The sequence below is a fragment of the Phyllobates terribilis genome, unplaced genomic scaffold (assembly GCF_046119375.1).
Source record: "Phyllobates terribilis strain yellow unplaced genomic scaffold, ASM4611937v1 Scaffold_65__1_contigs__length_7625178, whole genome shotgun sequence".
NCBI classification, from domain to species: Eukaryota; Metazoa; Chordata; class Amphibia; order Anura; family Dendrobatidae; genus Phyllobates; species Phyllobates terribilis.
The window spans coordinates 6,113,312-6,257,490 of NW_027362825.1; the positions used below are offsets into that span (position 1 = coordinate 6,113,312).

The window sequence follows — 144,179 nt, forward strand, 5'->3', positions numbered from 1 at the left end:
ACGACAGCTACTGAGCTCCGGGCACTTCGGGACCTAGAGTCATTGGAAGCTGAGAATATTTCACAAAGTGACCCTCTTTTCCCCCCCAATTTATACCCACGTTCACAGACGTTTCCATCTTTGTCCTCTTGTCCACCGGTGGAAATTTTTGTTAACATGGTAAGGGAGGATTTTGCTAAACTTAATAACAAATCAATGAAAGACAATCTTTCTCGATCACACAGACTAGCCCTTAAAGAACTGATGAATATGAAGGATGTTGTCCTGAAAAGGGCGGATAAGGGAGGCAATGTGGTCGTTTGGCCGGTGGACATGTATGAGACCGAGGTCTTTAGGCAATTAAATAGGAAAGACTGGTATAAGAGACTGGACTCTATTCCAGTGCTTAAATTCAAACAAGAACTGACTGAATTAATTGATGACGGTCTGGCGGCCTCCACCATTCCGCCAAAAATTGGGGAAGCCCTATTACCAGAACATCCTATCATACCCACTTTTTATTTGCTTCCCAAAGTTCACAAAGACCCCCTCTGCCCTCCGGGGAGACCCATTGTCGCCGGCATGGGGGGTCTTTGTGAACCAGCATGCCAGTTTATTGATTTTTATTTGAAAAAAAGTGTCGAAACCCTCCCTTCCTATGTCAAGGACACCTCTGACGTTCTGAGGAGATTGGATGGGGTCGTGTTGGAGGAGGATATGTGGTTTGTTACTTGCGACGTGGAGTCCCTGTATACGTCGATATGTCACGACCACGGGATCGATGCTGTGCGGGTTTTCTTGAACATGACCAACCTTGAGTCAGATCTTATCTTATTCATTCTGTCATTGTTACAATTTATCTTAACACACAATTTTTTTGTGTTCAAGGACCGCCCCTTCCTACAGCTCCAGGGCACGGCAATGGGGGCATCTTGTGCCCCCTCTTATGCCAATCTTTTCCTGGGGCTGTGGGAGAGGGATATGGTCCTGGACACACTCGGGCACGAGCGTGTGGTCTCGTGGTCGAGATATATCGACGACATCATCTTTATTTGGCAGGGACCCTCGTCGCAACTAGACTCTTTCTTAAACCTACTTAATATTAACGATCTTAATATTAAGCTTACATGGAAATATAGTCAATGTCAGATTGACTTTTTGGACCTGCTTATCACTAGGTCCCCGGATGGGACTATCAATACGGATATTTTTAGGAAAAAAACATCTACCAATTCTCTCTTGCATTTCCAATCTTCTCACCCTCCGAAATTGAAAAAATCAATCCCCATTGGCCAATTCTTAAGAGCCCGTCGCATTTGCTCTGACAACATGAGCTTTAATACCCAGGCAGATGATCTATCCCGCAGGTTCTTGAGCAGGGGATACAACCATCAGGACATTAGAAAAGGTTATAATCGTGCCAAGAGCACTAATAGACAAACCTTACTGACAGGAAACCCAAAATCTAGGAAATTTTCCCCTTCTGATCAACCTCCGAGATTTATCACCACCTTTAATGCCAACTGGGACGGGATTCAAAAAATCCTGTCTAAACATTGGCCAATATTACGTTCTGATAAGGATTTACAATATCAGTTACCAAAACATCCATCTGTGACTTGGCGCAAATCACGCACACTTGGTGATTTACTTTGTAATAGCCATTATGTTCCTCCCAAGAACCAATACCTCTTTGGTGGCTCGGGCCCCCCTTGGGGTTGCTTTCCTTGTGGAGATTGCTCGGCCTGTAAATACATAGTTAGAACAAAAACATTTGGCAATACAAATAATAAAAAAACTTTCAAAATTGTCCACCATATCACGTGTAACACTACAGCGGTGATATATCTTGCCAAATGCCCTTGTGGACGTATTTACACAGGAATGACAACTAGAGCGTTAAAAATAAGGACACAAGAACATGTGCGGGATATAATTAATGCAGCGAATTGCCCCGATCCACACCTACTAAAGACCATCCCTAGACATTTCTTTGAATATCATAATTTCAATCCAAAGGGCTTGACTGTCTGTGGGATTGATCACGTTTATATGGGCATCAGAGGGGGGAATTTAAAACAAAAGTTACTCCAGAAAGAGACTCGTTGGATGGTTATCTTGGACACGCTATCCCCTAATGGTCTTAATGAGACCATCAGTTTCAAGCCTTTTCTCTGATATTTTTGTTTTTAACTTTGGACACTATTTTCTGTGTTTTTTGCAGTCATGTCTATTTACATTTATATTTTCTTATATTTTGTAGCTTTGAGGTACTTCTGTGCTTCATTTCTGTTTGGTATCGGGCGGTGAGGAGCGGTGCTACCATCTATTCTTTATTACGGGATTGCGGAATGATGGCACCGATCTGACTGAGTTCTTTATCATTGAAGCAGCAAGCTGATTGGCTGAATATTGTTTACTTTCTGTGAACTTCTACAAGGAGGACTGTCAAGATTGTCAACATTGAAGCATAATATTGATGTCTGTATACCTGATTATATATTTTAACTATGTCTGCCTCCACTGATCAATCATTATTTACGGAACCACGCTGTCAGTTCTGACAGAAGGTTGCCAATACTCTTGTAAAAAATGGTGGGCTATTTTTATGGTCTCCTTAGACTGAAACCTATACTGTGGCATGTTTTTTCATAAAAAATCTATAAGATTGTATTTGTGGTATTCAAGAGGCGATATATATGTTTACTGCACAGCTCGATCTCGATATACATGCCCATTATATAGCCCTACTATAATATAAAATATATTATCTGCAAGTTCTCAAAAAGACTTTATTGGGCCGATTTGTACTACCCGCTTCCAATTAGCTTGGCCTGGGAGGGTTACTGTTATTATCTGAACAAGTGGACTTATCTGTCTGCCAATCTTAGGATATTGTGCTTTTGTCAGTTCTATACTTCACCTTTTGAGGATATTGTACCCTCACTATTTAATTATACAATCTGACCCCCTTAATTCTTATAACTATCAAACCTTGACTGCCTCTTTATCTTGATGGTGCAGACGCATCCCGCTCATGCGCTGTTTGTCCCCTGTGGCGCCGCCGGCTGGACGCGTTGCCGGGACGACGGGAGCGATGACGTTGTCCTCCTTCCCGTCTTTCCCCGGCGCGCGTCGGCTGGCCGCGCCTTCCAGGGGAGGAGCAACATGACGAGTAATGCGCCGATTCGCCAGCCGCCCGGACCCCGCGATATTTATAGTGTCCATTTTTAACTTGTGTCACGCCTCCTGACAAAGCCGGAAGGAGAAACGCGCGTCGAGGCGCTCACGAGGATCTCCAGCCCTCTCCCCACAACGCGGATATGTCCCCAGGTACAGCATTTATTTAATATATCTTTTACTATGCCGTGTTATACTCGCTTAGTGCTCACTGCCAAGCATATTTCGATCCCCATTTATACCTTGAATCTTGCTGTCTCGGTGGCTGCTATGCATGCCTGTTTGTGTGGGGGGCGAATTTCTGCCATTTTTTGATTGAGGGCTGGGAATCCTCTGTGTTTCTATGGGTTTCTATCATTCACTATTGCTGCAAATATTTTAGCAATTTGTCTTCTTTCACCATATGTGGATTTTTTATGTGTATTAATATATTGCTCTAATAAAATTAACTTGATATTTAAACCGATCCCGCGGTTTTTCTTCTGACAAAGAGCTCTCTGGTTTTTCTTTATTCCTCTGAGACTCATTTGAACCCTTAGCTAAACTTTAATACTGTTATAATATTTTATTATTCCTTTTTGGGTTCAATTATTGTGACTATATACTGTAGATCAGAGGTCTTTGTCCCCCTTTCCTTTTTTGGTTAAGTTTATATAATCGGGTCAGACTCCACTCTTAGTGGATTCTTTATAGGTTTGCCAGCGGAGCAGAAGTCTGACTCACCGTCGCTTGCACAATACAAGGCTGCGGTGCAGTACGCAGCCAAACGGGGCCGGAGGCATGCTTTGCGCATGCGCGGGAGGGGAGGCAGAGCTGGGTACGTCACAAGGCCTGTCACAGGACCCTGTGAGGTGCAGGGGAAGGGGGAATATGGTAATTTAGCACAGAGACGGCGATTTAGGGGAACAGTAGGCAGATAGGAGGGGTTTGCTTGGTATCCCCTGGACGCCAAGCCTCTGGAAAACTGACTTTATAAAACCAGATTTCTCTGCAATCAGATCTCTGCTATGGGCCATACAGGTATGTATAGATTTACTTTTCTATCACCTGTATGGCCATAGTAGAGGTCTGATATCTCCCAGGGGGTGACACATTCCCTTTAAAGAGCTATTGTGCTTGGCTAAACAATGTAGTGGTTAAATGTAATGTAAAGTGAGACCAAAGTCATTATGGCAAAAATAATCATTATTTGAAAAGAGTTCAAACAGCAATAAAGCAAAAACATATTGATTCTGTAAAAATGGTAATGTAAAAGTTCATAAAAGTCCAATATATCAAAAATCAATTAACTTGATCTATAAATGCTGTAATGAGGAAAACATAGAAATGACAAAATTGTGTTTTTTCAATTGCCGCAACAATGCAATAAGAAGCAATCAAAATGTCAAAAAAAATGTAAACATTACAGTTCTCGGAAAATGTCAACACAAGCAATTTTTTTTTTTTAAATATTCTGAGTTTTTTTCACCACCTAAACAAATAAAACCTAAACCAGTTTAGTTTCACTGATCTGGAGAATCATTTTCTCAGGTCATTCTTACCACACAGTAAATTTACGTTGTAAAAACAAAGCTCAAAAAACAATTGCAGAATTTCCTTTTTTCTTCATTTTCCCCATTCTTAGAACTGTTTTCACCATTTTTTAGCATATTGAATGACAAAATAAATTATCTCATTCAAAACCACAACTCGTTCTGCGGAGAAAAAAAACACTCATACTCGTTCTGCGGAGAAAAAAAACACTCATATAGCTATCTCGACGGAAAAATAAAAAAAAGTTATGGCTCTGGGAATAAGGGGAGGAAACAGCAAAAGTGCAAAAATGGAAAATTGCCCAGTCAGAAAGTGGTTAAACCACTAAACTATTTCAGAAATATCACAAAAAGTAGAAGAAAAAATAGTTATCGAAATGTTAGTTGGCCATAAATGATACAATACGATACACTTTATTGATCTCGAGGGAAATTGTAGATGTACAATATATTTCAAAGAGTAACAAACACACAATGGCCATGCTGAAACAAGAAATTTATTTGTGGGGACGAGAGAGATCTGTAAGTTAGCAAAGTGGTAAATATAGCAAGGAACACACTCTTACATACCAAACAGTATCTGTGTCCTCCTCTTGGATTAGTGCCGGACCCAGATATGTGTTTCATCGCAAGCCTTCATCAGGGGGTAGAAAAGACTGGCTCGTGCCAGTGAGAGAAGGCAGCCTAGGAGAGGCTTGCTTTTAATTTTTTAGCTATTCTAATAATGCGGCCATTTGCTGATGTCATGTTTGCTCTCACGTTCCCTTCGGTTATATTGATATAATGCTAAATGTCTTACCATGTCCTATCACCTGGTGGAGATGGGGGAAAAGGCCCTTTTGTAAAAAAAAAAAGACACCAGAATTATAAATGGCACATGGAAATGGGGGGATCATCCTATAGGAATTGCCTTGGAGTTGACCTCCTGCTATGGCTGAATAGAATGTTTAATAACAACATAAACAGAAAACAGTCACTCAAGAAGGTCTCTTTACTGGTGGGGGTGCATGCAACATATGAACTTCTTATGTCTTAAGCTTTGTCTTTTTTCCTTTTCATTTTTAAATACTAATAATTGCTTTTTTTAAAGCTCTCTTTACTTCTTTATTTCTCAAGCAATATATAACAGGGTTCAGCAATGGAGGCAGCACACTGTTGACAATAGATGACACTCGGACGACTGTAAAAGATTCCCCAGACTTTGGGCCATTGTAGCTGAAAATACCTGTTATGTAAAAAACTGTGATGACAATGAGGTGGGAGGAACATGTGGAGAAGACTTTTTGTCTTCCCTCTGATGAGTGGATTTTCAATATGGTAGAAATTATGTGGACATAGGAGTTCATGACAACTAAAAATGTGGTTACTCCAAGCACCACTGTGTCTACTCGTATGAATATCTGACTACTATATATGTCACTACAAGCAGCTTCCAACATTGGAAGAACATCACAGAGGAAATTGTTGATATGACGAGGTCCACAAAATGTTAGGTTCAAAGTCATAAAGGTGTGAAACATGGAGTTTATCAAACCAAGGAGGCAACATCCTGCCACAATGTAGGAGCAGAACCTTTTGTTCATAATTAGTATATAGTGTAGGGGGTTACATATGGCTATATATCGGTCATAAGCCATGGCGGCCAGAAGAAGACATTCTGTTCCTCCAACACAGATAAAGAAATAAAGCTGGATAAAGCATCCACTAAAAGATATTCTCCTGTTTCCGGTTAGAGCATTTACCAGCATAGCTGGAAGGGTGACCGTAGAGTAACACACATCTAGGATGGACAAGCAACATAAGAAAAAATACATTGGAGTTTGGAGGTGGCTGTCTACCTGGATGATACTAAACACAGACAAGTTAGTTATAAGAACCATGATATAAGCCATAGAAATTAAAAATGAACAGATCATTGGTCCCTTGGAGAATCCCAGTAGAATAAAGTCATCCATAGATGTATTGTTTTCAGATCTCATTAAAAAGTCTATGGGAACAAGATCACGGTGTTAATCTGATAGTCCATTAAGGTCAACAGTCTACATCTTGGTGGTTGATTCTAGATATCACAATATTACGGTAGTGGGATGTCAACTATAATAACTTATAACCATTCCCTCTTACTACAGACTCTCTCATCTCTCAGCATCACAGACTTGGCCCTATCTTGGATCTCCTCATACCTAACAGACCTAACAGACATTCAGTGTCTCCCACTCACACACCACTTCCTCATCTCGCCCCCTATCTGTTGGTGTCCCCCAAGGTTCAGTTCTAGGACCCCTTGTAGCATCGGCGTCTCTGCCCCCTGCCAGGCAGAGATGCCGTCCCCCTTACCTGCTCCAGCGTCTTCCGGCCTTCCTGCAGCTGCTGCTGGTGCACGCCCTTGCACTCCCTCCCTCTTAACGGGGCCACACGCGCCGTCCTAAAAAGTCCCTGGCCAATCACCGGAGGGCTTTCCCTATAAGAGGCACCTCCTCCAATATGGAGGTGCCCGTGCAAGGTTGTTGCTTTGTGATTCTTACTTTGCTTCAGCCCCCAGGTCCTCTGCAAGTCAGTCCTGTTCGCCAGTCTGATCTTCTGCTCAGTCCGCTAGCCTGACTTCTCTTCTGCCCGAAAGTCTGTCTACAGTCCAGTCCGCCAGTCTGTCTATGGGCTCTGCCCGCCTGCTTACCTGGAAGCACCTGCCTGTTACCTGCCGTGCCTGCCAGCCCGCTTACCTGGAAGCACCTGCCTGTTATATGCCGTGCCTGCCTGCCCGCTTACCTGGAAGCACCTGCCTGTTACCTGCCGTGCCTTCCTGCCCGCTTACCTGGAAGCACCAGCCAGCTACCTGTTGTGCCGCCAGCTTGCCTACCCGGAACACTCACTTTACTATCTGCCTAATCAGCCTACTTGTCTACCCGGACCACCAGTCAGCCTGCCAGCCGAAGCTCATCCGTTGTGCTGGTTAGTTCCTGCCTTCTGACCAGTGCGAGTCACCTGCTCTCATACAAGGTCGGTCCCAGAGTGGCACCTGGTCCCTCTGCTCGGTTCCTCCCTGGTTCACGGAGTCGACTGAGCCGCTGTGCGACCTTGGGGACCGAGTGGATACTTAGTCATGCCCCTCTGGTCCCTCCTTGCACCGCAGCACAGAGGTTCCACCACCCGGATCCGTAACACCCCTGCTCTTCTCCATCTACACTTTTGGCCTGAGACAGCTCATAGAGTCTCACGGCTTTCGCTATCACCTTTATCCTGATGACACACAAGTCTACTTCTCCGGTCCCGATATCTCCTTCCTACTAACCAAAATCCCACAATGTCTGTCCGCTATTTTACCCTTCTTCTCTGACAGATTTCTAAAACTTAACATGGATAAAACTGAATCCATCAACTTTCCACCATCTCATTCATCCCCACCACCTGACCTATCCATCAACGTCAATGGCTGCTCACTCTCCCCAGTCCGGCGAGCTCGCTGCCTTGGGGTAACTCTGGACTCTGATCTCTCCTTCAAACCACATATCCAAGCCCTTTCCACTTCCTGCCGACTCCAACTCAAAAATATCTCCTGGATCCGCACATTCCTCAACCACAAATCTGAAAAAACACTAGTGCACGCCCTCATCATCTCCCGCCTCGACTACTGCAACCTCCTACTCTGCGGCCTCCCATCCAATACTCTTGCACCCCTCCAATCTATCCTAAACTCTGCTGCCCGACTAATCCACCTGTCCCTCCACTATTCCCCTGCCTCTCTTCTCTGTCAATCCCTTCTCTGGCTCCCCATTGTCCAGTTCAAAACCCTAACCACGGCATACAAAGCCATCCACAACCTGTCTCCTCCACATATCTGTGACCTAGTCTCCCGATACATACCTGCACACAACCTCCAATCCTCACAAGATCTCCTGCTCTACTCTCCTGTTTTCTCCTCTTCTCACAATCGCATACAAGATTTCTCCCGTGTATCCCCCCTACTCTGGAACTCTCTACCCCAACATATCAGACTATTGCCTACCGTGGAAATCTTCAAAAGGAACTGAAGACCCACCTCTTCCGACAAGCCTACAACCTGCAGTAACCATCGCTCCACCATACCGCTGCATGACCAGCTCTACCCTCACCTACTGTATCCTCACCCATTCCTTGTAGACTATTAGCCCTCGTTGGCAGGGTCCTCACTCCTCCTGTACCAGTCGCCGTCATGTTTTGTTCAAGATTATTGTAATTGTTTTATATGTATACCCTTTTTCACATGTAAAGCGCCATGGAATAAATGGCGCTATAACAATAAATAATAATAATGTCACTGGCTTCGAAGAGGGACTCAGTAGTGAGGGCACCATGATTAAAAATGCATTAGTTACCATCAACAGTCTTTACAAACGAACAACAAAGATTTTAAAGATAAGTCCCTCCCAAAGTCACCTCTTTCAATGTCATATATATACAGTGGGGAAATTAAGTATTTGATACACTGCCGATTTTGCAAGTTTTCCCACCTACAAAGAGTGGAGAGGTCTGTAATTTTTATCGTAGGTACACTTCAACTGTGAGAGACAGAATCTAAAAAAAACAGCACATTGTATGATTTTTAAATAATTAAATTGCATTTTATTGCATGAAATAAGTATTTGATCACTTACTAACTAGCAAGAATTCTGGCTCTCACAGACCTGTTAATTTTCCTTTAAGAAGCCCTCCTACTCTGCACTGATTATCTGTATTAACTGCAGTTGTTTGAACTCCTTACCTATATAAAAGACACCTGTCCACACACTCAATCAATCACACTCCAACCTCTCCACCATGGCAAAGACCAAAAAGCTGCCTTAGGACACTAGGGACAATATTGTAGACCTGCAAAAGGCTGGGATGGGTTGCATAACAATAGGCAAGCAGCTTGGTGAGAAGGCTACAACTGTTGGCACAATTATTAGAAAATGGAAGAAACATAAAATGACTGTCAATCTTCCTCGGTCTGGGGCTCCATGCAAGATCTCACCTAGTGGGGTAAGGATGATTCTGAAAAAGGTCAGAAATCAGCCTAGAACTACACGGGAGGACGTGGTACAATCAACTGAAGAAAGCTGAGACCACAGTCTCAAACATTACCGTTAGTAACACACTACACTGTCATGGATTATAATCCTGCAGGGCACACAAGGTCCCCCTGCTCATGCCAGCACATGTCCAGGCCCGTTTGAAGTTTGCCAATGACCATCTGGATGATCCAGAAGAGGCATGGGAGAAGGTCATGTCGTCAGATGAGACCAAAATAGAACTGTTTTGGTATCAATTCCACTTGCCATTTTTGGAGAAAGAAGAAGGATGAGTGCAACCCCAAGAACACGGTCCCAAACGTGAAGCATGGTGGAGGAAACATCATACTTTGGGGGTGCTTTTCTGGAAAGAGGACAGGATGACAGCATCTTATTGAAGGGAGTATGGATGGGGGTCATGTATCGCGAGATTTTGGCCAACAACCTCCTGTCATCAGTAAGAGCATTGAAGATGGGTCGTGGCTGGGTCTTCTAGCATGACAATGACCCAAAACACAGAGCCAGGGCAACTAAGGAGTGGCTCCGTAAAAAGTATTTCAAGGTCCTGGAGTGGGCTAGCCAGTCTCCAGACCTGAGCACAATAGAAAATCTTTGGAGGAAGCTGAAATTCAATGTTGCCCAGCAACAGCCCCGAAACCTGAAAGATCTGGAGAAGATCAGTATGGAGGAGTTGGCCAAAATTCCTGCTGCATTGTGTGCAAACCTGGTCAAGAACTACAGGAAATGTCTGAACTCTGCAATTGCAAACAAAGGTTTCGGTACCAAATGTTAAGTTCTGGGGGTTTTTTTACGCCCCCTGATGAAGCTAGGGTGAATTGTACGTCGAGGCACGAAGGCTACATCCTACACCAGTCTATTGGGACATTTCAGTTACTTTGCAGTTATTTTTTCTTGCACATCAGATGCATCAGCTTAGGGATTAATCTTGCCAGTAACTTATATCATGTAGCACATATAGAGAACCACTAGTGTTCTGTGCTGGTAGCATCATTTTTTTGTGGCATACATTGAGACACATATACATTATGTTATGTTCTGCTACCAAAGCTAAGGAAAGAGAGGAGATCTGTCCCTACTATAGGACTCAGCTGAATCCCTACGATGTAACAGGGAACCTGATCCTGCGATCAGACCTGCTAAAGTCCTAATCTAGTCTGTACGGAGACCTATAGATGTGGGGAGGGAATCCCTACAAGTACTAAGGACTGGGAGGAATATGGGACACCTCCTAACAGAAATAGTAGCAGACAGACGAACAAACAAAATAGATAGAACATAGAGGTCCGTAGACCAAGCAAACTAACAGAGCTAGATACAGAGCACAGGCTAGCTAGAAAGTAGATATACAATGAAGTCCAGCAAAGCCAGAAGGGCGGAGCAGGATTAAATAGGCCAACAAGGTCATGTGACCAGCAAAGGAAAAAAAACCTAACAGCAAGGTTCTAACAGTACCCCCCCTTCTAAGAGGATCCTCCGGATCCCCTAGGACCAGGCTTATCAGGAAATCTCCTGTGAAACGCTCTGATAAGTCTGGACGCGGAAACATCATCTGACCTCACCCAAGAGTTATCCTCGGGTCCGAAACCTTTCCAGGCCACAAGATACTGCAAACTACCTCTATACCGTCTAGAGTCAAGGATGCGAGAAATTTCATATTCCCCGTCCTCCACCACCGGAGGAACAGAGGCAGAGGCGTCACCATCCGACACAACAGCTTTTTTTAACAGAGAGACATGAAAGACCGGATTAATTCTCCAGGAGGTAGGAACCTCCAACCTAACAGCAGATTGGTTGACAACCTGAAGCACCTTAAAGGGCCCTACAAACTTGGGACCCAATTTCTTAGAAGGAATCCTCAACCGCAGATTCCTAGAGGACAACCAAACCATGTCACCAACAGCGAACAAAACCTCCTGTCGTTTCCTATCAAAGTAGTCTTTAGATTTTCTGTTGGCCTCCTGAAGATTACCACGCACATCCGTCCAAACTCTTTCCAAATCACCGGAAAAATTCTCCTCCTCAGGCACGGCAGATCCCAACTTGGAGAACGACCCAAACGACGGATGTCTCCCAGAACAACAAAAAAAAGGCGAACAACCAGCAGAAGAAGATGTATGATTGTTCAGAGCAAATTCGGCAAGTGGCAGAAACTCAGACCACCCCTCTTGATTGTCTGCCACAAAACAACGCAAGAACTGCTCAACATCCTGGTTTTTCCTTTCTGTCTGGCCATTAGATTCAGGATGATATCCGGACGAAAACGACAAATGAATTCCCAACCTGTCACAAAAGGCACGCCAAAAACGAGCCACGAACTGAGGACCCCTATCAGAAACAATGTCAGTAGGAACGCCATGAAGTCTTACAATTTCCTTGACAAAGGCCTTAGCGAGAGTTTTAGCGCAGGGCAGTTTGACGAAGGGAACCAAGTGACACATCTTGCTAAAACGGTCCACGACCACCCAGATGACAGTAAAACCCTCAGAGGGGGAAAGGTCAGTTATAAAGTCCATAGCCAAATGTGTCCAAGGAGCACTGGGGACCTCCAAAGGACAAAGTAACCCCGCAGCAGGAGTATGTGAGGACTTAGATCTAGCACATATAGTACATTGGCGCACCCACTTAATGACTTCCTTCTGCCATCCAGGCCACCAAAAACTGCGACCCACCAGTCTCTTGGTCTCAGAGATTCCGGGATGACCTGCCAACCGAGATTCGTGACACTCAACAAACAAATCTCTCCTAAAGGTCCCAGGCACAAACAACCTCCCATGAGGAGTGTTAGATGGGGCATTCTCCTGAGCTTTAAGAATCTCATCTTCCAAAACGGAGTCTAAAGCAGCTATCACAACACCTTCTTGTAAAATGTTTTCCTCTTTCTCAGCACAGACTATGGGAGAAAAACTGCGAGACAAGGCATCCGCCTTAACATTCTTAGTACCAGGGATGTAAGTAACGGAGAAATTAAACCGCGAGAAAAACAGTGCCCACCTAGCCTGACGGGCATTCAGGCGCTTGGCAGCATCAAGATATATCAGATTTTTATGATCCGTAAGAACCTGAACGGGAAATTCCGCACCTTCCAAGAAGTGGCGCCAGTGTTCAAATGCGAGTTTAATAGCCAATAATTCCCGATTACCAATATCGTAATTCAATTCAGTCTCCGAAATTTTTTTTGAAAAAAAGGCACAGGGATGTAATCCATCCCCGTTATCCTGAGACAATACTGCGCCAACCCCCACAGAGGAAGCATCAACCTCAACCAAAAACGGCCTAGTAACATCAGGCTGCATAAGGATGGGAGCAGAGGTGAACCTCTCCTTGAGATACACAAAAGCTTCAATGGCCTCAGAAGACCACTGAACCGCATCAGCATCTTTCCTGGTGAGATCAGTCAGAGGTTTGACAATACTAGAAAAATTTTTTATGAATTTTCTATAGTAATTGGCGAAACCCAAAAACCTCTGTATCGATTTCAAACCAATAGGCCTAGGCCATTCCTGCACAGCCTGAACCTTAACCGGATCCATCTCAAAACCTTTGCTGGAGATAATGTAGCCCAAAAAACTAATTCTCTGTACAGCGAACTCACATTTCTCCAGCTTAGCAAAAAGCGAATTGTCCATTAATAACTGTAATACCTCACGCACGCTCCGCCAATGAGACTCCAGATCTGGCGAATAAATCAAAATGTCATCCAAATACACAACCACATTTTTACCGATCAAAGGTCTAAGGATGTCATTAATCAGATTCTGAAAAAATGCAGGAGCATTAGTAAGACCAAAAGGCATAACCAGATTCTCAAAATGACCCACAGGAGTGTTAAAAGCAGTCTTCCATTCATCACCCTCCTTCATGCGCAACAGATTGTATGCCCCCTTAAGGTCAATTTTAGAGAACCACTTGGCCCCCAATAACTGGTTAAACAGATCAGGAATCAATGGCAGTGGGTAAGGATTGCGTACCGTAATTTTGTTAATCTCACGAAAATCCAGACAAGGACGTAAACCGCCGTCCTTTTTTTTTACAAAAAAAAATCCAACCGCCACAGGAGACTTAGAGGGCCTAATGTGACCGGCGGCCAAACTTGTCTGTATGTATTCCTCCAAAGCCTTCCTCTCAGGAATAGTAAGGTTAAATAAACGACTTTTAGGAAGAATCGCTCCAGGGACAAATTCAATAGAACAATCATAGTCTCTATGGGGAGGCAAAACCTGCGATTCTTTCTCAGAAAAAACTCTCCAAAAATCCTGAATAGGAACAGGCAATTCTCCCCTATCCAAAGCTGCAATACGCCCGTTACAACACTTGTCATAACATTTATGGCTCCAGGATTTAATTTCACTGGTAGACCAATCCAGTACAGGATTGTGAAATTTTAACCAGGGCAAACCCAATATTACTGGAGAAGGCAAGTTATTCAACACTACCAAATCCAATTTCTCATGGTGAACACCATTAATAGTGAGAGGAAATTCACTGACCTTGAGAGTAATATTCTTCAAAGGGGAGCCATCCACAGAAACCACAGCAATGGGGGATGATAAAGGTTCAGGTTTTAAATTGAGTTTTTCCACGAATCCCCCATCAATTACATTCAGTGTAGACCCGCAATCAACAAACACCCGAAATTCCATTAATTTTTCCTGAGCAATCGTGGAAGCAGCTAAAAATATACCCTTGGAATTTAAACAGGCAATACGGGCGTGACTGACCATTTTTTTTTCTTTCTTCATACGAAGCTCACAGCCTTCAAATGACCAGATTTTCCGCAATAGAAACACAAGCCTTCCGAAAAACGACGGTCTTTTTCTTGAGAGCGAGGTGCCACCGATCCAATCTCCATCGGTTCACCACTGTTAGTACACACATTATCATAACCAGAAACTGACATAGCAGAGGATTTGCTCTCATTAACCCTAGCACGCAGTCTTCTATCCACCCGTATAGCTAATTGCATAGCCTGTTGCAAATCCTCAGGTGTAGGATAAGCAATTAGCAGGTCTTTAACCCTTTCACTGAGCCCAGCAAGAAATAGACTTTTCAGAGCAGAATCGTTCCACCCTGTTTGAGTGGACCAACGACGAAAATGAGTACAATATTTTTCCACATTACCTGATCCTTGTTTTAAACGTCTCAACTCAGTCTCAGCTGATGCCACACGGTCAGGATCATCATATAATAATCCTAAAGCAGAAAAAAAACTATCCACTGATCTGAAGCATGTATCACTAGGTTGCAAAGAAAAGGCCCACTCCTGAGGCTCTTTGCGCAAAAGTGACATTATGAACCCTACGCGCTGGGATTCATCCCCAGAGGACTTGGGTCTCAAACGAAAATACAATAAGCAAGCATTTTTAAATGAAAAAAATTCTCGATGTTCACCAAAAAATAAATCCGGCAAACATACCTTAGGCTCCAAGAAATATGCTCCAGGACAGTTACTCACGTGCTGACGGAGCTCGGCCACTTCCAGAGAGAGTCCCTGCAGGTGTTTAGCCAAATCCTGAACCGACACCATGATGGAACAAAAAAAAAAAAAAAAATCTTTCCTTAGAGAATTTGCAGGCTGGACTTACTGTTATGTTCTGCTACCAAAGCTAAGGAAAGAGAGGAGATCTGTCCCTACTATAGGACTCAGCTGAATCCTTACGATGTAACAGGGAACCTGATCCTGCGATCAGACCTGCTAAAGTCCTAATCTAGTCTGTACGGAGACCTATAGATGTGGGGAGGGAATCCCTACAAGTACTAAGGACTGGGAGGAATATGGGACACCTCCTAACAGAAATAGTAGCAGACAGACGAACAAACAAAATAGATAGAACATAGAGGTCCGTAGACCAAGCAAACTAACAGAGCTAGATACAGAGCACAGGCTAGCTAGAAAGTAGATATACAATGAAGTCCAGCAAAGCCAGAAGGGCGGAGCAGGATTAAATAGGCCAACAAGGTCATGTGACCAGCAAAGGAAAAAAAACCTAACAGCAAGGTTCTAACACATTAGTGCTGCATTGTTTGATGTGGATCATGTTATATTTGAACAAATATTGACTACTTATGACTTCAGGTTACGGTGATGTGTGACCCTCCATTGTCAGTACTCTGTTGGATTAATACTGTTCATAAATATATATGTTATTTCAATAAAGATATAAATTTGAGACATTAGGCACTCATTGTTGTTCTTGTGGTGGTATTCAGGAAATGTCTGACCTCTGTAATTGCAAACAAAGGTTTCTGTACCAATTATTAAGTTCTGTTTTTCTATTGCATCAAATACTTATTTCATGCAATAAAATGCAAATTTATGATGTAAAAATCATACAATGTGATTTTCTGATTTTTTTTTTAAGATTCTGTCTCTCACAGGTGAAGTGTACCTACGATAAAAATTACAGACCTCTCCATTCTTTGTAGGTGGGAAAACTTGCAAAATCGGCAGCTATCAAATAGTTATTTTCCCCACTGTATGTAGAGACTTAAGGAGAAACGGGAGCCGTAATTCACGGGCGCTGCCAATAAGTCACAGGCTGAATGTGCATCAAAAGATTCTTTATTAATACAATGCGTTTCAGAATCTGATCGACTCCTTCTTTAGGTACATTATAACAGAAGACACCTCCTCCCTTAAATAAGGAAGTGGAGGTTATGTATACAATGCAGCTTAAGACAATGACTGCATAAAACCCACAAATAAAAAGTAATAATAAAAAAAATGATTGGTTATTAGATAAAAGAACTTGAATTAATTAAGATAAAAATTACCTGACTCTTATTCTAACATGGGTTTTTGATAATTTTATTTAACAATCCCAGGACCAGTGTCGGCAATTTAAAAATCCAATAGGATTCTCTATTAATTATTCTGTGGTACTGATTTGAAATATAATCTCAGATACAGAGTATTGGTGATAGAAAAAAGAAATACAAAAATAGTACTCTAGTTGCCCGAGCCTTTATATCGGTCCTGTATAAAAGATGGTTATTATCTGTCCTGCTGGCAGTCATTAGACTGGCAAGGATGTAAATGACCCAAATAGAGCTGTATATATTCGAATCCTTACTGTTTTTTCCGACAAAGACACAATCCTGTTCTTTATATGAAATGTGAGCAGATCAAGTACAGTGTATAATTTCTAATCAGAGAAATAGGTTATGGTATAATATCTGAATCCTTAGGAAGCGCCTGGATGAGGCTCTGATGGGCATTGTGTTTCATAAGGCTCATAATATTTAGTGAGCCATATATTAATATCAAGGAGCAGTCTGGGGAATATGAGATTGAGGAGATCTGCAGGGACATTCAAGACTAAAGAGAGTTAGGAATTTTTAAATTAATTGCATCTGTTTTGTCTGACAGAATTTAAAAAATGTATGTTTTCAACAATATTTCATTTGACAAATCCACGTGAAATATGTGAAAAAGATTTGATAGGTTACCTGGAAGTGTTATCAGTGGCAGAAGGTACAGATCAGATGTTCTTGTGTCCCTGAACCACTTTCACAGTTTTATCTTACGGACACTGAGTGGATTAAAAAAGAACGATGACCATATATGCTACACATACAACCCCTGGCAAAAATTATGGAATCACCGGGCTCGGAGGATGTTCATTCAGTTGTTTAATGTTATTGAAAAAAAGCATATCACAGACATGAAACAAAACTAAAGTAATTTCAAATGGCAACTTTAGGGCTTTAAGAAACACTAAAAGAAATCAAGATTAAAAATGTGGTACTCAGTAAGGGTAATTTTTTTCAGACCAAGCAGAGGGAAAAAATTATGGAATCACTCAATTCTGAGGAAAAAATTATGGAATCACCCTGTAAATTTTCATTTCCAAAACTAACACCTGCATCAAATTAGATCGTTAGTCTGCATCTAAAAAGCAGTGATCACACCTTGGAGAGCTGTTGCAACAAGTGGACTGACATGCATCATGGCTCCAACAGGAGAGATGTCAATTGAAACAAAGGGGAGGATTATCAAACTCTTAAAAGAAGGTAAATCATCACGCAATGTTGCAAAAGATGTTGGTTGTTCAAAGTCAGCTGTGTCTAAAATCTGGACCAAATACAAACAACATGGGAAGGTTGTTAAAGGCAAACATACTGGTAGACCAAGGAAGACATCAAAGCGTCAAGACAGGAAACTTAAAGAAATATGTCTCCAAAACAGGAAATGCACAACAAAACAAATGAGGAACTGGAGTCAATGTCTGAGACCGATCTGTAAGAAATCGCCTAAAGGAAATGGGATTTATATTCAGAAAAGCTAAACAAAAGCCATCATTAATGTTATGATCTGCAACAAGTACTAAGGAAAGATAGAGGAAAGCTGTCCCTACAGTAAGACTAAGCTGAATCCCTATGATGTAGCGGGCTGCCTGTTCCTAGCGAACAGACCCGCCTTAGTCCTCGGCTAGTCTGAACGAAGACCTATAGAATAAAGGGAGGGGTCCCTAAAAGAACTAAGGACTGGGACAAAAAAGGGACACCTCCTAAACAGAGAAGTTGTTGCAGAACACAAAAAGACAAACTGACAAAAAGGTACTAGAGGTCCCAGAAGGACCAAGCGAACTGACAGAGAAAGGCACCGAAGCACCAGGCTACAGAAACAAACAGTCAAACACTGAAGTCCAGCACAGCCAGAAGGGCGGAGCTGGAATAAAGGCAGATGGTCATGTGACCGCAAAACACAAGATGGAAAAAACAAACAGGAGGGTTATAACAGTACCCCCTCTTTTATGATCCTCCGGATCCTCCAGGCTCAGGCCTATCCGGAAACCTCCTGTGAAAAGCTTTAACAAGCCTAGGAGCAGAGACATCATCCGTCCTTACCCAGGAGTTGTCTTCGGGACCGAAACCCTTCCAGAGACAAGATACTGTAATCTCCCTCTATGCCATCTAAAATTCAAGATACGAGAAATTTCATATTCGCCGTCTTCCACCACAGGAGGAACTGTAACAGTGGCGTCCTTATCAGATACATCAGCCTTTTTCAACAAGGAAACATGAAACACAGGATTAATCTTCCAGGAAGTAGGGACATCCAACCTTACCGCAGACGGGTTAACAACCTGAAGCACTTTAAATGGACCCACAAACCCAGTTTTTTAGAGGAAATCCTCAACCGCAGGTTCTTCGAGGACAACCAAACCATGTCACCCACAGAAAACAAAACCTACTTACGTTTCCTGTCAAAATACTTCTTGGACTTCTTGTTAGCCTCTTGAAGGTTGCAACGTACATTAGTCCAAACTCTCTCCAAATCACCGGAAAAATTCTCCTCCTCCGACACCGCCGACCCCAATTTGGAGAACGAACCAAAAGACGGATGTCTCCCAGTACAACAAAAAAAGGAGAACACCCAGCAGAGGAGGATTTATGATTGGTAAGAGCAAATTCTGCGAGAGGCAGAAACTCAGACCACACCTCTTGATTGTCCGCCGCAAAACAACGCAAAAGCTGTTCAACATCCTGGTTCTTTCTTTCAGTCTGTCCATTAGACTCAGGATGATACCCAGACGAAAATGACAAATGGACTCCTAACCTGTCACAAAAAGCACGCCAAAAGCGAGCCACAAACTGAGGTCCTCTATCAGAAACAATACCCGTGGGAACGCCATGGAGCTTGACAATCTCCTTAACAAACGCCTTAGCGAGTGTCTTGGCGCAGGGCAACTTCATGAATGGAACCAAATGACACATCTTACTAAAACGGTCCACGACCACCCAGATGACAGTAAAACCCTCGGACACAGGAAGATCAGTAATAAAATCCATTGTGAGATGCGTCCAAGGCGCACTAGGAACCTCCAGAGGGCAAAGCAACCCCGCAGCAGGAGTATGTGAAGCCTTTGACCTGGCACACACAGTACACTGACGCACCCACTTGATGACTTCCTTCTGCCATCCAGGCCACCAAAAACTGCGACTGACAGGTCTCTTAGTTTCCGAAATTCCTGGATGACCTGCCAGAGACACATGACAGTCCACAAACAAATCTCTCCTAAAGGCTCTAGGCACGATCAACCTCCCATGGGGAGTGTTAGATGGAGCATCATCTTGAGCTTTCAGAATCCCATCCTCCAAAACGGAGTCCAATGCCGCCACCACAACTCCTTTCTGTAAAATGCTCTCCTCCTCCTTGGCACCGACCGTAAGAGAGTAGCTGCGAGATAAAGCATCGGCTATAACATTCTTAGTACCAGGGATATAGGTAACAGAAAAATGAAACCGAGAAAAAAAAGTGCCCACCTAGCTTGACGGGCATTCAAGCGCTTGGCAGCATCCAGATAGATCAAATTCTTATGATCTGTGAAAACCTGAAAAGGAAATCTAGCCTTCCAAAAAATGACGCCAATGTTCAAACGCGAGTTTAATAGCCAGCAACTCCCGATTTCCAACATCATAATTCAGTTTGGTTTCCAAAAAAATTTTCAAAAAGAAGGCACAAGGATGTACTCCACCGTTGCTTTCCTGAGACAAAACTGCTCCGACCCCCACCGATGAAGCATCGACCTCAACCAAAAAAGGCTTGGTCTCATCAGGCTGCATAAGGATAGAGGCAGAACTGAACCTCTCTTTGAGATACTCAAATGCTTCAATGTCCTCAGTAGTCCACTGGGCCGTATTGGCACCTTTTCTGGTGAGATCGGTCAGAGGCTTAACAATTATAGAAAATTCTTAATGAATTTCCTGTAATAATTGGCAAAACCAAAAAATCTCTGTACAGATTTCAAACCAATAGGCCTAGGCCATTCCTGCACAGCCTGAACCCTCACCGGGTCCATCTCAAAGCCCTCGCTGGAGACAATGTAGCCCAAAAAACTAATTTTCTGCACAGCAAACTCACATTTCTCCAGCTTAGCAAAGAGTGAATTATCACTCAATAACTGCAAAACTTCACGTACACTCTGCCAATGGGACTCTAAATCTGGTGAGTAAATCAAAATGTCACCCAAATACACAACCACATTCTTACCAATCAAAGGTCTCAGGATGTCATTAATAAGGTTCTGAAAAAATGCAGGTGCATTGGTAAGACCAAAAGGCATCACGAGATTCTCAAAATGACCTACCGGAGTGTTAAAAGCAGTTTTCCATTCCTCACCCTCCTTCACTCGTAACAAATTGTATGCCCCCCCCCCCGGAGATCAATTTTAGAGAACTACTTGGCCCCCACCAACTGGTTAAACAAGTCAGGAATTAACGGCAATGGGTAGGAATTGCTTACGGTAATCTTATTAATTTCACGAAAATCCAGACAAGGACGTAAACCCCCGTCCTTTTTTTTAACAAAGAAAAATCCAACTGCTACAGGCGACTTAGAAGGTCTAATGTGACCAGCAGCCAGGCTAGTCTGTATGTACTCCTCCAAGGCCTTTCTTTCAGGAATAGTCAGATTAAACATGCGACTCTTGGGAAGAGTAGCTCTAGGAACAAACTCAGTGGCGCAATCATAATCCCTATGAGGAGGTAAAACTTGCGACTCCTCCTCTGAAAAAACCCTCCAAAAATCTTGAATAGGTACAGGTAATTCCCTTTTTTCCACAGCCGCAATGCGACCATTACAACATTTATCATAGCACTTCGGACTCCAAGACTTAATCACATTAGTAGACCAGTCCAGTAAAGGATTGTCCAGTTTTAACCAAGGCAAACCTAAAACGACCGGAGAGGGTAAATTATCTAATACAACCAAGTCCAAAATTTCTTGGTGAACTCCATTGATAGTGAGGGGAAATGCAGCAACCTTGTGAGTAATACATTTCAAGGGAGTGTTATCAATTGCAATCACAGAAATAGGTGATGACAAAGGTTTGGATTTCAATTTAAGGTTTTCCAAAAACCCTTTATCAATCACATTAAGTGTTGAACCACAATCCACAAATACCTGAAATTCAATCAAATTTTCCTGCAAAGTAGTACTCCCAGAAAGAAATACTCCGGCAGAGCGTAAACAAGCTATACGGGCGTAACTGACTTTTTTTTTTTCTTTACTTAAACGAAGCTCACAATACTTAAATCAAATGGTCAGCTTTGCCACAATAAAGACACAATCCCTCGGCGAACCTCCGGTCTCTTTCCTGAGAGGAGAGCGACTTCGCCCCTACCTCCATCGGTTCTCCGCCGTCAGAGCAGATTTTCTGGGGACTAGGACCGGACATTACAGAAGTCTTTACCTCATTCACCCTGGACCTCAGTCTCCTGTCCACTCGAACAGCTAACTGCATGGCATCCTGCAGAGTCTCAGGTGCGGGGAATGCAATTAGCAAATCCTTAACCCTTTCACTCAGACCAGCAAGAAATAAACATTTCAGCGCAGGATCATTCCATAAGACTTCTGAAGCCCATCTCCTGAAGTGTGTGCAATAATTTTCAACATCACTTGAACCCTGATTCAAACGCCTGAGTTCTGTCTCAGCAGATGAGACTCAGTCAGGATCATCATATAATAGACCCATAGCAGAAAAAAAAAAATTCTACAGACCTTAAACACGGATCATTAGGTTGGCGAGAAGAGGCCCACCCCTGTGGTTCATTGCGCAAAAGTGACATAATAAAACCAATGCACTGTGATTCATTCCCAGAGGACCTTGGTCTCAAACGAAAATATAACAAACAAGCATTTTTAAAGGAAAAAAAATCTTGCTGTTTACCATAAAAAAACATCAGGCAGTCCTACCTTGGGTTCAACAAAATGCGCTCCAGAACAGCTACTCACGTGTTGCTGGAGCTCGGCCACCTCCAGAGACAATCCCTGCAGGTGTTGAGCCAAATCCTTGATGGAAACCATACTGATCCCCAAATTTCTTTCCTTTTAGTTTTTTGGGCTGGACTTACTGTTATGATCTGCAACAAGTACTAAGGAAAGATAGGGGAAAGCTGTCTCTACAGTAAGACTAAGCTGAATCCCTATGATGTAGCGAGCTGCCTGTTCCTAGCGAACAGACCCGTCTTAGTCCTCGGCTAGTCTGAACGAAGACCTATAGCATTAAGGGAGGGGTCCCTAAAAGAACTAAAGACTGGGACAAAAAGGGACACCTCCTAAACAGAGAAGTTGTTGCAGAACACAAAAAGACAAACTGACAAAAAGGTACTACAGGTTCCAGAAGGACCAAGCGTACTGACAGAGAAAAGCACCGAAGCACCAGGCTAGAGCAACAGTCAAACACTGAAGTCCAGCACAGCAAAAAGGGCGGAGCTGGAATATAAAGGCAGATGGTCACGTGACCGCAAAACACAAGATGGAAAAAACAAACAGGAGGGTTCTAACAATTAACACCTAAACAGAAAAAAACAAGGTTACAATGGGCTAAGGAAAAGCAATCGTGGACCGTGGATGACTGGATGAAAGTCATATTCAGTGATGAATCGCGAATCTGCATGGGGCAAGGTGATGATGCTGGAACTTTTGTTTGGTGCCGTTCCAATGAGATTTATAAAGATGACTGCATGAAGAGAACATGCAAATTTCCACAGTCATTGATGATATGGGACTGCATGTCAGGTAAAGGCACTGGGGAGTTGGCTGTCATTACATCTTCAATAAATGCCCAAGTTTACATTGATATTTTGGACAGTTTTCTTATCCCATCAATTGAAAGGATGTTTGGGGATGATGACATCATTTTTCAAGATGATAATGCATCCTGCCATAGAGCAAAAACTGTGAAAACATTCCTTGAAAGAAGACACATAAGGTCAATGTCATGGCCTGCAAATAGTCCGGATCTCAATCCAATTGAAAATCTTTGGTAGAAGTTGAAGAAAATGGTCCATGACAAGGCTCCAACCTGCAAAGCTGATATGGCAACAGCAATCAGAGAAAGTTGGAGCCAGATTGATGAAGAGTACTGTTTGTCACCGATTAAGTCCATGCCTCAGAGAATGCAAGCTGTTATTAAAGCCAGAGGTGGTGCAACAAAATACTAGTGATGTATTGGAGTGTTCTTTTGTGTGTTTGTCTTTCATGATTCCATAATTTTTTCCTCAGAATTGAGTGATTCCATAATTTTTTCCCTCTGCTTGGTCTGAAAAAAATTACTCTTACTGAGTACCACATTTTTTATCTTGATTTCTTTTAGTGTTTCTTAAAGCCATAAAGTTGCCATTTGAAATTACTTTCGTTTTGTGCCATGTCTGTGATCTGCTTTTTTTCAACAACATTAAACAACTGAATGAACATCCTCTGAGCCTGGTGATTCCATAATTTTTGCAACAGGGTGGTATATGCACAAAGCTGTGAATATTATAGCAGGTTTATTATCAGAATATCCTGCCCTATGTACAGGCTGATGAAAAAACACAGTTAGCTCTGATGTATTTATGATGGGATTGCATCCTCCGCCACACCTGGAACTCACATTGGGCTTTCTATAAGTGCAAACACAGCAGCTTGTCATCCAGTCACTGCTAAAGGACAGGGAAGTCAAGGAAAGTAACAGAGTACAGCTTCCCAAAATACCACTACCTTTAGGCTATGTGCCCACGATGCAGAAATGCTCCGGATTTTTCCCTGAGCGTTTCTGCATCTCCCTGGCAGAAAAAACGCATGCGGATTGTACATGCGTTTTTCCTGCCACGGACAAGCGAAAGTGAAGCGTTTTGATCATGCGATTTCTCATGCGGGATGTCGAGCGCTTTCCAAGCGATTTTAGCATCAATTGGAAAGTGCTTGACAACCTGGTCACACTATATAAATCCATGCAACCGGCATGGATTTTATATAGTGTGACCAACATAGGTGGATTATAATGAGGGCAATCTGGGCTACCGCCCAGGGGCACGGGGCTCCGGGGGGTCCATGGCCAGATTTTCCTCATTATAATATGTGCGGCGCCACGGAACAAACCGGCAGTCAGAGGCGGGGGGCCCCCAGACCGCTCCCCCAGCAGCGGCGGCCGGCCGGGCCAACACTGCACCTGTTAACTTCCCTGTGTGCTGGACCGGCCGCGTCACAGCTAGGAGACACGGCCCTGTGCGCGGCCGTGTCTGCTAGTGTGACGTCACGCAGTGCACACCCTGCACTGCTACTTACCACCGGAGAGGAGCTGGACGACGGGAGCCGGGGGATGGTCAGTGAGTGTATAGATGGCTACGTGCGGCCTTCCGCTGTGTATAGATGGCTACGTGCGGCCTCCTGCTGTGTATAGATGGCTGCGTGCAGCCTCCCAATGGGTATAGATGGCACCGTGCGGCCTCCTGCTGCGTATAGATGGCACTGTGCGGCCTCCCGCTGTGTATAGATGGCTACGTGCGGCCCCCTGCTGTATATAGAAGGCGCCATGCGGCCCCCTGCTGTGTATAGATGGCGCTGTGCGGCCCCCCGCTGTGTGTGGGGGGCACCGTGCGGCCTCCCGCTGTATCTGGGGGGCGCCGTGCAGCCTCCTGCTGTGTATAGATGGCACCATGCGGCCCCCTGCTGTGTATAGATGGCACTGTGTGGCCCTCTGCTGTGTATAGATGGTACCGTGCGGCCTCCTGCTGTGCATAGATGGCGCCGTGCGGCCCCCTGCTGTGTATTGATGGCTACGTGCGGCCTCCTGCTGTGTATAGATGGCACCGTGCGGCCTCCCGCTGTGTAAAGATGGTACCATGCGGCATCCCGCTGTGTATAGATGGTGCCGTGCGGCCCCCTGCTGTGTATTAATGGTGCTGTGTGGCCTCCTGCTGTGTATAGATGGCTACGTGTGGCCCCCTGCTGTGTATAGATGGCACCGTGCGGCCTCCTGCTGTGTATAGATGGCTACGTGCAGCCCCCTGCTGTGTATAGATGGCGCCGTGCGGCCCCCCGCTGTGTGTGGGGGGACACCGTGCGGCCTCCCGCTGTATCTGGGGGGCGCCGTGCAGCCTCCTGCTGTGTATAGATGGCACCATGCGGCCCCCTGCTGTCTATAGATGGCACTGTGTGGCCCTCTGCTGTGTATAGATGGTGCCGTGCGGCCTCCTGCTGTGTATAGATGGCACCGTGCGGCCCCCTGCTGTGTATTGATGGCTACGTGCGGCCTCCTGCTGTGTATAGATGGCACCGTGCGGCCTCCTGCTGCGTATAGATGGCACCGTGCGGCCTCCTGCTGCATATAGATGGCACCGTGCGGCCTCCCGCTGCATATAGATGGCACCGTGCGGCCTCCCGCTGCATATAGATGGCTACGTGAGGCCTCTTGCTGCATATAGATGGCTACGTGCGGCCTCCCGCCGTGTATAGATGGCTACGTGCGGCCTCCCGCCGTGTATAGATGGCTACGTGCGGCCTCCCGCCGTGTATAGATGGCTACGTGCGGCCTCCCACCGTGTATAGATGGCTATGTGCGGCCTCCCGCCGTGTATAGATGGCTACGTGCGGCCTCCCGCCGTGTATAGATGGCTACCTGTGGCCTCCCGCTGTGTATAGATGGCTACGTGCGGCCTCCTGCTGTGTATGGGAGGATTGTGGCAGCTCTTATTGTGTGCAGGGTCTCATACTGTATATAGGGGATGTCAGCATACTTAATTGTGCTCAATATTAAGTCATATAATTAATGTAAAAAAAAATATTATAATTAATATATTAATATTGTGCCAAATTAATTTCACGTGAACTATCACACGATCTATCACTGGGGATCATGTGACATATCACGTGATACATCAGGTGTGTGTGTGGGGGGGGGGGGCCTTCTAAACTGCCCAGGGCCCTTGCTACTTTTAATCCACCCCTGGTGACCAAGCTAGTTAAAAATAAAAATAAAAATGGTAAAAAAAAAAAAAAAAACATATACTCACCTTCCGATGGCCCCTGGTCTCCTTATTCGATGCGTCCGGTCTACCCGGTGTTTCGCGGTTGTGTAAAAAGACCTTCCATGACGTCATTTAGTCATGTGGCAGGTCACGCGATCGCCGACGTCAGCGGTCACGTGACCCGTCACATGACTAAATTACGTCATGGCAGGTCCTTTTACAATATCGCGAAGCCAGGACGCATCGTACAGGAGACCGAGGGCCATCAGAAGGTAAGTACAATGTATATTTTATATTTTAATTCTTTTTTTTTTACAGGTACTATCGTACCCGGGTCTGGATGACAGTCTCCTCTTCTCCAGACCTGGGTACCATCCGCACATTGAATCGCTTAATATCCGCATGTGCCCATGTAGTCATGCGGATATTAAACGATTTAATGCAAGTCAATGGCGGCAAAAATGCAGTGATTATGCAAAATAATTGGTAGTGCTGCGGATTTTTCCGCAATGATAATCCGCAGCGGAAATTTCCACAGCATGTGCACAACACATGCGGATTATCATTGGGGAACATTGCAGACCTTCTACCAAGCGTTTTTTAAGCGTATCTGCAGCAGAATTGCCGCTGCGGAAACGCTTAAAAAATGCATAGTGGGCACACTGCCTCATTATCTTGTCTTATCTTGACTTCCAGCAGTAAAACAGAGCTATGATGAAATCATCCTCTACTAAAGATAATTAGATGGCCCTGCTTAACCTGTCCCAGTCTACACAGCAAAGCTGACAAGTGAGCTGCAAATGCACCCAGCAGTCTATTGTGTGGGCTCTAATGGCCATGAAGAAACCAGCAATATTTTATTAATTTTATTTGTATAGTAACAAAAATAAGTAAAATTCATTTTATAAGAAAAAATAGTAACAAATTGTAAAAAAAAATACTAGTTAGGTGGTAACCTTGGAGAAATGTAGAATGTTTTGACCCAGGATGTCCAATGATTGCTGTGTTCCGTTTATTGTTTCAAATTCCTTTTTATTCATTTTTTAATATTTTTGTTATTTTTTCTTTCAAGGCTCTCTTCACATCATTATTTCTCAAGCAATATATGATGGGATTCACCAATGGAGGAAGAACACTATATACAATTGATGAGGCTTGAACAACATAAAATGAATCTGCAGACTTAGGACCATTGTAGCTAAAAACACCCGTTATGTAGAAAACTGTGACAACAATGAGGTGGGAGGAACTTGTGGAAAAGACTTTCTGCCTCCCCATGGAAGAGTGAATTTTCAGTATGGTGGAAATGATGTGGACGTAGGAGTTCATCACAACTAGAAATGTTGAGGCACCTAGCAAGGCAGTGTCTATATGCAGTAACATTTGAATGGTCTTGATATCACTACAAGCAGCTTCCAACATTGGAAGGACATCACAGAAGAAATTGTTAACGTGGCGTTTATCACAAAACCTCAGTTTCAAAGTCATCAAAGTGTGAGACATGGCGTTCACGCATCCAATGATGCAACATCCAGCCACAACATAAAAGCAGAACAGCCTATTCATAATAATGGAGTAACGTAAAGGGTTACATATGGCCACATATCGGTCATAGGCCATGGCAGTGAGAAGAAGACTCTCAGTCCCTCCAACATAAACAAAGAAATAGAGCTGTAAAAAACATTCATGAAATGATATTCCTCTGTTCCCTGTTATGGCATTCACCAGCATAGCGGGGAGGGTGACCGTAGAGTAACGGACATCTAAGATGGATAGACATCTCAAGAAAAAGTACATGGGGGTTTGGAGTTGGCTGGATACTTGGATAATACTAAACACAGAGAGATTCCCAAGAAGAACCACAATGTAGGTGAGGCCAAGTAAAAGTGAACAGGAAGCTTTGCCCATGGAAAATCCTAGTAGGATGAAGTCATCCATGGAAGTCTTGTTTACAGGCATAATAAAAATCTAAGGGAACGACATAAAGACATAATATTAGAAACAAACTCATGGAGCCCAATGAAAGGATCCCACCATGTAACTTTGCGTGGTCTTTCACTTCATGGATATGTTGCCTCCACTTTTTTGATAACACAACTCAAAGGGAAATATTAAGGAGGGAAGAAATTTGAGGAACTGATTTATTATAATTATATTAACAGTAGAACATTTTTTTGAGTTTCCGTGGTACCTGGGCTGAGTCTTGGATCAGAGGCTACTCAAGCTATTGATATGAGTAAGCAAATTTTTAGGTCATATTCTATTAACAGTACCACAATAATTCAGTGAACTTTTTAGAATGACTTTCATAAATGTTACTAAAGTCAAATGGCATCGTGAGGGTCTGAATGTTAGAACAACCAGGAGCAATGGGACTGAATGAAAAACCTTAATTCAATGATTTAGACATGTGTTCCATTACTTTTGTCCATATAGTGTGTGTTATTAGTGGGATGTGGCATTTAGTCTTATATTTCCTGTCTACAGATTCTCTATAAAAGTTCTGAAACCAAACAAAAAAAGCTGTCAAGTTTATAATAGTAATTAGAAGAGGGAGCAAAAGGATGGAAGCTGCAGTATCTCTCCTTCAGTGTCTGTGTGATGGGAGCATAGAAGGTGGCTGCAGCTGTGGCTTATCAGATAGCGTTTAGTGAAGTGGTATTTGAAATGGGGGAGAGGGTCAGCAGGGGGAGACATCTGATTGGAATGATTTAATTGTTGTTTTCAAATCTGTTGAGAAAAACATTATGTTTAACCCATTCACGACCGATGACGTATATTTACGTCTTCGTCCGAGATCAACCCGCGGCTGTTAATCAGTTAAATGCCGCTGTCAATCACTGATAGCAGCATTTATTACACGCCGGACGGAAGCGCCTCATTGATCCTGCACATCGGCGCCCCTGTCATCACGATCTTCCTGTGAATGCTGGCCCGTGGCCGGCATTCATAGGAGATGATGATTTTTGCTACATATAGCACAGGCGATCGGACAAGTCTCCTAAGGGGACTATTAAATAAAGTAAAAAAAAAAAGTTGAAAAAAATATAAAAAAAAACATAAAAGTTCAAATAACCCCCCCTTTTGACCCATTAAAAATAAAACAATTAATAAAAATTAAAAATACACATATTTGGTATTGCCGAAAAAAGAAAAAAATCAAAAGGCCAGAATTATGTTTTTTGGTCGCCGTGACATTGCAATAAAATGCAATAAAAGGTGATTAAAACATCTTCTCTACCCCAAAATGGTATCAATACAAATGTCAGCATTTAGTTGAAAGGGTTGTCCAGATGACCAATTAAGACAATATTTTTAGGCTTAAAATAAAGGTAATATTTTATGCAGACATACGCAGACCCACCGCCTTCCATTCCCCATTTTATAATTACCATGAGTTCTCTCTTGCAGAGATGTGAAGTCTTTCTCTTACTGCAGCTGCATCATATAAATTTATGATGATAGGAAATGGAGTTGTCCCCGTGTTGAGGTCCTTAACGTTTAACACTTGAAGTTTTAATAAACTATGATTACCATTATGTCACTAGAATTTTAATCTTACTTCAAATGCAACGACCATATTTAGTGATGCATGTGATCCATGTTTGTCTACTTTTATGCCAAGGACTTAGAGCACTGGATCAGAAAAACTTTTAACCATTATAAAGATATATTAGAAGGTTCAAGGTGTTGGATAAACTCAATCTAGTGGACCGAACAAACTTACCTGACTTACCCAGATACTCTGTGTGCAGAATTATTAGGCAAGTGAATATTTTGAACATATCATTTTTATGCAGATTTTCCATCTTCGCACTGTATAAACTTGAATTCTTATTGGGTAGAGCAGATCAATTGATGTGCATTTGTGTAATGAGAGGGGCGAGGCCTAAGGATACAACACTCTTTATCGAGGTGTGCAGAATTATTATGCAGCTTGTTTTCCTAAGGCAAAATGGGCCAAAAATGATTTCACTGACTGATTGCTTGAAAAGAAGTGTCCCACCCCTTAAACATTGCCCATTCCCTATCCATAATGTCTCCATGAAAGGCTGGTTGTATCTACAGCTGATGTAGCTCACTCCACAAATTTGCATTGGATCGTCTCACAGAACTCACTGGTGGTACCAGCTCGGAAGATTATTCTATGAAGTATTTGTCTAGTTTCCATGCAATTATCTGTGAAGTATTGTTTCTTGTACTTATACTATCTTGTTGGAATACTTACTACTAGGAAATAAGAGCAACTTTTAAAATTAATCAGACTAGTGTTCTTTTCATTGTACTTTGTACATATGTTTTTTTGAGTATATGGTCTATGTTGTTTTTGAGAGGAATTTTGCCTGCTTTTTTTCTGCACAGCCATATGTGTCACTTTTCTATTGCTTGGTTAGAAATGTATTTGATAGATTTTGAGTTGTTTTGGTTATTATCCTCAATTTAACAGAAAATCAACAATTGAGATAGAAATTGTAAGTTTTACATTTAGTTGTATAATAATAATCCTGCACACTAAGGCTATGTGCCCAAGATGCAGAAATGCTCCGGATTGTACATGCGTTTTCCTGCCAGGGACATGCGGAAGTGAAGTGTTCTTCATATGCATTTCCGCATCCGGGTTGTCAAGCGCTTTCCAAGCGATTTTAGCATCACTTGGAAAGTGCTTGTCAACTTGGTCACACTATATAAATCCATGCAAACGGCATGAATTTATATAGTGTGACCAAAAGAATGGTAAAAAATAAATCTATACTTACCTTCCCATGGCCCTGGTGTCTTGCTTCACTCGGTGCTGAATGCCGGCAGATCGCGGTACACTGCACTGAAGGACCTGCCGACGTCAGCGTCGCGTGACCCGTCACATGACTATGACGTCAGCGCAGGTCCTTCAGTCCATCGCGATTTGCCGGCATGAGAGAAGGAGCGCACCGGGGGCCACCAGAAGGTAAGTATAATATTTATTTTTTATTTTAATCTTTTTTTTTTACAGTTTTCTATGGTACTCGGGTCCAGAGGAGAGTCTCCTCTCCTCTACACCCGGGTACCATCCGCACATTAGAAAGCATGGAATGCGCATCTACATATACAGTGATGCGTAATCCATGCAGTCTAATGCAAGTCAATGGCGGCGAAAACGCAGCGCTTCCGCAAAATAATTGGTAGTGCTGCGTTTTTTTCCGCAATGATAATCCGCAGCGGAAATTTCCGCAGCATGTGCACAGCACATGGGGATTATCATTGGGGAACATGGCAGGCCTTCTACCTTGCGTTTTTTTAGCGTTTCTGCAGCGTTTTTGCCACTGCGGAAATGCTTAAAAAATGCATCGTGGGCACACAGCCTAATAGTCGCCCAATAATTATACACATATAGATATTCTCCTAAGAAAGATGAAACCTCACTTTTACTTTCCTATATATTCAGGTTTGACCGACAGTGCTGGAGTTGTTCAATAATAACATTAATAATCAAAAATACAAATTGCCTAATAATTGTGCACACAGTGTATCACAAGGTCATTCTCCTTTCTAGAATCTTTGACTTCTACAAGCAGACTAATCATCAGCTATATGTCTCTGCGGAGGAATCCATAGTCGGACATCCCCCTAGGGCACCTTCTTAGCAGTCTAAACAGTTTGCCCCACATATTTCTAGTCTCTTCTCCAGCTCTCATCACTCTTCATCCCTACTAGGAATTGATTTATACAATATAAGCATTGCTATGCATTGATTTATACGATATACATTGATTTATACCAAAAGTCTCCCCAAAAGCCTCCTTCCAACACTTTGTATATTCACAGGCTATCCCCAGCCATAAAGTTTATATAATTCTCTCCTCTGAAACCCTGCTTATCTTTAACTTTAAAAGGTGGCAACTCTCTTAAAGAGCTACATGGTTTTTGAAGACGTCATGCAAGCCAGCCTTCATTACTCCAAAAAAATAGTGGATAAATTATATAAAACTCATGCAAAAACAGCCAAAACTATCAGCTCACCATTGTAGAAGTTGGAATGCGAAATATGAAAGTCGATACATGAAAACTGCAGGGCCAGCATCCCCGCTGTGGAACAACAAAAATCATACGGAGAAAAATATATAAAAAGTAAAACATGTATTGAATCATTTAAAAATGATACTAATAAGAAACAAATAAAAAGAGGGACAAAAGAGGGGGCAGAACCTTACTCGTTTCAGACAAGCATGTCCTCAGTCATAGGTACCTTTTGGATTGACTAAGGTACCTATGACTAAGGACACGCTTGTCCAAAGAGCGTAAGGTTCTACCCCGGCTCTTTTGTCCCTCTTTTTCTTAGTTTGATTTTGTGTCTTATGAGTATTATTTTTAAATTATTCAATAAATTTTTTATTTTTTATGTATTTTTCGGTGCGGATTTCTCCTTACGATTTTTTTTTGGTGCGGATTTCTCCTTACAATTTTGTTTCGGTGCGGATTTCTCCTTGCGATTTTATTTCGGTGTGGATTTCTCCTTGCGATTTTTGTGGTATATAAAACACACACTTTCAAATAATTATATGCCTAGAGCTCACATTTTTATTTGCTTGGGATTTTGACCTTGGAATCTCATCTTTTGCGTCATCAAGCATTTACCCAGCCAGCACCTCAATATGCATGAAGCTTCTGGAAGTGAGCTACAAATTCACCATTAGGCTACGTTCAAATGAACGTTGTACCAAATCATCAGATTGTCATCTAAAAATAATGACAGTTTTTCATCTGTATTTTCATCCCTTTGGCATCCATTTTTATACATCAACAGTGAATAAAATTTACACAACCAACTACTACAGCAAACAAAGGTACAACAATGGTCCTCGGATTTGCCATAAGTTTCTGCCTTTTAGGTCATGCCAAAAATATAGCCCTATATTCTGCCGGTACACGTATAGTCTAATTTGCATTTACCCTAAAAAAAAATGTAATTAATCTATGAACTATACATACCCTAAACAGTACTAACAAAACACTAACCAATTCCAATATAAAAAAGATATGAGTCTGAAAAGTGGTGGTCCTCACACCTCGATGTCCAAAGATTCCTAGAACGACAAGGTATTCTCTGGTCAAATAAGGTGATGTGTTGCAGAGGACCAATATACCTTTCCTGTACCAGGATCTTCCATTTATGTCCACCTCTGCTTTTCATAAACACTTGACTTCATTTTTTTTTCTATCGCTTGCGTCTTCCAAGTCTTGTGGTATTTATTGAATCATGTAAATACAAGTGAGGCTAAGACACCAGGGGACAATAGAGGAAACAAAAATCTTCAGGGACCATGAATTTATGGGATTCATTGCTTAAGGCAAATGTATAACTATTGTTTTTTTCTAATTAAAAGAACTAAGAAGATCTAAAAAAAAATAATTATTTATGGTGTTTTCAGATTATTTATTTTGTATTCTATTTTCTGTGTATTTTAGATGCAACAATCTTGGTTTAGCTGCTGGTCTGAGATGTGAACTTCTACAGATTTGCTTCACAAAGGGCATCAGAACATGACAAACGTTGGCTTGCATGGGAGAGTGTTGTGAGCCTATTCTGTCTCAGTAGTGAAAAGGAGGAGAAGGTGAACCGTGCCCATCAGTTATTGTAGCTATTGTGAAAGGTGTTATCTTGTGTAAAATATATATATATATATGTGGTAATTCTATGCAATTCTGTCTGTGATGATAATGAGTAGAGATGAGCAGACGCCCCGAACCTTAAAAGTTTGTGGTTCATACCGGTGCTGAACTCCGAACACGAACTTCTCCTGGAAGTCCATTTTAATGTTCAGAGTTCCGGGGGAAGGAGACAGAGAATGAGAGAGAGAGAGGGAGGGAGAGAGAGTTGTTAAAAAATATTAAAAATAATAAAATCAGATTTACCTATTCTCCTCATGTCCCGCAATGCCTCTCTGCTACTGCTGCCGGCTAGATTTACAAGCTAATAAGTAAATGCTCTAGGCGTGTTAAAACAGAGAATTCCATGGGACTAAAAATGTAGAAATAGATGAAGAAAAAATATCCAGCTTCATAAAATGCAAACTTTTATTGGAAAATAGGTTAAAAGGATTCCATGTCACGATCGTAACAAGCAACGAGTTTTGAACGCATGTACTGGTTTTTACGTTATTCCTGTGATTTGCAATTTGTGTTTAGTGACTGTTGTCATGTGATTTTTATTTCCATGTTTATTGGTGCTTCGCTGCATAAATGTATCATGGGAGTTGAAGTTTCGTAGCCTTGATAAAGAAGCTGCATTGGAAGGTGTTGCTTGTGACAAACTTGACATGGAATCCTTTTAACCTATTTTCCAATAAACGTTTGCATTTTATGAAGCTGGATATTTAATCTTCATATATTTACAAGCTGCAGTGGTGATGTCATGATTGCAAGGAATGTGACCAATGCAGCCAATCATTGAGCTCAGCGGTAATGCCAACGGAAACTGCACAAGCTGCTAAGCCCAGTGATTGGCTGAAGTGGTCATGCTTGTTACAGTTGTGATGTTACCATTGCAGGCTATATACATAGATCAGAGCAGTAGCAGAGAGGCACTGCTCAACCCGTGGTGAAAAACTAAGGCTCATTCCGGACTGCATCTGTGCATACTCTCAGGAGATATGCGACTGACATTATACACAGTTAGGATACATGCTGAGGCATCCACCATAGGGATCAATTGTAAAGTAGAGTATACCCATTGTATAGGGTTATTTGTAGTAGTCCTCTATATAAGAAAGCACAATCTGCTGCACTTTCCTATACAAACAAACGATATGCAGCTACGCACTGGCCAGACAGAATTCGAAAGAAACATAGAAAGGTAGAGTTGTAAGGGATCTCCAGGGTCATCTGGTCCAACCCCATGCTCAATGCAGGATTCACTAAACCATTTCAGACAGATGTCTGTCCAGCCTCTCTTTGAAGACTTCCATTAAGGGGAACTCACCACCTCTCGTGGCAGCCTGTTCCACTCATTGATCACCCTCACTGTCAAAACGTTTTTTCTAATATCTAATCTGTATCTTCTCCTATTCAGTTTCATCCCATTGCTTCTAGTTTTCCTTTGTGCAAATGAGAATAAAGTTGATCCCTCTACAGTGTGACAGTCCTTGAGATATTTATAGACAGCTATTAAGTCTCCTCTCTGTCTTTTCTTTTGCAAGCTAAACATTCCGAAATCCTCTAACCGTTCCTCATAGGACATTGTTTGCAGACCGGTCACCATTTTGGTCTCTCTTCTCTGAACTTGTTCCAATTTCTTTATGTGTTTTTTAGAATGTGGTGCCCAGAACTGGACACGGTATTCCAGATGAGGTCTGACCAAAGAAGAGTAGAGGGGATAATTACTTCACGTGATCTAGACTCTATGCTTCTGTTAATGCCACCCAGAATTGTATTTGCCTTTTTCACTGCTGCATCACACTGTTGACTCATGTTCAGTCTATGATCTATTACTATACCCAAGTCTTTTTCACATGTACTGTTGCTTAGCCCTATTCCTCCCATTCTGTATATGCTTTTTTCATTTTCTTGCCCAGATGTAGGACTTTTCATTTCCCCTTGTTATAAACCATTCTGTTAGTTGCTGCCCACAGCTCCAGTTTGTTTAGATATTTTTGAATCCTCTCTCTCTACTCTAGTATTAGCTATCCCTCCTAACTTTGTGTCATCAGCAAATTTAATCAGTTTACCCTCAATTCCTTCATCTAAATCATCGATAAAGTTGTTGAACAACAAAAGGGCCCAGGACAGAGTCTTGTGGTACTCCACTTGAGACATTCTTCCAACTGGATGTGCAACCATTTAACCACAACAAATTTTCAAAGATTATGGAGATTGGTTCAATAATTTCCTCTGCTATCTCCTTCAGTACTCTAGGATGTAATTCATCTGGACCTGGAGACTTGAATACATTTATGTTAAATAAGCATTGCCTCACTAACTATCTCTCAGTTTATAGATAGTGTCGATTCTTCTATTCCTTCAATAGTATTATTATTATTATTATATTATTAATAGTACAATGAAGATCAGTTGATGTTACATTTACGTTCTGAGAGAAAACAGATGCAAAATACAAATTTAAAAGTTCGGCTTTCTCAGCATCATTTTTTATCACTTTAACATTTTCATCCTATAAAAATCCAATAGCATCTTTGACTTTAATTTTACTTTTGACATACTCCCAAAATCATTTCTTATTGCTTTTGACATCTGTTGCAAGACTTAATTCATTATTAGCTTTAGCTAATCAGATACGTGCCCTACAGGTTCTGCAGACAGCAGTATATTCTTCTTTAGATATACCTCCCTCTTTCCATTTGATAAACAAACTTTCGGCCTCCGTCTGGTGAATGGTCGCGTATGGTGATGACGTTACAGTATACATCAGCAAAAGCTTCCAACATATGCTCTAGGCTAGATACACAGACATAGTGCGGACCTAGCCCAACTCTGATTTTATTATTTTACAATAGTGTCGGCCTAATGGTATAAAAAATATATGGAACACCCCTTTAAGAGAAGGGGACCCATACACAATTCTCACACAGGGGCCCATTGATCTCAGTGTCCATCCCTGGTTTAACCTCTTTACGTTCAATGATGGACATAGCACATCATGAGCAGGTGTCAATTCTCACTCCTTACCATGCTATGCTGTGCTAGCTATGCTATGCTATGCTGTGCTCCTTGCCGTGCTATGTCTATCATGCATGTAAACTGTCACTGCATGTTAACACGCAGTGACAGTTCAGTGCCGACAGCTGGAGCAGGGACCCATGCCGTCGGCCCCCGCACCGAGATTGCTGTGATCGGTCAGACAATCTGACTGACCGATCACAGCATCATAGCGCAGGAGATCCTGAAATATCAGTACCTCCTGCCCCATTAGAGCAGGAGATCAGCGCTGGCCCTGGCTGCTAACCTCCTAAACAATGTGATCGAATGTGATCGCAGCACTCAGGAGGCAGGCAGAGGGACGGGAGTTCCCTCTGCCTTCAGATTGACATGCCCCGCGGCGTTATTATGGGGGTCCAATCATTGCCATGGTGACCCGGGGTCGTCATGACGATCCCTGGGTCACCAAGCTATGGAAACCTTCTGAGACCATGCTCACAGCATGGCCTTAGAAGCCTTCAGTACTGATATAATGCACTGCAATGCTAATGCAGTGCATTATAAAGCCCGAGTATTTATAGTGTGCTCGGGCTTTAAGTTTTTGTCGTTCCCGTGAACATGATTTGCGACCGTTCGACAGATTTAATATATGCGAGAAATGCTGGAAAAACAGGCATTCCTCACATGTATTAAATCTGTCAAGCAGTCGCAAATCATGTTCACGGAGCGACAAAAACTTAAAGCCCACTATAAATACTCGATGCTCGGCCAAGCATACTCGGCGAAAGGGTTAACAAAACATACTCGCTCATCACTAATTGCAATGCATTATACCTGTGAAAAAAAGTGAAAAATGTGAAAGTCCCCTAGAGGAACTAATTAAAAAAGTAAAAAAAAGTAAAAATATATATATTTTTAAAAAATATGTAAAAATAATAAAAAATATTTCACTAATAAATACACATTTTTATGTAAAAAAATAAAAATAAACAAAAAAAAGTACACATATTTGGTATCCAGAACAACCCGATCTATAAAAGTATCATACTAGTTAACCCCTTCAAAAAAAAAAAAAAACATAGCAAACTATGCTTTATCATCATACAGTTGGAAAAAAGTGGGTAAAATGCGATCTAAAAGACGAATATAAATAAAAATGGTACCTGTGAAAACGTCATCTTGTCCTGCAAAAAACAAGCCACCATACAGCCCTATAAGCCGAAAAATAAAAAAAAGTTATACCTCTCACAATAAAGCGATGCAAAAATAATTATTTTTTCTAAAAAAGTTTTTATTGTCTAAAAGCGTCAAAACATAAAAAACTATATAACTGTGGTATTGCTGTATTCGTACTGACCCGAAGAATAAAGCTGCCTTATCAATTTTACCACACACAGATCGACATAAAAAAAAAAAATCCTGAATTGTTGGTTTTTGTTCATTCTGCCTCCCAAAAATCTGAATAGAAAGTGATCAAAAAATGTCATGTGCCCGAAAATAGTACCAATAAAAACGTCAAGTCGTTCCGCAAAAAACAAGCTCTCACATGACTCTGTCTGCAGAAATATTGAAAAATTATAGCTCTCAAAATATGGTGATGCAAAAACTAGTTTTTGCAAAAAAAAAAGTGTCTTTTAGTGTGTGACAGCAGCCAAATATAAAAACCCGATATAAATCTGGTATTGCTGTAATCGCACCGACCCAAAGAATAAAGTCATCTAATCACTTATATGGCGTAAAAAAATAAATAAAACCAATTCTTCACTTGCTGTTGATTTGTTAATTTTGCCTCCCAAAGATCGCAGTAAGGCTCGCCTCACATTTATTCTGCTCTGTATGCTGAATGCTTATACCGGGGTTTCCATGTAAATCTCTGAATTATGTGATTCAGATGGAAACCCCGGTGGAAGATTCCCTATAATGAAGCAGATGGAGGCACTGTGGATGCAGTCTGGCCTATGATCTGGAGGTGTCCGTCTTTTTATTAGGCGTGCATAAAAGTGCTGTTGGCCACAGTTTTGTGCACTTCTGAGAAGAAGGACGCTGAACAGAGGCCACACAGAGTCCAGAGTAACTCTGCTGCCTCATTATAGTGATTGGATCCTTCGGGGTTTTCATCTGAATCACGTTACTCAGAGATTTAGATGGAAACCCCAAAGTAAATGCTCAGCGTTGTGCACCGGATAAATGTGATCCAATATGTTATGTAAAATGTTCCCAATAAAAGGTTCAACTCAATCCCCAAAAAATGCCACCACATAGGTTCGTCATCTGTTAATGGAAATATAGTGGGCTTCCACATTACTGGTAGTACAAAGGCTCTAGAAAAACTAAACAGCTCCTCCCGCTTCAAATGAAATTCAGCAAATTCTGCACTCCCAAATCCAAATGCCCCCCTCCCTTCTGAGCCCCAGTGTGCCTAAACCACATTTAGCATCCACATGTTTGGCAGGGGTATGAGTTCCAAAGAGGGGTCCCTTGAGGGTGGATTCTGCTCTTCTAGCACTTAGGGGCTCTGTATATGGAGTCCGCAAACTATTCTAGGAAAATTTGCACTCCAGGAGGAAAATAGCACTCCGTCCCTCCCAAGTCTCGCCTTGTGGCCAAGCAGTACTGTACAGCCACATATGGGGTATTGCCACGTTTAGCAGATATTGTGGGACAAATTTTGGTGCCATTGTTACCCATTTCCCCTTGTGAAAATGTAAAATCTGGGGCTAAAACAATTTTTTTGTGGTAAAAAGAATTATTCTTTCTTCACTGCCCAATGGTATTAAATTCCGTGACCCACATGTGGTGTCAATATGATCACTGCACCCCTAGCTGAATACATTGAGACGTGTAGTTTGTAAAATGGGGTCACTTATGGGGGGTTCTGCTGTTTTGGCACTTCAGGGGCTCTTACAGTGGGTCATGGCACCCTCAAATCATAACAGTAAAATATGCATTAAAATATGGCACTCCTTCCCTTATGAGCTTTGCACTGTGCCTCAAAAGTAATTCCTGATTACATGAATGGTATTGGCTCAATCAGGAGAAATTGCGCAACAAACAGATTCATTTTATCTTATTAGCCCTTATAAAATGAAACATTTGGGGCTAAAACAACATTTTAGTGGAAGAAATGTAATTATTCTTTCTTCACCGCCCAATGGTATTAATTTCTGTGAGGCACATATGGTGTCAATATGATAACTGCACCCCTAAATGAATTCATTGACAATTCAGTGTCATAACACCATCAAACCATTCCAGCAAAATCTGAACTCCAATATGGCGCTTCTTCGCTTCTAAGCTTTGCACTGTACCTCAAAAGTAGTTTTCCCCCATACAAGGGGTATTGGCGTACTCAGGAGAAATTGCACAACTAATTTTGGGGTCCATTTTCTCCTGTTACCCTTGGGAAAATAAAAAAAATGAGGCTAAAATAAATTTTTACATTATTTTTGCATTATTACAAGACACCAGTGATTGTCTTTCTGCTGTCTCTAACATTATGTCCTTCCTCTTTCTGAAACTGAACCTGTCAAAAACTGAACTCCTTGTGTTTCCTCCCTCCACTAACCTACCTATGCCCAATATTGCAATTTCCATGTGTGGTTCTACTATTATTCCCCAGCAACATGCCCGCTGTCTTGGGGTCATACTTGATTCAGATCTTTCCTTCACTTCCCACATCCGATCACTCACTCGCTCATGTCATCTACACCTCAAAAGTGTCTAGAGAATTCAACCTTTTCTTACCTTTGACTCTGCAAAAATTCTTACTGTTGCTCTTATTCATTGTCATCTGCATTATTGCAACTCTCTACTAATCGGTCTCCCTCTTTCTAAACTCTCCCCTCTCCAATCCGTCCTGAATGCAGCAGCCAGGATAATATTCCTTTCCAATCGCTACACCAATGTCTCTACCCTGTGCCAGTCATTGCACTGGTTGCCCATCCCCTACAGAGTTCAATATAAACTTATCACTCTCACCCACAAAGCACTCAACGCTTCAGCACCACCCTACATCTCCTTCCTCGTCTCAGTCTACCACCCTACCCGTGCCCTCTGTTCTGCTAATGACCGAAGATTAAGATTCTCATTAATCCGGACCTCTCATTCCCATTTCCATGACTTCTTGAGAGCTGCAGCAATTCTTTGGAATGCATTACCCAGGACACTTAGATTAATCCCCAATTCCCACAGTTTTAAGCGTGCCCTAAAAATGCATTTCTTTAGACTGGCCTATTGCCTCAGCATATTTATCTAACTATCCCTGTTTTGCCCATACAAAATTTTCTTCAAAACCAGGACCCTCTTCTCATCGTTCACACACCCTACATGCACTTAATAGCCCTCTATGTTGTTATACATACTGGCTGGTGACCAGTTCATGCAGCATTACATGAACACCCTATTCATTATATTGATGGCCTGGCTGGACCATACAATACAAGCAATTGTTACCATCCACCTTTTGTGTGTCCCCTATTTCCTCATAGATTGTAAGCTTGCGAGCAGCAGGGCCCTCACTCCTCTTGGCATCTGTTGATTTATGTGATTATTGTTATTCTGTAATGTCTTTATTGACTGTACAAGTCCCCTCTAAAATGTAAAGTGCTGCGGAATATGTTGGCGCTATAGAAATAAAAGTCTTATTTTTATCTGGCAGAGGCGTATCCAGGGGCGGGCAGGCGGGGCATCTTCCCCAGGCACAGTTGGCAAGGAGAGCACAGTCGAGCCACCTAATGCGGCGGTCTGAAGTGTCTAACTCAGCGGTTGCATTCTGCCGCCCCCCACACTGGGATACGGCTGTTCTCTGAGCCGGCTGTCAAGCTGACAGACAGCTCAGAGAAGCTGCAGCACGCTGGCTCCCAGTGTTCAATTGTACTTGCCTCTTACAGACGCGAGTACAATTGAAGCTCTGACCACCGGGTCAGAGCGACGTCAGTCGAGTGATCAGGTCATGTGAAAAAGCAAAACAGAAAAAATTGGCTGCTGTGGAAAGGATTTTTTTCTGCTTGTCAGTACATTATATTGCAAAGTGAATGGTGTCATTCAAAACTACAACTCGTCTGGCAAGAAACAAGCCCTCATACTGTTATGTGTATGTCGATAGGAAAAATAAAAGTTATGCATCTTGGATCAAAAGAAAAAAAAACTAAATTTGTCTCCAACAGGAAGGGGTGTATTTAACAGTATTAGCTTTTACACATGAGTTTCCACACACAATAAACAGGTCGGAGCACAACAGAGAATAAATCATATACGCATAGCAATAACACCAACCTTTCAGTCTCTTACGTCGGGTAGTGTATAATATTTTCTTATAAATGTGCAGCTGTGCTTGCGGGCCTCATGGTGGGTAAATGTCCTACTTTAAACGTACACCGTCATTAGATTTATGTTGTCCAAACCATAGACAGCATGAATCAGAGCCTGACTGCACAATTGCAGCCGGATATGTTTTACTCTGAAACTCGCCGGGGTTTCACAGTAAATATGCTTTGAATTACCAGCTGGGGACTATGGCTCTGGTTTATCAAAGCAATTACGCCAGAATTCTGGAATTTTGTGACTTTTGGCATTTTAGCCTTTCTCCTCCAAAAATGGGCTTAATTGTGGTGAGACAGAGGCATTATGCCACATCTTGTCTAATTCATGAAGAGCTGTGGCGTTCCTTACGCCAGAAATCTTAGATTAGAGTCAGAAATCATGGATTAGAGTAAGATTTGTGGCAAGTCGCACAGAAGCATGAGCCATTTAATGAATCAGGTAAACTGGAGTCTCAGAGTCTCCTATGCGATGTATAAGTAGTAGTTGCAGTTTCTCCTATATGATATGTAGACAGCAGTCTCATTATATCCTATGTGATGTGTATAATAAAGTATATAGCATGATGCTGTGTTTATATAGTACATTATGTAGAGTTGTGTATGTATAGTATACAGTGTAGAGTTGTTTATATGGTATGGTGGCGGGTATATAGTATATAATGTAGAGTTGTGTATACATAGTATATAGTGTAGAGATGTTTATAAACTATGGTGCTGTGTATATAGTGTGGAATCCACACTATATACAGTGGCTTATCTCTACACTATATAGTACACAGCTCCACACTATATTCTTTTGCACAGTTAAGGCAAAGCAAAGACAAAACAAGGCGTAATATAAAGTACAGTCATGGCCAAAAGTTTTGAGAATGACACCAAAATTCTCCCTGGCATGCTCTCAATCAACTTTTGGACCAAATCCTGACTGATAGCAGTCCATTCTTGCATAATCAATGCTTGCATTTTGCCAGAATTTGTTGGTTTTTGTTTGTCCACCCGTCTCTTGATGATTGACCACAAGTTCTCAATGGGATTAAGATCTGGGGAGTTTCCAGGCCATGGACCCAAAATCTCTATGTTTTGTTCCATGAGCCATTTAGTTATCACCTTTGATTTATGGCAAGGTGCTCCATCATGCTGGAAAAGGCATTGTTTGGCGCCAAACTGCTCTTGGACGGTTGGGAGAAGTTGCTCTTGGAGGACATTCTGGTACCATTCTTTATTCATGGCTGTGTTTTTTAGGCAAGAATGTGAGTGAGCCGATTCCCTTGCCTGAGAAGCAACCCCACACATGAATGGTTTCAGGATGCTTTACAGTTGGCATGAGACAAGACTGGTGGTAGCGCTCACCTCTTCTTCTCCGAATAAGCTGTTTTCCAGATGTCCCAAACAATCGAAAAGGGGATTCATCAGAGAAAATGACTTTGCCCCAGTCCTCAGCAGTCCACTCCCTGTACCTTTTGCAGAATATCAGTCGGTCCCTGATGTTTTTTCTGGAGAGAAGTGGCTTCTTTGCTGCCCTCCTTGAAACCAGCCCTTGCTCAAAGAGTCTCCGCCTCATAGTGCGTGCAGAAGCACTCACACCAGCCTGCTGCCATTCCTGAGCAAGCTCGGCACTGCTGGTAGTCCGATCCCGCAGCTGAAACAGTTTTAAGATACGGTTCTGGCGCTTGCTGGTCTTTCTTGGGCGCCCTGGAGCCTTTTTGACAACAATGGAAGCTCTCTCCTTGAAGTTCTTGATGATGCGATAGATTGTTGACTGAGGTGCAATCTTTGTAGCTGCGATACTCTTCCCTGTTAGGCCATTTTTGTGCAGTGCAATGATGGCTGCACGTGTTTCTTTAGAGATAACCATGGTTAACTGAAGAGAAACAATGATACCAAGAACCAGCCTCCTTTTAAAGTGTCCAGTGATGTCATTCTTACTTAATCATGACTGATTGATCGCCAGCCCTGTCCTCATCAACACCCACACCTGTGTTAATGGATCAATCACTAAAACGATGTTAGCTGCTCCTTTTAAGGCAGGACTGCAATGATGTTGAAATGTGTTTTGGGGGTTAAAGTTAATTTTCTGGGCAAATATTGACTTTGCAAGTACAGTAATTGCTGTTAAGCTGATCACTCTTTGACATTCAGGAGTATATGCAAATTGCCATTACAAAAAATGAAGCAGTAAACTTTGGAAAAATTACTATTTGTCTCATTCTCAATACTTTTTGCCATGACTGTACACTAGGCTCTCTGTATTCAATGTCTGAAATTAGAAAGATCTTTGTGCACATAGGCCCCGGACTCAGCGTATAAATGACCCTCGGTAATTATATGATACAAACAGGAAAGGAAGAAAAAATGAGATTGTGGTCAATGGTGCAAACAGAAATATTTATTTATTTAAATGTGCAGTGGTTTATGCAACAGATTGCTGAACAGAAAAGTGCATATATTGCAATATCATAAAAACAGATAAAAATATTATATAATGCTGCTGCACACATAATAATCAAAAGATACCCACAATAGGGGTGTATATATTGTACAAAAATTGTGTGACACAAGTCCAAAGGATGTACAACCAAGGGGTGGGTGCATATCATTACAAGCTGCATCGCTTACCCATTAAGGTAACCCTTTATTTCTATATGTCTTTTGGCAAAGGTCACTATTATAGGTGCATTTTGAATGCATTTTCGCTGCCTTTTTTCCATGCGGAATTGGGCCAAAAATGCTAGGGAATCCTTATGCCAGCTAATTAAATGATAATCCTGAAGTGTTGTGCACATGATGTCACGCAAGGTGTGGGAAAGACTAAGTGCAACATGAAGGGAAGAGGGAGCCCAGACACTAGGGTGAGGGGGAGTGGAGACCTCCTAGGCTGATCTGATATCACCCTGACTCCCCTATCGTCCCTATATTGGTTCCTTACCAATCGCCGCACAGGAACCTAAGCCCTGGATAGGGAAGAGGGAGTGATGAGCACTAGTCAGTCTCCACTAGCAGCTAAAGACAACAAGGGAGACACACACGGGGAAAAGTAACTTAACTTGAGCCGACTTCAGAGAGATTACACCAAACGTCCTCCTGGCACCAGAGAGGAAGTAAACAGACTGCAATAGCTCCAAGCCTTCCCAAGGGAACGTGTGAATATTACCGTTACCTCCCTGTAGCAAGCAAAAAGCATTTAAAAACCAAGGCCTGGGTGTCAATTAGCAGGAGGGAGGTAGCCGCTGGGTTCTAGAGTGAGACAGATTTAAGAAGGTGTCTGTAATGCCAAACGAGGAGATCTTCTGCCACCAACTGCAGGCAACTGTCTGTCACATCTGATACACCCATAACACATGATCAGTAATTTTCCTTTGAGTATATGCAGTGCGTTTAAATCTGCAGCCTGTCAATACTTTGTGCATTATTGCCGCGTTTTTCACCCCGTGACTGCAATTGAGTCAGTGAAATCCGCAGCAAAACACAGGTATAAAAATGTTTGCGGATTTTTGCTGCATATTTGACTGACTCAATTGAAGTCAATGGGTCAAAAATGCTTCAAAAATGCACAAATAATTGACAGCGGGTCACAGTCGTCAGCTAATGAGAGAGTACTACTCCCATCAGCCTACAGCTGGTGCCGCTAATAATAGCGAGAGCAGGTGCCTCTGATGGGAGGAGTAGTTTCTCATCAGCCGGAGCCTGTTACCCATGGTCAAGAAAAAAAAATTAAATAAATAAATATGGAAATAAAAATAAAAAAACACATTATACTCACCTAACACCAAATCCCCGATGCTCATGTCACCTGTAAAAAATCAAAAATAAAAAACACCAAATACTCCCCTTAACGCCTAATCCCCAATGCCTATGCCACCTGTAAAAAATCAAAAATAATAAACCACCATATCCTTCACCTGTCTGCTGTAATACAGGTAATCAAGAGTGTCCTACAGCAATTGGATCATTTCTAGAACAGTCGAGAGATGTGACTGCTCTATCTGGCAGCCTCCATTATTAGCCTCGGAGGGGGTCCCTTCCCTGGCTTTTAATATCAGCTCAAAGATGTCTGTTTAGCCTTTACTGGTTATATTTTATAGAGGGACCCTACATCAATTTTTCTCATGGGTCCCCCTGTAATCTAGCTAGCAAATGCTAAGTAAACAGCTGTGGGCTGATATTAATAGCCAGGGAACATTTTTGGCTAATGGCTTCTTCCCTGGCTAGCAATATCAGCCCCCAGTGGTCGGCTTTCCCTCTGCTGGTTATGAAAATAATCGCGGGAGCCCACGCCATTTTTCTTATTTAATTCTTCATTTTATTTCACTTAAGAATAAGAAATTCCATGACCACTGTGCTTGTTTTTGACACTGCGTAAACTCACCCGGAGCATGTCAATTTCTGTAGTGGAGACACTAGTCTCTGCTGCAGATTTTGACTGATTGAAATGTCATTACATGTGGTGGATCCGCATGTACTGACAAAACAAGTGCGGCATTAGAAAATACATTGCATCCAAAGTGCTGCTGGTGGGGATGTACTCAAAGACTAGTCAAACAGCTGAGAGCTATTATTAATAGCCAGGGAACATGTTGGCCCCTTCCAAGGTTAAGAATAGGAGCCCTCAGCTGCCCAAGAAATGGCACTTCATATTTGAATGGGATTAGTAGTAATTGGACTAGGGGTAATAGGATTAGGTAATGGGATTATGTGTCGCTTAGACCAAGCCCCAGGTTTAGTAATGAAGAGGTGCCAGCCTGACACCCTCATTACTAAACCTATAAGTAGTTAAATAAAAACACACCATGAATAAAACACTGCATTTGAAATGAAACAGACGCATTCTTTAATCATTTAAATTAACCCAATATACTCACCCCAGGTCCGATGGTAATCCGAGGGTTAAAGCGATGTCCCACATTTCTCCAGTAAAATCTTGGCAGTTTAATTACATTTCCATTAAAATCAGGTCACAAACAGGGCAATGTTCTAGTGTTGACACGTTTCTACTTTAGCAGTCTTAATCATAATGTTACGATTAAAACTGCTAAAGTCGAAACACGTCAACAGTTCTTCTAAGCAGCTGCCTAGCACTCTGAAAATGATGGAGGATCACAAAGCAGGAGAAGATTATAAGAAGATAGCAAAGAGTTTTCAAGTTGGCCTTTCCTCAGTTCGAAATGTAATTAAGAAATTAAAGTTATCAGGAACAGTGGAGGTCAAGATAAGGTCTGGAAGACCAAGCAGGATTTCAGTGAGAGCTGCTCATAGGATTGGTAGAGAGGCAAATCAGAACACTTGTTTGACTGCAAACGACCTTCAGAAAGATTTAACACACTCTGTAGTTGTGGTACATTGTTCTACTGTTCAGAGACAGCTGCACAAATATGGACTTCTTGGAAGAGTCATCAGAAGAAAACCTCTCCTGTGTCCTCACCATAAAATTCAGCATCAGAATTATGCAAAAGAACATCTAAACAAGCCTGATGCATTTTGGAAACAAGTTCTGTGGACCGATGAGGTTAAACTAAAACACTAACCACAATGATCTAAAGTATGTGTGGACAAAAAAGGGCACAGAATTTCAGGAAAAGAACTTCTCGCCAACCATTAAGCATGGCAGTGGATCAATCATGCTTTGGGGTTGTGATTCAGCTAATGGCACGAAAAACATTTCATGGGAAGAGGGAAGAATGCATTCAATGAAATTTCAACAAATTCTTGTTGCAAATATAACACCATCTGTAAAAAAGCTGAAGTTGAAAAGAGGATGGCTTCTACAAATGCATAATGATTAGTGTTGAGCAAACATGCTCGACACTGCTCGGTACTTGCCCGAGCATCACGCTACTCGGGATGTTCAGCGAGCACCGAGCATTTCCGGGTTACTCGGGCGGGAGCTCGGGTCTCCGCCCTGCATGTTTGGCACTCTTTACAGAGCCAATGAACATGCAGGGATTGCCAGCCAGTCACTGTAATGCTGCAGCCATGTTGGTTGTGGGCATTACAGTGATTGGCTGGCCGCACAGCGTCACCTCGAGTATTTAAAACCGGGCGCCGCCATCTTGGACACAGTCGCTCCGGATTAGACAGTGTAGGGACAGCGCTGCTGATTTAGGGATAGATATAAACTGCGAAATAGTTAGTGTAGGGTCTGTAAAGGCTGCCAGAACAAACAAACAGTCCTTTTCAGGACTAATATTCATCCCAGATACCAGGCAGGCAGACTGTATAGGAGACACAGTGGTTATACCAGCAAACGCTGCATTACAGTCCTGTGTGCTCCTGTTGCTGAAATTGCTGGACTTAGCACCAGGTGTCGGGGGCCAGGAAAAATCCTTTTTTTCATCTAAATCCTCCTTTTTTTTTCCTCCTTCACACTGTACAAATACCCATCTTATTAACCTTTTGGTGTGTGTCCCCCCCAAAAAAAAGCGTGTCTCTGATTTTTCAGACACAAATATAACTGTTGAAAATAGTCTGGTGTAGGCTAGAGAAACAGAAGTGTTGTTTTGCACTTCCACGGTTCAAACCTCTGTATTATCCATTTTGGGCCATTTGTATCTAAAAAAAAAAACAGTTTGAGTGTGTCGCTTACTGTTCAGCCGCAAATATCTCTATTTAAAAAAGTGTGGTATACCCCAGTAAACAATAACTGTGGTTTTGCCATCCCACGGTAAAAAATCTCTATTATTCAGGTTTTGGTATATTTTCCGTAAATAAAAACAGTAGTGTCTCCTGACTGTTGTGACACAAAAATATATCTGTTGAAAATAGTCTTGTGTAGGCCCGACATCCCAGTGTGGTTTCGCAGTTCCATGGGTCAAATCGCTGTACTATCCAGTTTTGGGCCTTTGGTATCTAAAAAAAAAAGCAGTTTGAGTGTGTCGCTCACTGTTCAGCCGCAAATATCTCTATTTAAAAAAGTGTGGTATACCCCAGTAAACAATAACTGTGGTTTTGCCATCGCGTGGTAAAAAATCTCTATTATTCAGGTTTTGGTATATTTTCCGTAAAGAAAAACAGTAGTGTCTCCTGACTGTTGTGACACAAAAATATATCTGTTGAAAATAGTCTTGTGTAGGCCCGACATCCCAGTGTGGTTTCGCAGTTCCATGGGTCAAATCGCTGTACTATCCAGTTTTGGGCCTTTGGTATCTAAAAAAAAGCAGTTTGAGTGTGTCGCTCACTGTTCAGCCGCAAATATCTCTATTTAAAAAAGTGTGGTATACCCCAGTAAACAATAACTGTGGTTTTGCCATCCCACGGTAAAAAATCTCTATTATTCAGCTTTTGGTAGTTTTTTCCGTAAAGAAAAACAGTAGTGTCTCATGACTGTTGTGACACAAAAATATATCTGTTGAAAATAGTCTTGTGTAGGCCCAACATCCCAGTGTGGTTTCGCAGTTCCATGGGTCAAATCGCTTTACTATCCAGCTTTGGGCCTTTGGTATCTAAAAAAAAAGCAGTTTGAGTGTGTCGCTCACTGTTCAGCCGCAAATATCTCTATTTAAAAAAGTGTGGTATACCCCAGTAAACAATAACTGTGGTTTTGCCATCCCACGGTAAAAAATCTCTATTATTCAGGTTTTGGTATATTTTCCGTAAAGAAAAACAGTAGTGTCTCCTGACTGTTGTGACACAAAAGTATATCTGTTGAAAATAGTCTTGTGTAGGCCCGACATCCCAGTGTGGTTTCGCAGTTCCACGGGTCAAATCGCTGTACTATCCAGTTTTGGGCCTTTGGTATCTAAAAAAAAAGCAGTTTGAGTGTGTCGCTCACTGTTCAGCCGCAAATATCTCTATTTAAAAAAGTGTGGTATACCCCAGTAAACAATAACTGTGGTTTTGCCATCCCACGGTAAAAAATCTCTATTATTCAGCTTTTGGTAGTTTTTTCCGTAACGAAAAACAGTAGTGTCTCCTGACTGTTGTGACACAAAAATATATCTGTTGAAAATAGTCCTGTGTAGGCCCGACATCCCAGTGTGGTTTTGCAGTTCCATGGGTTAAATCGCTGTACTATCCAGTTTTGGGCCTTTGGTATCTAAAAAAAAAGCAGTTTGAGTGTGTCGCTCACTGTTCAGCCGCAAATATCTCTATTTAAAAAAGTGTGGTATACCCCAGTAAACAATAACTGTGGTTTTGCCATCCCACGGTAAAAAATCTCTATTATTCAGCTTTTGGTAGTTTTTTCCGTAAAGAAAAACAGTAGTGTCTCCTGACTGTTGTGACACAAAAATATATCTGTTGAAAATAGTCTTGTGTAGGCCCGACATCCCAGTGTGGTTTCGCAGTTCCACGGGTCAAATCGCTTTACTATCCAGTTTTGGGCCTTTGGTATCTAAAAAAAAAGCAGTTTGAGTGTGTAGCTCACTGTTCAGCCGCAAATATCTCTATTTAAAAAAGTGTGGTATACCCCAGTAAACAATAACTGTGGTTTTGCCATCCCACGGTGAAAAATCTCTATTATTCAGCTTTTGGTAGTTTTTTCCGTAAAGAAAAACAGTAGTGTCTCCTGACTGTTGTGACACAAAAATATATCTGTTGAAAATAGTCTTGTGTAGGCCCGACATCCCAGTGTGGTTTCGTAGTTCCACGGGTCAAATCGCTGTACTATTCAGTTTTGGGCTTTTGGTATCTAAAAAAAAAGCAGTTTGAGTGTGTCGCTCACTGTTCAGCCGCAAATATCTCTATTTAATAAAGTGTGGTATACCCCAGTAAACAATAACTGTGGTTTTGCCATCCCATGGTAAAAAATCTCTATTATTCAGCTTTTGGTAGTTTTTTCTGTAAAGAAAAACAGTACTGTCTCCTGACTGTTGTGACACAAAAATATATCTGTTGAAAATAGTCTTGTGTAGGCCCGACATCCCAGTGTGGTTTCGCAGTTCCACGGGTCAAATCGCTGTACTATCCTGTTTTGGGCCTTTGGTATCTAAAAAAAGAGCAGTTTGAGTGTGTCGCTCACTGTTCAGCCGCAAATATCTCTATTTAAAAAAGTGTGGTATACCCCAGTAAACATTAACTGTGGTTTTGCCATCCCACGGTAAAAAATCTCTATTATTCAGCTTTTGGTAGTTTTTTCCGTAAAGAAAAACAGTAGTGTCTCCTGACTGTTGTGACACAAAAATATATCTGTTGAAAATAGTCTTGTGTAGGCCCGACATCCCAGTGTGGTTTCGTAGTTCCATGGGTCAAATCGCTGTACTATCCAGTTTTGGGCCTTTGGTATCTAAAAAAAAAGCAGTTTGAGTGTGTCGCTCACTGTTCAGCCGCAAATATCTCTATTTAAAAAAGTGTGGTATACCCCAGTAAACAATAACTGTGGTTTTCCTCTTCCACAGTTCTAATCTACTCTTTATTACCCTTTTTCCATTGATAGTGCAAGTGTAAGCTATTTTACTTCATTTACAATGGGCAAGGCGCGTGGCAAGGGACGTGGAAGTGGACGTACTGGTGATGGTTCATGCAGAGGACGGGGCCGTGGCCAAGGTGAAAATGTGCCACAACCAACAGCCACATCTTCTCGCTCCCACTTCTTGACCGAATTACTAGGGAAGCACAGAACAACACCAGTATTGAGAACTGATCAGTGTGAACAGGTTATTAATTGGATAGCAGATAATACTTCCAGTTACCTGGGCACCACCACCTCCGGTCTGTCTTCCACACGGTCAACTCTTAGTGGCCGTGAGTCTTGACCACATACTCCTCCTCACCCTGATGCTCCTTCCTCCCATCATGCCGAGTGTCGTCAGACAGCAAGTGATACCACACTTGGACACTCTGAAGAGCTGTTCACTGGTCCATTTCCATATTTGGGCCCCTCGCCTGATACGCTTGAAGTGGTGGAAGAGGAGATCCCATGTTGCGATGCCCAAATATTTGAACAGCCACGGCCACAGGAAGTCGACTTTGGCAATCTGTCACAAGAGGTGGACGATGACGAGACACAATTGCCAGGAAGTGAGGAGGAGGATCGTGGTGCGCAAGTGGAAGAGGAGGAGGTGGTGGATGATCTAGTAACTGACCCAACGTGGAAGGAGGACATGCAGAGTGAGGCCAGCAGCACACAGGGGGAGGAAGGCAGACTACCCCAACAGGCAGAAAGAAGCAGTGTGGTGGCCACAGACAGAAGGCAGGCAACCGTACCCCGTAACACCGACACGAGGGACATTGCCAGTACAAGCGGTAGGTCTTCCAGAGTCTGGAATTTTTTTAAAGACTCTGCTGATAACCCCAAAAAGGCCATATGTTCCACCTGCCATGCCAGCATCAGCAGGGGTGACAAAACTACCAGCCTGACCACCACCAGCATGATCAGGCACATGGCAGCAAAGCACCCGACTTTGTGGGGCGAAACCCAGGGTCCACGACCAGTGTCAGCGGGTGTCACCACTGCTTCTTCCACTGTTGTGCGTGCAATAGAACCCCCTGTTGTGTGTGCAAGGCAATCCCCTGTCCATACTGCATGTAAAGATGGCCCCTCCTCTCAGTCTTCACTTGTTATGGCAGTTTCTCAAGAAACAGCATCAACGTCCACATCCACGTCCCACCGCAGCGTTCAATTGTCCATATCCCAGACCTTTGAACGAAAGCGGAAATTCGCAGCTAACGCCCCACAGTCCACAGTCCTAAATTCGCACATTTCACGACTGCTTGCGTTGGAAATGTTGCCTTTTAGGCTGATGGAGACGGAATCCTTCCGCAATCTTATGGCGGTGGCCGTCCCTCGGTACTCGGTCCCCAGCCGACACTATTTTGCCCCGCACTACACAAGCACGTGTCCCAAAGCATCTGCAGTGCCCTCAACAATGCAGTTACTGAGAGAGTCCACCTGACAACGGACACATGGACAAGTGCTTGTGGCCAGGGCCGGTGCATCTCTCTGACGGCACACTGGGTAAACATAGTGGAAGCCGGGACCCAGTCGGACCTTGGGACGGAACACATCCTCCCGTCGTCATCTTGGTGAGGACACGGAAATCTTGCCCGTTACCAGTCTGGCACGAATGGCTGACTTTATGTTACGCTGCCTTAACCGTGACCCTCGCGTTGTCAAAATGTTGGGTGACAGTCATTACTGGTTGGTGACACTTGTAGACCCCCGCTACAAGGAGAACTTTAACTCTCTTATTCCTGAGGTGGAGAGGTCTACAAAAATGGGGCAGTACCAGAAGGCCCTTGCTGCAGAACTCTTAAAAAAATTCCCATCTGAACACGCTAGCGGCAGAGGTCACAGTTCGTTGCCCAACCAAGGCGTTCAGGCGAGAGAGATGCAACTCCAATCCAGCAGAGGCAGGGGAACACTGTCAACGTTCTGGGACAGTTTTCTGACACCCGCCCAGCTTACAGGCCCTGAGGCGCGGGGTACTCTCACAAGGAGTGGAAAGTTTCAAAAGATGGTGAGGGAGTACCTTGCAGACCGTACCAGCGTCCTCCGTGATTCCTCTGTGCCTTTTAATTATTGGGTATCCAAGCTGGACACTTAGAATGAACTCGCTCTGTACGCCTTGGAGGTCCTGGCCTGCCCTGCCGCTAGCGTGTTATCGGAGCGTGTTTTTAGTGCCGCTGGGGGAATTATAACTGATAAGCACACTCGCCTGTCAACTGACAATGCTGACAAGCTGACCCTTATCAAAATGAACAAGGGCTGGATTGGGCCAGACTTCTCATCACCACCAAATGACAGCAGAGTAACATAAAGTCAAATCCACTGTGTTATTTCGGGAGGTGTATTCACATGCACCGCTTCACACCCACACATGGGTATATGCTTCCTCGTTTCGGCTGTTTTATCTTCTTCTCCTTATCCTCAGCCTCCACCACCACTATACCACCAGGGTGCCAGCATTGCAAGTTCCTCCGCCCTTATTTTTGGCAGCTTTAGCTTGCAAGGCATAAGCAAATACTATGGGACACCCACTCCCCAATAATGGGACTTATGTTTGTAATATGCTGTACTGCATGGCTCTTGTAAGGGGCATTGCAAGTTGCTCCATCCTAATTTTTGGCAGCTTTTGCTTGGAAAGCATAAGCAAATACTATGGGAGACCCATTCCCCAATAATGGGACTTATGTTTGTAATATGCTGTACTGCATGGCTCTTGTAAGGGGCATTGCAAGTTGCTCCGTCCTAATTTTTGGCAGCTTTTGCTTGCAAGGCATAAGCAAATACTATGGGACACCCACTCCCCAATAATGGGACTTATGTTTGTAATATGCTGTACTGCATGGCTCTTGTAAGGGGCATTGCAAGTTGCACCGTCCTAATTTTTGGCAGCTTTTGTTTGCAAGGCATAAGCAAATACTATGGGACACCCACTCCCCAATAATGGGACTTATGTTTGTAATATGCTGTACTGCATGGCCCTTGTAAGGTGCATTGCAAGTTGCTCCGTCCTAATTTTTGGCAGCTTTTGCTTGCAAGGCATAAGCAAATACTATGGGACACCCACTCCCCAATAATGGGACTTATGTTTGTAATATGCTGTACTGCATGGCTCTTGTAAGGGGCATTGCAAGTTGCTCCGTCCTAATTTTTGGCAGCTTTTGCTTGGAAAGCATAAGCAAATACTATGGGAGACCCACTCCCCAATAATGGGACTTATGTTTGTAATATGCTGTACTGCATGGCTCTTGTAAGGGGCATTGCAAGTTGCTCCGTCCTAATTTTTGGCAGCTTTTGCTTGTAAGGCATAAGCAAATACTATGGGAGACCCACTCCCCAATAATGGGACTTATGTTTGTAATATGCTGTACTGCATGGCTCTTGTAAGGGGCATTGCAAGTTGCTCCGTCCTAATTTTTGGCAGCTTTTGCTTGCAAGGCATAAGCAAATACTATGGGAGACCCACTCCCCAATAATGGGACTTATGTTTGTAATATGCTGTACTGCATGGCTCTTGTAAGGGGCATTGCAAGTTGCTCCGTCCTAATTTTTGGCAGCTTTTGCTTGGAAAGCATAAGTAAATACTATAGGAGACCCATTCCCCAATAATGGGACTTATGTTTGTAATATGCTGTACTGCATGGCTCTTGTAAGGGGCATTGCAAGTTGCTCCGTCCTAATTTTTGGCAGCTTTTGCTTGCAAGGCATAAGCAAATACTATGGGACACCCACTCCCCAATAATGGGACTTATGTTTGTAATATGCTGTACTGCATGGCTCTTGTAAGGGGCATTGCAAGTTGCTCCGTCCTAATTTTTGGCAGCTTTTGCTTGCAAGGCATAAGCAAATACTATGGGACACCCACTCCCCAATAATGGGACTTATGTTTGTAATATGCTGTACTGCATGGCTCTTGTAAGGGGCATTGCAAGTTGCTCCGTCATAATTTTTGGCAGCTTTTGCTGGGAAAGCATAAGCAAATACTATGGGAGACCCACTCCCCAATAATGGGACATATGTTTGTAATATGCTGTACTGCATGGCTCTTGTAAGGGACATTGCAAGTTGCTCCGTCCTAATTTTTGGCAGCTTTTGCTTGCAAGGCATAAGCAAATACTATGGGACACCCACTCCCCAATAATGGGACTTATGTTTGTAATATGCTGTAGTGCATGGCTCTTGTAAGGGGCATTGCAAGTTGCACCGTCCTAATTTTTGGCAGCTTTTGCTTGCAAGGCATAAGCAAATACTATGGGAGACCCACTCCCCAATAATGGGACTTATGTTTGTAATATGCTGTACTGCATGGCTCTTGTAAGGGGCATTGCAAGTTGCTCCGTCCTAATTTTTGGCAGCTTTTGCTTGCAGGGCATAAGCAAATACTATGGGAGACCTACTCCCCAATAATGGGACTTATGTTTGTAATATGCTGTACTGCATGGCTCTTGTAAAGGACATTGCAAGTTGCTCCATCCTAATTTTTGGCAGCTTTTGCTTGCAAGGCATAAGCAAATACTATGGGAGACCCACTCCCCAATAATGGGACTTATGTTTGTAATATGCTGTACTGCATGGCTCTTGTAAGGGGCATTGCAAGTTGCTCCGTCCTAATTTATGGCAGCTTTTGCTTGCAAGGCATAAGCAAATACTATGGGAGACCCACTCCCCAATAATGGGACTTATGTTTGTAATATGCTGTACTGCATGTGACGCGCCCCCTGGGCCGTGTGTACACGTGTGTGGGATACCCAGTGCCGGGTCTCTGGGGTCTGTAGTCTCCGTGGCGGTGACCCGGTCCCGTGGCTCAGGCTGGTCAAACCAGTGGCAGTCTTTCTTAGGTTTTGAGGTTAATTGTCCGACTGCGCCACCCGTGGATTGCGGTCAGGGAGTACCACCGCTGAGGCTGGTGTTGTGTGCGCAGCAGAGAATGGCATAACTCCCTACGGGAGGAGTATAGCCTCAGGGCAGTGAGTGTGGATGATGGTGCACGAGCGCAGCAGGAATGACTCAGAGTCTTTGCAGTGCAGTTCAGGGTCTTTACTGATGATTATAAGGTAGACCCTCCCGGAAGTACTGGCTAGCATAAGAGGCCTGGTCAGTCTGTGAGCAAGCAGGAGTTCCCCTGGCCAGGTGGAGTTGTAGGCCTCCCCGTCTGTCTGCACTCTTCCTGGCTACCTTGCTGTAAGCGGGTAGAAGTAGCCCATGTCCCTGAGTGTACCGTGTAGTGCTCACCCGTATGGCTGGTGACTTGGGGCCTTCTGTTAGCCTCCGCTCCACGACGGCGGTGCTGGTCCCTTGCTTGTGAGTGAGCCTCTGGGCTTCTATGGCCAGAGGACCTGAAATCCCCTGCCGGCTGGTTTCTGCTGCTGGATATATAAGTCCTCACAGCCTCGGACTCCTGTGTCCGGTTCCTATTGTCTTCTGCCAGGGCGAGCTCTGCTCAGCTTCCAGCCCCTGGTCTTTAGCTCCTAGCTCCTACAGAGCTCCTTGCTGTTACTTTCCCTTGCTCTCACTCTGACTCTGACGGTTCTCTGTTCTCTGACTCACTCAACCCCACCCCAGATCCAGTTTATAAGGGCAGAATTCTCCCTTCCCAGGACTGGGGCAGGAGGATGTTGCATGTTTAAGGGATCCTGACCAGGAAACCTCCCACTTGCTCTCCGACGTAATATCTCTATTACCGTGGTGACCAGACCCCTGGGGTGCCACACATGGCTCTTGTAAGGGGTATTGCAGTTCCTCATAATTTTTGGAAAGCCTTCCATTCACTGCTTAGGCCAACAGTGCACAGGAGACCAAGTTGCTATAAATGGAAAAAAAGGTTTAGTTAATGCCCTCTGACCTCCATGTCATTTCCAAGGGGCATTGGAGTGCCTCGAAATTTTTGGTAGGCATTGCACTCACTGTATGCCCTATAACTGTGTAGCCGAACCGCTCCTTTTGTTACAGAAACATATCCTAGAAGACATATCTGGTTGACTGGCCTGATATTGATATGAAGGGTCCCTGTTCCTCCTGCTCTTTCTCCTTTGCCACTACCTCATCCATCATTTATCACCTGAAGCTTTGTTTTAACGGGAGTCATAGAACTTGGATAGTAGCAGGAAAACATCCAGCAATCCTCGGAGGAGGTAGGATATGCGCCAAAACGCTGACCACCTCAGGCCTAGCCGCTACTACATACATGCGCTTGCATTACAACAAAACAAAGCAGATGCTAACTTCTATCATCCTCATCATGCTCCTCACCTTGGCACTCTCAACTCCCCTGATGGAGAAGCCAGGGCCCACCGGAGGAGTCTGATAGTCCGGTGGGCTCGGCCAATGCTGCCCTAAAGCAGACCAGGCTAAGAAAAGTGTGGGAAAGGTTACCGGGACAAATAGGGGTGGCTGAGGACCGAGTATGGACACCCGGCCACCCCCTGGAGGCTGGGGAGCAAGCGGGGACACCCGGCCACCAGGCGGCTGGGGACTGAGTATGGATACCAGGCCGCCGACACAGCCATGGCGTGGTGGCCAGATTCCGCCTCCACATGCCTAAAAGGCCCAATTTAAAGTGCAAGCAAGCAAGCAGTATGGTATTGCAGCCTGGGGGTGGGTGGGTGGCAGGCTGCATACTTGCGCTTGGATTGCAAGGAATGGGAGAGGTACAATTGAACACTGCCCTGGGACTAGAACTTGCATGGGGATAGTTGCAAGTCTGCATCTTCTGATGCGGCAAGGATCACTTATGATGGGCACACTTTTAGACAGTGACCTGGGAGTCAGAGATGCTTCCAGGGGTCTTCCCCATGCTGTTCCCATGTCTTTTCAGCACTTTATGCATGTGTCACACAGCACATGGCCAGATAAGGTTGTAAAATGGGAGAGGTACAATTGAACACTGCCCTGGGACAAGGACTTGAATGGGGATAGTTGCAAGTCTGCAACGACAGGTGCAAGGTGGGAGGCATCTTCGCATGTACCATGAACAGGGGTTTGGCATGCACACACTACAGCGGAATAGGCTCTCCCTCCCACTAAATGCACTGGGGAGGGCACAGGTAATGTTTTGGTATACGCGCTTAATCTTATGTATAAGGCACACCAGGAAAAATAGGGGCAGCTGGGGACTGAGTATGGATACCTCGCTGCCGAAGCAGCCATGAAGTAGTGGCCAGCTTCGGCCTCCTCCAAACTAAAAGGCCCCATTTCAAGTGCAAGCTAGCAGTATGGAATTGCAGTCTGGGGGTGGGTGGGTGGCAGGCTGCACACTTACACTTGCATTAAAAGAAAACATAGCAGATGCTAACTTCTGTCATCATCATCATGCTCCTCACCTTGGCACTCTCAACTCCACCGATGGAGAAGTCAGGGCCCACCGGAGGAGTCTGGTTCTCTGGTGGGCTCGTCCAATGCTGCCTAAAGCAGGCCAGGCTAAGAAAAGTGTGTGGGGGGATGTTCCAAGGAGAAATAGGGGCGGCTGGGGACCGTTTATGGACACACGGCTGCCCCCAGGCGGCTGGGGACCGTGTGTGGACACCCGACCGCGGGGCGGCAGGGGACCGAGTATGGACACCCGGCCACCGGGCGGCTGGGGACTGAGTATGGATTCCAGGCCGCCAACACAGCCATGACATGGTGGCCAGATTCCGCCTCCACATGCCTAAAAGGCCCAATTTCAAGTTCAAGCAAGCAAGCAGTATGGTATTGCAGCCTGGGGGTGGGTGGGTGGCAGGCTGCATACTTGCGCTTGTATTGCAAGGAATGGGAGAGGTACAATTGAACACTGCCCTGGGACTAGAACTTGCATGGGGATAGTTGCAAGTCTGCATCTTCTGATGCGGCAAGGATCACTTATGATGGGCACACTTTTAGACAGTGACCTGGGAGTCAGAGATGCTTCCAGGGGTCTTCCCCATGCTGTTCCCATGTCTTTTCAGCACTTTATGCATGTGTCACACAGCACATGGCCAGATAAGGTTGTAAAATGTTAAAATTACATTTTCCGGTGAATGCATTTGTCATAGTTGAAAGCAATACAAAAGTGCAAAAACGCATAAAAAATGCTACTTGTGAACATAGCCCAAGGTGTGGAGGAGTATTTTTGTTTTTGGTCATTTATTTTAACTTATACACAGGTCTTTTCCCTGGAAAGGATGTTCCTTAACATATTTCACAGGAAAAAAGTTTCACTTTCGCTTTTGAACGTTTTATTGTGAGCCCGTAAAAGTGGCTTAATACCTCAAGACCACGTTGTTGACAGCAGTGACCTGGGGGTCAGAAATGCTTCCTGGGGCGATCCCCATGCTGTCCCCATGTCATTTGAGCACTGTCACTATCGTTTTGGGCACTTGTTAGGCTTTTAAAAGACTGCCGGGGGTGCCGCCGCAAAAATGCTCGAGTCTCCCATAGACTAACATTGGGCTCGTTGCTCGGGTCGAGCACCCGAGTATCACGGCGAGCTCGGCCCGAGCTTCGAGCACCCGAGCATTTTAGTGCTCGCTCAACACTAATAATTACCACATTAAGCAACAGGTGCATGAAAACAGACAATAGTGATACATGGTTTCTCTCTTCAGATTAAAACCCTTTGGGCTTCATGAATCCAGATTAAATATCCAATGCGCTTCTTTTGTCAAATAATTTTCGCTTTATATCTCCACCTCTTGCATGTGGAAAAAGTTTTTCAATATCTAAAACTTGCAAATAAGACATGTCACGATTGTGCTCAATAATAAAATGCTTTGCAATAGCAGAGACATCTCTACTGGTGTTATTTGAATTAAGTATGTCATTATAATGTTCATTAAACCTAGTTTTTAATTTACGTGCAGTACAACCTATATAAAGTTTATCGCATATAGTACAATTCATTTTGTATACCACGTTCTCTGAATTACAATTAATATACTGTTTGATTTTATATTCACTTGAATGATCAGAATCATGAAAAACAGAACTGCACAGTGTGTATGACCACATGCGACATTTCAGTGAACCACATTTAAACTGCCCTTTTTGCTGCAACCAAGTGCTTTTTTATGTGTGGATCAGAAAAAAATGTTGGAGAAAGTGAGTCACCTTATGAATGTGCCTTTTTTGCCACAACATTACAGCCTTTTTTCAAAATGCTTTCTAATGTTTCATCTTCAAAAAGTATTGGTAGATGTTTAGTAAACAATTTTTTATTTCTGTAAATTTTGCACTATATTGCAGGGAGATCACAGGTCTATTTTTCAAAAAATCATTTTTTACTTTTGTTTTAGGACGCAATAGATCAGTCCGTTTTTTGTCAGAAATTATTTTTTTACCCCTGTCCAATACCCATTGGGGATAACCCCGTTGTTTTAATCTTTTTGAGGTTAATATTACTTCATTTTCAGCAACTATGGGATCAGAGCAATTTCTGACAATTCTTGTGAACTCACCTACTGGTATGGCTTTAGCTACATGCTGTGGTTGACTACTAGAAACATGCATGATGGAATTACCTGCAGATGGTTTACCATGAATAGCAGTGGATACAATTTCACCTGGAATGCCCGTAAGAATCAAATCTAAGACCACCAAAACTTTTGAACTATAAGAAACAGTAAAGCGCAAATTTAATCAATTGTCATTCAAAAATGTAACAAATCCTGGAATGGCAGATTCATCTCCTTGCCAGATGAATATCATATCATCAATAAATCTACCATACCAGGACAAATTAGGTACAGTACAGACCAAAAGTTTGGACACACCTTCTCATTTAAAGATTTTTCTGTATTTTCATGACTTTGAAAATTGTACATTCACACTGAAGGCATCAAAACTATGAATTAACACATGTGGAATTATATACTTAATAAAAAAGTATGAAACAACTGAAAATATGTCTTATATTCTAGGTTCTTCAAAGTAGCCACCTTTTGCTTTGATGACTGCTTTGCACACTCTTGGCATTCTCTTGATGAGCTTGATGTCACACCAGTGACTCTGTCATATATTCCCCTCGTCTGCCCAAAGCCGGGGGTTTGAGCACCTTCCGATACCAGACAAGGAATTCTAGAAAGGGCATCAGCGTTCCCGTGTAACTTCCCGGGCCTATGCTCCATGTGAAAGTTAAAATCCTGAAGAGCTAGGAACCATCTAGTTACTCTGGCATTTTTACCCCTCTTTTCCCTCAACCATCTCAAAGGTGCATGGTCTGACACCAATTCAAACTTGTGGCCTAGTATGTAATATCTTAATGCTACTCTTTTTCTACTATTGCAACTATCTTCTCGGAGGACGAGAGCTTCCGGCTCAGATAGAGAATGGGATGTTCTTCCCCATTTATCTCTTGAGAGAGTACGGCTCCTAGGCCAACCTATAAAGTGTCCCACTGGACTACAAATTCATTCTTAAAATCTGGTGCGACCAGGACTGGCTGTTTATGTGACCCCTCGCTCCCGCTCGCTGGCCCTACCCTGAGAGATGGGGGGTACTCGGAACCGGGCCTCCTGGTGTACGGTAGATGCAGTCGTGGCCTAGGCCCGGCCCGTGCCCAGGGTCATCACAGTAAAAATAAGGGCCAGGAGGGACGGTGGTAATCGAGTGGATGTAATGACTACGCCACCTGTGGTGCCTGGTGATTCGCCACCAGCGCTGCGGCAGTCCTCTGAGGCGGGATGTCGTGGCAGCAGAAGATGGTACTACTCCCCACAGGCGGAGGAGGGCCTCAGGGCAGAGAAGACGGATCAGGGGAGTAGTAGTGGGTGGTGTGGTGAGGTGTGGTGCCGCGCTGAGATAAGGAACCGGAGGCAATGGATGCAGTCTTCCAAACTTTACTCACGTTGTTAGGTGTCAGCTGCAAGGCTTCTCCTTACTCCTCACGGCGCGCTTCGGCCACCAGGAAGGGGTTCAGCACACTCAGGGTAGTTTGGGTGCATCAATCAGGACCCCCTGCACCAGAGTGTTTCTAGACTTTCCCACTAGGTCCTCTCCTGTCCATATATGGTGCGTGTTACAAGGCTGGGTCTCCCTCTGGCTATACACAGAACAAGGGTACGGGTGGCGACTCCGCTCCGTCCGTTACCCGGTGGGATCCTCTAAGCCTCCGGGCTTTTCTGACTAGGACATGAAGTAGCAAAACCAGATATCGGGGGCCGGTACCCCTTTTGCAGCAGGAGTCCCTCTGACTAGGCCAGAATAGTGAAGACAGGTGGCGTATGCCGCTCCGTCTGCATCCCCCTGGGATCCTTTTGCCTGTGGAGCTTGTCTCCTCTGCTCCCCTCCAGGCCTTCTTAGGTAGGGACCTTGACCAGGTAGAGACAGCCGTTAACTCTAGCCCGCTCCTCGCCTCAAGGCCGGAGAACGAGGACCGTGTGTCTTCAATCAGCTGCAGGTTCCACTGGAAAGCCAAGTTCAGTGATGAAGACCACAATCAAAGGACCTTGAACCTAAGATGGCCGTTGATTAAATATGATTGAATGAGTGTAACCTAAAGTGCGTCCTCCACCTTCACCCACTACATGGTTCCCCCTATCTTTTGGTTCCCCCATCTCCTCTATCCCGGCTGGGGCAGCACTATGGTGCCTTAAAGCCCCCCTCAGGACAGGAGTGGTGTAGTGTTGAATGGATGGCTGAGTCCTGAGAGGTGCTCCACCCTTACCTCAGAGAGGAGATACCACACCTCGGTCTGAGGTGCAGTACCCCTGTGGCGACTGAACCCTCAGGGGCGCCACACTTACACAGTGCTAGCTTCAACTGTTGAAACGCCGTCTCTGTTTCCTCCGTCCACTTCACCATGGTTGATCTGGTGCCTTTCAGGAGATCCGTCAGTGGAGTAGCCATCATGGCAAAATTTGTGATAAACCACCGGTAATATCCCACCATTCCCAGGAACGCTGTTACTTGCTTCTTGGAGAGTGGTTGCAGCCAGATCTGGATTGCCTCCACTTTATTAACTTGTGGCTTTATTTCGCCTCTCCCGATGACATAGCCCAAGTGCTTGGCCTCCTCTTTCCCAACAGCACATTTTCTCGGATTTATAGTAAATCCCACCTTCCTCAGAGCATCCAGAGTGGCCTGTAGTTTAGGTAGATAACTAGCCCAGTCTGGGCTAAAGACTACTATGTCATCAATGTAAGCTGCGGCATAATTCTTATGTGGGACTAGGATCCAATCCATAGCCCTCTGAAAGGTGGCTGGGGCCCCCTGTTGTCCGAACGGCGTCCAAGGGTATTGAAAGCAGCCATCAGATGTCGTGAAAGCCGTTTTCTCCTTGGCCGTCTGGGACATGGGGATCTGCCAATACCCCTTCGTCAGGTCAAGGGTGGTGATATACCTCGCCGGTCCCAGCCTCTTGATGAGCTCATCGACGTAGGGCATCGGGTATGTGTCGCACTTGGACACCTCATTCAGCCGGCGGTAGTCATTACAAAACCTCCACTCTCCGTTGGGTTTTGGCACAAGGAAGATTGGGCTCGACCAACCACTCTTTGACTCCTCTATCACACCGAGGTATAAAATCCTCTTCACCTCGGCCGAGATCACTTCTCGGCATGCTTCAGGAATCCGGTACGGGTTCAGTTTCACTCTTATATGTGGCTCTGTTAGTACGTCATGCTGTTCCACCTGAATATGCCCCGGCAACTCTGAGAACAGGTCACGATTCCGCTGTAGCCATTCTCAAGACTGTTGCTTCTGGGCCGGCTATAGAGTCTCTGCTATAGTGACCTCTTCCACCTTGCCTTTGGGAGCTCCTCCCAAGAAAGGAGTTTCCACAGGTTCCCGGTCCGCCTTGGCTTGAACAAGTTCACATGGTATACTTGATGCGGCTTTCTTTGGCTAGGCTGGTGGTCTATGTAATTAACTTTGCTGACTTTCTCCACCACCTCGTACAGATCTTGCCATTTGGCCAGGAACTTGCTCTCGACTGTGGGGATTAGCACCAAAACACACAGCTTAAACTGCCTCAGCCTAGCCGATTGGTTTTAGACCCTTGCCTGGGCTTCCTGCGCCTGGGGGAGGAGTGCTTTTACGATCGGCATCACTTTAGCTTTTCTTTCCTGCAACTGGGCGACATGTTATATAACCCTCCATTGTGGCGTAACCTCGGCTTCCCAGGTTTGCTTAGCAATATCCAGGAGCCCTCGCGGATGTCGTCCATACAGTGGCTCAAACGGAGAAAAGCTGGAAGAGTCTTGTGGAACCTCCCTTACTGAGAAGAGCAGGGATAGCAGCAGGTAGTCCCAGTCAAGACTATCCTTCTCTATGACATTCTTGAGCATCGCTTTCAGGGTCTTATTAAAGCGTTCTACTAAGCCGTCTGTCTGGGGATGGTAAACAGAGGTTCGCAGCTGGGTAATCTGGAGGACCTTGCACAGCTCCTTCATTACCTTACTCATGAACGGGGTCCCTTGATCCATTAGGATTTCCTTTGGCAGATCGGTCCTGGCAAATTTATGGACCAGTTCCCTGGCTATGCATTTGCTTGAAAAGTTCCTTAGTGGTACCGCTTCTGGATACCGGGTCGCATAGTCTATGATCACCAGAATGTATTGGTGGCCTCGGTTTGATTTGACTAGGGGCCCTACTAGGTCCTAAGCAATCCTCTCAAATGAAACTTCTATCACAGGTAGTGGAGCTAAGGGACTACAGAAGTGGGAGGAGGGAGCGGTTATTTGGCAGGTGGGACAGGACCTACAATAGTTCAGAATTTCTTGGTAACATCCTGGCCAATAAAACCTTCTTAATATCCTCTTGTGAGTTTTCTCGACCCCTAGGTGTCCCCCCAGAACATGTGAATGGGCCATATCTAGCACCCTCCATCTGTATGGCCCTGGCACTAGCAGCTGTTCCACTATCTCACCGCCCCTTAGTTTGGCCACCTGATATATCAACTCCCCCTGAACTGCAAAGTGGGGGAACCTGGTGTTGGCCCCCGGCTCTTGGTCAACCCCATTACATACAGTAACCTAGTTAAATGCCCCCTTTAAGGTCAGGTCCCAAACTTGAGCAGTCCCAAAGTTCTCTCCGGACACATCTAACTCAGGAAGGTCGGCCTCCTCGGTCACCGTCTCGCCCTCATCGCCGGCAAGGACGCACAGTGGGAAGTCATCCACTTGAGACTTCGTCGGGGGTTCTTCTCCAGGGACCTGGATTTTGTTCACACTACTTAGTCCGGTTCCCTTTTCCCACAAGTCCCAAAACAAAGAAAAATCATGGCCCAGTATGACGGGATGTATCAGGTCTTTAACCACCCCCGACCTCGTGGAATTGGGCACCACACTCTGTTCCCACAGTCATTCTGGCCACGGGGTAGTCCTTGGCGTCCCCATGGATGCACCAAACACCCACAGTTTTGGAAGGGACCAACTGGTGGGGAAAGGTATCTCTGATTAATGTCACCAGACTCCCAGAGTCTAACAGTCCAAGCACCTTTACTCTGTTAATGGACACAGCACACGCCTGCTGCCCTTCTCCGGGTTGACAGTCCACACTGCAGGCTGGATACGTATAATAGGAACACCGTCTGCCTAGGCTGCAGTCCATGGGCTCAGGGGGCATATGACACCGGGCAGCTTCGTGTCCAGGGTTGTGACACCAACAGACTGTATCCTTAACATCAGTCCTTGCAGCACCTTCAGTGGAAGTGGGACACCCCCCCAGTTGTGGCTCTGAACCCCTTCCGTGGTGAACCCGTCCCCTTTTGGGCTCTCCAGTACGGGGAGGTGACTATGTCGGGTTTCCCTAGGGATTTTTCGACCACTTGGTACCTCTCTACCAGAACCACGAGGTCGTCTGCATTCCGGGGGTAGCCCTGGGCAACCCAGGTCAGCACCGGCCTGGGTGGGGAATGTATGAACCTGTCCATCACCACACGCTCAACCATCTGGGCAGGAGAGGAAGACTCTGACTGCAGCCATTTCTGGACTAGATGTAACAAGTCAAACATCTGTGAGCATGGAGGTTTGTCGCCAGTATATGCCCAGTGGTGGACCCTTTGCGCTCTGACAGACATAGTCACTCCTGAGCGTGCCAATATCTCGGTTTTTAATTTGGCGTATTCCTTTGCATCCTGTAAAGTTAGATCATAATAGGCCTTCTGTGACTCCCCGGTTAAATATGGGGCCAGAACCTCCGCCAACTGCTCTGGAGGTAATCTCTCCCATTCCGCCACCCTCTCAAAAACAGTCAGGAACGACTCAACATCATACCCCGGGGTCATCTTTTGCAATTCTCTTCTTACCGTCTTCCTGATGTGCGAGTCATCACCTGGCCTTGGGGGTGGGGAGGTTGTCCTGCCACGGATCTCCCCTGCTAGGAGTTCCATCTGTCATTGCTGCTGCTGGATTTGCTGTATCAGGAGTTTATTTGTCTCCTGCTGCTGCTGCATGCTCTGCTGGCTCTGCACCAGATACTTAATTAGCTCTTACTTGCTGCCGGACGTCTCCTGCTGGCTGATAGCCTTCACCCAGGACATCCACCGTTCTCTCTGGCAGGTACACGTGTTTCTGGAATCTTGCACGCACTCTCGCACCAAATGTGGTAAGACGCCTCACTCAGCCACTTCCGGAAGTAGACTCAAGAACCGTGTTTTCTCTCCAGGCTTTATTATGTGGCATAAAGCCCAGCAGCTCCAGCAAGTATAAACACAGTCTTACTGGCAAAACAACAAAACAAAAGATAACCGATAGCACAGTCCATACACAGGTTGTAGTCCCAGCTTTCAGCTCCTCTCTGAGCTGTGGCCTTCCAGTCTGGAGCCTTGCCTCTCCAAACTCAACAACAGAAAATAAATGGTGACTGAGCATTTAAACCTTCCTCAGCCACACCCTGAGGGGACATAGTGTGAATGGCTTCCCACCCTCTTTGCCATTCACATAAAACCACACACCCTTTAGTGAGTTAAAGGGGTTGTACACTACTATTTAAAATATGCCAAAGCGTTTTTATGATGAAAAGCAACTTCTTTATAATTACCTCCCTCTGCCTTTTCTGCCTGTGAGCAGGCAGCACGTGACCCCCCCCCCGCTGACGTCCCGTCTACTGAGGCGTGACTCAGCGCTTGGGTCCCCACGGTGGCTGCTGGGTTGTAGGTGGGGTTACCCCACCGCGTCACACCCAGCATCCACCGCGCGCTTTCCCAATGAATGGGGAGAGGGAGAGCGCGCGGTGGATGCTGGGTATGACGCGCGGGGATAACACCGACCACAACCCAGCAGCCACCGTGGAACGCGGAAGAGAGAGACCCCGGCTGCAGCCTAGACTTGTCGTGATGTCAGCGGATGTCAGAGCCATCTGCAGCCAAGGGTCACATGATGCCTGTGAGCGGCCAATGATAGCGCCGCTCACAGGCAGAAAAAGCAGAGGGAGGTAATTACAAAGAAGCTGCTTTTCATCATAAAAACAGTTTGGCATATTTTAAATAGTAGTGGACAACCCATTTAACCCCCCAGCATATAACATGCTGGCAGAAATTTTGCAGGTTTTATTTCACACAGGCTAACAACCTGAGTGACACATACCTCCACTCATATATCACACCAGTGACTCTGTCACAGTGCATATACACTGCACAGAACCATTCTTTTCTCCTGTATACTGGGTATAATCCTCGGTATCTGTATTAGGGTTCGCTCACACTGGAGTATAGTTTCTCATGAGAGCGAATCGGGCCAATTATGCTAATGAAACTCCGTTCAAACTCTGTCACAGTTTTATCCGGGTGCCATCTTACAGTGATCCATTTCTCTAATGCGAGGTGCGGAGAAGATGGAGAACTTAATTTCTCCATCTTCTCCATTTTCAATGCGAGTGTACATCGGACTGCAGGAATTTCGGGGCCCCATACTGGTTACATTTTGGGGCCCCCTTTAGACTCCGCCCAGGCTCCACCCCCAACTCCGCAGCCAGAAATAGCCCCCTCACAGGCCTAGAAATAGCCCCCTCACCAGGCCAGAAATAGGGCCAGAAACAGCCCCCTCACAGGGCCTGAAACAGCCCCCTCACAGAACCAGAAATAGCCCCATCACAGGGCCAGAAAAAACCCCAACAGCCTCCCCCAGTCTTCATACATACACTGCCCGCTGCTGCCGCGGTGGCCTCCTCACTGACACACACAGACAGACACTGACACACAGACTGACACCCACACAAACAGCCTACCTCTTCCTGATGCCGCCGCTGCTGAAGTCTGCCTGCCTGTCCCGGGTCCCAATGCACATGTGGCACGCTGCAGCTCTGCTCCAAAATTAAAGAGAGCATGCAGCGTGTCACATGACAGGCGTCAGGACCATGATGCACTGAGTGGCGGTTTAAAGGTATAGCGCTCATTTCTGTCCGCCGGGTGCATTAAGGTCTGAACTGTTGCCCCTGACTCCCTAAGGCCTGGTGAGTAGAGGCAAAGAGAGGTGGGGCCCAGGCTGGCTGGGGGCATGGGGCACGCAAGCACGGGCTGGCCGGGCCCCCCCTTTTTGCTTCTGTTCACCGGGCCCCATACAGTTGTAATGGCAGTAATGTCCTGATGGTGGCCCTGGATGGTTCACACTCACCCATAGACTTGTATGGGTGCATATGATCTGAATATCAGAGCCACTCGCAGCACGTTTCAATTGTTTTCTCATGCCGAATCAACATGAAAAAATAATCGCAGATCTGCACTGCCCCATAGTATAACATTGGTCAGAGTGCTATCCAATAAAGCATCAGATAGCACTCGGCCGTGTTATACGGAAGTGTGAGTGAGCCCTTATTCTGTATATATACTGTATTTCTCGGACTATAAGACGCTCTTTTTTCCTCCAAAATTTTGGAGGAAAGTGGGGAGTTCATCTTATAGTCCGAATGTACGGTCTGGCTGTGGATGGTGTGGGGTGCGGGGGGAGTGGCAGCTGCAGAGGAGCGGGCCACAGGAGGCAGGAGCCGCCTGCTGCACCTAACACTATGTCTGCTGTTAAAGAAAATGAATATTCATTGCTAGTATTGAATTCATTGGAGTAGTGCATTCATTTGAGTAGTGAATATTCGCTTTCCTTAATAGAGCGCACAGTGTCAGCCACAGACGCTGGTTCCTGCAGCAGCTCGGCAATCATGTTTGCCCGCTATTAAAGAAAATGAATATTCACTGATCCCCACACCTATGGGAGTGGAGAGCAGTGAATATTCATGCTCTTTAATAGTGAGTACATGTGAACTCCGAACCACTGCTGGAGTTGGCAGCTGCGGCTGACACTATGTGCGTTAATAAGGAGAATGAATATTCACTGATCCCCATGCCCATAGTCCGGGCATGGGGAGCAGTGAACATTCTGGCAGCTGACCTCAGCGTGCAAGGGCGCATGGCAGTGACATCATGCGGTGCTCGTGTAGCACCCTGAGGATTCGGCTGCTACAGGGGTATTGCACCTCAACCCAGAGGTGTGATATTCCACTCCCGGGTAAGGATGGAGTGTGGAACTGAGCTCAGTTAGCTGCATGCACTACACACATCCCATTTCCGAGGAACAGACCGATGGTACTCCCACTAGAGAAATGTGCAGGTACGACAGTGTCTGTTCCTGGCTGGAGTGGGAGGGGGGTGGAACATCCCAGTAGTGTAGGGGCAGATAGGCGGAGCAGCCTGGGTAAAGCTAGGAGCTCATTGGGTGCTGGTCACCTGAGCTCACACATAGAGGGAGTATATAAGGTGGGCACCATCTTAGGACAGGGTCAGTCTGTGAGACGTCAGTCTGTCAGAGTTTAGTCAGAGGAGCAGAGCAGAGAAGCTCAGCCAGAAGGGCTGACAGGGAGTTGTGGTTCCGGCTGGGCCCAGCTCCAAGGCCAAGAGAGAGAGAGGAGTCAGAAGGACCCAGAGAAAACAAGCAGGAACCCCAAGACCCCAGAATACAAACAACAGGGTGAAGGGTTGGCACCTAGGGTACCGGATCCCAAGCTGGCAGAGAGAAAAGCACACCTTAGCCAGAGACCGGAGGTCGTGGGCAGGATCTGCCACGACCCTCACCAAATCCACCAGGAAGGCAGACCAAGTATAGGGTCAGGGAACCCAGAAGAGGTGTACCCACCAAGAGACCCGAGGGAGCCGGACATAGGTGGATCCCTGGTGAGAACGGCCAGAAGAGAGGGAAAGTCAGACAGGAGCTCAGGACCACGCTCCAGAACTGCCTGGGGGTTAGCCGAGTCCAGGACCTGGTGGACGCAGCACGGCTCGGGTGGTCGCTTCAGGCCAGAGTGACCATAAGAACACCCGTAAGTAAAAACCCCTGAACTGCACAGCCCGACTCTGAGTCTTCTTGCTGATTCATCCTGCACCTTCACAACCACCATCCTCTACATCTGACCCCCTGAGGCTATACCCCTCCCGTTGGGGGTTATACTACCAAAGCTGCACACATACCAACAGCCTCAGCGGACCCTGCTGCAGCGGCGGCCTTTTGACCGCAAATCAACGGGTGGCGTAGTCGACACAATGAACTCTAATAACATCTGTAGGACTGCCACACACTGAGTTTGACACCCTGGGCACGGACCGGGTCACAGCCACTCGGAGACTACAACCCCCATCTGATCCGGCTCTGGGTATCCCTAACAACATGGCCCAGGGGGCGCGTCAACTTTGGCGTAGTCGGCAGGATAACGTGCCCGCAACAACCGGGTACTGCGTGCCTGAAGAAAAGTTCACCGTTACCTCAAAAAGAAGTCTCCTGCCGGTTCCGGAGGGTCCCCGCCAACGGACCCCATCACAGGTCGTTTCCCGCCGGTTGTCCGCCATTTGCAGCTTTTTCCCGCCATCCATGGAGTTTCCCGCCACTGGGAGACGATTCCCGCCATTTCCAAGGATTTCCCGCCTTGGGGGAGCGGACGCCATTATGGGCGTGCCAAAGGATGGCAAGAGGCCACCTCCCATCGTGGGCCAGGACCGAAAATGGCGCCAAAAGTGGAAACCGCCCCCACCAACAGAGACTGTGATGCTGGAAGTGTCCATCAGCGTGAGAGAACTGCCCCTGGAACTGACAATCACTAAGTTGCCCCGGGACCACCCTCGATGTGGGCGGAGACAGAACAAGAGAACGAAGATGGGTGTCGCCTGGAGCAGTCTGGAGAGAGCGCACCCGGAGACAAGACGTCTGGAGGAGAGTCCAGAGAGAGCGTACCCGGAGATGGAGGGAGAGACAGGCAGCACCGACCCAGTGGTCAGGAGCCTGCTGCAAGCAACAACCCCACTAGGCTTAGTGGAGATCCTGGCACAGCTCCCCCGAGACCGGGAGTGTGCACAGACCGCGCTGGAGGGCCTCGCACGGAGGATGGCCCGGGTGCAGCGGGAGACGTTGGCGGAGTGGAGCCGAGAGATGGCCCAGCAGACCGGAGCCCGTCAGCGGAGCACGCCACTCGAGACGAGGAGACAGACCGCCTCTGAGGATGGCGCAGGAGGAATGAAGGCAGGAGACGGCGCCGAGAAGGGAGCTGAACGGACAGAGGCAGGTAAAGGGGACGTCTCTACCCCGAGCCGGGAAACCGCGTGCCTGCCCCAGCTCCCCGTCGCAGAGCCCGAAATTCCCCCTGCCGTGCCCGTCGCTGCATCGTCACCGCCGCAGACTAGGCCTCAACCGGAAACCGCGGCCGCGACCCCTGTGACGTCACACGCCTCGACCCTGAGCGCGACCAAACAGGAAATACCATCGGCCTGGTCGCAAGGCCTAGTACCTCCGGGCGCCGCAATACCAACAGCGCCCCCTACCTCCGCGGAGCCACCGGCCTGGTCGCAGGGCCGAGTAACCACGGGCGCCGCCGTTCTTACGGTGCCCTTTTCCTTTAGCGTGCCCCAAGCCTGGTCGCAAGGCCTGGTCAACCCGGGCGCCGCTACCACCACAGCGCCCATAACACCTAAAGTACCGCACCTGGGTGAGGACCTGTTCGCCCAGCATACGTGCCCGGATGGGCAGCCCTTCATATGGCCACCGGAGTTTCACCATCCCCGACTCCGGAAAGAAAGACCCCTAGATGAACCCCTGATTCCGGTTCCGAAGCCCGTAAAGAGGACCTCGCCCCCACTGGAGGAGATCCAGTTCGAGTGGGACCCCACCGGAGAAGACCTCATGGGGTTCACTCAGGAGACTCGGGCGGCCGCAGCGGAGCGTGCAGAGTGCTGCCGGCAGCAGCTCGAGGTCTTCGAGAGGGAGCGGAGAGAGAGGCGGGTCCGGGAACAGCAAATGCAGATAAGGAGCGTGGAGCAGAAGAGCCGGACCAGGAGGAAACCCCGTGCAGCTCATGGTCCCCGTGCCACCGGGACTGTGATAAAATTCAATATGCAGCACGGATGGGGCTTTATCAGAGACCATCAGACCCCCGGCGACGTCTTTGTAACCCGCAGAGACGTAGAGAGCCATCTGCCGGAGGGACACAGAGGTCGTGACCTGTATGTAGGGGACGAGGTCACCTTCACCCGGCACAAGTGTGCCAAAGGACCCTACGCCCTCCATGTGCATCGCCTGACGGAGGAGGAGCTGCGGTGTGAGGAGGAGCAAGAGGACCCGGACGGGTCTGAAGAATCTAAAGAAGGAGCAGGAGGACGCCGTCGTTGAAGTACGGTAGAGAGAGACTGTACATAGTTACCCGTCAGGGTATAAGAACTGTTCTAGTTAAAATATAGTCCCCGTTGGGACCAGCAGATTGAACTGAAACCCGTGTGTCCCTATTCCCACTGACCGAGGACTGAGAGCGGTCATTCCTTCCTAATACCTGGCCGAGGACTGAGAGCGGCCATAATTCCCTTGTATATAGTTGCGCTTCCTAAAGCGCCCCCTACCGGTTTTATAGGAAACTGTTTTCTTCCAAGAGAGACTGTCGCACCTTACCCGGTCACAAGTTGCACCGTGGCCGGAGGAACAAGAATGTTTCCAATGAAGAGTTTTATATGAAAAGTTTTATAATATATATATATTGTTTTATATGTTTATGATGTTTATGAAAAAAATTGTATGTTTGGATGTTTTGTATCTTACAGCCCGAGGACGTGCTGTGATTTACCAGGGGGGAATGTAGCACCCTGAGGATTCGGCTGCTACAGGGGTATTGCACCTCAACCCAGAGGTGTGATATTCCACTCCCGGGTAAGGGTGGAGTGTGGAACTGAGCTCAGTTAGCTGCATGCACTACACACATCCCATTTCCGAGGAACAGACCGATGGTACTCCCACTAGAGAAATGTGCAGGTACGACAGTGTCTGTTCCTGGCTGGAGTGGGAGGGGGGTGGAACATCCCAGTAGTGTAGGGGCAGATAGGGGGAGCAGCCTGGGTAAAGCTAGGAGCTCATTGGGTGCTGGTCACCTGAGCTCACACATAGAGGGAGTATATAAGGTGGGCACCATCTTAGGACAGGGTCAGTCTGTGAGACGTCAGTCTGTCAGAGTTTAGTCAGAGGAGCAGAGCAGAGAAGCTCAGCCAGAAGGGCTGACAGGGAGTTGTGGTTCCGGCTGGGCCCAGCTCCAAGGCCAAGAGAGAGAGAGGAGTCAGAAGGACCCAGAGAAAACAAGCAGGAACCCCAAGACCCCAGAATACAAACAACAGGGTGAAGGGTTGGCACCTAGGGTACCGGATCCCAAGCTGGCAGAGAGAAAAGCACACCTTAGCCAGAGACCGGAGGTCGTGGGCAGGATCTGCCACGACCCTCACCAAATCCACCAGGAAGGCAGACCAAGTATAGGGTCAGGGAACCCAGAAGAGGTGTACCCACCAAGAGACCCGAGGGAGCCGGACATAGGTGGATCCCTGGTGAGAACGGCCAGAAGAGAGGGAAAGTCAGACAGGAGCTCAGGACCACGCTCCAGAACTGCCTGGGGGTTAGCCGAGTCCAGGACCTGGTGGACGCAGCACGGCTCGGGTGGTCGCTTCAGGCCAGAGTGACCATAAGAACACCCGTAAGTAAAAACCCCTGAACTGCACAGCCCGACTCTGAGTCTTCTTGCTGATTCATCCTGCACCTTCACAACCACCATCCTCTACATCTGACCCCCTGAGGCTATACCCCTCCCGTTGGGGGTTATACTACCAAAGCTGCACACATACCAACAGCCTCAGTGGACCCTGCTGCAGCGGCAGCCTTTTGACCGCAAATCAACGGGTGGCGTAGTCGACACAAAGAACTCTAATAACATCTGTAGGACTGCCACACACTGAGTTTGACACCCTGGGCACGGACCGGGTCACAGCCACTCGGAGACTACAACCCCCATCTGATCCGGCTCCGGGTATCCCTAACAACATGGCCCAGGGGGCGCGTCACTCGCACACTGATTAGCAGCTGGTATCAGAACAGGATACAGCGCTGGAGCAAAGGGTAGGTGAGTAGAATCCTTTATTTTTTTTATGTGTTCAGCATGATCGGGATGGGATGCTATGCATACCAGGATGGGGATGGGGGTGCTTTGCATTCCAGGATGGGGATGGGGTGCCATGCATAGCAGGATGGGGGTGTCATGCATACCAGGATGGGGGGACATATATACCAGGTTGGGGGTGCCATGTATACCAACATGGTGGTGCTATGCATACCAGGATGGGGATGAGGGTGCCATGTATACCAAGATGGGGGTGCCATGCATACCAGGATGGGGGACCATGTATACCAGGATGGGGGCCATGTATACCAGAATGGGGATGTGGATCACGTGTAACATGAAGGGGGGGCCATATATGCCAGGATGGGGGATATTAGTACAGAATTAGGGGACATTACCCCTATTACAGTGTTGGCAGCAGACCCCTTCCCCCATAACAGTGCATCATGACCACATTTTTTGCTTACATTTTTTTTCTATTTACCTCCTCTAAAACTTAGGTAAGTCTTATGGTCCGGTGCGTCTTATAGTCCAAAAAATACGGTACACTGCACAGTATTACTTCTCCTGTCCTGTACACTGAGTGCAATTCTTATTATCTGTATTATTCTCCTGTTCTGTTGTCGGAGAGACGGCATTGGACTTTAGGAGTCACTATTGGTGGGCTTACTATTTTCTAATTCTGTTGGGCAAATAAAAATAAATCTTGAAAAACCTGTTTAAATGGTTTATCCCAAGTTTAGAAGTTATCCCCCATCTTCTGGATATGGGATAACTTTCCAATCGCTGGGACCTCTCATGAACCGAAGCTCTGAAGAGTACCATGTAAATTGAGCTGTGGTTGATCATACTCACATTCATGTGTGACTCTTCAAATAACTCCTTTAATAGAGTGATGAGGGGCATGACTAAGTAAAGCAGAATTCACTGATCGGGGGCTGAGGGTTGTTATAATTTGTAGGCTGGTGGGTTTTTTTGTGCCACTGCTGGGGGTTTTTTCATCCCAATCCGGACCTGATCTCATCCCTGTATATTAAGTATATAGCAGGACATTCACTGTGTTAACAATTTTCTTTGTTTTTCTTCAGCTGGATTAATTATGTAATTATCATCATTATGTGAAATGACAACTGGGAGCTGAATTTCCACAGAGGCCACGTATTCTACGATAAATATTCACTGTTTCCATGAGCCTTTACTAGATAGGGGTCAGTGTGTGTGAGAGCTGACTGTATAGCGTACATGATGTATTAGGTTATTACATGTAGATAAGTATTAATAGAAAACTGTTATTTTATGTTTCATTTCTTCTAAACTGGTAAGACTTCTGCTAACTCTCTGGTGAGGGTCACATCTTTATATGACATCTATATACTAGATGCTATTTGTAAATGATATGCAATTTCACTTGTCTTTACCAAGAAGAATCATTTCAGAACTTTTTCCACCTTTAATGTCGCCCATAATCTGTATAAATCCACTGAGAAACAAACTGAAATCATTTTGAGGGGGGAAATCAAAATGAAAAAATTAAAATAATGTGGTAGTGTGAACATCCTTTTATAAATTGGGAATGTGGTTGTGTTCAGAATCGGCCAATCGCATTTACACTGATGTTACACAGCAGTCAGTACAACGCTGCAATAATTTACAGTGATTCTGATTAACCCCATATAAAGGTTGGCTGTACCAGTAGAATTTTCTTGACATTTTCTAAGTTGCATTTTACAGCAAAAAGCCATGGTCCATAAACAGCTAACAACACAGCAAATGGATCTGATTGTTGAATATTATCAGTCAAGAAAAGGTTTAAATAATTTGCCAAGGCATGAAATGTATCATGGAACACTGTGAAGACTGTCATCAAAAAGTGGCTTAAATTTGACACAACAGAGACATTACCTAAAACTGGACATCCCTCAATAATTGATGAAAAGACAATATGAAAATTAGTCTGGGAGGTTGCCAGGAGGCCTACAGAAACATTAAAACAGTTGCAGGAATTTCCAGAAAGTACTGTATGTGGAAGTACTGGATGTGTACTGCATGTGACAGCAATCTCCTGTATTCTTCATATGTATAACTTGTGGGTTATGGTGGCAAAGAAAAACATCCATAAAGAAAAACATCCACACCCGGCTATGTTTTGCGAAAACCTACATTAAGTCTGCCAAAAGCATGTGGGAAAACATGTTCGATGAAACCAAAGTTGAACTTTTTGGCCATTATTCCAAATGGTATGTTTAACGCAAAGCCAACACTGTGCATCACCAAAAGAACACCATACCCACAGTGAAGCATGGTGGAGGCAACATTATGCTTTGGGGCTGTTTTGGAACTAGGACTTTAGTGAAGGTGGAGGGAATTGAACAGTTCCAAATATCATTTCAATTTTGCAACAAAACCTTCAGGTCTCTGCTAAAAATCTGAGCATGAGGAAGAGAGGAATTTCACCTTTCAACACAACAACGACCCCAAGCATACCTCCAAATCAACAAAAGAATGGCTTTGCCAGAAGAAGATCAAAGTTATGAAATGGCCCTGCCAGAGCCAAGACCCGAATCCAATTAAAAATCTGTCTTTGCCTTAAAGAGGGTTATGTACACAGGATGTGTCCTCTCAATCTGACAGATTTGGAATGATACTGCAAGGAAGAGTGCGCATGCTGATAGACTCCTAACAAAAAGACTAAATGCTGCCATAAATTCCAAGAGTACTTTAACAAAGTATTAGTTTTAGGGCGTGAATATTTATGCAACCACAATATTTTAGTTCCTTTTCCACCCGAAAATATTTAAGTTTATTTCTCAATTGAATTGTACAAATTATGAAAGACATTACAGGTGGAAAAAGTTCTGAAATTATTCTTCTGTCATGATTTTTTACATGACAAAAACCTGACATTTTAACAGGAGTGTGTAGACTATTTATATCCACTGTATTACTGTTGTGTAATACTGCTTTGCGTGTACCAAAATAATCACATTATCAAAATTGCACTATAATTTACACCACTGTCTGGCGTCAATTATGGTAAATGAGTTGGAGTTGTGCATGTGTCCACCTACTTTCACAAAGCTTCACTTTTAAGAAACGTGCCGTCAGCAGAGGAAGAAAGTTTAAAAAGTTATAAATTCTGGCATATATATTGTGACTTTTTACCAAGAGAAAGTGGAATAAATGAAAATAATAGAGAAAGAGATCCCAATCTATCATCATCTTCGCACCATTTTATCCGAAATAAAAATGGTTCTAATACTGACATTTTTATTTGCGCATTATTCAGTATTTAATTTTCTTTTTTATTTGCTTTTAATTTTCTTTTTTATTTGCTTTTATTTTGCTAAACAATGCGGGTGTGGTTTTCCTGATCCAGATGTTTTTCTCTAATTCATCATTTGTAACTTTTCAAAATGATGCAAATTTTTTCAATCAATTGTACTCAAATACTGTACTGGAGTACAAAATCTGTCTGTTTTAATTTTTTGTGCAGTTGAAAACTAACGTGCACCATTTTAAATGATTGTGCAACTTTTTGCTCTAAAAAGTCACAAAAAAAACTAAAAGACAGAAAAAAAACATCTTTGATTTTGTGCAAAATTCATGACCCACATGCTTCGTGTTGTAGAATTTGGTCCAAAAATCAGCAACAAATTACATCATTTAAAAGCACCGCAAATGATGTATTGGGGCTAGAGACTTAGATATATTGGGTTATTGCTTACCTCATTTTCATGTCTTTTTTTTTAGGTTCCTTCACGTGCTATTTAACCTAAGGTAATATACATCAATCTCTTCTTTTTACACAAAAAGTAGAGAATGTGGCATGCAACAATGTATCAGATAATGCAAGAAATCTATCTATCTTCTATCTATTATTCTATCTACTGAATCTGTCTGTTATCTATCTGTATATTAAGGGACTAATTCATGAAGATTGGCATTTAGTACGCCAGTCTTAAAGAAGTGGGTGCTGGAGGAAGATGTGCTGAGACGTGTGCCATTAAGAGATGTTTGCCTCTTTAATGAATTTGACGCATCAGAGGTTGGAGTACATTGTTATTGTAGCTTCAGCCACTTTCTGGCAATTAACAAGTAGCAATTAAAAGCGCAAAACTCATAATCAACAGAGCAAGTCTTATATCACACCAGCAGTGTCATAATTGGCAAATGGTAGGTGTGTGCCCTGCTATTGATTTTGCAATCAGGTGAAGGCATTTTAACCACTTAGTGACTGGGCCCATTTTGACCTTAATGACCGGGTCAAATTTTTGAATTCTGACCAGTGTCACTTCATGTGGTAATAACTCTGGAACGCTTCAACGCTGGTTCTGAGACATATTGTGCTACATGATAGTAGTAAAAATTTGTTTGATACGACTTGCGTTTATTTGTGAAAATATCGGAAATGTGGCAAAAATGTTGAAAATTTCACAATTTTCAAACTCTGAATTCTTATGCCCTCCTTAAACCAGAGTTATGACACACAAAATAACTAATAAATAACTTTTCCCATATATCTAGTTTACACAAGCACAATTTTTGAAACATAATTTTTTTTGTTAGAAAGTTATAACGGTTAAAAGTTGACCAGCAGTTCCTAATTTTTCCTAGAAAATTTACAAAACCATTTTTTAGGGACCACATCATATTTGAAGTGACTTTGAAGGGCCTATACAGTGGTGGCCAAAAGTATTGCTACACCTGCAATTCTGTCAGATAATACTCAGTTTCTTCCTGAAAATGATTGCAATCACAAATTCTTTGGTATTATTCTCTTCATTTAATTTGCTTGCAAGGAAAAAAACACAAAAGAGAATGAAGCAAAAATCAAATCATTGATCATTTCACAAAACTCCAAAAATGGGACAGACAAAAGTATTGGCACCCTCAGCCTAATACTTGGTTGCACAACCTTTAGCCAAAATAACTGCGAACAACCGCTTCCGGTAACCATCAATGAGTTTCTTACAATGCTCTGCTGGAATTGTAGACCATTCTTCTTTGGCAAACTGCTGCAGGTCCCTGATATTTGAAGGGTGCCTTCTCCAAACTGCCATTTTGAGAACTCTCCACAGGTGTTCTATGGGATTCTGGTCTGGACTCATTGCTGGCCACCTTAGAAGTCTTCAGTGCTTTCTCTCAAACCATTTTATAGTACTTTTGGAAGTGTGTTTTGGGTCATTGTCCTGCTGGAAGACCCATGACCTCTGAGGGAGACCCAGCTTTCTCACACTGGGCCCTACATTATGCTGCAAAATTTGTTGGTAGTCTTCAGACTTCATAATGCCATGCACACGGTCAAGCAGTCCAGTGCCAGAGGCAGCAAAGCAACCCCAAAACATCAGGGAACCTCCGCCATGTTTGACTGTAGGGACCGTGTTCTTTTCTTTGAATGCCTCTTTTTTTCCCTGTACACTCTATGTTGATGCTTTTTCCCAAAAAGCTCTACTTTTGTCTCATCTGACCAGAGAACATTCTTCCAAAACGTTTTAGGCTTTCTCAGGTAAGTTTTGGCAAACTCCAGCCTGGCTTTTTTATGTCTCGGGGTAAGAAGTGGGGTCTTCCTGGGAATCCTACCATACATTCCCTTTTCATTCAGACGCCGACGGATAGTACGGGTTGACACTGTTGTACTCTCGGACTGCAGGGCAGCTTGTACTTGTTTGGATGTTAGTCGAGGTTCTTTATCCACCATCCGCACAATCTTGCGTTGAAATCTCTCGTCAATTTTTCTTTTCCGTCCACATCTAGGTAGGTTAGCCACAGTGCCATGGGCTTTAAACTTCTTTATGACACTGCGCACGGAAGACACAGGAACATTCAGGTCTTTGGAGATGGACTTGTAGCCTTGAGATTGCTCATGCTTCCTCACAATTTGGTTTCTCAAGTCCTCAGACAGTTCTTTGGTCTTCTTTCTTTTCTCCATGCTCAATGTGGTACACAGAAGGACACAGGACAGAGGTTGAGTCAACTTTAATCCATGTTAACTGGCTGCAAGTGTGATTTAGTTATTGCCAACACCTGTTAGGTGCCACAGTCAAGTTACAGGTGCTGTTAATTACACGAATTAGAGAAGGATCACATGATTTTTCAAACAGTGCCAATACTTTTGTCCACACCCTTTTTTAGGTTTGGTGTGGAATTGTATCCAATTTGGCTTTAGGACAATTCTTTTTGTGTTTTTTCATTGAAGACAAATTAAATGAAGATAATAATACCAAAGAATTTGTGATTGCAATCATTTTCAGGAAGAAACTGAGTATTATCTGACAGAATTGCAGGGGTGCCAATACTTTTGGCCACCACTGTATGACAGAAAAACTCAAAAGTGACACTATTCTAAAAGCTGCACCCCTCAAGGTGCTCAAAACAACATTCAAGAAGTTTATTAACCCTTCACACACAGAAGGGACCGGATGGGAAAGAGCGCTACTTGGCTTTTAGAACGCAGATTTCTTTTTAATAGATTGTGTGCTCCATTAGCCGAGCACCTGAGGTGCCAGAACAGAAGAAACCCCCCCCAGGTGACCCCATACTGGAAATTCCACTGCCCAAGGAATTCATCTAGTGGTGTAGTGAGTATTTTGAACCCATAGGTGCCTCGCAGAATTTTATAAGATTGAGACAGGGAAATGTGACATTTTAGTGGTAAAAATGTAATTATTGTATTTGCTGCAAATTTTTCAGATACACAAGGGTTACTAGGTGAAATTGGACCCCATAATTTATTGCTCAATTTCTCCCGAACTTTTCCAGAGTCTTTGTTCTACCAGTAACTTGGGACCCCCTATAGTTCCAGTGACAGATGACAGATCTCACAGGCCACCTCACCCTGGGATCATCACATGATCTCAGGGTACCATGGTAACGGCCAGGACCCGCAATTCTCATCGCGGGGATCCGATGATTACTAAGGGGGTCTTGTGACCCTCTTGTAGCAACCTAAATACCTGTATTTAAGGGGTTAATCGGCCCCGATCGACATCGAAACTGAGCTGACACCCGCAGGAATTTCCACCACCGGGTGGGGCTATTCCTGGTCGCGGTTTTAAACGGCGATGAGGGAATAAGGCCCCTTAACGATCGCCGTTTTAATGCATATCTGTGGTCGTTAAGGGGTTAAAAGGGTATTCCCAGAATTAAACGTTATTCCATATCCATATAGGATAAAAGATAAATTTTTGATCACTAGGGGTCCGATCACTGTGAATTCTAGAGATCACAGTGGTTAAACCCCCAAAGATCAGCAATGTATCCCCTATCTTATGGATAAGAAATGATGTTCTATTCAGGGAAAAGCCATTTAAGTTACATGTCTTAGGCATGCATTGCAAACATGAATGCCCTTAATGGTAAAAATATGAGGCAAAAAGCTGACAGTGAAGAGAAGTATGAAAAATGCAGTCCAATCTGCAGGCATCATGAAAACGCAGTCCAATCCACAGGCACCATGTTATAAAGCAGGGAGAGCAGAGTGGATTGATATATAGTTTTGTGAGAAAAGATTCAGTATATCAGTTTTCATAATTTAATCCTTTGCCCTTTCTGGGATCCTTGGTCCAGTGGGCAGTCCTATCAGTGATTGACAGCTTTATTTGTATAAATGTGCATGCAGACATAGCTATCAATCACTAATAGGACCGCCCACTGGGCCAGAAATCCTAGAAAGAGTGGAGGTTTAAATGATGAAAGCACAAGTTATGCTGAATCTTTTCTCCTATAATTATATATCAATCTACTCATTTACCCCTGATTTACAACATGGTGCCAGCAAATTGGACGGCATTTTCATGGTGACAGGCTGCCTTTATAACTTGTCAAAAAATTGGTCTATGGTAACAACTAGAGTTGGTCCAAATCGATTTGCACAACCCAATCCATCAGCCATGTCAGTAATCTGTGGCCACTGGACAGGAGCAGTGAGAGTCTCCTCTTACCAATGAGCATCAGTAACTCTTTTCTTGAATAGATGGACTTGAGCAAAGTCACATGATTAAGTTGTACCACGCCGGCTAATCAAAAGAAGATACGTCAGGTAGGAGGCTGTTCCAAGGGCTACCATCCAGTGGGCACAGATTACTCGCACAGCCAATGGACCAGATCCTTGGAATCTTTATGCACCAGCTCTAGTAACAACCTAAAAGCCTGAGGCCAAAGTGTCCTTGTTCATATTTAAACCTCTTTTGCCAAGGCTGTAAGAGTAATCAGTAATCCAATCACCCTTCTCCCGATAACCCAAAAATAAATTTGTTCACATGTAGTAGACCCAGGACAGAAAGCAATGTAGCCTCCCCAGTACCCTCCCCCTCCTCCCTTAGCAGTTTTCAACAATTTTTGTTATTTCAGCCCATATAACAGAACTACATAGTGCCAAAATAGCATTGCCAAAATATTTAGAATTCAAATAATCAACCTTCAAAAATCAATTAATATTACATCTGTCTCCTCCGTGGCTCCCATCCTCATGGGGCTCCTAGGAAATGGGAGCCCCAGGCATATACCTAGTTTGCCACCACTTAAAGCCAGCCACTGGCCACATGTATGGCAACTGTACACAAATGTTCTTGTGAATCAGATTCTATGACTGTATTAATGGTATATATTTCATTCATCTGCTGCATTTATCCCTTTAAAGTTTTCACCCTCCCCTCCATCTTTGCAATCCTATATTAATGGTATATATTTCAAATATCTACTTACTGAGTTTGTTCCTTATGCTGTAAGGTCATCTCACTTGCTCAAAGAGTTTATGTTCCATGTTGGTCTGCAAGTTTGTTTGTTTTTCTTTGCAGTTTATTACCTCCTGCTATCTTAAGTTAGTTGATTGATTGTTAACCAGTTAACCAGTTAAATTAGTGATAGATCTAAGCACAAACTTCCCTACATATTTAGACTTAGCCAAGGGAAGGTGCTTACGCAGATTTTATCCTAATGTCATATTTTTCAAAGTGCCGGGGCAGTTAAACATGGCAGTTGATCAGGAGACAGGTAAGCCATGCAAGACATTCAAAGAAACTTGTTTCCAGTTATTTGCATTGCTAAAAGTATTCACGGTATGTATTTGTATCATTTGCTGCTGCAATCACTTACATATACACTTTATGCACATTATAATAGTAAGTTTACCTCCTCCCCTGGTACACTCAGAAACCCTGTGAATTTCATTAATGTTCATTGCATGCCTTCTGTATCTTTTTACTGTGCCCTCTGGACCTTATGGTCAGCATGTAACAAACTCTCCTACCTTCATGACTTTTTCCTTTCCAGTTGCGTTAACCTTCTGGCTTTTACTGAAACCTGGAACCCACCCGCAGTCAGACACAACCGCAGCTGCTGCTCTCTCATATGGTGGCCTACATTTTTCACATACACGCAGACCTGAAATTGTTATTCTTATTATTATTATAGCGCCATTTATTCCATGGCACTTCACATTTGAGAAAGGGGTATACATAGCAAAAACAATTACAATAATCTTGAACAAAACGTGACAGCGACTCCTACTCCTCCACCATGCTTTCCCAGTGGAGCAGGGAGTGTAGGAAAGGTGGAATCCACCATACGAAAGTGCAGCAGGAGAGGCCGTATCGGAGGGGGTGAGCCAGGTTTCAATGATGTACTTTCAGAAATGTACTTTTCAGGTTATCCCCCCAATACCCTCACGTATCTTCCCTTCTTTAGAGGTCCATGATGTCAGACTCTACCAGCCCTTCTCCCTGTGAGTGGCGGTTGTTTATTACCCTCCATGCCCCTCCCGTGAGTTCCTAGATCAATTTTCCACCTGGGTTACTCAGTTTCTATCCTGTAATATCCCCACTCTCTTTATGTGGGACTTTAATATCCCCATTTGTGATCCCTTCTCCCCATCTGACACTCACCTTTTATCTCTAACCTCCTCCTTTGGCCTTTCACAGCTTACTAACTCTTCCATGAAAATGTGAATGCGCTGGACCTTCTCCCGACTCTGCTCATTGTATGATTTTACTAACTCCCCTCTCCCATTCTATGACCACAACCTTCTTTCATTCTCTGCCAAGAACTGTCACCCCGCTCAGGACACCCCACTTACCACTTATAGAAATATATGTGTGATTAATACTCAGAAACTTATGAAGAATTTAAAGTCATCATTGGCCCCAATCTCCTCTCTCTCATGTCCAGACTCTATACTGAAATATTATAATGAAACATTTCAAAATGCCCTGAATGAAGCTGCACCTCCTACATTTAGAACAAGTTGGCACAGACAGCAACAACCCTGGCACATGCTGCTAACATGTTTTCTCCAGCAGTGCTCCGAATGTCTGTGGAGAGAATCCAATCTGGCCAAAGATTTCATCCATTATAAGTTCATGCTTAAAACATACAACATGTGAAAGTTTGGCCACCCCCGGTCAAAATTATTGTTATTGTAAACAGTTAAGCAAGTTGAAGATGAAATGCTCTCTAAAAGGGCTAAAGTTAAAGATTACATATTTCCTTTGTATTTTAGGCAAAAAAATATATATTTTCATCTTTTACATTTTAAAAATTGCAAAAACACGAGAACAACAAACTTTTAGACGCTACTTATCACAGCACTATCCAACAATCCTAAACGACTCTTTGACACATTTCATTCTCTCTTCAATCAGAGTGCAGGTTCCCACCACTGACCTCAGCACTGACAACCTGGCCAATTATTTAAAAGAAAAAATTGACCAGATCTGACAGAAAATTTTCTCCCAGTCCCCTAACATCATGCATTGTCCTCCCTAACGCACTGCATCTAGCTCACTATAGGTCTTTGAACTGGTCGCGAAAGAAGTGACCAGGCTCCTTGCATCTTCTCACTCTACTGACTGCACCAGTGACCCTATTCCCTCACATCTCCTGCAGTCCCTCTCCCCGGCTGTCTCTCTCTTTTCTGGTATCTTTCCCTCCTCATTGAAAAACACCAGTAAACATTCATTACTTAAAAAAACATGTCTCAAACAGAACTGTGCTGCTAACTACAGACCTGTGTCTAATCTTCCCTTCATCTCTATGGGGTCACTTTGGGGGTGTTTCTGCTGTTTTGGTGCTTGGTCCACTCCCGTCTAATCCGTTATCTCTCAGATAATTCTCTTCTTGACCCTTTACAATCTGGTTTCCGCTCTTTACACTCTACTGAAACTTCCCTTGCTAAAGTCTCTGATGATCTACTGACAGCTAAATCTAATGGTCACTACTCCCTGCTGATTCTCCTGGATCTCTCTGCAGCTTTTAACACTGTGGATCACCAGCTCTTCTTCACTATGCTCTGTTCTCGGCTCTCACTATGCTGCACCAATTCTTTGGAATGCATTGCCCAGGACAATTTAATTCATTGCCAATACCCACAGTTTTAAGCATTGCCTAAAAATGCATTTCCTTAGACTGGCCTCTCACCTCACCTTACTTATCTAACTATCCCCCTTTTGCCCATACAAAATGTTCTTCAAAATCAGGACCCTCGTAGCATCTGTTCACACACCCTCAATGCACTTAATAGCCTTCTGTGTCTGTACTTGTACACATTCTAGCTGGTGACTGGTTCATGCAGCATTATGTGAATACCCTTTTTATTACTGTATATTGGTGGCTGTACCATACAATAGAAGCAATTTTTACCATTTATATTTGTGTCTCCCCCATTTCCTCTCACTTCTTTTGGTGTTTGTTGAGTTATGTGTTATTCTATAATGTCTTTATTGTTTGGACAAGTCCACTATAAAATGGAAAGTGCTGAGGAATATGAAATAAAAATTATTATTATGCTATTATTATGATTCTATTTCAGATGCTATTGATTGACCTTCAACATCAGAATTACACCTCACTGGAAAACTTTTTGCTTCTTACTTTTTCTGACGGTTGGTTCTTTGTGACCATTTTATTTTTTGTCATCTATTGCACAATCCTGTTTGGAAATTTCTGCATTTTCACCATCATTAGACTTGAGAGCCATCTTCACACTCCCATGTACTTTTTCCTAAGTAACCTCTCCTTGCTGGACATCCTTTATTCCTCATCCACACTTCCATTGGTGTTATTTAACTGCGTAACTAGCAACAGAATAATTTCCTTTAGAAAATGTATCTTTCAGTTATATTTATTTGTATCACTCGGAGGGGCGGAGTGTATATTGCTGGCCATAATGGCATACGACCGTTTTGTTGCAATATGCAACCCGTTCCATTATCCAGTTGTGATGAATGGTAGGCTTTGTGCTAGTCTCGCTGCAGCATCATGGTTAAGTGGGTTCCTCAACTCTATTCTTCACACAGTCATGACCGCCAATCTCTCATTTTGTAAATCACAGCAGATCATCAACCATTTCTACTGCGATGTACCTCCACTCATACAGGCATCCTGTAATCCCACCAAAACCAGTAAAATCTTGTTGTACATTGTAAGTATATTTTTAGGTTTCACCCCTTTTCTCTACATTGTCATCTCTTACATACACATCATCTCCACCATTTTGAAGATAAAGTCTTCTGAAGGTCGATGGAAAGCATTTTCAACCTGTTCGTCTCATCTTATTGTGGTGACCATGTTCTATGGAACAGCTAACTTCAACTATATAGGACCTTCAGGATACTCCTTGGAGTTGGAGCATTTAGCCTCTTTCTTATACAGTCTTTTGACTCCTCTTGTTAATCCAATTATCTACTGCTTTAGGAACAAAGAAGTGAAGGGAGCCTTGCAGAAACATCTCAGGCGTTCTTACTTTAAGACATATAGATAATTGATTTTGCCTTGACATAGTCTCATGGATTATTTATTAATTGTCACTTATCGGCACCCATGTTGAGGAAAACCATTATAAAATCTAATTAAAGTATGCCCCCTGAATACTTGGTGCTGCGTTTCATATATGTTAGTGACGCGCCCCCTGGGACGTGTATGTGTGGGGATACCCGGAACCGGACCCGTTGCGGATGCTGGGGGCTGTAGTCCTTGCGTGGCGGGGACCCGGTCCCGTGGCTCAGGGTGGTCAACCCAAATGGCGGTCAATTTAGGGTTTTGTAAGTAAATGTCCGACTACGCCACCCGTGGATTGCGGTCAGAGTGAACCGCCGCTGCAGAGCAGACCGCTGAGGCTGGTGTTGTGGGTGCAGCAGAGGTAGTTTAACTCCCCACGGGAGGAGTATAGCCTCAGGGCAGTAAATAGGGATATTGGTGGTGATGGTGCGCGGGAGCAGCAGTAACCACACTGAGTCTGTCATACAATTCAGGGTCTTTACTGTTGGCAGTATTAAGGGGCCTGTCCGGAATACAGGTTAACAATGGAGGCCTGGTCAGTCTGAGAGCAACTGGGAAATCCTGCTGGTCAGGGGGAGTTTGTAGGCCTACCGTGCTGACTTCACTCTTTCTTGGCTATCCCGCTGTAGTGTAGTGGTAGCCCACGTCTCTGAGTGTACCGTCTTGTTCTCACCCGTATGACTATCGACTCGGGCCTTCCGTACTTCTCACCCCTCCAGGGCAGTAGTGGTCCCTCTCGTGTGGCTGAGCCTCCAGGCTTCCTTGGGCCAGAGGACTTGAAGTCCCCTGCGTGGTGGTTTTCTGCTGCTGGGCTTATAACCCTCACAGCCTCGGACTCCAGTGTCCGGCTTTGTAAGTCTCTGGCCAGGACGAACTCTGCTAGTTCCCCTCCTGGCCTCGTGTTCCTCCTCTGCCTACAGGGACTCCTCAGCCTGCTGCTGACCTGTCCCTATCTGCAACTTGTCTGGAACTTGTCTCTGGCTGGTCTCTCTAACCCCGCCCTAGATCCAGTTTATAAAGGGCAGGTTTCTCCCCTCCCTGGACTGAGGCAGGAGGTGCTGCATGCTAATTGTCCCCAACCAGGGAACCTCCCACCTGCTCTCAGACATGACATTGCTCCCACTGTGGCGACCAGACCTGGGGTGCCACATTCTCCCCTAGTGAATTTTAGTACTCCGGGACTAAACACATTTTGCAAAACATAACATGGTATAAACAAACAACATATATACAAGAAGTTTAGTCTTTTTTAGGTCGCGGCGCTCCCGTCACCAGGTCTCCTTGTCACCCAAGATGCACTTTGAGGGACCCATCCCAAACCCTCCAAGTAGGCCCTGGGGTGACTACACGGCATAGATGATCCGGCATTGGACCACGTATTCAGCCACCTCCACGGGTTTTGTGTTCTGTGGTCGTCTTCAAAAGACGGCACCTTACCAGGTGCAACTATGTACCAGGTACAGTTCCGGTTATTCATTGTCCATAACCTGTCAGTCCATGAACCCTGTCGGGTAACTAAAAAAAGATAATTAGTAACCAGGTAACACAGACATTAAACATTTTCAACTTTTGCAATATCCAGGTAGATATATTACATTTTAAATTCTCCAGCGAGCAGGTATTTGACCCCTAGTGCTCCTGGTGGATCTACTTAACCCACTGTCTGGTGGTACTCTGTTCGTGTCCCCTGTTTCCATCCCCTGTGTACTGGGTGTACTCGTGTCTGCACTAGAGGTGTTTGCAGATGTTACGGGTAGGTTGGGCAGCTTTCGGCGTACTCTTTGGCTCACCACGGGCATGGCAGGTTCACTACTAACAGAGGGTTGATTCTCCTGAGCTGCCGGTATGTACTCTTCTGCCTCTGGAGCCACTTGGTCTTCCAACACTACTTGCTCTTCTGCAGGCCCTTGAGGGGCTGGCTGGAGGAAGGTAAGGACGGGTACCACTATAGCATTGTTGATTTGTGTCCAGGAGCGGGGAAATTCCCCGAGCACTGTGCTGACCATTTCTTCCCTTTCCTCTGCGGGTTGAGGACTATCTTAGTCTTCATCAGCTCTTTGCAGCTGCTCGGGACACTTTTTCAGGTGGTCTCTGGAGACAGTGGCTGTGGTCTCTCCTCCATCCTTACTGATAATACACACTTAATGGCTTGAGGGCAGTACGGTGTACGGGTCTTTCTCCCACTGGTCATCCAACTTGTGGAGCCGTCTCTTTCTCTTCAAGACCTGCTCTCCAGGTGCCAGGGGAGCAGCAGGAGCATGCTGGTTGTAATTCCTCTCTTGCCTCTCTCTCGCCTGAGACAGACTTTGCTCCACACTCTCCTGTACTTTCCGGTACTGCTGCTGTCGTTCTGTGTCCCACTCTGCTTCTGGTGAGGTGCCCTCGGGTGTCAGGACTCCCATCTCCAGGTCAATTGGCAGCTTACCAGGTCTTGCTCTCATTAGGTAAGCCGGGGTGCAGTTAGTAGAACCCACTGGGATATGGTTATACAAGTCCACCAGATCCGGCAGTTTCTCAGGCCACAGGCTGCGTTCCTCCAGGGGCAACGTCTTGAGCAGGTCTATCACTACCGGTTCATTTTCTCACACATCCCGTTGGTTTGGGGGTGGTAAGGCGTTGTCCTTATCTTCTTGCAGCCATACAGGTTGCAGAATTCCTGGAAGATTTAAGCCTCGAACGCTGGACCTTGATCAGTCAACACTTGCTCTGAATACCCGTGTGGGCGGCAGAAATTTTGCTGAAAGGCTCTGACGGCTGTCTGAGCTGTTAAGTCTTTGATAGGGACCACTACTAGGAACCGTGAGTAGTGATCTACGATTGTGAGGGCGTAGACGTATCCCGATCTGCTTTGAGCCAGCTTTACGTGGTCCAGGGCCACCAGCTCAAGGGGCTGCTTTGTGATGATGGGCCGCAGGGGAGTCTTCTGGCTGGCGCGGTCTTTCCTCCTTAGGTTGCACGGGCCACAGTCTCTGCACCATCTCTCGATAGCCCCTCTCATTCCTACCCAGAAGAACCGCTCACGCAACAGGAACTCCAGCTTCTTCCATCCAAAGTGCCCTGCTCTGTTATGGTATGCTTCTAGGACCATAGCCGCATCCCGCCTTGGGACCACTACCTGCCAGATCAGCTCATGTGTTCGAGAGTTGACGGTTCTGCGGCACAGCCTCCCCTCGTAGAGAAACAGCTTGCTCCTCTCCTTCCACAGCTGTTTGGCCTCTTCTGGAGCATCCGGATCAAGGTGGGCATCAGCCTGGGTCAGCATCTCTTTTACCAGGCGGACTGCGGGGTCACTATCTTGGGTCTCTGCCCAGCCGTGGTGGGGTAAGGGATTGAACGTAACGGTGGCAGTGCACCTCTCCTTTACGCAGTGGGAACACTGGGTGATCACATGATGGTGGAATGCAGGGAGTTCAATTTCTTCCAGTTCTTCTGGATCCTCTCCCCCGTCCTGCAAGTAAGGCATTCTGGTCAATGCATCTGCGTTGGCATTTGCTCGCCCTGTCCGGTATTTGAAGGTAAATTCATAATTGGACAGCCGGGCCATCCATCTCTGCTCTAGGGCACCAAGTCTTGCAGTGTCCAGGTGTGTCAGCGGGTTGTTGTCCGTGTACACAGTGAACTTAGAAGAAGCCAGGTAATGCTTGAAGCGTTCGGTGACTGCCCACACCACTGCCAGGAACTCTAGCTTGAAGGAGCTATAATTCCCAGGGTTTCTCTCTGTGGGTCTCAGCTTTCTGCTAGCATAAGCAATTACCCGTTCTCTGCCCTGCTGGATCTGGGACAGTACGGCTCCTAGCCCCACGTTACTGGCGTTGGTGTGGAGGATAAAAGGCTGGCCGTAATCAGGGTAGGCCAGGATCTCATCCCCCGTGAGGGCCATCTTTAGCTGGCGGAAAGACTCCTCCTCCAGCTTGTCCCACTTAAAGGGCGGCTTCTGACTTTTAGTCTTTGACTGACCTAACAGGAGGTCCTGCATAGGGGCTGCCATTTTGGTGAACCCGGAGATGAATCTTCAGTAGTAGCCTACCAACCCGAGGAACTGCCGCACTTCCTTTATGCTGGAGGGTCTTGACCAGTCCTTAATCACCGTCATCTTGTCAGGGTCTGGGGCTACTCCGTCAGCACTCACCACGTGTCCCAGGTACTGTACTTTTGGCTTCAGTAGATGACACTTGGAGGATTTCACCTTTAGGCCGAAGCTTGCCAGGGCATCGAACACCTCTGCCAGGTGCTTTGGATGGTCCTCATAGGTCTTGGAATATACGATGACATCGTCCAGGTAGAGTAGGACCGTCTCGAAATTTCTGTGCCCCAGACAGCACTCCATCAGCCTCTGGAAGGTACCTGGTGCGTTGCAGAGTCCGAACGGCATACAGTTGAATTCACTGAGACCCATCGGGGTGGTGAAGGCGGTCTTCTCCTTGTCTGACTCTGCTACAGGAACCTGCCAGTACCCGCTAGTGAGATCCAAAGTAGAGAAGAAGTTAGCAGATTTTAATGCAGCCAAAGACTCCTCTATCCTAGGTAACGGGTACGCATCTTTGTGTGTTATTCTGTTGACCTTTCTATAATCTACACACATCCTCATCGTGCAATCTTTCTTTTTTACAAGAACTAGAGGAGCTGCCCAGGGGCTACAGCTATCCCTGATCACCCCAGCCTCCTTCATTTCTCGCAACATACCCTTGGCATTCTGATAGTGTGCAGGGGGTACAGTCCGGTATCTCTCTTTTATGGGTGGATGGTCTACTGTGGGGATTTGGTGTTCTACCCCCTTTACTTGCCCAAAGTCTAGCGGGTGTTTACTAAAGACTCTTTCATACTCCTGAACCACCCGGTAGACTCCCTGTTTTTGGTGTGAGGGAGTGGAGTCGGTGCCCACATTCAGTTTCTGACACCAGTCCTCCATTTGTTTCTTGGAGCCGTTACCCTCCTCTGGTTGAGATGGAGGCAAGGGTTCCACGGCCTTTACAGAGTTCTGGTTAACGGTGAACAATTTGGCTATAGTGGCATACCGGGGCAAGTATACTTCTCTTTCCCCAATATTTAGGATGCAGACCGGTACCCTCCCATGGCGGACATCAACCACCCCCCTGCTGTCAAAATAGTGGGCCTACTGTCTGAGTAAACGGGTTCTACCATAGCTTGGTAGTCTCTACCTCTTAACCCGATTGCAGTCCGGCACCAGATCATCATTTCGCTTTTTGGGGGCATGGCGATAGGGAATGGGTTACTCATCCTAACGCTACCAATCTCACCACCAGACAGTTCTACCTGTTGCCGCTTCATCAGGGCTCTGATCTCCTTTTGTAAGACACGCTGCTGGCTGGAGCTGGCATTCATTGCAACCTGCTGTAATATAACAATTATCTCTGAAAGACAATTTTCAATAACGTTAGTACCCAAGGTTATTTTAGGGTGACTTTCACGATGGTCAATGTCCACAATAATCAGTCCCTGCGCCAGCAGTTCAACTTTACCAATTTTGATGGTCACCTCCTTGAACCCCACCTGCGGCACGGGCTGACCATTGCTGGCGATGATGCTCAAGTCATTATCTGGGTAGCGGGTAATATCCGTGTCATCGCAGTACCGCTTGAAAAGTACATAGGGGATGGTGGTTACCTGTGACCCGGTGTCCAACAGTGCACTCATGGGAATGCCATCCAGTACCACAGGCAAGACCAGTCGTCCCCCCACATACTTGTCACGCCAGTTTGACGGGCCTGATGATCTTACGCCTGGGGGGTTGGCCCTCTGCCCCAGGTTGGGCTCGTTTAAATTACAGTACCTCGCAATATGTCCTGGCTAGCTGCAGCGGCGGCAGATGGGTTGTCCATCCTGGTAGTAGCGGTCCGTTGGCTTCCCTCTGGACGGTGGGATCCTCTTCTGTCGGCGCCACGGAACGTCCTCCGGACTAGTAGCCAGCTGGATCTTTCCTGGAGAGGATACCTGTAACGACTGTACAGTCCTGGCTAGTGCGGCAACGCTGTTGGTCAGTTCTTGGACCTGATGGTGCAGGTCTGCTGCCGGGCCTTTGTCCAAAGCCTGTGCATCAGCTCCCACAGGCTCTGCAGACAAGGGCGCCGCCTCCTGGTGATAGGTGATAGCCTATGGGTCACAGCGCCACCTGGTGCCGGTTCTCGGAGCACCCGGATGGCCCTGTCTTTGAACTGTGCAAAGTCTAACTCAGGGTTCTGCAGGGCCATTAGGCGTAACTGGGTTCGGTGGGCGCTGGACAGCAGACCCTCAATGAAATGTTCAGTCAGCAGTTTATCTGCATTCCGCACACTGTCGGGGTCTGCCTGCTTAATGGCTCTCAGGGTCTCTTGCAAATTCAAAGCATAGTCTCTTATACTGTCTTGGGCCCGCTGCTTGCACCCATAAAATCTCATTTTGATCTCTGGTGAGGTGCGGGTATCAAAAGTGTCCTTTAGACGGGCTAAAATCTCCTTCACGGTCCCCTTGTCCCTGACTGACCAGGACTTTACTTCTCGTTGGGCTGCGTCGGTTAACTGGCCTATCAGTATGGTCACTTTTTGTTCTTCCGTCAGGGGGTACACCTTGAATAGGCTATATAGTCTCTCTTTAAAGTCGCGACTCCCCTGAGTACTGGGGCAACCAGGCCGCTCCGGGGATATAAGGCATCGTGAACGGCATTACTGCGGCAGCAGCAGCACTAGCAGTGACAGTTCCCTCCGCTTCCGTCATCCTCTCCCCCCTACTCAACCGTGGCCTAACTTCCGTTGCTTTTCTTCTGTAGGCCGCGGCTCCGCAGACGACCATCGGGGTTGAGGACCTTAAGTCGCGTCCTGGTGAAGTCAGCGTCCGCTCGGCTCCTTTCAGGACCTTGGGCAGCGTCCGTGCTTAAGGCGGGGCTCCAGTTCTCACGCGCTTTCGTCGTCCACGCCCCTCTTCTTCCGGCTGCGGATGGCGGGAAACTCCACCAAAGTAAGTTTTACAGTCTTTCTTCAGGCACGCAGTACCCGTTGGTGGCAGGCACGAAATCCTGCCGACTACGCCAAAAGTTGACGCGCCCCCTGGGCCGTGTGTGTGTGGGGATACCCGGAACCGGACCAGTTGCGGATGCTGGGGGTTGTAGTGCTTGCGTGGCGGGGACCCGGTCCCGTGGCTCAGGGTGGTCAACCCAAATGGCGGTCAATTTAGGGTTTTGTAAGTAAATGTCCGACTACGCCACCCGTGGATTGTGGCCAGAGTGAACCGCCGCTGCAGGGCAGACCGCTGAGGCTGGTGTTGTGGGTGCAGCAGAGGTAGTTTAACTCCCCACGGGAGGAGTATAGCCTCAGGGCAGTAAATAGGGATGTTGGTGGTGATGGTGCGTGGGAGCAGCAGTAACCACATGGAGTCTCTCATACAATTCAGGGTCTTTACTGTTGGCAGTATTAAGGGGCCTGTCCGGAATACAGGTTAACAATGGAGGCCTGGTCAGTCTGAGAGCAACTGGGAAATCCTGCTGGTCATGGGGAGTTTGTAGGCCTACCGTGCTGACGTCACTCTTTCTTGGCTATCCCGCTGTAGTGTAGTGGTAGCCCACGTCTCTGAGTGTACCGTCTTGTTCTCACCCGTATGACTATCGACTCGGGCCTTCCGTACTTCTCACCCCTCCAGGGCAGTAGTGGTCCCTCTCGTGTGGCTGAGCCTCCGGGCTTCCTTGGGCCAGAGGACTTGAAGTCCCCTGCATGGTGGTTTTCTGCTGCTGGGCTTATAACCCTCACAGCCTCGGACTCCAGTGTCCGGCTTGTAAGTCTCTGGCCAGGATGAACTCTGCTAGTTCCCCTCCTGGCCTCGTGTTCCTCCTCTGCCTACATGGACTCCTCAGCCTGCTGCTGACCTGTCCCTATCTGCAACTTGTCTGGAACTTGTCTCTGGCTGGTCTCTCTAACCCCGCCCCAGATCCAGTTTATAAAGGGCAGGTTTCTCCCCTCCCTGGACTGAGGCAGGAGGTGCTGCATGCTAATTGTCCCCAACCAGGGAACCTCCCACCTGCTCTCAGACATGACATTGCTGCCACTGTGGCGACCAGACCTGGGGTGCCACATTAGTAATATGTTAGTAATTCAAATACATTGTGTTACTTCCTTGGTTGACCATCGATTCATACAAAGGCATAGCCAAAGAAGGTACATAGATATAATTTTCTGTATGAAAAGGCCACATAAGAAAGCATTTGTATTAAGAAAGGAGCATGGAATAGGTACACTGTTACAGGTTTTGAATTGGGTGCTTTGGAGCTTCAAGTTATGCCTGTAAACTTAAGCTCTCACCCCAATACAAAATTGTTTCTGACTGTTCCATATCGCCTTGGTTTTTATTTTCAAACCATATCTTGCTTAGTGTCTGGAATATTCCCAGATAGCCTGCATAACGCACACACTTCTGAAATGGCCCATATAGACAGGCCGATAATCATTTCATTTTAAAAGGTTAAAGATAACCTTTCACCAGTTTTAGCATATTACACTGGCCACATCATGGAATAGTGGCTGCAGAACTAAGCAAAACATAGTTTTTATTTTTTAATATCTCCTCTCTCTTACCAAGATTTTATCCTATAAAGTTTATGTTATAATTTATGTTAAGTCCAAGAGGGCATTACCAGAGAATTTTCACTGGGGGGTGTATTTCTACCCCTGTATGATGTTGGCCAATCATAAGCAGACAGCAACATACAAGGGAAAAAAGAACACACTCCCACAATAGCTTAGAACAGACTTTCTCCTGTGTGAGAAATTTAATGAAAGACAGTCTGATTCTCCTTATTGATTTCACTGCAGAGCTGTGTGTGATTGCTGCTTCCTGTCCCATAAAAGCATTTTCTATTCATCAATTGGAATGTACAGCCCCCCAGGCTCGTGTACGAGGGGTATCCCTTGAAGATAAACAAAATAATTTTATTCTTAGGGGCGCATCCATCCTAAGCGGTATTTTATCTATGTACTTATTTATTATGCTTGCTTATATAGCGCATTCACTGACTGAGGTGGACTAACACAATAAAATATAACCTTTATTAATATATGATAAAACTTAATTGCTATATATAGTCTATGCACTATAGCCTTACTACAGATGTCAGGGTCATATTGTGGATACTAATACCAAGTAAAACATCCATGTGTCCTATCTTATTCACTTGTTTTGAGCGAATCTGCCCCATCTAGTGACGAGGCAGTCCAGTGGTCGGTCTTTGTGTATTGCATGGTGTGGGAAAGACAAAGTGCAATACGAAGGTATGTGGGGAGGGTAGCCCAAACGCTATGGAAAGGGGGAGTGGAGACCACCAGGCAGAGCTAATATCACCCTACCTTTCCTACCGTCCCTATATAGGTTCCGCACCTATCGCCAAACAGGAAACCTAATCCCTGTATATCCCTAGAGCTAGGCCCTAGCTAGGGAGGGAGGGTGAGCACTGGTCAGTCCCCACTATGAACTAAAGACAACCAGGAAGACAAACAAGGGGGGAAAACTTAGCTTGAGCAGACACGAGAGAGATAACACCAAGCGTCCTCCAAGGGCACCAGAGAGGAAGCTAACCGACTGCCATTGCTCCAAGCCTTTGTAGCGCCCCGAGGGCTCGGCCGCTACAGGGGTATTGCACCTCTGCCAGAGGTGTGATATTCCACTCCCAGGTAAGGATGGAGTATGGACCAGGGCTCAGTTAGCTGCATACAGCACACACACCCCATTTCCGAGGGACAGCTCAACGGTGCTCCCACTAGACAGAAGTGCAGGCACGACCGACTATGTCCCTGCCTGGAGTGGGGAGGGGGGGTGGAACACCCAGTGCTGTAGGGGCAGATTGGGGTTGGTTCCTGAGCGTAGGTAGGAGCCCATTGGTTGCTGGTCACCTGGGCTCATGGTCAGAGGGAGGTATAAAAGGTGGGCACCATCTTAGAACAGTGTTCAGTGTGAGAGAAGAGAGAAGTTCTGTCCAGAGAGGAGAAGACGGAGTAGAGGCTCTGTAGGAGCTCTACTCCACGAGGGCCTAGTGAGAGGCCGAGGGGGAGGTGAAGGGGAGCTGAGATTTTGGCTCATCTCAGCTCCAAGAGAACGGAACAGAAAGGAACAGGAAGGAACGGAAAGGGAGAAGAAGAGACAGAGAAACAGAAGGGCTCAGGAACAAGAAGGTGGAAGGGACCCTAAGAACTCACGAGAATCCAGGGTGAAGGGTCAGGCAGATTAAGGGTACCGGATCCCAAGTTGGTGGAGGAGAAACTACCCTCAGCCAAAGACCGGTCGTCGTGATCATCTATTGGTGCGACACCTCATCAAACCTGCTAGGAAGGCACCATATAGGACAGCGGAGGACGGGGCCCACGTTTAACCGCACAAGTCCGCGGCAGCTGGACAAAAGTGGGTCACTGGTGAGGCAGGCCAGAGAAAGGATTAAAGGGGGTCCTGTGCCATGCTCCTGAACTGCCTGGGAGTTGACCGAGCCCCACACCTGGTGGACGCAGCACGGCTCGGGCGGTCACTGCTGACAGAAGTGACCCGGAACAAATGAACTGTGAGTAAAGACCCTGGACTGTAACTTGTTGTCTGTGTGCTCCTTCACGCCTCCAGCACTACCGGTACTGGGACTCTCACCACCATCACCCCCACCATCCACTACACTGCCCTGGGGCCGCACTCTTCCCGTGGGGAGTCACACCATCCCAGCTGCACACGTTATCGGTCCCAGCGGACTGCCTTACAGCGGCGGTTCCTAATAACCGCAATCCACGGGTGGCGTAGTCGGACATCATCTAAAGTACAGTAGCAGACTACCATTGGTCTGACCACCCTGAGCCGCGGGACCGGGCCGCCACTACTACCCCCATCGTTCCCCTATCGCCCGGATCCACGTGCCCCACGGCCCAGGGGGCGAGTCAGCTTCACAAGGGAAAATGAGAATATCACCCGCGACTCCCTGAAGCAGACTGAGAGTTTATAAACACTCAGACCAGGGTTTGTCAATCAGAGCAGGAGGGAGGTTGCCGCTGGGTCCAAAAGTAAGAAGGCGTCTGCAATGCCAAACACAGTGACCTTCTGCAGCCAGATCCAGAGTGACTGTCTGCTACATCTGACACACCCGTGATACTCAGGCCAGAAATGTGCATAAGGCAAATGTACCCGCCAGTCCCGGCTCAAAAAATGGTGAGTCCTTGCAGAGCACAATGGGTGCGTTGGGGGGATTCATAAGTCTGCAGTCACACAGAGTGACTGCAGACTTATCACTTTAGACTGGACAAGCCCTTTAAGATTGGCGTTTATTATACGCCTATATTAATGATGAACATGCAAGAATGAGATCCGCCAAATTCGTTTGGTGATTCATCCCTTAGACTTATCAAGTAGACCGGACAACCCCTTAATTAATTTGAGGTTGTGGTCTCCCTTCCTAGAGCTGGATAATACATTTAAAAAGCTTCCCTTGGCTGGTGTCAACAGTTTGGGACCCAGTCCTTTGTCGGCCCTTATTCACACAGAGGAAAACTTTGACACATGGTAACGTTTTTAATATTAGACGGTGTAGGACTATCCCGAATGGGTTCACATTGTCGTGGTGGGATAGCTTTTATACTATTTTTAATCAAAAACAGTGTTACTAAGAACCCTATTTTATTTAAATGCACTTGCTTTTTATTTATTTACAGCAGGGTTGTCACCCCAGGTGTGGGGAAGACTTAGTGCAAGGAAAAGGGAAAGGGAGCCCAGACACAAGGGAAAGGGGGGAAGTGGAAACCTCCTAGTCTGGTCTAGCGTCACCCTGTCTCAACTATCGTCCCTATATTGCCTCCTCAGCAATCGCCGCAAGCCTGCCTCGCCCTACTCTCCCTGGCGTATGGCTACGGCTAGGGATGGAAGGAGATGAGTACTAGTCAACCTCCACTAAACTCTATAGATAACAAAGGTGGACCAAATAGGGGAAATGGCTTAGCTTTAGATGAACTCCAAATAAGCCCATGGCCTCAAGCTCCAGAGAGGACGAAGTACTGCTCCTGCTAAGCTTGACAAGTAGAAATGGATATAGCCGGCAACTCCCTCTCAGACACACCAGGTATATATACACCCAGACAGACAGCTAATTAGCAAGATAGAGGTAGCCGCTCGGTCCTAAAGACAGCCCCTTATCAAAGAAGCTGTCTGCAATGCCAAACGTAGAGATCTCCTGCAACCCACTGCAGGGTGACTGTCTGTCACCTCTGACACACCCGTGACAGTACCCCCCCTCTACGAGTGGCCTTGAGACACTCAGGATCGGGTTTCTCAGGAAAAGAGGTGTGGAATGAGCGAACCAATCTGGGTGCGTTCACCTCTGATGTTGAAACCCACATCCTCTCCTCTGGACCATAGGTTTTCCAGTGCACCAAGTATTGTAGAGAACGACAATGGAAACGAGAATCTACAATCCTCGAAATCTGGAACTCCAGATTACCATCAACCATTAGGGGCGGTGGTAGAGGTGAGGGCTCAAGAGGTTCCACATAACTTTTGAGTAAGGACCTGTGGAACACATTGTGGACCTTAAGGGCCTGAGGAAGTTCAATACGAAAGGCTGCTGGGTTAATGACGGTGGTTATTTTATAGGGACCAATTAACCTAAGTCCCAGCTTCCAAGAAGGAACTTTCAATCTTATATTCCTAGTAGACAACCACACAAAGTCATTCACATTCAGGTCCAGACCTGGCAAGCATTTTCTGTCAGCCATACGTTTATACCTGTCTCCCATGGTCTTTAAATTACACAGAACACCCTTCCATACTGAGTAGAGCGACAAAGTAAACCATTCCTCCTCAGAAACTCCTAAAGCTCCTCCCCCACTGAAGGTACCAAACTGTGGATGATAACCATATGCATCGAAGAACGGTGACCTGCCAGTGGATTCTTGATGATGATTATTGATGGCAAATTCTGCCAGCGGTAAGTAGGACGCCCAATCCTCCTGATTTTCAGAGATGAAACACCTGAGGTATGTCTCCAAGTTCTGATTGACATGCTCAGTCTGACCATTCGACTGAGTTTGGAAGGCAGAGTAAAAGGACAGCTGCACCCCCAGTCGAGAACAGAATGCCTTCCAGAACTTAGAAACAAACTGGGTCTCCCGATCAGACACCACATCGGAGGGAACCCCGTGAAGCTTCACAATCTCATTTATGAACACCTGAGCAAGTGTCTTGGCATTGGGAAGTACAGGTAAAGAGACGTAGTGAACCATTTTACTGAACCTATCTACTACGACCAAAACCACCATTTTGCCTGCAGAAACTGGTAGGTCAGTAATAAAATCAATGGACAAGTGTGCCCATGGCTTACTAGTGATAGGTAGCGGAAGAAGATTACCAGACGGACGGATATGCGAAACCTTAGAACGTGCACAAATAGTACAAGCAGCTACATGTTCAATTACACCCCGATGCAACCCCGGCTGCCAAAAACGACGAAGAAGGAGGTCTGCGGTTGCCTTACCACCTGGATGCCCAGCAAGCACAGAGTTATGATGTTCCTTGATTACTTTGCGGCGCAGATCAGATGGTACAAATAACTTTCCTGAAGAGCAGGAGGCAGGGGTGTCCCACTGAGCCTCTAACTCCTTACCCTCCAGTTCAGGATAAAGAGCCAAAATGACTACCCCTTTCTGTTATATCGAGGAAGGGTTTTCATGGTCACCACCACCAGGGAAGCTCCGGGACAAAGCATCAGCCTTGACTTTTGGACCCCTGGATGAAAAGTGACAACAAAATTGAACCTAGTAAAAAACAGGGACCATCTGGCTTGCCTAGGGTTGAGACGTTTAGCTGACTAGAGATAAGACAGGTTCTTATGATCAGTAATAACAGTAATAGGATGGACAGCCCCCACCAACCAATGTCGCCATTCTTCGAATGATAATTTGATCGCCAAAAGTTCCCCATTACCCACGTCATAATTTCTCTCAGCCAAAGACAATTTTTTTAGGAAAGAAGGCGCCATTTACCAGGGGAGGAATCCTGAGACAATACAACGCCAGCCCCGACATCCGAAGCACTGACCTCCACAATAAAGGGTTGAGAAATATCAGATTGACTGAGTATAGGTGCAGTGGCAAAATGATTCTTTAAGGAAGAAAAAGCCTGGAGGGAAGCAACTTACCATTTGGAAAAATCAGACCCTTTCTTAGTCATGTCAGTAAGGGGTATCGCAATAACAGAGTAATTTTGGATTAATTTCCTGTAAAAATTAGTTAAGCCCAGAAAACGTTGCAGAGCCTTCAGGTTCTCGGGACGTTACCAGTCAAGAACTGCATGGATCTTCTCCGGATCCATCTGAAAACCTGAAGATGACAACAAGTACCCCACAAAATGCACCTCCTGAACAGCGAAAACATATTTTTTTAGTTTGGCATAAAGTTTGTTATCCCTTAATGTCTGGAGCACCTACTTAACATACCCCCGATGAGTCTCAAAAATAGGGTGAATAAACCAAAATATCGTCCAGATAGACCACCACAAACCTCCCCACCGAATGATGCAAAATATAATTTATGAAATGCTGGAATACCGCGGTGCATTGGTCAAACCAAAAAGCATAACCAGACTCTCGAAATGTCCTTCCGGGGTATTGAACACTGTCTTCCATTCGTTCCCTTCTCTGATTCTAACCAGATTGTAGGCTCCCCTGAAATCCAACTTGGAGAATACCTTAGCTCCCACAACCTGGCTGAACAAATCAGGAATCAGAGGAAGAGGATATGGATCACGGATGGTAATTTGATTTTATTCCCGGAAATCTAAACAGGGACGTAGACCGCCATCCTTTTTCCTCACAAAGAAGAACCATGCCACCACGGGCGAAGATGCCTTCATGGCTTGTCTCTCAGGGCCAGAAAGATTATACAGTCTGCACTTCGGTAGTTTTGCTCCGGGGGTCAGGTTAATAGGACAGTCATAAGCACGATGAGGAGGCAAATCCTGAAACCCCTTTCAGAAAAAAAGTCCTCAAAACCAGACAGAAAAGCAGGTAATATTTCCGTAGAGACAGTAGCGATGGAAATATCTAGACAGTTCTCATGGCAGTAATCTCCCCATTCAATAATCATGCCGGCTTGCCAATCCACCAACGGATTATGTTTAACAAGCCAAGGTATACCCAAGACAATCGGAGTAGGAAGATTGTCCAGAACATAGCAAGGGATGATTTCACAATTAACTGACCCTACCCTCAGTTTTACATTATGTAAAATCTGAGTAAATGCTTTCTGTGCAAGTGACGCAGTGTCAATGGCAAAGATGGGAATAGGTTCAGCGAAAGCACAGCAAGCAAGACCATGAGTTTTCACAAACTCAGCATCAACCGTGCTGATTCCGGCTCCACTGTCAACAAACACAGAAATTTTTTTCGATTTTGCTCTCTAGCACCACCGCTGCTGTCAGGATAATGCGGGAACTGCAGTTTGGCCACAAATCCACCCATTGTTTATCCAACTCCAGACTACCGAGAGGTAATTGAGTCTTCTTTTGTTTAGGAATTGAAGGACAGGTCCCAACAAAGTGTCCCTTTTTCCGACAAAAAAAACAAACGCTTTTTTTCTTGTGAATCTTCGGGGAGATGTATGATGTAGAGACACCCCCTAACTGCATGGGTTCCTCCACCTCCTCCAGTACTGGTTGACCCCCAGACCGCTCCCCTGGCAAAGGTTCAAAACCCCGACAAGAAGGCACCAAAGAAGGTGGTCGCACCCATCTTAAAGATAGCCTCTTATCTAAGAAGCTGTCTGCAATGCCAAACGTAGAGATCTCCTGCAACCCACTGCAGGGCGACTGTCTGTCACCTCTGACACACCCGTGACAAGGGTTTATGTTAATTTTGCTTCTTGTAGGTTTTTCTGATTCATGGCCATTGTAAAACGCCTCCCAAGTAAGGAGTTTCCACAGGTTCCCGGTCCGCCTTGGCTTGAACAAGTTCACATAGTATACTTGATGTGGCTTTCTTCGGCTAGGCTGGTGGACTTTGTAATTAACTTTGCTGACTTTCTCCACCACCTCGTACAGATCTTGCCATTTGGCCAGGAACTTGCTCTCGACTGTGGAGATTAGCACCAAAACACACAGCTTAAACTGCCTCAGCCTAGCCGATCGGTTTTAGACCCTTGCCTGGGCGTCCTGCGCCTGGAGGAGGAGTGCTTTTACGATCGGCATCACTTTAGGTTTTCTTTCTTGCAACTGGGCGACATGTTAAATAACCCTCCGTTGTGGCGTAACCTCGGCTTCCCAGGTTTCCTTAGCGATATCCAGGAGCCCTCATGGATGTCGTCCATACAGTAGCTCAAACGGAGAAAAGCTGGTAGAGTCTTGTGGAACCTCCCTTACTGAGAAGAGCAGGGATAGCAGCAGGTAGTCCCAGTCAAGACCATCCTTCTCTACGACTTTGTTGAGCATCGCTTTCAGGGTCTTATTAAAGCGTTCTACTAAGCCGTCTGTCTGGGGATGGTAAACAGAGGTTCGCAGCTGGGTAATCTGGAGGACCTTGCACAGCTCCTTCATTAACTTACTCATGAACGGGGTCCCTTGATCCATTAGGATTTCCTTTGGCAGACCGGTCCTGGCAAACATAGGGACCAGTTCCCTGGCTATGCATTTTCTCGAAGAGTTCCTTAGTGGTACCGCTTTTGGATACCGGGTCGTATAGTCTATGATCACCAGAATGTATTGGTGGAGTCGGGCTGATTTGACTAGGGGCCCTACTAGGTCCATAGCAATCCTCTCAAAGGGAACTTCTATCACAGGTAGTGGAACTAAGGGACTACAGAAGTGGGAGGAGGGAGCGGTTATTTGGCAGCTGGGACAGGACCTACAATAGTTCAGAATTTCTCAGTAACATCCTGGCCAATAAAACCTTCTTAATATCCTCTCGTGAGTTTTCTCGACCCTTAGATGTCCCCCCAGAACATGTGAATGGGCCATATCTAGCACCCTCCATCTGTATGGCCCTGGCACTAGCAGTCACCGCCCCCTAGTTTGGCCACCTGATATAACAACTCCCCCTGAACTGCAAAGTGGGGAAACCCGGTGTCGGCCTCTGGCTCTTGGTCAACCCCATTACATACAGTAACCTGGTTAAATGCCCCCTTTAAGGTCAGGTCCCAAACTTGAGCAGTCCCAAAGTTCTCTCCAGACACATCTAACTCAGGAAGGTCGGTTTCCTCGGTCACCGTCTCGCCCTCATCGCCGGAAAGGACGCACAGTGGGAAGTCATCCACTTGAGACTTCGTCGAGGGTTCTTCTCCAGGGACCTGGATTTTGCTCACGCTACTTAGTCCGGTTCCCTTTCCTCACAAGTCCCAAAATAAAGAAAAAACATGGCCCAGTATGACGGGATGTATCAGGTCCTTAACCACCCCCAACCTCTTGGGACTGGGCACCACACTCTGTTCCCACTGTCACTGTGGCCACGGGGTAGTCCTTGGCGTCCCCATGGATGCACCGAACACCCACAGTTTTGGAAGGGACCAACTGGTGGGGAAAGGTAGCTCTGATTAATGTCACCAGACTCCCAGAGTCTAACAGTCCAAGCACCTTTACTTCGTTAATGGACACGGCACACGCCTGCTGCCCTTCGCCGGGTTGACAATCCACACTGCAGGCTGGATACGCATAATAGGAACACCGTCTGCCTAGGCTGCGGTCCATAGGCTCAGGGGACATATGACACCGGACGGCTTCGTGTCCAGGGTTGTGACACCAACAGACTATATCCTTAACATCAGTCCTTGCGGCACCTTCAGTGGAAGTGGGACGCCCTCCCAGTTGTGGCTCTGAACCCCTTTCGTGGTGAACCGGCCCCGTTTTGGGCTCTCCAGTACGGGGAGGTGACTATGTCGGATTTCCCTAGGGATTTCTCGACCACTTGGTACCTCTCTACCGGAACCACGATGTCGTCTGCATTCCGGGGGTCGCCCTGGGCAACCCAGGTCAGCACCGGCCTGGGTGGGGAATGTATGAACCTGTCCATCACCACACGCTCAACCATCTGGGCAGGAGAGGAAGACTCTGGCTGCAGCCATTTCTGGACTAGATGTAACAAGTCAAACATCTGTGAACATGGAGGTTTGTCGCCAGTATATGCCCAGTGGTGGACCCTTTGCGCTCTGACAGACATAGTCACTCCTGAGTGTGCCAATATCTCAGTTTTCAATTTGGCGTATTCCTTTGCATCCTGTAAAGTTAGATCGTAATAGGCCTTCTGTGACTCTCCGGTCAAATATGGTGCCAGAACCTCCGCCCACTGCTCCGGAGGTAATCTCTCCCGTTCCGCCACCCTCTCAAAAACAGTCAGGAACGCCTCAACGTCATCCCCCATGGTCATCTTTTGCAATTCTCTTCTTACCGTCTTCCTGATGTACGAGTCATCACCTGGACTGGGGGTTGGGGCGGTTGTCCTGCCATGGATCTACCCTGCTAGGAGCTCCATCTGTCATTGCTGCTGCTGGATTTGCTGTATCAGGAGTTTATTTGTCTCCTGCTGCTGCATGCTCTGCTGGCTCTGCACCAGGTGCTTAATTAGCTCTTCCATGCTGCCGGACGGCTCCTGCTGGCTGACAGCCTTCACCCAGGACATCCACCGTTCTCTCTGGCAGGTACACGTGTTCCTGGAATCTTGCACGCACTCTCTCACCAACTGTGGTAAGACGCCTCACTCTGCCGCTTCCGGAAGTAGACTCAAGAACCATGTTTTCTCTGCAGGCTTTATTATGAGGCATAAAGCCCTGCAGCTCCAGCAAATATAAACACAGCCTTACTGGCAAAACAACAAAACAGAGAGATAACCGATAGCACAGTCCATACACAGGTTGTAGTCCCAGCTTTTAGCTCCTCTCTGAGCTGTGGCCTTCCAGTCTGGAGCCCTTGCCTCTCCAAACTCAACAACAACAAAAAATGGTGACTGAGCATTTAAACCTTGCTCAACCACACCCTGAGGGGACACAGTGTGAATGGCTTCCCACCCTCTTTGCCATTAACATAAAACCACACACCCTTTAGTGAGTTAAAGGGGTTTTACACTACTATTTAAAATATGCCAAAGCATTTTTATGATGAAAAGCAACTTCTTTATAGTTATCTCCCTCTCCCTTTTCTGCCTGTGAGCAGGCAGCACGTGACCCCCCCCCCCACTGACGTCCCGTCTATTGAGGCGTGACTTAGCGCTGGGGTACCCACGGTGGCTGCTGGGTTGACGGTGGGGTCACCCCACCGCGTCACACCCAGCATCCACCGCGCGCTTTCCCAATGAATGGGGAGAGGGAGAGCGCGCGGTGGATGCTGGGTATGACGCGCATGGATAACCCGGCCCACAACCCAGCAGCCACCGTGGAACGTGGAAGAGAGAGACCCCCGGCTGCAGCCTGGACTTGTCGTGGAGTCAGCTGACGTTAGAGCCGTCTGCAGCCGAGGGTCACGTGATGCCTGTGAGCGGCCAGTGATAGCGCCACTCACAGGCAGAAAAAGCAGAGGGAGGTAATTACAAAGAAGCTGCTTTTCATCATAAAAACAGTTTGGCATATTTTAAATAGTAGTGGACAACCCATTTAACCCCTCAGCTTATAACATGCTGGCAGAAATTTGCATGTTTTATTTCACACAGGCTAACAACCTGAGTGACACATACCTCCCCTCATATATCACACCAGTGACTCTGTCACAGTGCATATACACTGCACAGAACCATTCTTTTCTCCTGTATACTGGGTATAATCCTCGGTATCTGTAATAGGGTTCGCTCACACTGGAGTATAGTTTCTCATGAGAGAGAATCGGGCCAATTATGCTAATGAAACGCCGCTCAAACTCTGTCACAGTTTTATCCGGGTGCCATCTTACAGTGATCCATTTCTCTAATGCGAGGTGCGGAGAAGATGGAGAACTTAATTTCTCCATCTTCTCCATTTTCAATGTGAGTGTACATCGGACTGCAGGAATTTCAGGGCCTCATACTAGTTAAATTTTGGGGTCCCCTTGAGACTCCGCCCAGGCTCCACCCCCAACTCCGAAGCCAGAAATAGCCCCCTCACAGGCCCAGAAATAGCCCCCTCACCAGGCCAGAAATAGCCCCCTCACTGGGTCAGAAATAGGGCCAGAAACAGCCCCCTCACAGGGGCAGAAACAGCCCTCTCACAGAGGCATAAACTACCCCCTCACAGGGCCAGAAACAGCCCCCTCACAGAACCAGAAATAGCCCTATCACAGGGCCAGAAAAAACCTCAGCAGCCTCCCCCAGTCCTCATACATACACTGCCCGCTGCTGCCGTGGTGGCCTCCTCACTGACACACACAGACAGACACTGACACACAGACTGACACACACACACACAGCCTACCTCTTCCTGCTGCCGCCGCTGCTGAACTCTACCTGCCTGTCCCGAGTCCCAATGCACATGTGGCACGCTGCAGCTCTGCTCCAAAATGAAAGTGAGCATGCAGCGTGTCACATGACAGGCGTCAGGACCATGATGCACCGAGTGGTGGTTTAAAGGTATAGCGCTCATTTCTGGCCGCGGGGTGCATTAAGGTCTGAATTGTTACCCCTGACTCCCTAAGGCCTGGTGAGTAGAGGAAAAGAGAGGGGGGGCCTGGGCTGGCTGGGGGCACGGGGCACGCAAGCACGGGCTGGCCGGGCCCCCCCTTTTTGCTTCTGTTCACCGGGCCCCATACAGTTGTAATGGCAGTAATGTCCTGATGGTGGCCCTGGATGGTTCACACTCACCCATAGACTTGCATGGGTGCATATGATCTGTATATCAGAGCCACTCGCAGCACGTTTCAATTGTTTTCTCATGCCGAATCAACATGAAAAAATAATCACAGATCTGCACTGCCCCATAGTATAACATTGGTCAGAGTGCTATCCAATAAAGCATCAGATGGCACTCGGCCGTGTTATACGGAAGTGTGAGTGAGTCCTTATTCTGTATATATACCATATTTGTCGGACTATAAGACGCTCTTTTTCCCTCCAAAATTTTGGAGGAAAGTGGGGAGTTCGTCTTATAGTCCGAATGTACGGTCTGGCTGTGGATGGTGTGGGGTGCGGGGGGAGTGGCAGCTGCAGAGGAGCGGGCCACAGGAGGCAGGAGCCGCCTGCTGCAGCTAACACTGTGTCTGCTGTTAAAGAAAATGAATATTCATTGCTAGTAGTGAATTTATTAGAGTAGTGCATTCATTGGAGTAGTGAATATTCGCTTTCCTTAATAGAGCGTACAGTGTTAGCCACAGCCGCTGGCTTCTGCAGCAGCTCGGCGATCATGTTTGCCCGCTATTAAAGAAAATGAATATTCACTGATCCCCACACCTATGGGAGTGGAGAGCAGTGAATATTCATGCTCTTTAATAGTGGGTACACGTGAACGCCGAACCACTGCTGGAGTTGGCGGCTGCGGCTGACACTATGCGTGTTAATAAGGAGAATGAATATTCACTGATCCCTACGCCCATAGTCCGGGTATGGGGAGCAGTGAACATTCTGGCAGCTGACCTCAGCGTGCAAGGGCGCATGGCAGTGACATCATGCGCTGCTCGCACGCTGATCAGCAGCTGGTATAAGAACAGGATACAGCGCTGGAGCAAAGGGTAGGTGAGTAGAATCCTTTATATTTTTTATGAGTTCAGCGTGATCGGGATAGGGGTGCCATGCATACCAGGATGGGGATGGGGGTGCTTTGCATTCCAGGATGGGGATGGGGTGCCATGCATACCAGGATGCAGGTGCCATGCATACCAGGATGGGGGGACATGTATACCAGGATGGGGGGACATGTATACCAAGATGGTGGTGCTATGCATACCAGGATGGGGATGAGGGTGCCATGTATACCAGGATGGGGGTGCCATGCATACCAGGATCGGGGACCGGGTATACCAGGATGGGGGCCATGTATACCAAAATGGGGATGTGGATCACGTGTAACATGAAGGAGGGGTTGCATATATGCCAGGATGGGGGATATTAGTACAGAATTCGGGGACATTACCCCTATAACAGTGTCGGCAGCAGACCCCTTTCCCCATAACAGTGCATCATGACCACATTTTTTGCTTACATTTTTTTTCTATTTTCCTCCTCTAAAACCTAGGTACGTCTTATGGTCCGGTGCGTCTTATAGTCCAAAAAATACGGTACACTGCACAGTATTACTTCTCCTGTCCTGTGCACTGAGTACAATTCTTAGTATCTGTATTATTCTCCTTTTCTGTTGTCGGAGAGGCGGCATTGGACTTTAGGAGTCACTATTGGTGGGCTTACTATTTTCTAATTCTGTTCGGCAAATAAAAAAAAAAATCTTCAAAAACCTGTTTCTTCTGCTGGATTAATTATGTAATTATCATCATTATGTGAAATGACAACTGGGAGCTGAATTTCCACAGAGGCCACGTATTCTACGATAAATATTCACTGTTTCCATGAGCCTTTACTAGATAGGGGTCAGTGCGTGTGTGAGCTGACTGTATAGCGTACATGATGTATTAGGTTATTACATGTAGATAAGTATTAGTAGAAAACTGCTATTTTATGTTTAATTTCTTCTAAACTGGTAAGACTTCTGCTAACACTCTGGTGAGGGTCACATCTTTATATAACATCTATGTACTAGATGCTATTTCTAAATGATATGCAATTTCACTTGTCTTTACCAAGAAGAATCATTTTAGAACTTTTTCCAACTTTAATGTCGCCCATAATCTGAATAAATCCATTGAGAAACAAACTGAAATCATTTTGAGGGGGAAATCAAAATGACAAAATTAAAATAATGTGGTAGTGTGAACATCCTTTTATAAATTGGGAATGTGGTTGTGTTCAGAATCGGCCAATCGCATTCACACTGATGTTACACAGCAGTCAGTACAACACTGCAATAATTTACAGTGATTCTGATTAACCCCATATAAAGGTTGGCTGTACCAGTAGAATTTTCTTGACATTTTCTTAGTTGCATTTTACAGCAAAAAGCCATGGTCCATAAACAGCTAACAACACAGCAAATGGATCTGATTGTTGAATATTATCAGTCAAGAAAAGGTTTAAATAATTAGCCAAGACATGAAATGTATCATGGAACACTGTGTAGACTGTCATCAAAAAGTGGCTTAAATTTGACACAACAGAGACATTACCTAAAACTGGACATCCCTCAATAATTGACAAAAAGACAATATGAAAATTAGTCTGGGAGGTTGCCAGGAGGCCTACAGAAACATTAAAACAGTTGCAGGAAGTTCTAGAAAGTACTGGATGTGGAAGTAGTGGATGTGTACTGCATGTGACAGCAATCTCCTGTATTCTTCATATGTCTAACTTGTGGGTTACGGTGGCAAGACGGAAGTCTTTTCTTAGAAAGAAAAACATCCACACCCGGCTATGTTTGGCCAAAACGTACATTAAGTCTGCCAAAAGCATGTGGGAAAACATGTTATAAGAAACCAAAGTTTAACTTTTTGGCCATAAATCCAAATGGTATGTTTAACGCAAAGCCAACACTGTGCATCACCAAAAGAACACCATACCCACAGTGAAGCATGGTGGAGGCAACATTATGCTTTGGGGCTGTTTTAGAACTGGGACTTTAGTGAAGGTGGAGGGAATTAAACAGTTCCAAATATCATTCAATTTTGCAACAAAACCTTCAGGTCTCTGCTAAAAATCTGAGCATGTAGAAGAGAGGAATTTCACCTTTCAACACAACAATGACTCCAAGCATATCTCCAAATCAACAAAAGAATGGCTTTGCCAGAAGAAGATCAAAGTTATGAAATGGCCCTGCCAGAGCCAAGACTCGAATAAAATTAAAAATCTGTGTTTGACTTGAAGAGGGTTATGTACACAGGATGTGTCCTCTCAATCTGACAGATTTGGAATGATACTGCAAGGAAGACTGCGCAAAGATCACCAATTCTAGATGTGCCATGCTGATAGACTCCTAACCAAAAGACTAAATGCTGCCATAAATTCCAAGAGTACTTTAACAAAGTATTAGTTTTAGGGCGTGAAGATTTAGGCAACCACAATATTTTAGTTCTTTTTCCACCCGAAAATATTTAAGTTTATTTCTCAATTGAATTGTACAAATTATGAAAGACATTACAGGTGGAAAAAGTTCTGAAATTATTCTTCTGTCATGAATCTTACATGACAAAAAAATGACATTTTAACAGGAGTGTGTAGACTATTTATATCCATTGTATTACTGTTGTGCAATACTGCTTTGCGTGTACCAAAATAATCACATTATCAAAATTGCACTATAATTTACACCACTGTCTGGCGTCAATTATGGTAAATGAGTTGGAGTTGTGCATGTGTCCACCTACTTTCACAAAACTCCACTTTTAAGAAACGTGCCGTCAGCAGAGGAAGAAAGTTTAAAAAGTTATAAATTATGGCATACATACAGTACAGATCAAAAGTTTGGACACACTTTCTCATTTAAAGATTTTTCTGTATTTTCATAACTATGAAAATTGTACATTCACACAGAAGGCATCCAAACTATGAGTTAAGACATGTGGAATTATATACTTAACAAAAAAGTGTGAAACAACTGAAAATATGTCTTATATTCTAGGTTCTTCAAAGTAGCCACCGTTTGCTTTGATGACTGCTTTGCACACTCTTGGCATTCTCTTGATGAGCTTCAATAGGTAGTCACCGGAAATGGTCTTCCAACAATCTTGAAGGAGTTCCCAGAGATGCTTAGCACTTGTTGGCCCTTTTGCCTTCACTCTGCGGTCCAGCTCACCCCAAACCATCTCGATTTGTTTCAGGTCTGGTGACCGTGGAGGCCAGGTCAACTGGCGTAGCACCCCATCAGTCTCCTTCTTGGTCAAATAGCCCATACACAGCCTGGAGGTGTGTTTGGGGTCATTGTCCTGTTGAAAAATAAATGATGGTCCAACTAAACGCAAACCTGATGGAATAGCATGCCGCTGCAAGATGCTGTGGTAGCCATGCTGGTTCAGTATGCCTTCAATTTAGAATAAATCCCCAACAATGTCACCAGCAAAGCACCCCCACACCATCACACCTCCTCCTCCATGCTTCACGGTGGGAACCAGGCATGTAGAGTCCATCCGTTCACCTTTTCTGTGTCGTACAAAGACAAGGTGGTTGGAACCAAAGATCTCAAATTTGGACTCATCAGACCAAAGCACAGATTTCCACTGGTCTAATGTCCATTCCTTGTGTTCTTTAGCCCAAACAAGTCTCTTCTGCTTGTTGCCTGTCCTTAGCAGTGGTTTCCTAGCAGCTATTCTACCATGAAGGTCTGCTGCACAAAGTCTCCTCTTAACAGTTGTTGTAGAGATGTGTCTGCTGCTAGAACTCTATGTGGCATTGACGTGGTCTCTAATCTGAGCTGCTGTTAACCTGCAATTTCTGAGGCTGTCTTTTTTTTTAGGTTCCTTCACGTGCTATTTAACCTAAGGTAATATACATCAATCTCTTCTTTTTACACAAAAAGTAGAGAATGTGGCATGCAACAATGTATCAGATAATGCAAGAAATCTATCTATCTTCTATCTATTATTCTATCTACTGAATCTGTCTGTTATCTATCTGTATATTAAGGGACTAATTCATGAAGATTGGCATTTAGTACGCCAGTCTTAAAGAAGTGGGTGCTGGAGGAAGATGTGCTGAGACGTGTGCCATTAAGAGATGTTTGCCTCTTTAATGAATTTGACGCATCAGAGGTTGGAGTACATTGTTATTGTAGCTTCAGCCACTTTCTGGCAATTAACAAGTAGCAATTAAAAGCGCAAAACTCATAATCAACAGAGCAAGTCTTATATCACACCAGCAGTGTCATAAATGGCAAATGGTAGGTGTGTGCCCTGCTATTGAATTTGCAATCAGGTGCAGGCATTTTAACCCCTTAGTGACTGGGCCAATTTTGACCTTAATGACCGGGTCAAATTTTTGAATTCTGACCAGTGTCACTTCATGTGGTAATAACTCTGGAACGCTTCGACGCTGGTTCTGAGACAGTTTTTTCGTGACATATTGTGCTTCATGATAGTAGTAAAAATTTGTTTGATACGACTTGCGTTTATTTGTGAAAATATCGGAAATGTGGCAAAAATGTTGAAAATTTCACAATTTTCAAACTCTGAATTCTTATGCCCTCCTTAAACCAGAGAGCTATGACACACAAAATAGCTAATAAATAACTTTTCCCATATATCTAGTTTACACAAGCACAATTTTTGAAACATATTTTTTTTTGTTAGAAAGTTATAACGGTTAAAAGTTGACCAGCAGTTTCTAATTTTTCCTAGAAAATTTACAAAACCATTTTTTTAGGGACCACATCATATTTGAAGTGACTTTGAGGGTCTATATGACAGAAAATACCCAAAAGTGACACCATTCTAAAAGCTGCACCCCTTAAGGTGCTCCAAACCACATTCAAGAAGTTTATTAACCCTTCGCACACAGCAGGGGCTGGATGGGAAAGAGCGCTACTTGGCTTTTAGAACCCAGATTTCTTTTTAATAGATTGTGTGCTCCATTAGCCGAGCACCTGAGGTGCCAGAACAGAAGAAACCCCCCCAGGTGACCCCATACTGGAAATTCCACTGCCCAAGGAATTCATCTAGTGAGTATTTTGAACCCATAGGTGCCTCGCAGAATTTTATAAGATTGAGACAGGGAAATGTGACATTTTAGTGGTAAAAATGTAATTATTGTATTTGCTGCAAATTTTTCAGATACACAAGGGTTACTAGGTGAAATTGGACCCCATAATTTATTGCTCAATTTCTCCCGAACTTTTCCAGAGTCTTTGTTCTACAAGTAACTTGGGACCCCCTATAGTTCCAGTGATAGATGACAGATCTCACTGGCCACCGTACCCTGGGATCATCACATGATCTCAGGGTACCATGGTAACGACCAGGACCCGCAATTCTCATCGCGGGGGTCCGATGATTACTAAGGGGGTCTTGTGACCCCCTTGTAGCAACCTAAATACCTGTATTTAAGGGGTTAATCAGCCCCGATCGACATCGAAACTGAGCTGACACCCACAGGAATTTCCGCCACCGGGTGGGGCTATTCCTGATCGCCGTTTTAAAAGGCGATGAGGGAATAAGGCCCCTTAACGAGCGCCATTTTAATACGTATCTGTGGTCGTTAAGGGGTTAAAAGGGTATTCCCAGAATTAAAAGTTATTCCATATCCATATAGGATAGAAGATACATTTTTGATCACTAGGGGTCCGATCACTGTGAATTCTAGAGATCACAGTGGTTAGACCCCCAAAGATCAGCAATGTATCCCCTATCTTATGGATAAGAGATGATGTTCTATTCAGGGAAAAGCCATTTAAGTTACATGTCTTAGGCATGCATTGCAAACATAAATGCCCTTAATGGTAAAAATATGAGGCAAAAAGCTGACAGTGAAGAGAAGTATTAAAAATGCAGTCCAATCTGCAGGCATCATGAAAACGCAGTCCAATCCACAGGCACCATGTTATAAAGCAGGGAGAGCAGAGTGGATTGATATATAGTTTTGTGAGAAAAGATTCAGTATATCAGTTTTCATAATTTAATCCTTTGCCCTTTCTGGGTTCCTTGGTCCAGTGGGCAGTCCTATCAGTGATTGACAGCTTTATTTGTATAAATGTGCATGCAGACATAGCTATTAATCACTGATAGGACCGCCCACTGGGCCAGAAATCCTAGAAAGAGTGGAGGTTTAAATGATGAAAGCACAAGTTATGCTGAATCTTTTCTCCTAAAATTATATATCAGTCTACTCATTTACCCCTGCTTTACAACATGGTGCCAGCAGATTGGACGGCATTTTCATGGTGACAGGCTGCCTTTATAACTTGTCACAAAATTGGTCTATGGTAAAAACTAGAGTTGGTACAAATCGATTCGCACAACCCAATCCATCAGCCATGTCAGTAATCTGTGGCCACTGGACAGGAGCTGTGAGAGTCTCCACAATGAGCATCAGTAACTCTTTTCTTGAATAGATGGACTTGAGCAAAGTCACATGATAAAGGTGTACCACGCCGACTAATCAAAAGAAGATGTGTCAGGTAGGAGGCTGTTCCCAGGGCTACCATCCAGTGGGCACAGATTACTCGCACAGCTAATGGACCAGATCCTTGGAATCTTTATGCACCAGCTCTAGTAACAACCTAAAAGCCTGAGGCCAAAGTGTCCTTGTTCATATTTAAACCTCTTTTGCCAAGGCTGTAAGAGTAATCAGTAACCCAATCACCCTTCTCCCGATAACCCAAAAATAAATTTGTTCACATGTAGTAGACCCAGGACAGAAAGCAATGTAGCCTCCCCAGTACCCTCCCCCTCCTCCCTTAGCAGTTTTCAACAATTTTTGTTATTTCAGCCCATATAACAGAACTACATAGTGCCAAAATAGCATTGCCAAATAATTTAGAATTCAAACAATCAACCTTCAAAAATCTATTAATATTACATCTGTCTCCTCCGTGGCTCCCATCCTCATGGGGCTCCTAGGAAATGGGAGCCCCAGGCATATACCTAGTTTGCCACCACTTAAAGCCAGCCACTGGCCACATGCATGGCAACTGTACACGAATGTTCTTGTGAATCAGATTCTATGACTGTATTAATGGCATATATTTCATTCATCTGCTGCATTTATCCCTTTAAAGTTTGCACCCTCCCCTCCATCTTTGCAATCCTATATTAATGGTATATATTTCAAATATCTACTTACTGAGTTTGTTCCTTATGCTGTAAGGTCATCTCACTTGCTCAAAGAGTTTATGTTCCATGTTGGTCTGCAAGTTTGTTTGTTTTTCTTTGCAGTTTATTGCCTCCTGCTGTCTTAAGTTAGTTGATTGATTGTTAACTAGTTAACCAGTTAAATTAGTGATAGATCTAAGCACAAACTTCCCTACATATTTAGACATAGCCAAGGGAAGGTGCTTGTGCAGATTTTATCCTATTGTCATATTTTTCAAAGTGCCAGGGCAGCTAAACATGGCAGTTGGGCAGGAGACAGGTAAGCCATGCAAGACATTCAAAGAAACTTGTTTCCAGTTATTTGCATTGCTAAAAGTATTCACGGTATGTATTTGTATCATTTGCTGCTGCAATCACTCACATATATACTTTATGCACATTATAATAGTAAGTTTACCTCCTCCCCTGGTACACTCAGAAACCCTGTGAATCTCATTAATGTTCATTGCATGCCTTCTGTATCTTTTTACTGTGCCCTCTGGACCTTATGGTCAGCATGTAACAAACTCTCCTACCTTCATGACTTTTTCCTTTCCAGTTGCCTTAACCTTCTGGCTCTTACTGAAACCTGGAACCCACCCGCAGTCAGACACAACCGCAGCTGCTGCTCTCTCATATGGTGGCCTACATTTTTCACATACACGCAGACCAGAAATTGTTATTATTATTATTATAGCGCCATTTATTCCATGGCGCTTTACATGTGAGAAAGGGGTATACATGGCAAAAACAATTACAATAATCTTGAACAAAACGTGACAGCGACTGGTACAGAAGGAGTGAGGACCTTGCCCGTGAGGGCTCACAGTCTACAAGGGATGGGTGAGGATACAGTAGGTGAGGGTAGGGCTGGTCGTGCAGCGGTATAGTGGAGCGGTGGTTACTGCAGGTTGTAGGCTTGTCGGAAGAGGTTCCTTTTGAAGGTTTCCACGGTAGGAGAGAGTCTGATATGTTGGGGTAGAGCATTCCAGAGTAGGGGGGATGCATGGGAGAAATCTTGTATGCGATTGTGGGAAGAGGAGATAAGAGGGGAGTAGAGAAGGAGATCTTGTGAGGATCGGAGGTTGCGTGTGGGTATGTACCGGGAGACTAGGTCAGAGATATATGGAGGAGACAGGTTCTGAATGACTTTGTTTGCCATGGTTAGGGTTTTGAACTGGAGTCTCTGGGTAATGGGGAGCCAGTGAACAGATTGACAGAGAGGAGAGGCCGGGGAATAGTGGGGGGACAGGTGGATTAGTCGGGGATCGGAGTTTAGGATAGATTGGAGGGGTGTGAGAGTGTTGGAAGGGAGGCCACAGAGCAGGAGGTTGCAGTAGTCGAGGCGGGAGATGATGAGGGCATGCTTTATTGGATCCGGGAGATATTTTTAAGTTGGAGTCGGCAGAAAGTAGAAAGGGCTTGGATATGTGGTTTGAAGGAGATGTCAGAGTCCAGGGTTACCCCAAGGCAGCGAGCTTGCGGGACTGGGGAGAGTGGACAGCCATTGACGTTGATAGATAAGTCAGTTGGGTGGGTTGAGTGAGATGGTGGAAAGATGATGAATTCTGTTTTATCCATGTTAAGTTTTAGAAATCTAGCAGAGAAGAAGGATGAAATAGCGGACAGACATAGTGGGATTTTGGTTAGTAGGGAGGAGATATCGGGTCCAGAGAGGTAGATCTGTGTGTCATCAGCATAGAGGTGATACTGAAAGCCATGAGACTCTATGGGCTGTCCCAGGCCTAAGGTGTAGATGGAGAGCAGTGGTCCTAGAACTGAACCTTGGGGAACACCGACAGATAGGGGGCGAGATGAGGAGGTGGTGTGTGAGTGGGAGACACTGAATGTCCGGTGTGTTAGGTTTGAGGAGATCCAGGATACGGCCAAATCTGTGATGCCGAGAGATGAGAGAGTCTGTAGTAAGAGGGAGTGGTCCACTGTGTGGAAGGCAGATAACAGATCCAGGAGGAGGAGGACAGAGTAGTGTCGCTTGGCTTTGGCAGTTAGTAGGTCGTTGGTGACTTTAGTCAGTGCAGTTTCAGTAGAAAGGTGCGGTCGGAAACCAGGCTGTGGGTGGTCGAAGAGGGAGCAGGAGGAGAGGTGGGAGGACAGTGCAGAATGGACGTGCTGTTCCAGTAGTTTTGAAGCATAGGGGAGAAGTGATATGGGGCGATAGCTAGTCAGAGAGGAAGGGTCAAGGGAGGGCTTTTTGAGGATGGATGTGATTGAGGCATGTTTGAAGCATGAGGGGAAGACACCAGTTGATAGTGACAGGTTGAAAAGGTGGCTTAGGGTTGGGATGAAGATAGTGGTAAGGTTTGGGATGAGGTGGGACGGGATTGGGTCAAGTTTACAGGTGGTGAAGTGCGATTTGGAGAGTAAAGAGGAAAGTTGATCTTCCATAATGGTGAAGAAGGTGGTTTTGGAGGAGGAGGGTTGAGTGAATATGAGGAGGGGCTGTGGGGAATTTAGGCAAACGCTTTGTCTGATGGTGTCAATCTTCTGCTTGAAGAATGAGGCAAAGTCTTCAGCTGAAATAAGAAGAGAGGGTGGAGGCACTGGGGAACGCAGGAGAGAATTGAAGGTGTTGAATAGCTGTTTGGGGTTGTGAGACAGGGAGGATATGAGAGATGAGAGGCATGCTTGTGACGCGCCCCCTGGGCCGTGGGGTACCCGGAGCCGGGCCTGTAGATGAAGGGGGTTGTAGTCACCGTGGCGGTGACCCGGTCCGTGACCCAGGTGGTCAATCCAAGGGTAGTAGATCTATATAGGTTATATAATGTCCGACTACGCCACCTGTGGAGTGCAGTTAAAAGAGACCGCCGCTGCGGAACAGTCCTCTGAAGCCGGTGGTATAGCAGCAAAGGTGGTATAACTCCCCACAGAAAGAGTTAGCTTCAGGGCAATGTGTGTGGATGATGGTGGTTGTGCAGGGTATCGCGGTGCAGAAATAACCACAGAGTCCGTATAGTGCAGTCCCAGGGTCTTTACTAGTAGCAATTGGACAGGCCTGGACTGGAGTACTGGCTAGTGATAAGAGCCTGGTCAGTCTGGGAGCAAGCATAGAGTCCTCCTGGCTAGGTTGAGTTGTAGGCCTGCCGTCCTTACTATACTCTTTTGGCTTCTCTGCTTATAGCTGTGTTGTAGCCCACGTCCCTGAGTGTAACGTGCTGTGCTCACCTGTATGGTTGGCAGCTTGGGACTTGTGGATGCCTCGCTCCTCCTTAGCGGTACTGGTCCCCCGGTGCTGCTGAGTCTCCGGGCGTCTGATAGGGCCAGGAGACCTGCAATCTCCTGCCCTACGGTGTCTGCTGCTGGGTCTAGAATTCCCCACAGCCTCGGACTCCGGTGTCCAGTTCTCTATGTAGTCCAGCTAGGACGAGCTATCTCCAGCTCCAGTCCCTAGCTCCTCACTACTTGATGTCCTAAACTTGACTCTCTGACACTGAGACTAACTAACCCTGCCTCCAGATACCATTTGCCAAGGGGAGGTGCCTCCACTTGTTGGCCTGGAGACAGGAAGTGTTGCATGTGTTATGTTCCTGACCAGGAAACCCCTGCTTGCTTCCAGACATGGTATTACCTCTTTTGAGGGAAGCAATACCACTGTGGCAACCAGACCCTCTGGGGTGCCACACTTGTTTTGCTGCAGTGAGTGTGGACTGGAAGGTAGTGAGGGACTGTTTGAATGTGGTGAAGTGCTCATTCAACCCTGGAGGCCCGTCACAGTTCTTTAGTTAGGCTGGTGTGCCAGGGTTGCCTGTTGATTGTGCAAGCTTTGGTATGTGTGAAGGGGGTGACGGAATTGAGAGCTGCAGCTGTTGTGATGCTGTATAAAGTGGCAGCAACGTCTGCATCATGTAAGGAACTAATGTAAGAGGGAGGAGGGATTCAGAGAGTGAGTGTAGGTCAAGGTGTTTAAGATTTCTGCGAGGGTGTGCAAGTTTGCGGAGTGGGGACTGTTGCCCTGGAGAGGAGAGGGTAGAGAATGTAAGTAGGTTGTGGTCAGAAAGAGGGAGGGGTGAGATAGAGAGGTTAGACAGGGAGCAGAGGCAGGTGAAGATGAGGTCCAGAGTGTGGCCATCTTTGTGGGTGGCTGCGGAAGACCACTGGGTAAGGCCAAAGGAGGAAGTGAGGGATAGAAGCTTAAAGGCAGCTGGGAGGGAAGTGTCAATGGGGATGTTGAAGTCGTCCATGAGGATAGTGGGGATGTCAGTGGAAAGGAAATAAAGTAGACAGGTGGTGAAGTGGTCAAAGAAGGTGGTGGCTGACCCTGGGGGATGGTAAATGACAACCAGTTGGAGGTTGGAGGGGGAGTAGATGCGCACACAGGGCACCTCAGAAGAGGGGAGAGTAACAGAGGGCAGCAGTAGGTGAATGAGCAATTATCTGATAGGAGAAAACCTACTCCTCCACCATGCTTTCCAGTGGGGCGGGGAGTGTGGGAAAGGTGGAATCCACCATACGAAAGTGCAGCAGGAGAGGCCGTATCGGAGGGGGTGAGCCAGGTTTCAATTATGTACTTTCAGAAATGTACTTTTCAGGTTATCCCCCCAATACCCTCACGTATCGTCCCTTCTTTAGAGGTCCATGCTGTCAGACTCTACCAGCCCTTCTCCCTGTGAGTGGCGGTTGTCTATTACCCTCCATGCCCCTCCCGTCAGTTCCTAGATCAATTTTCCACCTGGGTTACTCAGTTTCTATCCTGTAATATCCCCACTCTCATCATGGGGGACTTTAATATCCCCATTTGTGATCCCTTCTCCCCATCTGACACTCACCTTTTATCTCTAACGTCCTCCTTTGACCTTTCACAGCTTACTAACTCTTCCATGAAAATGGGAATGTGCTGAACCTTCTCCCGACTCTGCTCATTGTATGATTTTACTAACTCCCCTCTCCCATTCTATGACCACAACCTTCTTTCATTCTCTGCCAAGAACTGTCACCCCGCTCAGGACACCCCACTTACCACTTATAGAAATATATGTGTGATTAATACTCAGAAACTTATGAAGAATTTAAAGTCATCATTGGCCCCAATCTCCTCTCTCTCATGTCCAGACTCTATACTGAAATATTATAATGAAACATTTCAAAATGCCCTGAATGAAGCTGCACCTCCTACATTTAGAACAAGTTGGCACAGACGGCAACAACCCTGGCACATGCTGCTAACATGTTTTCTCCAGCAGTGCTCCGAATGTCTGTGGAGAGAATCCAATCTGGCCAAAGATTTCATCCATTATAAGTTCATGCTTAAAACATACAACTCTGCCATTCACTTCTCCAAACAACCTAGAGTGGCATGTGAAAGTTTGGCCACCCCCGGTCAAAATTATTGCTATTGTAAACAGTTAAGCAAGTTGAAGATGAAATGCTCTCTAAAAGGGCTAAAGTTAAAGATTACATATTTCCTTTGTATTTTAGGCAAAAAAATATATATTTTCATCTTTTACATTTTAAAAATTGCAAAAACACGAGAACAACAAACTTTTAGACGCTACTTATCACAGCACTATCCAACAATCCTAAACGACTCTTTGACACATTTCATTCTCTCTTCAATCAGAGTGCAGGTTCCCACCACTGACCTCAGCACTGACAACCTGGCCAATTATTTAAAAGAAAACATTGACCAGATCTGACAGAAAATTTTCTCCCAGTCCCCTAACATCATGCATTGTCCTCCCTAACGCACTGCATCTAGCTCACTATAGGTCTTTGAACTGGTCGCGAAAGAAGTGACCAGGCTCCTTGCATCTTCTCACTCTACTGACTGCACCAGTGACCCTATTCCCTCACATCTCCTGCAGTCCCTCTCCCCGGCTGTCTCTCTCTCATCTGGTACCTTTTAGTGATGAGCGAGCATGCTCGACACTGCTCGGTACTCGCCCGAGCATCACGCTACTCGGGATGTTTGGCGAGCACCGAGCATTTCCGGGTTACTCGGGCGGGAGCTCGGGTCTCCGCCCTGCATGTTTAGCGCTCTTTACAGAGCCAATGAACATGCAGGGATTGCCAGCCAGTCACTGTAATGCCGCAGCCATGTTGGTTGTGGGCATTACCTTGATTGGCTGGCCGCACACCGTCACCTCGAGTATTTAAAAACCGGGCGCCGCCATCTTGGACACAGATGGCTGGGATCAGACAGTGTAGGGACAGCACTGCTGATTTAGGGAGAGGTATATGCTGCGAAAGAGTTAGTGTAGGGTCTGTAAAGGCTGCCAGATCAAACAAACAGTCCTTTTCAGGACTCATATCCATCCCAGATATCAGGCAGGCCGGCAGGCTGTATAGGAGACGCAGTGGTTATACCAGCAAACGCTGCATTACAGTCCTGTGTGCTCCTGTTGCTGAAATTGCTGGACTTTGCTCCAGGTCTCGGGGGCCAGGAAAAATCCTTTTTTTTTCATCTAAATCCTCTTTTTTTTTTCCTCCTTCACACTGTACAAATACCCGTCTTATTAACCTTTTGATGTCCCCCCCCCCCAAAAAAAAATAGTGTGTCTCTGATTTTTCAGACACAAATATATCTGTTGAAAATAGTCTGGTGTAGACCCGAGAAATAGAAGTGTGGTTTTGCAGTTCCACGGGTCAAATCTCTGTATTATCCTGCTTTTGGCATTTTTTGCCTTAAAGAAAAACTAATAGTGTCTCCCTGATTTTTCAGACACAAATATATCTGTTGAAAATAGTCTGGTGTAGGCCCGAGAAACAGAAGTGTGGTTTTGCAGTTCCACGGTTCAAACCACTGTATTATCCTGCTTTTGGTCCATTTGTATCTAAAAAAAAACAGTTTGAGTGTGTCGCTCACGGTTCAGCCGCAAATACAATACAGACCAAAAGTTTGGACACACCTTCTCATTTAAAGATTTTTCTGTATTTTCATGACTATGAAAATTGTAAATTCACACTGAAGGCATCAAAACTATGAATTAACACATGTGGAATTATATACTTAACAAAAAAGTGTGAAACAACTGAAAATATGTCTTATATTCTAGGTTCTTCAAAGTAGCCACCTTTTGCTTTGATGACTGCTTTGCACTCTCTTGGCATTCTCTTGATGAGCTTCAAGAGGTAGTCACCGGAAATGGTTTTCACTTTATAGCTGTGCCCTGTCAGGTTTAATAAGTGGAATTTCTTGCCTTATAAATGGGGTTGGGACCATCAGTTGTGTTGTGCAGAAGTCTGGTGGATACACAGCTGATAGTCCTACTGAATAGACTGTTAGCTGCTTTTTTCTTGACATAATACAAATTCTAAGTAAAGAAAAACGAGTGGCCATCATTACTTTAAGAAATGAAGGTCAGTCAATCCGAAAAATTGGGAAAACTTTGAACGTGTCCCCAAGCGCAGTTGCAAAAACCATCAAGCACTACAAAGAAACTGGCTCACATGAGGACCGCCCAAAGAAAGGAAGACCAAGAGTCACCTCTGCTTCTGAGGATAAGTTTATCAGAGTCACCAGCCTCAGAAATCGCAGGTTAACAGCAGCTCAGATTAGAGACCAGATCAATGCCACACAGAGTTCTAGCAGCAAACACATCTCTTCAACATCTGTTGAAAATAGTCTGGTGTAGGCCCGAGAGATAGAAGTGTGGTTTTGCAGTTCCACGGGTCAAATCTCTGTATTATCCTGCTTTTGGCATTTTTTGCCGTAAAGAAAAACTAATAGTGTCTCCCTGATTTTTCAGACACAAATATATCTGTTGAAAATAGTCTGGTATAGGCTTGAGAAATAGAAGTGTGGTTTTGCAGTTCCACGGATCAAATCTCTGTATTATCCTGCTTTTGGCATTTTTTGTCGTAAAGAAAAACAGTAGTGTCTCCTGATTGTTCAGAAACAAATATATCTGTTGAAAATAGTCTGGTGTAGGCCAGAGAAATAGAAGTGTGGTTTTGCAATTCCACGGTTCAAACCTCTGTATTATCCACTTTTGAGCCATTTTTACCTAAAGGAAAACAGTTTGAGTGTGTCACTCACTGTTCAGCCGCAAATATATCTATTTAAAATTGTCTGGTATACCCCAGTAAACAATAACTGTGGTTTTGCCATTCCACGGTAAAAAATCTCTATTATTCAGCTTTTTTACGTAAAGAAAAACAGTAATAGTTTCTCCCTGATTGTTCAGATTGTTTAAAAGAGTCGGGTGTAGGCAAGAGAAATAGAACTGTGGTTTTCCTCTTCCACGGTTCTAATCTACTTTTTATTACCCTTTTTCCATTGATAGTGCGAGTGTAAGCTATTTTACTTCCTTTACAATGGGCAATGCGCGTGGCAAGGGGCGTGGAACTGGACGTTCTGGTGATGGTGCGTGCAGAGGACGGGGCCTTGGCCAAGGTGAAAATGTGCCACAACCAACAGCCACATCTTCTCGCTCCCACTTCTTGACCGAATTACTAGGGAAGCACAGAACAACACCAGTATTGCGAACTGATTAGTGTGAACAGGTTATTAATTGGATAGCAGATAATACTTCCAGTTACCTGGGCACCACCACCTCCGGTCTGCCTTCCACACGGTCAACTCTTAGTAGCCGTGAGTCTCGACCGCATACTCCTCCTCACCCTGATGCTCCTTCCTCCCACCATGCCGAGTGTCGTCAGACAGCAACTGATCCCACACTTGGACACTCTGAAGAGCTGTTCACTGGTCCATTTCCAGATTTGCGCCCCTCGCCTGCTCCGCTTGAAGTGGTGGAAGAGAAAGATCCCATTTAGCGATGCCCAAATATTTGAACAGCCACGGCCACAGGAAGTCGACGCTGGAAATTTGTCACAAGAGGTGGACGATGACGAGACACAATTGCTAGGAAGTGAGGAGGAGGATCGTGGTGCGCAAGTGGAAGAGGAGGAGGTAGTGGATGATCTAGTAACTGACCCAACGTGGCAGTGTAACATCCCTGGCAGCGTGCTTGCATAGTGCACCACCTCCCACTATGCAAGACCGCAATCTTACCTGTCAGTCCAACCTACAAACCTTGCTCCAGTTCATGCTGTGTCCATGTCCCTTGACTGACTGCTTAGGGCGGGGGCCCGGTTACTTCCTAATTCTTATAGCTGCTGTGGGCGCACCCCTAATGCGTCTCCAGCCTATTGCTGTGAGTCACTGGATATTTAAACCCCCTCCACCCAGTAGGAGGTGCCTCTGAAACACCTTCACTCAGTTTGTCTTTGCAACTGTATTGCCAGGTCCTGTCCTGTTATCTCTGACTTCTAGTCTGTTTCCGCTACTCTGGGGGCTGTATTCCCAGGCCTGTTACCTGTGACTTCTAGTCTGTTTCCCCCACTCTGGGGGCTGTATTCCCATGCTTGTTCTTGTATCTCATTGCAGTAGCAGTTCCTGTCTGAACTGTATCCTAGTCTGTTACCTGTTTTTCTCTATGTCCGTACCTTCCCTTTTCCTGCAGTATCTGAACCTGCACCTAACTCCAACTCGTTGTCTCTGTACTTCTGTTTGTGAGTTTTGTGTCCACTCGCTACTTCATAGGAAGTACCTTGTGTGTATCTGGTTCTGCTTGTCCCTTTTCCCTTCCTCCGTATCTTCCTGTATTTTCCAGCCTGTTCCATGTGAACAGAACCCTGTACTCTCTGCCTTGCCCACCGCTCCGGTGGTTTCTCTCTGCTCTGACTTGCCCACCACTCCGTCTGTTTCTCTCTGCTCTGACTTGCCCACCGCTCCGGCGGTTTCTCTCTGCTCTGACTTGCCCACCGCTCCGGCGGCTTCCCTCTGCTCTGCCTTACCCACCGCTCCGGCGGTTTCTCTCTGATCTGACTTGCCCACCGCTCCGGCGTATTCCCTCTGCTCTGCTTTACCCACCGCTCCGGCGGTTTCTCTCTGTTCTGACTTGCCCACCGCTCCGGCGGCTTCCCTCTGCTCTGCTTTACCCACCACTCCGGCGGTTTCTCTCTGCTCTGACTTGCCCACCACTCCGGCAGCTTCCCTCTGCTTTGTCTTACCCACCGCTTTGGCGGCTTCTCTCTGCTCTGACTTGCCTATCGCTCCGGCGGCTTCTCTCTGCTCTGCCTTGCCCACCGCTCCGGTGGTTCCGCTCAGCTCTGCCTTGTCCACCGCACCTGCAGTTTCTATCTGCTCTGCCTTGTCCACCGCTCCGGCGGTTCCGCTCTGCTCTGCCTTGCCCACCGCACCTGCGGTTTTCGCTTTACTCTGCTTGTCTACCACATCTGCGGCTCTGTACCTGTCTCCCAGTCTGTACTGGACCCTATCCAGCCTGCGCTCCAACCTGCTAGTACCTCCCTGTCTGCACTCCAGCCGTGCATGCCAGTATCTCCCTGTCTGCATTCCAGCCATGCTTGCCATTGCCCACCTGTCTGCATACCAGCCGTGTTTGCCAGTGCCCACCTGTCTGCATACCAGCCGTGCTTGTCAGTGCCCACCTGTCTGCATACCAGCCGTACTTGCCAGTACCCACCTGTCTGCATACCAGCCGTACTTGCCAATACCCACCTGCCTGTATGCCAGTCTAACCTGCCTGTTCCTGCATTCCCCGGTGTGGGTAAACAACTGTGACCGGGGTCTGACCTGGAGACACACCTGGTCCCTCTGCTCAGTTCCTCCTTGGTCCACGGTGTCGACTAAGCCGCCGTGCGACCTTGGTCGGATCGGGTTGATACTTAGTTACGCCCCTCCAGGCACTCCTCGGTTCATGGTTGTTATGATCTGCTACAAGAACTAAGGAAAGAAAGGGAATCTGTCCCTACAATAAGACTAAGCTGATTCCCTACGTTGCAGCGGGCGACCTGTTCCTTGTGAACAGACCGGCTTTCGTCCTCAGCTAGTCTGAACGCAGACCTATAGAATAAAGGGAGGGGTCCCAAAAAGAACTAAGGACTGGGACAAAATTGGACACTTCCTAGCAGATGTTGTAGCGGAGTAAAAAAACAAACAGACAAAAAGTACTTAGAGGTCCAAAGGACCAAACAAACTAAAGAGATAGGTACAAAAGCACCTGGCTAGATAGAGAGTTAAATAACACTGAAGTCCAGCAAAGCCAGAAGGGCGGAGCTGGAATAAATAGGCAGCAGGTCACGTGACCAAAATATAAAAAAACTAGCAGGAGAGTTCTAACAGTACCCCTTCTTCTATGAGGATCCTCCGGATCCTCCAGGCCTATCAGGAAACCTCCTGTGGAACGCTCTGACAAGTCTAGGGGCAGAGACATCATCCGCCCCTACCCAGGAGCTATCCTCGGGACCGAAACCTTTCCAAGCGACGAGATACTGCAATCTCCCTCTATGTCTTCTGGAATTCAGGATACGAGAAATTTCATATTCGCCGTCTTCCACCACTGGAGGAACTGTGAGAGTAGCATCCCTATCCGATACATCAGCCTTTTTCAACAAGGAAACATGAAACACAGGATTAATCTTCCAGGAGGTGGGGACCTGCAATCTAACAGCAGACTGATTAACCACCTGAAGCACCTTAAATGACCCCACAAACTTCGGACCCAATTTTTTAGAGGGAATCATCAACCGCAGATTCTTTGAAGACAACTAAACCATGTCACCCACCGTAAACAAAACATCTTTACGTTTCCTGTTAAAATACATCTTGGACTTTTTGTTAGCCTCTTGAAGGTTACAACGTACGTCAGTCCAAACTCTCTCCAAATCACCGGAAAATTTCTACGCCTCCGGCACAGCCGACACCAATTTGGAGAACGAACTAAACGACGGATGTCTCCCAGTACAACAAAAAAAAGGAGAACACCCAGCAGAAGAGGATGTATGGTTGTTAAGAGCAAATTCAGAGAGTGGCAGAAACTCAGACCACCCCTCTTGATTGTCTGCCACAAAACAACGCAAAAACTGTTCAACATCCTGGTTCTTTCTTTCTGTCTGTCCATTAGACTCAGGATGATACCCAAATGAAAATGACAAATGGACTCCCAACCTGTCACAAAAAGCACGCCAAAAGCGAGCCACAAACTGAGGTCCCCTATCCGAAACAATGTCGGTGGGAACGCCATGGAGTCTGACAATTTCCTTAACAAACGCCTTAGCGAGTGTCTTAGCGCAGGGTAGTTTAATGAAAGGAACCAAATGACACATCTTGCTAAAACGGTCCACGACCACCCAGATGACAGTGAAACCCTCGGACACAGGAAGGTCAGTAATAAAATCCATTGCCAGATGCGTCCAAGGCGCACTAGGAACCCGCAGAGGGCAAAGCAACCCTGCAGCAGGGGTATGCGAAGCCTTTGACCTAGCACACACCGTACATTGACGCACCCACTTGATGACTTCCTTCTGCCACCCAGGCCACCAAAAACAGCGACTTATAAGTCTCTTAGTCTCAGAAATTCCTGGATGACCTGCCAACCGAGACTCATGATATTCCACAAACAAATCTTTCCTAAAGGTTCTAGGCACAAACAACCTCCGATGGGGAGTGTTAGATGGGGCATCCTCCTGGGCTTTCAGAATCCCATCTTCCAAAATGGAGTCCAATGCTGCTACCACAACTCCTTCCTGTAAAATTCTCTCCTCCTCCTCGGTACCAACCATGGGGGAAAAACTGCGAGATAAAGCATCGGCTTTGACATTGTTGGTACCAGGGATGTAAGTAACAGAAAAATTAAACCGAGAAAAAAAAAGTGCCCACCTAGCCTGACGGGCATTCAAGCGCTTGGCAGCATCCAGATAAATCAAATTTTTATGATCAGTGAAAACCTGAACCGGAAATTTAGTACCTTCCAAGAAATGCCGCCAATGTTCAAACGCGAGTTTAATAGCCAGCAATTCCCGATTACCAACATCGTAATTAAGTTCGGTTTCGGAAAATTTTTTCGAAAAAAAAGCACAAGGATGTACTCCATCCTTCTTCTCCTGAGACAAAACCGCACCGACCCCCACCAAAGAAGCATCAACCTCGACCAAAAAAGGCTTGGTCTCATCAGGCTATATAAGGATAGGGGCAGAACTGAACCTCTCCTTGAGATACACAAAAGCTTCAATGGCCTCAGTAGTCCACTGGACAGTATTCGCACCTTTCCTGGTGAGATCGGTCAGCAGCTTAACAATTATAGAAAAATTCTTAATGAATATTCTGTAATAATTGGTGAAACCCAAAAATCTCTGTATCGATTTCAAACCAATAGGCCTAGGCCATTCCTGCACAGCCTGAACCTTCACCGGGTCCATCTCAAAGCCCTCGCTGGAGATAATGTAGCCCAAAAAACGAATTCTCTACAGAGCGAACTCACATTTCTCCAGCTTAGCAAAAAGTGAATTGTCACTTAATAACTGCAATACCTCACGTACGCTCTGCCAATGAGACTCCAGATCTGACGAATAAATCAAAATGTCATCCAAATACACCACCACATTCTTACCAATCAAAGGTCTCAGGATGTCATTAATAAGGTTCTGAAAAAAACGCGGGTGCATTGGTAAGTCCAAAAGGCATCACCAGATTCTCAAAATGACCTACCGGAGTGTTAAAAGCAGTTTTCCATTCATCACCCTCCTTTATTCGTAACAAATTGTATGCCCCCCGGAGATCAATTTTAGAGAACCACTTGGCCCCCACTAACTGGTTAAACAAGTCAGGAATTAACGGCAATGGGTAGGAATTGCGTACGGTAATTTTATTAATTTCGCGAAAGTCCAGACATGGACGTAAACCGCCGTCCTTTTTTTTTACAAAAAAAAATCCAACAGCCACAGGTGACTTAGAAGGTCTAATGTGACCAGCAGCCAAGCTCGTCTGTATGTATTCCTCCAAGGCCTTTCTCTCAGGGATAGTCAGATTAAATAAGCGACTCTTGGGAAGAGTAGCTCCAGGAACAAACTCAATGGTGCAATCATAGTCCCTATGAGGAGGTAAAACTTGCGACGACTCCTCTGAAAAAAACTTCCAAAAATCCTGAATAGGTACAGGTAATTCCCCTTTTTCCACAGCCGCAATGCGACCGTTACAACACTTATCATAGCACTTAGGACTCCATGACTTAATCTCATTAGTAGACCAGTCCAGTAAAGGATTGTGCAGTTTTAACCAAGGCAAACCTAAAACTACTGGAGAAGGTAAATTATTTAATACCACCAAATCCAAATTTTCCTGGTGAATACCATTGATAGTGAGGGGAAATTCAGCAACCTTGTGAGTAATACATTTCAAAGGAGTGTTGTCAATAGCAATCACGGAAATAGGTGATGACAAAGGTTTGGATTCCAATTTAAGTTTTTCCAAAAACCCCTTATCAATCACATTAAGTGTTGAACCACAATCCACAAATACCTGAAATTCAATCAAATCTTCCTGCAATAAGGTACTCCCTGAAAGAAATACTCCCTTAGAATTCAAACAAGCAATACGGGCGTAACTGACCTTTTTTTTTCTTTGCTTAAACGAAGCTCACAGTTCTTAATTAAATGGTCAGATTTACCACAGTAAAAACACAATCCCTTGGAAAACCTGCGGTCACTTTCCTGAGAGCGGAGTGACATCGCCCCAACCTCCATCGGTTCTCCGCCGTCCGAGCAGACCCTCAGAGGACTAGGAGCTGCCATTGCAGGAATTTTCTCATCATTAGCCCTGGCACGCAGTCTCCTGTCCACACGTATAGCTAATTGCATGGCCTCTTGTAATGTCACAGGTGCAGGAAATGCAATCAGCAGATCTTTAACCCTTTCACTTATACCGGCAAGAAACGAACATTTTGACGCCGAATCATTCCATTTCACTTCTGAAGACCACCTTCTGAAGTGTGTACAATAATTTTCAACATCACCTGACCCCTGCTTCAAACGTCTCAGTTCTGTCTCAGAAGATGAGACTCGATCAGGATCGTCATACAATAACCCCATAGCAGAAAAAAAATCCTCCACTGATCTAAAACACGGATCATTAGGTTGGAGAGAAAAGGCCCGCCCCTGTGGTTCCTTGTGCAAAAGTGACATGATAAACCCAATGCGCTGTGATTCATTCACAGAGGACCTGGGTCTCAAACGAAAATATAATAAACAAGCATTTTTAAAGTAAAAAAAATCTTGTTGTTTACCATCAAAAATATCAGGCAGTCCTACCTTTGGTTCCACAAAATGCGCTCCAGGACAGTTACTCACGTGTTGCTGGAGATCGGCCACCTCTAGAGACAATCCCTGCAGGCGTTGAGCCAACTCTTGAACAGACACCATACTGATCCCAGGATTTCTTTCCAAGTTTAGTTTTGGCTGGACTTACTGTTATGATCTGCTACAAGAACTAAGGAAAGAAATGGAATCTGTCCCTACAATAAGACTAAGCTGATTCCCTACTTTGCAGCGGGCGACCTGTTCCTTGTGAACAGACCCGCCTTCGTCCTCAGCTAGTCTGAACGCAGACCTATAGAATAAGGGGAGGGGTCCCTAAAAGAACTAAGGACTGGGACAAAATTGGACACCTCCTAGCAGATGTTGTAGCGAAGCAAAAAGACAAACAGACAAAAAGTACTTAGAGGTCCAAAGGACCAAACGAACTAAAGAGATAGGTACAAAAGCACCTGGCTAGATAGAGAGTCAAATAACACTGAAGTCCAGCAAAGCCAGAAGGGCGGAGCTGGAATAAATAGGCAGCAGGTCATGTGAACAAAATAGAAAAAAACTGGAGAGTTCTAACAATGGTACAGTGGGATCACTAATCAGGCTGCCACGAGAGGTGGTGAGTTCCCCTTCAATGGACGTCTTCAAACAGAGGCTGGACAGATATCTGTCTGAGATGATTTAGTGAATCCTGCTTTGAGCAGGGGTGTTGGACCAGATGACCCAGGAGGTCCCCTCCAACTCTACCATTCTATGATCACGCTCACGCCAGTCAGTCTGGGCGCGAGCGTAACAGTTTGCTCAGGCCATGGTTCCCGTTGAGCCCCAGAGACATTTTGAATCCTTATCTGGCGAATATGTGCACCAAGGAAAAAAAAAAAATTTCTCAAGTTATGGCCCAGGCAATTTATGCACCAGCCCAAATGGATCTATCAGCACTCGTTCCTGCGGATCCACCACGGTACTATGGGGATCCAAAACGAAGCCGTGCATTTGTGGAGCAATGCATGCTGCATTTCAAGTTCTATGCTCACTATTTTCCTACTGATCGGGCTAAAGTAGCATTCATGATGTCCTACCTAGCGGGTGATGCCTTGAAATGGATCACCCCCCCCCCCCTATGGGAAGCATGGGATCCTATCATCTTTGACCTGCAGGCCTTCCTGGTGGTCTTTCTAATGGTCTTTGATGACCCTAATCCTGAAGCCTCTGCTAAAGCTTCCCTTCCCAATATCCCGGAGCAGCCCCAATGGGTAATGTGTAGGTAGCCTACCAGTCCTCCAGCCCGAAGAGACTGCTGCCCACCTAGAATCCACACAGGATGACTATGCTCCACAAAATACTTCTCTTCCCAACCTCAAGAGGCAGTCCAGACGTGCTAGGCGTAGAGGTAAACCATCACGCCAGGTTCTGTCCTCCCAAAGACCTCCTGTTCCCCAGCCTGTAGAGGCAGCTTTCCGCACAGAATCTATGAAGGATGACCATGTTCGTTCGTCAGGCAAAGCAGAAGCCTGAACTCAGTCACAAAATCGGATTGCGGTCCCGCTGCGGTGGTTTGGGACCCCCTGACGGTCTTTGTCCAGCGAAGGTTGGAGAATCCCAAGACATTAGGCCTGTAGAAGAGGCTGCCCTTGGCGTTAGTGTTTCCTCTCCACAGATGACCATGACTGTCTCCGTGGCAAGTGAAGGCCTCGGATTAACCGGAAGTTTCGGGCTTAAAGCCTTGAAGAGTCGGTGTCTGATTCCCATCCGACAGCTCCAGAAGCCAGTTTGGGCATTGTCAGTAGAAGGACGAGCCCTACTCAGAAACAGTCAAAATATGTCTGTACAAATTAAGCTCCAGATTGGAGCATTACATATGAAGAAGTTCACATTCCAGGTGCTGACTGGCTTACCCATAGGTCATTCAGAGCCGAGAGATCTAGTGCCCGCTCAGGTCTGGAGATCCTGCATGGTGTATCCTGGGGGACTGCTAAGGTACAAGGGGTGTCCAGTCCCCACATCTTCAGGACAGTCAGCAGTTTCTTCTTCTTCTTCACCAGATCTGCTAGTCGCTGACTCGCTGTGCGCTGAAGTCTCCGAAGGAAGAGAAGCAGAGGCGTTGTCCCCACACAGTCTCGATGACTGTACCAATAATCTGGCTTCAGGTACCGTCCCACCTTACAGACAAGTCATCTCTGAAACCAGTCTGAAGATGGTCCTAAAGCAAAGACCCTTCGTCTCTAATAAATCTGGTCCTGCGTCCATCAAGGCGGTGTTTACCCCCGAGCCTCTGCACCCCTCCAACCAGGCGGAGGACCTCCAGTTGTCTCCTGAATCCTCCGGGGTGCTACCTGATAACAAAGGGAGAGAGACATTCCTACACCCTGTACCTGGTACTTCGCCCACTTCATCCAGTAAGCTTGACAAAGTGTACATCGAAGCAGTGATTACCCCCGAGTCTCTGCACCCCTCCAACCAGGCGGAGGACCTCCAGTTGTCTCCTGAATTTCCCGGGGTGCTACCTGATAAACGGAGAGAGACTTTCCTACACCCGGTACCTGGTACGCGCCCACTTCATCCAGTAAGCTTGGCAAAGTGAACGTCAAGGTGGTGGTTACCCCTGAATCTCTGCACCCCTGCAACCAGGCGGAGGACCTCCAGTAGTCTCCTGAATCCACCAGGGTGCTACCTGATAACAAATGGAGAGAGATTTTTCTGTGTGCTGTTCCTGGTACTTCACCCACTTCATCTGTTGCTGAGGATGGCTTGATAGGAGGAAGCATCCTAGTCACCAAGATGATGAGATCAGTTTCATTTCCTCTAATGGACAGAAGAGGTAATCCTCTTGAAGAGAAGGATTGGCCTCCAAATTCTCTGCAGAAGACCCTTGCAGGCTTGAAGAAGGGGGGGCGTATAGGGGGGGGTACTGTAACATCCCTGGCGGAGTGCTTGTATAGTGCACCACCACCCTCTATGCAAGACTGCAATCTTACCTGTCAGTCCAACCTGCAAACCTTGCTCCAGTTCATGCTGTGTGCATGTCCCTTGACTGACTGCTTAGGGCGGGGGCCCGGTTACTTCCTGATTCTTATAGCTGCTGTGTGTGCACCCCTAATGCGTCTCCAGCCTATTGCTGTGAGTCACTGGATATTTAAACCCCCTCCACCCAGTAGGAGGTGCCTGAGCAACACCTTCACTTAGTTTGTCTTTGCAACTGTATTGCCAGGTCCTGTCCTGTTATCTCTGACTTCTAGTCTGTTTCCGCTAATCAGGGGGCTGTATTCCCAGGCTTGTTCTTGTATCTCATTGCAGTAGCAGTTCCTGTCTGAACTGTATCCTAGTCTGTTACCTGTTTTTCTCTATGTCCGTACCTTCCCTTTTCCTGCAGTATCTGAACCTGCACCTAACTCCAACTCGTTGTCTCTGTACTTCTGTTTGTGAGTTTTGTGTCCACTCGCTACTTCATAGGAAGTACCTTGTGTGTATCTGGTTCTGCTTGTCCCTTTTCCCTTCCTCCGTATCTTCCTGTATTTTCCAGCCTGTTCCATGTGAACAGAGCCCTGTCCTCTCTGCCTTGCCCACCGCTCCGGCGGTTTCTCTCTGCTCTGACTTGCCCACCGCTCCGGCAGTTTCTCTCTGCTCTGCCTTACTCACCGCTCCAGTAGTTTCTCTCTGCTCTGACTTGCCCACCGCTCAGGCGGCTTCCCTCTGCTCTGCCTTACCCACCGCTCCGGCGGTTTCTCTCTGCTCTGACTTGCCCACCGCTCCGGCGGCTTCCCTCTGCTCTGCCTTACCCACCACTCCGGTGGTTTCTCTCTGCTCTGACTTGCCCACCGCTCTGGCGACTTCCCTCTGCTCTGCCTTACCTACCGCTTCGGCGGCTTCTCTCTGCTCTGACTTGCCTACCGTTCCGGCGGCTTCTCTCTGCTCTGACTTGCCTATCGCTCCGGCGGCTTCTCTCTGCTCTGCCTTGCCCACCGCTCCAGCGGTTCCGCTCTGCTCTGCCTTGCCCACCGCAACTGCGGTTTTAGCTTTACTCTGCTTGTCTACCGCATCTGCGGCTCTGTACCTGTCTCCCAGTCTGCACTGGACCCTATCCAGCCTGCGCTCCAACCTGCTAGTACCTCCCTGTCTGCACTCCAGCCGTGCATGCCAGTATCTCCCTGTCTGCATTCCAGCCGTGCTTGCCAGTGCCCACCTGTCTGCATACCAGCCGTGTTTGCCAGTGCCCACCTGTCTGCATACCAGCCGAGCTTGTCAGTGCCCACCTGTCTGCATACCAGCCGTACTTGCCAGAACCCACCTGTCTGCATACCAGCCATACTTGCCAATACCCACCTGCCTGTATGCCAGTCTAACCTGCCTGTTCCTGCATTCCCCGGTGTGGGTAAACAACTGTGACCGGGGTCTGACCTGGAGTCGCACCTGGTCCCTCTGCTTGGTTCCTCCTTGGTCCACGGAGTCGACTAAGCCGCCGTGCGACCTTGGTCGGATTGGGTTGATACTTAGTTGCACCCCTCCAGGCACTCCTCGGTTAATGGTACAGTGGGATCACTAATCACGCTCACGCCAGTCAGTCCGGGCGCGAGCGTAACAGGTGGAGGACATGCAGAGCGAGGCCAGCAGCACACAGGGTGAGGGAGGCAGAGTACCCCAACAGGCAGGAAGAAGCAGTGTGGTGGCCGCACACAGAAGGCAGGCAACAGTTCCCCGTAACACCAACACGAGGGACGTTGCCAGTACAACTTGTAGGTCTTCCAGAGTCTGGAATTATTTTAAAGCCTCTGCTGATAACCCCAAAAAGGCCATTTGTACCACCTGCCATGCCAGCATCAGCAGGGGTGACAAAACTACCAGCCTGACCACCACCAGCATGATCAGGCAGATGGCAGCAAAGCACCCGACTTTGTGGGGTGAACCCCAGGGTCCACGACCAGTGTCAGCGGGTGTCACCACTACTTCTTCCGCTGTTGTGCGTGCAATAGAACCCCCTGTTGTCTGTGCAAGGCAATCCCCTGTCCATACTGCATGCAAAGATGCCCCCTCCTCTCAGTCTTCACTTGTTCTGGCAGTTTCTCAAGAAACAGCAACAACGTCCACGTCCACGTCCCACCGCAGTGTTCAATTGTCCATATCCCAGACCTTTGAACGAAAGCGGAAATTCGCAGCCAACGCCCCACAGGCCACAGTCCTAAATTTGCACATTTCACGACTGCTTGCGTTAGAAATGCTGCCTTTTAGGCTGGTGGAGACAGAATCCTTCCGCAACCTTATGGCGGTGGCAGTCCCTCGGTACTCGGTCACGAGCCGACACTATTTTGCCCGGTGTGCCATCCCTGCACTACACAAGCACGTGTCCCAAAACATCTGCCGTGCCCTCAACGACGCAGTTACTGGGAGAGTCCACCTGACAACGGACACGTGGACAAGTGCTTGTGGCCAGGGACGGTACATCTCCCTGACGGCACACTGGGTAAACATAGTGGAAGCCGGGACCCAGTCGGACCTTGGGACGGAACACATCCTCCCCACACCGAGGATGGCGGGCCCTATGTCAGTCAGAGTTGCCACCACAGTGTACTGTTCCTGCGCATCATGCTCCGCCTTCTCCTCATGTTCAGCCTCCATCTCAGATATCACCACATCAGTTACAAGCTGGAAGCATTGCAGTACTGCCTCCGCCAAGCGGCAACAGGCTGTGCTGAAAACTTAGGTGATAAACCTCACACTGCTTGTGAGTTGTGGACAGCTGTGAAAGAGCAGGCAGATCTGTGGCTGAGACCGCTGAACCTACATCCAGGCATGGTCGTGTGTGACAATGGCCGTAACCTGGGGGCGGCTCTGAGGCGAGGCGAGATCACAAACGTACCATGCCTGGCTCATGTGCTTAACCTTGTGGTTCAGCGGTTTCTTAAATCGTACCCCGAGTTGCCAGATCTGCTCGTCAAAGTACGCCTCCTGTCAGCTCATTTTCGCAAGTCGGCTACAGCTTCTGCCGCCCTTGCTGTGTTGCAGCAGCGTTTGCAGCTTCCGTCACACCGACTGGTGTGTGATGTTCCCACACGTTGGAACTCTACCCTCCACATGTTGCAAAGGATTTGTGAGCAGAAGAGAGCAGTTGTGGAGTACCAGCTGCAACAAGGCCGTCGATATTCAGGTCAGACTCCACACATAAGACCTCAGGAGTGGACCTGGATGTCTGACATATGTACCATCTTGACAAACTTTGAGGAGTCCACCAAGATGGTGAGTGGCAATGACGCCATCATTAGCGTCAGCATTCCACTTGTCTGTCTTTTGCAACGCTCTCTGCAGAGAATTAAAGAGGAGGCATTGCAGCTAGAGTATGATGAGATGGATCAAGAAGCCGTAGCGGTCGATTACACACAGCCCAGCCTCATCTCATCCCAAAGTGCATTGGGGGACAATGAGGGAGAGGAGGAGGAGGAGGAGGAAGAACAGGAGCTGGTATCATGCGCTGTAGACGGTAGTACCTGTACAACTGTCATACCGTCGGTTCAGCGTGGGTGGCCTGAGGACAGGGGGGAGGAGGAGGAGGAGAGCATGGTTAGTCGTCATCTTGGTGAGGACACGGAAGTCTTGCCCGTTACCAGTCTGGCACGCATGGCTGACTTTGTTACGCTGCCTTAACCCTCGCGTTGTCAAAATGTTGGGTGACAGTCATTACTGGTTGGTGACACTTTTAGACCCCCACTACAAGGAGAACTTTCACTCTCTTATTCCTGAGATGAAGAGGTCTACAAAAATGGGGCAGTACCAGAAGGCCTTTGCTGCAGAACTGTTAAAAAAATTCCCATCTGAACACGCTAGCGGCAGAGGTCACAGTTCGTTGCCCAACCAAGGCGTACATGTGAGAGAGAAGCAACACCAATCCAGCAGAGGCAGGGGAACACTGTCCACGTTCTGGGACAGTTTTCTCAGACCCTCCCTTCGGACAGACCCTGAGGCGCGGGGTACTCTCACAAGGAGTGGAAAGTTTCAAAAGATGGTGAGGGAGTACCTTGCCGACCGTACCAGCGTCCTCCGTGATTCCTCTGTGCCTTTTAATTATTGGGTATCAAAGCTGGACACTTGGAATGAACTCGCTCTGTATGCCTTGGAGGTCCTGGCCTGCCCTGCCGCTAGCGTGTTATCGGAGCGTGTTTTTAGTGCTGCTGGGGTAATTATAACTGATAAGCGCACTCGCCTGTCAACTGACAGTGCTAACAAGCTGACCCTTATCAAAATGAACAAGGGCTGGATTGGGCCAGACTTCTCATCACCACCAAATGACAGCAGAGTAATATAAAGTCAAATCCACTGTGTTATTTCGGGAGGTGTATTCACATGCACCGCTTCACACCCACACATGGGTATACATTTCCTCATTTCGGCTTTTTTATGTTCTTCTCCTTATCCTCAGCCTCCACCACCACTATACCACCAGGGTGACCGTGGTCCGTGTTGCCATTATTGAAAGTTCCTCCGTCCTTATTTTTGTCAGCTTTTGCTTGGAAGGCATAAGCAAAGACTGTGGGAGACCCACTCCCCAATAATGGGAATAATATTTTTAAGATGCTGTACTGTATGGCTCCTGTAAGGGGCATTAAAACCGTCTTGTTAAGCTACTGTGACCTCCACCACTCTTCCAAGAGGCATTCAAACTGTCTTGTTAAGCTACTGGGACCTCCACGTCTCTTCCAAGGGGCATTCAAACTGTCTTGTTAAGCTACTGCGACCTCCACCACTTTTCCAAGGGGCATTCAAACCGTCTTGTTAAGTTACTGGGACCTCCACGTCTCTTCCAAGGGGCATTCAAACCATCTTGTTAAGCTACTGTGACCTCCACCACTTTTACAAGGGGCATTCAAACCATCTTCTTAAGCTACTGTGACCTCCACCACTTTTCCAAGGGGCATTAAAACTGTCTTGTTAAGCTACTGGGACCGCCACGTCTCTTCCAAGGGGCATTCAAACCGTCTTGTTGAGCTACTGGGACCTCCACATTTCTTCAGAGGGGCATTAAAACCATCTTGTTAAGATACTGTGACCTCCACGTCTCTTCAAAGGGGCATTAAAAGCATCTTCTTAAGCCACTCGGAACTCCACAGCTCTTCCAAGGGGCATTGAAATGTTGTTTTTAATTTCCTCTAACCTCCACGACTCTTCCAACGGGCATTGCATTTCCTCCTAATTTTAGTCATCTTTTGCTTTTCAATGCAAAGGCTAAAACTAAGGGAGACCCACTCCCCAATAATGGGTAGAAGGTTTTTAGTACGCTGTAATTCACGTCTGTTTCAAGGGTCATTGCAGTTCCTCATAATTTTTGGAAAGCCTTCCATTCACTGCTTTGGCCAGCAGTGTACAGTAGACCCAGTTGCTATAAATGGAAAAAACGGTTTAGTTAAGGCCCTCTGACCTCCATGTCATTTCCAAGGGGCATTGGAGTGCCTCGAAATTTTTGGTAGGCATTGCACTCACTGCATGCCCTATAACTGTGTAGCCGAACTGCTCCTTTTGTTACAGAAACATATCCTACAAGACATATGTGGTTGACTGGCCTGATAATGATGTGAATGGTCCCTGTTCCTCCTGCTCTTTCTCCTTTGCCACCACCACATCCATCATTTATCACCTGAAGCTTTGTTTTAACGGCAGGATAGTAGCAGGAAAACATCCAGCAATCCTAGGAGGAGGTAGGATATGTGCCAAAACGCTGACCACCTCAGGCCTAGCCGCTACTACATACATGCGCTTGTGTAGCACCCTGAGGATTCGGCTGCTACAGGGGTATTGCACCTCAACCCAGAGGTGTGATATTCCACTCCCGGGTAAGGATGGAGTGTGGACCTGAGCTCAGAAGGCTGCATGCACTACACACATCCCATTTCCGAGGAGCAGACCGACGGTACTCCCACTTAGAAATGTGCAGGTACGACCGAGTCTGTTCCTGGCTGGAGTGGGAGGGGGGTGGAACATCCCAAGTAGTGTAGGGGCAGATAGGGGGAGCAGCCTGGGTAAAGATAGGAGCTCATTGGGTGCTGGTCGCCTGAGCTCACACATAGAGGGTGTATATAAGGTGGGCACCATCAGAGAACAGGGTCAGTCTGCCAGCCTTTTGCAGAGAGAAGTCAGAGGAGGAAGAGGAGCAGAGAAGCCCCAGAGAGAGAGAGAGAGTGGAGCAGAGAAGGAAAGACCCAGAGGAGACAAAGAGAGGACTCTGAGAACCCAAATTCAATCCCCGGGTGAAGAGTCGGCAATAGGGTACCGGATCCCAAACTGGTGGGGGCAAAAGCACACCCTAGCCAGAGACCGGAGGCCGTGGGCAGCGTCTGCCACGGCCACCCACCACATCCACCCCGAAGGCATACCACGTGGAGGGTCAGGGAACCCAAGGCCAAGGGTCTCCCAACAGAAGGCCCGAGGGAGCTGGACCTAGGTGGATCACTAGTGGGGACGGCCAGAGGAAAGGACAGAAGGAGAGCTCAGGGTCACGCTCCGGACTTGTTTGGGGGTTTGCTGAATCCAGGACCTGGTGGACGCAGCACGGCTCGGGTGGTCACTTGAAGCTGGAGTGACCGGAACATCAGCAGTGAGTAAATACCCTAAACTGCACAACCCGACTCTGTCTTCACTTAACATCTATGCTGCACCACCACAACCCCCATCCTCTGCACCTGACCCCCTGAGGCTATACCCCACCCGTTGGGGGTTATACTACCAAAAGCTGCACCAACACCATCAGCCTCAGCGGACCCTGCTGCAGCAGCGGCCATAGTGACCGCAATACAACGGGTGGCGTAGTCGACATTAAGAACTTTATAACATCTGTAGGACTGCCACATACTCTGAGCTTGACACCCTGGGCACGGACCGGGTCACAGCCACTCGGAAGACTACAACCCCCATCTGATCCGGCTCCGGGTATTCCCCTAAAGAATATGGCCCAGGGGGCGCGTCACTTGCATTCCAAGAAAACAAAGCAGATGCTAACTTCTATTATCATCATCATGCTCCTCACCGTGGCACTCTCAACTCCCCTGATGGAGAAGCCAGGGCCCACCGGAGGAGTCTGGTTCTCTGGTGAGCTCCTCCAATGCTGCCCTAAAGCAGGCCGGGCTAAGAAAAGTGTGTGGGGGGAAGTTGACAGGAGAAATAGGGGCGGCCGGAGACCGTTTATGGACACCCAACTGCCCCCAGGCGGCTGGGGACCGTGTGTGGACACCCGGCCGTGGGGCGGCTGGGGACCGAGTATGGACACCAGGCCGCCCCCTGGCGGCTGGGGACCGTGTCTGGACACCCGGCCGCCGGGCGGCTGGGGACCGAGTATGCACACCCGGCCGCCCCCTGGCGGCTGGGGAACGAGTGTGGACACCCGGCCGCCAGGCGGCTGGGGACTGAGTATGGATACCAGGCCGCCAACGCAGCCATGACGTGGTGGCCAGATTCCGCCTCCACATGCCTAAAAGGCCCAATTTCAAGTGCAAGCAAGCAGTATGGTATTGCAGCCTGGGATGGGTGGGTGGCAGGCTGCATACTTGCGCTTGCATTGCAAGGAATAGGGAAGGTACAATTGAACACTGCTCTAGGAGAAGGACTTGCACGGGGATAGTTGCAAGTCTGCATCTTCTGATGCAGCAAGGATGACTTCTGATTGGCACACTTTTAGGCAGTGACCTGGGTGTCAGAGATGTTTCCAGGGGTCTTCCCCATGCTGTTCCCATGTCTTTTCAGCACTGTATGCATGTGTCACACAGCACATGGCCAGATAAGGTTGTAAAATGTTAAAATGACATTTCCCGGTGAATGCATTTGTCACGGTTGAAAGCAATACAAAAGTGCAAAAACGCATGAAAAATGCTACTTGTGAACATAGCCCAAGGTGTGGAGAGTATTTTTTTTTTTTTGGTTATTTATTTTACCTTATACACAAGTCTTTACCCTGGAAAGGAACTTACTTAACATATTTCACAGGAAAGCAGTTTCAGTTTCGTTTTTGAACGTTTTATTGTGAGCCCTTAAAAGTGGCTTAATACCTCTGACCATGTTGTTGACAGCAGTGACCAGGGGGTCAGAAATGCTTCCTGGGGCGATCCCCATGCTGTCCCCATGTCATTTGAGCACTGTCACTATCGTTTTGGGCACTTGTTAGGCTTTTAAAAGACTGCCGGGGGTGCCGCCGCAAAAATGCTTGGGTCTCCCATAGACTAACATTGGGCTCGTTGCTCGCGTCTAGCACCCGAGTATCACGGCGAGCTCGGCCCGAGCTTCGAGCAACTGAGCATTTTAGTGTTCGCTCAACAGTAGTATCTTTCCCTCCTCATTTAAAAACACTAGTAAACATTCATTACTTAAAAAAACATGTCTCAACCAGAACTGTGCTGCTAACTACAGACCTGTGTCTAATCTTCCCTTCATCTCTATGGGGTCACTTTGGGGGTGTTTCTGCTGTTTTGGTGCTTGGTCTACTCCCATCTAATCCGCTATCTCTCAGATAATTCTCTTCTTGACCCTTTACAATCTGGTTTCCGCTCTTTACACTCTACTGAAACTTCCCTTGCTAAAGTCTCTAATGATCTACTGACAGCTAAATCTAATGGTCACTACTCCCTGCTGATTCTCCTGGATCTCTCTGCAGCTTTTAACACTGTGGATCACCAGCTCTTCTTCACTATGCTCTGTTCTCGGCTCTCACTATGCTGCACCAATTCTTTGGAATGCATTGCCCAGGACAATTTAATTCATTGCCAATACCCACAGTTTTAAGCATTGCCTAAAAACGCATTTCCTTAGACTGGCCTCTCACCTCATCTTACTTATCTAGCTATCCCCCTTTTGCCCATACAAAATGTTCTTCAAAATCAGGACCCTCGTAGCATCTGTTCACACACCCTCAATGCACTTAATAGCCTTCTGTGTCTGTACTTGTACACATTCTAGCTGGTGACTGGTTCATGCAGCATTATGTGAATACCCTTTTTATTACTGTATATTGGTGGCTGTACCATACAATAGAAGCAATTTTTACCATTTATATTTGTGTCTCCCCCATTTCCTCTCACTTCTTTTGGTGTTTGTTGAGTTATGTGTTATTCTATAAAGTCTTTATTATTTGTACAAGTCCACTATAAAATGGAAAGTGCTGAGGAATATGAAATAAAAATTATTATTATGCTATTATTATGATTCTATTTCAGATGCTATTGATTGACCTTCAACATCAGAATTACACCTCACTGGAAAACTTTTTGCTTCTTACTTTTTCTGACGGTTGGTTCTTTGTGACCATTTTATTTTTTGTCATCTATTGCACAATCCTGTTTGGAAATTTCTGCATTTTCACCATCATTAGACTTGAGAGCCATCTTCACACTCCCATGTACTTTTTCCTAAGTAACCTCTCCTTGCTGGACATCCTTTATTCCTCATCCACACTTCCATTGGTGTTATTTAACTGCGTAACTAGCAACAGAATAATTTCCTTTAGAAAATGTATCTTTCAGTTATATTTATTTGTATCACTCGGAGG

The 144,179-nt window shown here is 45.9% G+C and overlaps 4 protein-coding genes across 4 annotated transcripts in view; 2 read left to right on the forward strand and 2 right to left on the reverse strand.

Moving 5' to 3' along the window:
- Positions 1-5,752: 5,752 nt before the first annotated feature.
- On the reverse strand, positions 5,753-6,670 carry LOC141193174 (olfactory receptor 5A2-like). Its single transcript, XM_073662105.1, has one exon. It carries the CDS (start codon positions 6,668-6,670, stop codon positions 5,753-5,755), a length of 918 nt encoding a protein of 305 aa, XP_073518206.1.
- A 20,835-nt stretch (positions 6,671-27,505) lies between these two features.
- On the reverse strand, positions 27,506-83,846 carry LOC141193176 (olfactory receptor 8H1-like). Its single transcript, XM_073662106.1, has 2 exons — positions 83,823-83,846; positions 27,506-28,441 (listed from the first exon to the last, which is right to left on the reverse strand). Exons 1-2 carry the CDS (start codon positions 83,844-83,846, stop codon positions 27,506-27,508), a joined length of 960 nt encoding a protein of 319 aa, XP_073518207.1.
- A 208-nt stretch (positions 83,847-84,054) lies between these two features.
- On the forward strand, positions 84,055-87,839 carry LOC141193177 (olfactory receptor 5V1-like). The gene is made up of 2 exons (XM_073662107.1): positions 84,055-84,141; positions 86,889-87,839. Exons 1-2 carry the CDS (start codon positions 84,055-84,057, stop codon positions 87,837-87,839), a joined length of 1,038 nt encoding a protein of 345 aa, XP_073518208.1.
- A 56,008-nt stretch (positions 87,840-143,847) lies between these two features.
- Positions 143,848-144,179, forward strand: part of LOC141193178 (olfactory receptor 5V1-like) — a 951-nt gene continuing 619 nt past the window's right edge. Inside the window, exon 1 of the mRNA XM_073662108.1 lies at positions 143,848-144,179. This exon is cut by the window's right edge and continues 619 nt beyond it. Within this exon, the coding sequence (XP_073518209.1) occupies positions 143,848-144,179 (332 nt within the window).

What these genes read in the sequence shown, in the direction of transcription:
- LOC141193174 (XM_073662105.1), bottom strand. Translation starts at nt 6,670, where the DNA reads ATGAGATCTGAAAACAATACATCTATGGATGACTTTATTCTACTGGGA.
- LOC141193176 (XM_073662106.1), bottom strand. Translation starts at nt 83,846, where the DNA reads ATGGAACATAAACTCTTTGAGCAA. An exon ending in AACATAAACTCTTTGAGCAA is followed by an intron (nt 28,442 to 83,822) that starts GTGAGATGACCT and finishes TCGTTCCCTTAG; the next exon opens with ATTTTTATTATGCCTGTAAA.
- LOC141193177 (XM_073662107.1), top strand. Translation starts at nt 84,055, where the DNA reads ATGGCAGTTGATCAGGAGACAGGTAAGCCATGCAAGACATTCAAAGAA. An exon ending in CATTGCTAAAAGTATTCACG is followed by an intron (nt 84,142 to 86,888) that starts GTATGTATTTGT and finishes ATTCTATTTCAG; the next exon opens with ATGCTATTGATTGACCTTCA.